Below are 144,179 nucleotides of genomic sequence, written 5' to 3'. Positions count from 1 at the left end.
CATCCAGAACTAGTAGAACTTCCTCATCCCAATTGGCTCTCCTACTGACCAACATTACCTCCGTCTTGTCTAGATACAGTCTCAGTTTATTAGCCCACATTCAACCCATCATGGCCTCCATTCTTGTCACCTGCCTCCCTAGGATTAGGTGACAAGGAGAGATAGAGCTGAGTGTCATCTTCATATTGCTGACAACTCAGTCCAAGTCCCAGGATGACCTCTCCCAACGGTTTCATGTAGATGTTAAACAGCACGGGGGACAAAACTGAGTCAATGGCCACGGTGCTGAGCAAAAGTCCCCCAGCACCACCTTCTGGATCCTCCCACCAATATGCACATACAGTACTTTTTTAAAAAAGCAAGCCTTATTTCTTCCTTTCTCACAATATAATCATTTCTGTGATATTATTTATTTATTTATTTATTTATTTATTTATTTATTACATTTATATCCCACTCTTCCTCCAAAGAGCCCAGAGCAGTGTACTACATACCTAAGTTTCTCCTCACAACAACCCTGTGAAGTAGGTTAGGCTGAGAGAGAAGTGACTGGCCCAGAGTCACCCAGCTAGTATTATGGCTGAATGGGGATTTGAACTCGGGTCTTCCCGGTCCTAGTCCAGCACTCTAATCACTACACCACGCTGGCTCCTGATATGTCCTTAGGCTGCAATCCTGTGCACACAGCAGTTACTTGGGAGTGAGCCCCAATATGTTCATTAAGGGTGTGCTTGTAATAAACTGTATAGAACTGGCCGCAATTCTAGGCAACATTTGCTTATCAGATTTGAAAATGAAGCCATATACAGGTGAAACTCGGAAAATTAGAATATCGTGCAAAAGTCCATTAATTTCAGTAATGCAAATTAAAAGGTGAAACTGATATATGAGACAGACGCATTACATGCAAAGCGAGATAAGTCAAGCCTTAATTTGTTATAATTGTGATGATCAAGGCGTACAGCTCATGAAAACCCCAAATCCACAATCTCAGAAAATTAGAATATTACATGGAACCAAGAAGACAAGGATTGAAGAATAGAACAATATCGGACCTCTGAAAAGTATAAGCATGCATATGTATTCAGTACTTGGTTTGGGCCCCTTTTGCAGCAATTACTGCCTCAATGCGGCGTGGCATGGATGCTATCAGCCTGTGGCACTGATGAGGTATTATGGAAGACCAGGATGCTTCATTAGTGGCCTTCAGCAATTCTGCATTGTTTGGTCTCATGTCTCTCATCCTTCTCTTGGCAATGCCCCATAGATTCTCTATGGGGTCAGGTCAGGCGAGTTTGCTGGCCAATCAAGCACAGTACACTGTATACTTTTCAGAGGTCCGATATTGTTCTATTCTTCAATCCTTGTCTTCTTGGTTCCATGTAATATTCTAATTTTCTGAGATTGTGGATTTGGGGTTTTCATGAGCTGTACGCCATGATCATCACAATTATAACAAATTAAAGCTTGACTTATCTCGCTTTGCATGTAATGCGTCTGTCTCATATATCAGTTTCACCTTTTAATTTGCATTACTGAAATTAATGGACTTTTGCACGATATTCTAATTTTCCGAGTTTCACCTGTAAATCACAAACCTGTCCAGAGAACGTATGCTGAGGTTTTCTCCTTCCAATACTACTAACACTCACACACACAAAAGTAAAACACAAAATAACCAACCAACAGCAAACAAAACTGGCATAAGGACTATAGAGTGGTGAAGCTACTTGAGTATTTTGGACTGGACTGGTTTCCAAGCTGTGCCTGTTAAGTTGCCCATGAAGAGAAGGAAATAATCTCAGAGCCCTTAAAAAACAAAAAACAAAAAACGTGTCTGCATAAAAGTTGCACACATTTCAAACAGGATAAGTTTGAAGTTGTTGAATTAGTAATTTCAATTAAAATGCTTTGTTTTATTTGGAAGCCATAACCCCATTCCCTCTCTTTTACCTTCAAGAGAGGTGAGAGAGTAAGAGAAAGATAAGGGAATTAGCAAGAGGCTTTGCTTAAAATTCCAGAACAAAAGCGAAGGCAGGGGGCTGCTTGTTTGTTTGTTAGTAATAGAACTACCCAGTGGATGTGCCAGTCCACCATATTGCCCACTTTCCACTTCATTCTCTAGATATCTGAATGTTGCCAAGATCTGCTAGTGGTATTTTTTTAAAAGAAAAAATTAGGGATGTGTGTTTCGTTTCGGATACAAAACGTTTTATGCACAAAACAGGCAATGTTGGCTGTTTTGTAGCCAAAACAAAACACCCAATGCTCAAAACAGAAAATTTTGTAGACAAAACAAAACGTCCCTGTTTCGCATACAAAACGTTTTGTTGTTTCGGCTGTTTTGGAACTACATTTTGCAATCGCAGAAAGTCTTTCTCCTTCAGTCTCCATTTTGAGTTTTGACATCTCTTTGAATTTCCAGCCCTTCCAGCCTGCAGATTGGCCAGAGAAAGCATGGGCTGATCTGCTGGCAATTGCCTCCTTATTCCTTTTAAGCAAATTTAAGAGTAAATTTTACCCTCATTGGCCAGTGGGACAGGGGGCATTTCATTGTTGTTGTTTCACACTGTTGTGTGTGGATCAATTGCATTTCAGGTGGGGGGGAGGTGGAGGTGCATGACCTTTGGAAATCTGCCTGATTTTTTCCAAAGATCTGATGTTGTTGATGTGTGATGTTGATGTTATTTGGGGCGGATTGGGGGCAGAAAGGGGGCTTTGGGGGCAGAAGAGTGGTTCAGGTGGTAGTGCCCCAATGGGTGCCTGCTGCCACCCAGATTCCAAAGGAATTGGGAAAAGGGCTGATTTTTAAATAATTTCTGAAGTTGAAATGTCTTTGGTGCAGATTTGGAGCAGAAAGGGGGCCTGAGGGGCAAAACAGTGGGTTGGGTGGCAGTGCCCCAAGGGGTGCCTGCCACAACCCAGATTCCAAAGGAATAGGGCAAAGGGCTGATTTCTTAGGAATTATTGGAAGTTTATGCTTCTTTAAGGTCCTCCCCCCCAGGGAATAATGGAGGTTTCAGCAAACCCATAACTCCACCTGGGGGGCACTGGGGTGGCTGGGAGTGAGTGGTGGTGTAGTTGCACATAGGGTGCCAACCGCCCCCATGGGTTGCTAACCCATGTGGTGCTGGGTTATGTTGTTTCTGAGGTGTTCTGAGTGTAGATTCTCTGGTAGCATATGAGATTTTCAATGACAAACCATGAATCCTCTCTCATATGCTACCAGAGAATCTGAATCTACACTCAAAACATCTCAGAAACAACAGAATCCAGTAACCCATGGGTTAGCAACCCATGTGGGTGGTTGGCACCCTATGTGCTCTACACCACCACTCGCTCTGGGCCACCCTGGTGCCCCCCAAGTGCAGTTATGGGGCAGGAATTATGGAGGTCCATCATTCCCTATGGGGAAGAACTTTACAGATGCGCAAACTCCATTACATCTTTAAAAATCAGCCTTCTGCCCAATTCCTTTGAAATAATTCTGGCAGCTTCCTTGCACCCACTGGGCACTACCACCCACCCTACTCTGCTCTGAGCCACCCCTTTCCCCCCAACATGAAGATATACTTTTGCTAAAACCTCCATTCTTCCCTATGGGAAAAATCCTATACTTCAAAAATTCACCAAAAACCAGCCCTTTGCCGAATTCCTCTGAAATTTGGGTGGTAGTTTCCACCCATTGGGCACTACTACCCCCACCCACTAATTTTTCCCTGAGGCCATTTTTTAAAATCCAAAATGTTTCGTATTCGGATTTTGCAATTTCAAACAAAGAACAAAATTGGGGTGTTTCGGATTGGCTGATTTTGAACAAAGAACAAAATGGGGGTGTTTTGGATTCGGGCCAAAAACAAAACAAGGGAAAAAACAAAACGCACAACCCTAGAAAAAAATCTCCAAACAAATGCTGGAGAAACCCAGTGCCTGCTGAGGGCTTGGTCAGGGTGCTCTGAGTAAAGAGGAAGGGGCTATCTTCCCTCTGGAGAAGGGGAGGCTAGAGAAAGGGGGCCCAGGGCTCCTACCTGTTCTGAACTCCATTTGCTTGCAGACTGGATGCTCCCATTTTGCACAAAGATCTCCAAAAATTCTTCTCAGTCTGCTTTGAAGGACCCTGGGAAATAAGATTCTTGGGGTGGCTTTGTTTGCTGGTTATTGGTCAGAACAGGTGCCTGTAAGCTATTCTGACTTTTGATTGGTTGGGGGCAGAGCTAGCCCCTGCCCACAGTTAAGGGAGGGGGGAGAAATGAAAGGCACATCCTGATTTGCAGGTAGAAAAGAAAAGGGGGGAAGAGAAGAAAGGCACACCCTGATTTGCATCCTGATTGGTGCTGGGGAACTAAATATTCAATTTGGGTAGTGACTAAGTATGCTAATTACTTCATTTGGTGGCAATGGATCCCACTGAATATCCTGAGGGAAGAAATTGTTTTACAAAGGAATTTAGAAAAAAGACCACGAACCAGTGCCATCTACTGGCAAGCAGCAGAGATACAACAGCAACATTCAAGCCAGAGAGAGACAAAGAGAGCACAAGACGGAGGAGATGAAATGATATGTTTGGTGAGAGAATGGGGGGCTGGCAAGGAGAAGGGCAATGCCCCCTCTGCCCCAAATAAGGAGCCTCCATTGGTGATTCCAGTGAGCACCGCTCACATGTGACTAAAGGACGTACCGAGATTGCATTGGCACATCCTTTAGTGAAGTTGGGGAATGTGTATTCTTGCCATGGCTCTAACATCATCCTGTGTAGTGGCTGCTGTTTGGTTGAACTAATCCATTGAGGGCTAGCTCTGGGTCCTTTTCATGGGCATTGCCAGGAAAGCCTAGGATCAGTAGTACACTAATACTACTGTTACACTGTTACACTAATAGGTTTCGCAGACCTGCACAAGCCACACCACTTGACAACACTAATATACTAACCATGGGGAGGGCACCAAAGACACTCCCCACCCAGAGCACTGTTTATCCTAGGGCTGGTCCTGGTTGTATGACATGGTGAAGGAAGACAAGATACAAGAACGAGGAGGAAGCGGGGAGAAAAAATGACACAGCACCAGCAATCAGAAATGAAAAAGCGGGGAAGAACTCCCAAAGGTGCTGATGGATTTCAATGAATTGATTTAATATGTAGTTTTACTGATGCACTTCAATGAATGTTTAGTAGTGCCATATGTGTTTCGAGCTGAAATGCCCTTTCTGAGAAGCAATTCTAAAAAGCAATATACAGAATATTAAAGAGAGTTTATAGATATATAGTACAATGATTATAAAAGTTCAAAGTATCAAAATATGAACATGATAGTGTAAGGATTATTCCAATCATAACACAATATATTATCTATCCAAGTGTTAAATAAATAATCAATGGTATTGGTTAGATGAATCAATGTTAGCAGTGTTAAATAAATAATCGCTGGAGTGGCAGGGGCAGATGGAGGAATGATGGAGGGGCAAGTAAGACTTGCCTCCCTACATTTAAGCTGCTGCTCATCGTCACCCCAGATGTACACAAAACATTTTGTGCATATCCCTATTGGACAGTAAAAGCTTTTGAAGCCATCCCAGTAAGGGTGGACAGTATATATATATGTATTTAATTTCCTCCTGCCTGTTATTTATTTTATTTATTTATTACATTTATATCCCGCTCTTCCCCCAAGATGGCCTAGTAGTAGCAGTGGCCTAGTAGTGCAAAGCACTGCTCCTCTATCCTGGAAGATGCTGCATCTGCTTGTATGCCAAAATAATAAAAATAATCCTGAGTGAGCGAGTGAGCGAGTGGCTGTTCCCTTCCCTTCCCTTCCCCAGAAAGATCTCTAAGTAATGTGCAGCCATGTCCCTGAGGGTCATGCAACCCTTAAGGACATAACTGTGAGTTGCTCAGACCACTTCTGAAAATTACACCCCCACACACACAAGCACCCATACTTCAGAAGTGGGGATGCAGCTTTAATCAGAATGGCCACAGACTGAGAACCAATTCAATGCCTTGAATTCAGATTAATTTTACAGCATTTGAGCATTCAGATAGGATCTTGCCAGTTTATACCAGGTGAGGATCTGACTTATCATCAGTCTAAACTCCTTTCTTTGCTCAAACATTTTGGATTCGACACACAGACATGCTTCTCTACTTACAGACATGGTGACATAGGTTTTCATTCCAGAGCAGAGTGGAAACTGCATGAACAGATGGGAAAAAAACAATAATGGCCCAGTGTCTGTTGCTGTAGGAAACCTACTCCTCACCAAAAATACTAAAAGGTTACAGAAGAAGGCTGACATCTTGTGCAGGCCACATGGTAGGCTCCGATCTTAGAAAACAGCATTGATAAAATGTTACATCTGAATGTCTAATTATGCTTTGATTCTCTTGCTTCTCTTTCTTAATTCTCTCTGACCTTTTAACATAAATTGCTCTTCCCATCAGCATTTGGCATACCTGTAATCCACAGTCTGCATGCTTTCTGAAGCCATTCTGTTTACAAGCCGAACAATACCCACTCTTCCATTTATTTGTATGAAATAATGCATTTTTCCAGAAAATAAAACTGTTATAGCAACTTGGTCAAAAAAGTTACAGAAAGCTCTGTTTTTCTCTTATGTGCATAATGTCATTTTAGCATGCAACAACATTATAAACCCTGAAATTTGTTCTTAGCAATATTGAATGTGTGTGTGTGTGTGTGTGTGTGTGTTTTAAATACCTTTTGAGTATACATTTTGTATAAAATAATGTGTTTTTCCAGAAAATAAAATTGGAAAATCTTAACAGCAGCTTGTTCAAAAAAGTTATAGAAAGCTTGGTTTTCTCTTCAGCTCTGTCCCACTATGTAAAAGAGGAAATGAGGAAAGTGATGAAATTCATTAGTTGTTTTTTAAAAATTATATACCATCCTTCCAAAAATGGCTCAGGGCGATTTACATCCATTATTGAAACAAGGGTGTGTATTTTCACTTTCTTCTTCCTTATTATGCAATTTGCAACAGGATTGGTTGGTGTTGGTACTGTAATATGATTGGCTATTTAATTTATTTATTCATATGACAAATTTATATACTGCCCAAAACTTATGTTTCTGGGTGGTTTACAATAAAAATAGTACAAATTAAAGCAGAATTAAAGCATTCAAACAATTTTAAATTTAACACAATGTTAAAAGTAAAACAGTTAAAAACTATTAAAAACTGTAAATCTAATTAAAAGCCTGGGTGAACAAATGTGTCTTAACTGCCATTTAAAAAGTTGTCAAAGATAGAGAATCTCTTATTTCAACAGGGAGCGCATTCCAAAGCCTTGGGGCAGCATCGGAGAAAACCTGTCCCTGAGTAGCCACCAGACAAGCTGGTGGCACCTGTAGATGTACCTCTCCGGATCTGGAAGGGCAGTGGGGATCATGGCAAAGAAGATGTTCTCTTAAATATCCAGGGCCTAAGCCATTTAGGGCTTTATAGGTTATAACCAGAACCTTGTATTCTGTATTCTGCCCAGAAACTTATCAGCAACCAGTGTAGCTCTTTCAATACAGGAGTAATATGATCTCTCCGAGATAACCCGGAGACCAACCTGGCTGCCGCATTCTAGACCAACTGCAGTTTCTGGACTATGTACAAAGGCAGCCATACATAGAGCACATTGCAGTAGTCAAGTCTGGAGGTGACCAGCAGATGTACCACTGTTCTGAGGTTATTTATCTCAAGAAATGGTCACAGCTGGAATATCAGCCGAAGTTGATAGAAAGCACCTCTGGCCCCTGCCTCAACCTGAGACACCAGGGATAGGTTTGGATCCAGAAGCACTCCCAGACTGCTTATCTGTTCCTTCTGGGGAAGTGTGACCCCATCCAGAACCAGCAGATCAAAGTTGTCTCCCATTCAGTCTCAGCTTGTTATCCCTCATCCAGGCCATGGCCATCACTGCCTCCAGGCAGGCATTTAGGGAGGTTATGCCTTCTCCTGATGCTGTTGACATAGAGAAATTGATTTGGGTGCCACCAGCATACTGAAAACATCTTGCACCAAATCTCCTGATGATCTCTCCCAGCAGTTTCATAGATGTTAAACAACATTGGAGACAGTATGGATTCCTGGGGAACACCATATAAAAGTTCACATTTTGAAGAACAACAATCTCTAAGCGACCCCATCTGGAATCTGCCTAAGAAGTAGAAGCAGAACCACTGCAAACCTCCTACTCCCAATCCCCTCAGAGGATCCAGAAGGATACTATGGTCAACAGTATCCAAAGACACCAAGCGATCCAAAAGGACCAACAGAGTCACACGCCCTCTGTCAATTCCCAACTGTAGATCATCCATCAGGCCAACCAAGGCAGCCTCAACCCCATAGCCCACATGAAAGCCAGTCTAAATAATCAGTTTCCTCTGACTGCCTGGACCCTTTCAGTTACCTTGCCCAGCCATGGAAGGTTGGAGACAGGCCTATTGTTGCTTAACGCTGAAGGATTCAATGCAGGCTTCTTCAAAAGAGGTCTAATAATTGCCTTCTTGAGACAAGGGGGCATCTTGCCCTCCCTCAGAGAACCATTTATAATATCTACTAGGACTTTTACAACAACCCCCCTGGCTGATAGTAAAAGCCAAGTCAGACAAGGGTCAAGAGAACAGGTGGGAGGCTGCACCATTCCAATCAGCTGTCATTTGCTGTCAGTTTGCTGAGTCATGATGCTTAGCTATTGTGTATTTAAGAGCATGCTTCAATCACTAGTGTATAGCACTGAAGCTGATGTGTTACATTGAAATGTTTGCTAACTGGATGTCTGTTTTATGTTTTTACACATTAAATGAGGTCTTTGAGAAAACTTGTGGATTTTGGAAAATGCGTATTTCATCATCGTTATACCATCATTCAAAGTTTATCAAAGATTTGATAAACAGTTAAATGAATAGAAAGTTTTATGAAAAGCTAGCAAGCAGCTTCTTTGGAATAATTTATAGGTTGAAAGAGAAAGCACCTGAGCAACAATTCCCTTAATTGTGAGTTTGGTTGCTACCCCTGAAGGTCTGTATCAGCAATGAGAGCTAGGTAAGTTCACTGTACTGCTCCAAGTGGGGACTGAATATATTTTATTTATTTTTATTTTACTTATCTATTTAAAAAAATTTTATACCACCCAAAACCTAGGTCTTTGGGTGGTTTACAACAAAATGGTGCAAATTAAAACAGGATTAAAACATTAAAACAATTTAAAACTTAACACAATGTTAAAACTGTTAAAGCTATTAAAAACTGACTAAATATATGAATAAATACCCCTCCATGTAAAAAAAAATCCTTCCTCACAGAAAACTAGATGTCAAGTAGAAGAACTATAGTGTAGACTTTCCTTGAGATGCCAGCTTTCTGTGTGCAAGGGGGAGGGTTATTCTTGTATAGTTGAATATCCATTTGAGTGAGCTCCCATCTGAAACGGTACTGCCCAAACACAAGTTTGCTGCTTCAGTAAGAACTGGGCCTTAGTTGCAAGCAAGTCCAGAAGAACAGAAACATACAGCAAAAGACAAAGATTTTGGAAAGGTTAAGAGGACAGACTGATAACCTAGATTCAACTAAGAGACATCCAATGACACTCTTCTCACATGCAGCCTAATCCAGTCTAGGGAAGCCTAGCCTGGGTTAGGCTGTGTGTGAGAACCACCAGGATTGGGCCCGATGGTGGGGCAGTGCTGCCTAGCCCAGCTTTGTAGCCCAGCATTTTGCCTGGGTTAAGGGCATGAGCATCCCCTTAACCCAGGCTTTGTGGTTATGTGACCACACGGGCTGCTTGCAGCCCGTGTGGTCACAGAGATGGGCGGCTAGAGTGCCCGTCTCCTGGGGGAATCTCCCAATGCACCATGATTTGTGCATAGAGCATTGTGGTATATGTGGAGGCTGGGACACAGCATTCCTGCTGTCCAGTGATTGCTCATCTGGAAGCACATTATGCGCTCCCAGCAACATTTCTGTAATTGTCAGGAGGGAAGGTGAGTGAAGTGCAGCCCTTGCCCCTACCTGCCCAGTCATGTGAAAGCCTAAAAATAATCAGCATCCTCCTGATTATATGTATCTGTGCATCGTGAAATGGCTTGAATTGTTGGTCTGGCAGAAGAAAGTCTTCCTATGCCAGAGGAATGGACAAGGGATTCACTCAAAGGCTGCTTGAAGATTATGGTGAATGTGAAATAGTAAGCAAAAGCCATGAGAGTATAATTCACTCCTCACAACTACTCTTATTTTTACACTATGAACCATGGGAATTGGCCATTTATTTTTGTATCTGTCAGCAAATCTACAGGGCTGGGAGAAAACACAGTAGGTAGTTCATATAGTCATTTGGAAATGTCATTTCCAAGGTGAAGAAAACATTGAAGCTCTTCTCATGATCAGTGAGAAGAGCTCATAGGCGGGCTGTGGGGGAGGAGGGTTTACTTTACTTTCCCCGCAGATGATCTCCTGGACGACTCTGGGTGGGCAGATCACTGGCCCAGATGAGCGGCGGATCGCTAGTGGCCCATCCGCAGCTTGCCCGGCAGCTCCGGGGTCCGGCCGCAGGGAAGTGCTGCCGCATGGTGCTCCACCCATGGGAGCCCCAATAATGCACTGTGCAAGTGCACGGTGCATTCCTGGGAGCCCCCCCCCCTCCCGAGTGTGCCCACTGCGGCTGCCAGTAGCCATGGCAGACACATAATAAAAAACTGACAGAGGCCTTTGGGGTTTGGCCCAAGACAAACATTCCAAGACAAAAGTTTCCTCTTTGTGAGGAGTCATGCAATGGAACACCTGATGTTGAAAGAGCTAGGTGTGGCATTTGCTCCATGACTCCCACAGCTTTCAAAGAGAATCCCATGACTACAATCGCATGCCATATTTTATAAATGAACCTTGATGGTATGCAAAGAACAAGTGAGCCACCATGGCAAGGTTATAAATGAGCTGTCAGCCATGTCTCAATAACCTGAGCTTGTGTGCTCCTGGCCATCACTCCCTGGCTTAATTCCACAAAAAGGGTTTATGAGAGTTTATCAAGCACATTGTATCCAGGAAGCACACTGAACAGCTTAGGAATCTGCAGTGGTGATTCTCTTTAGCGAATACGATGGTTGTCTCTTTAAGTTTAATTCATACTATTGATATTTGGTATTAAATCCACATGAGATATTGGATTTGTGGAGTTTATTAGAGAACTTGGAAAGCTCCATCCCTTTTGAAGAGGGACATGGCAGCTAAGGAGGAGAGTGAGGGTGGCTGGGTGAGGCAACCTAGCCAGTGGGCTGGTTGAGGTTCCAATCCTCTGCCTGCACCAATTCACCACCTGAGGCACCCTCCTGACAGTGCCTCACTAGCGGCCTCTCCAGTGGATGGTTGATGCTGATGAAGACCAGTTATATCCTCGCACCAGATCAGAGCTCCCTATTGTGAATCAATCATCCAGTCACTTCTTAATTGTGCAGCATGAAAATCATTTTACAATGAATCAGTGCTGAGATGTCAAAATGAAGCCAAGAACCTAGTCCATTGATAGATCCAAAACACGTTACAACTATCCATCAATTACAATGGTCACCGCTAGAGTCCATTAGCTAATTATTCAGAATTTGAGAACAGATATTATCTGTACTTACTACAAATAATGGCATTGGGGCTTTGGCATGGGATCAGGCTGGAAAGCATCTGTAATGATAACTTTAGAACGGCCTGAGTCACCAAAGCGGTTCTGCTAAAGTAGAATGCTCCCCAAAGCATGGAGACCTTTCAGTAGCTTGGAAACTGCAGGAAAGGTGAAACTTTTCACTTGTACTCAGATAAATATTAAAATAAATATTTATAATGTGCTGAAATTGCAGTCTAGTCCCATTACCTGGAAGTAAATTGCACAGAGTTCAATAATATTTATTTCCCAAACTTTGGAAGGGGATGCAGCTGTGATTGTTCAAGAGAATGAGAGATATGCAATAGGTAAGGGTATGGATTTTACTGGATAGCTTCTATTGCTCTATGGGCACGAAAGCTTCTGACAGAAGGGAAGGGTAACTAATCTTTAGTCACACAGTCCAGAAGTGTATTTATGTGACTGCTACACATAGAAAGTTAAACATTAGTGCAACATTCGGCATGCAGGTCTCTAGATTTTAACTTGGAGAGACCACATTACACCATTTTCTAAAGCATTACACTAGCTGCCGATATATTTCCAGTTGAATTGCAAACTGCTGGTAATTATCTATAAAGTCCTAAAAAAACCTGGGGTATTTAAGAGAATGCATCTTCTGCATAAGCCACATGGGTTATTGAGATCATCTGGGGAGGTCTGCCTATAGTTGCTGCTGCAAGCTGGTTTGGCAGCAAATCAGGGTCAAGCTTTCTCTGGAGCCACCCCTGGGCTTTGGAATGCACTCCCTGCTGGAGTCAGAGACTCTCCATCTCTTTTGGGGAGTCTCTTTTAGGAAGGCCTTGAAAACCTCCCTTCTTAACCCAGCTTTTGCTCAGTTGTAGGCGGTTCTAAATTGTTTGAATTGTTTTAGATTGTTTTAATTTGTTTTGAATTGTTTCCGCTGTTTTATAAAGGTTGAATTTTGTTGAAAGCCAGCTTGAGCCTTTTGATACAAGATGCTTTTTAAAGAAAAGGACTGAGAGGATGGAGAAGCAGTGATGATATTTAAAGATACGTGAATTGATGATGGAAGGACTGTTTTGCAATTGTGGGATGGAGGTTAGTTTAAGTCATCTTATGGTCTCTCTGTGTGTATGTGTATATAGACACACACACACTCTCTCTATATATATATACTGTTACTATCAAATACTGTACTGTTTAGAGATATGTCTCCCCATGGGTAGCAAAGTTTTTTGCACATCATCATATCTGGTCATCTGAGTTCTTGATGATCATTTGCTTTCACTCACCTCTCTCCATATTGGTGAACTGTGTTAGCAATACAACACACGTTATCTTTTGTATTCTGATCAGGGATATTAATTATTGTGAAAGCAGAGGGTTTGAAGAAAAATAATTCAGATATAAATGTTATTTAACTGACCTCTGCTTTTTGTACTCTTATGTTATTAAAGCTGGGATTTCATACATAGAAACTACATACTAGGAAGTAGCATGAAATTCTGTGTACAGTTCATCAAGATAGAAATGATTTTAAGACAATCACATGTCTATTATTACTGAGCCAATTCACACCAGCAGAATTTGTGGGGTGAGCAAGAGACTTACTGGATGCTGCTTTGCATTTTGCTTTGCTTGGATAATGTTTGGATGCCTGTTACTATGCAAATATGGGACACGGGCTTGTGTGTTCCAGGCTCAAAGCTATAGCCCTGGGCCAATGACTTAACCAGCTTACCGGAACTTTCCAGTCACCAGCTCCTGAAAAGAACTGTCAGTCAAATCCACCACTCAGCCAGATGAAGTGGGAATCTATTGGGTAACAACTAATTGATGTTTTGCTCTGCTCTGCTGGAAATATCTGTATGTTCAAGCTGATGAGCAGTTTGGCTGTTCCCTTTGGCAGTTCCCTTTACACAGCAGTTTTCAGAAGCAGCTGTTCAACAAGCAGCAACTGTGTATAGTCCAGTGCCACTAAGTAACAGTGTCCTTCTTCACGATGGGTTCATTCACCTATGGGACAACCAATTGCATAAGAAGAGAGCTTTCTTCTTTCTTTAATAGTTGTGTAAAAGTGTTGGCAAGTGCAGCTTGGCATGCATTATTTTTATTTTTTATTTTTACATGTATATCCCGCACTTCCTCCGAGGAGCTCAGAGTGGTGTACGTGATCATTTTTATCCTCACAACAACCCTGATTAGAGGGTTAAAATTAGAGTGAATATTGCATGTGTGACCCTCCCCCCCGCCACTTTACTAGTGCTTCCAGACACATTGCTCCCCTTCTGGTCCACACAAGTGCAAGGGACCATCTGACTTCCTCTGTTGAAGGTGGAGAAGATCTAGAGCAGAGGTCTATAACTTTGGCCTTCCAACTGTTGTTGTCCAGCTTCCATCATTCTCAGCCACAGTGGCCAATGGTCAGAGATTATGGGAGTTGTAGTCCAATCAGGGCTGGTGCTACCATTAGGCCAACTAGGCAGCCACCTAGGGCGCAGACCTCAGAAGGGAGCAGAGTGTAGAGTGTCAATGTGTTAAGAGTGTGAGAAACCAGAATAATGAGTAGAAATCTGGGGGGGGGGGATCAGTTCATTGTTTTCAACACTAACAATACTGTTAAACTTAATTTATAAATTATACAGAAAAAATCTATTGAAGATGTACTTAATGCCTGCAATAATTTGGAAAAATCATTGATGTATAATGGAAACAAATATATTGATACTGAAGATCTGGGTTGTGAACTTATAGCAATAGCTCAAAGACTTCCAAAATCTATGCTGCCACAAGGAGTACTTCTTCTCATACTACAACAAAAACTCCTGGATAATGTTTCCGTTGCTCTAAAGATCCTTCTCACACTTCCAGTATCAGTGGCAAGTGGTGAATGTAGTTTCTCAAGGCTCAAATGTATAAAAGCTTACATACGTTCAACAATGTTGCAAAAGCGACTAGTTGGCTTGGCAACTAGATCAATTGAACATGAACAGGCATCAGCACTTGACCTGATTGAATTGGTGACACAATTTTCAAAGGAAAAGGCACGCAAAGTGAGATCTTGATGTGGTGTTGAGGGTTGTGTTGCCCTTGGCGGAGGCATGAGCTCTACCAAGTGCCCTTCTAGTTCAACATTATTTGTGTGCCAAAATATTTTCTTTTGTATTTGAGAAAGATAATCAAAAATTGATGTATTACCTATTCTTGCAATTAAAAATAAATTTAGCAGTTTCAAGTTTTGTGCTTTTCATTTTTTCTACAAAATATCTGTTTTTGAAAAACGGAGTTGAAATTTTTTTGGGGTGTGTGTGTGTGTGCAAGTACTTAGCCTTGCCTAGGGCGCAAAGTAGTCTGCCACCAGCCCTGAGTCCAATAACAGCTGGAGGACCAAAGTTATACACCCCTGCTCTAGAAAGAAAATGTACCTGCCTTTTCCTCCAGTCATGTGTACCATGACAAATGGAAAGTGCATGAAGCAGTCCTAGGGATGGACTCAGCATATTATGATTCATAGGTTTGTTCTTGTTTTCTTGATCCTTGCTTTTTACTTTAAAGGTTATTCCTTTACCTTTTATTATTCATATATGGCAGCAGATAAGAATAAGTGATGTCAAGCCTCCCCCTAATGGCCATCCATTGTATTACAGTTTATGTGGACTTGGAAGAGAACTAAATCACTAAATCAACCCTTCCAGAAGCCTTCCAGGAGCAATGGTGCCACAAAGCATGCATGTTTCCATTCTTCTGTTTTGAATGAAATATACGAAGTCATGTGTGGTTTAATACTGGAAGGTAAGGGCCTTTTAAATATATACATTGAATCTGCCACAGTTGCATAAAGCACCAGTATTCGAGTAGCTTTAACTTTAATTCCTGGTCGACAGATGGGGAAATGAAATTGACCAAGAGTGGCTTTCCCGTGAACATTCCATCAAAGTACTGATTTTAAAATTCAAATTTATGTATTAATTTTTATTGTGTATTTAGCATGTACACCCTACTCTTGCCTCTAGACTAGGCTCCCAGAACACTTTTCATAAAATTGACAAAAGCAAATAAATTTAAGGTGCTGATAAAAGAGGGTCTTCTTTCTCTCTACCTTGATAGCTTCTTCTCCATGGAGGAACGATGAAGAGGCGGCGGCTGCCAACAAGGTAGTTGCGGTTCTACTGGCCTCTGTGAGGGACGGAGGAGCCCAGCCCTAGCTGAAGAAGCAGTGGCATTGGCACTCCAAGGGAACGGACCAGTGACCTACTCACTGGATTCCTCACAGAACCACTGCCTGTAATCTAGAGCATCTGTCTGTAGTCCTTGAGAACTACTGGAGAACTGGTGGGGTGCCAAAGGACTGGACACAAGAAAACATTGTCCCTCTCTTCAGCAAGGAGGGGTGGGGGGGAAGAAGGATCTGGGAATCTATAGACCAGTCAGCTTGACACAGATACCTGTTAAGAGCCTTGAACAGATTACTAAACCATAGCTTTATGAGCACTGGTTTGTCAAGATCAAGTCATGCCTGACTAATCTTATATCATGTTTTGGAAAGCTAGTAGTTTAGTTAATTGTATGAATGCTGTGGATATAGTGGCTAACATCCTAATTAACGTCAGTATTATAATTTAGGATCTGATTATTCTAATTGGTAACCACTTTCTGCTGTTGTTGTTGATGTGTGCTTCATCTACCCTATGGGACAATAGGGACAGACAGTGCCCATTTCTGCCTGTAGGTGCCTCTTAGGAGTGCCACTGTTGGTCGGGTGGTAGTGTCCCAATGGGTGCCTGCTACCACCCAGATTTCTGAGTGATTGCGCAAAGGCGTGATTTTTAATTTGTCCCCCTGAAGTTTGTACATCTTTAAGCTTCCCCTCCATAGGGAATAATGGGGGATTTCAGCAACCCCATAACTGAGAGTTGATCCTCTGGTAGGAGATGAGAGTGGATTCTCTCATTTCCTACCAGATAATCAACTCTCAGAAGAACACCTCAGATATTGAAAACAACAAAACCCAGTGCCCCATGGACTTGTTGTTCTGGGGGTAGTTAGCACCCTATGTGCACTACACCACAACTTGCTCTGGGCCACCCTGGTGCCCCCAAGTGGAGATTTAATGTTGGCTTTGCCGATGATCCTGTTGATGCCCTGGTTCAGAGTTGGAACAACGTGCTCACCAGGGCAGTAGACACAATTGCTCCCAAGCATCCCCTCCGACCCGCTTCAAATTTGGACCCCTGGTATACAGAAGATCTATGGGGGCTGAAGCAGCAAGGTAGGTGATTGGAGTGCAAGTGGAGAAAGACTCAACTCGAATCCGACAGATTACGACAGAGAGCACACTTGAAGATCTATGCTCAGGCAATACGTGCGGCAAAGAAGCCATTCTTTTCTGCCTGTATTGCTTTTGTGAGTTCACGTCCAGCGGAGTTGTTCAGGGTTGTGAAGGGGCTAGTATCTGCCCCCCCTCCCTTGAACCACAATTTGGAAGCATCAGTCACCCACTGTGATGTGTTTAATGGATTCTTCGTGGACAAAATCTCTCGGATTCGGGCCGACCTAGATGGAGACTCCACAATTAATTTGACGTCTGAACTGGAGGTGTCCAATAATTCCTCTTATACGATTCATCATCATCAATTTTATTACAGCTAATGGCCAGCAGAAATAGAAATAAAAAACATATCCAATACAACAATATTAAAACACAATAAAATAAAATACAGTCATTCATAAAAAATTAGTTTAAAAACCATAAACAGCTCCCACAGTTAAGCACTTAATTGAGACCTTAACCTAATGGCAATATAAAAAAAAATTTGCTACAATTTTTGTAATATCAGAGCTTACATCCGCAAGACAGTAATATGTATAAAAACGCTCTTATACGATTCGACTAGATCAATTTCAGTTTGTGACTCATGACGATGTGGACAATCTGCTTGGATCGGTGAGGCCTACCACTTGTTCTCTTGACCCTTGTCCGACATGGCTTATTCTAACTAGCAGGGAGGCTGTTATAGGTGGCTTGGTAGAAATCAAAAATGCTTCTCTAAGGGAGGGAAGGATGCCTCCTTGTCTTAAGGAGGCAATTATTAGACCTCTTCTAAAGATGCCTGCGTTAGATCCCTCAGAGTTGAGCAATTATAGGCCTGTCTCCAACCTCCCGTGGCTGGGCAAGGTAATTGAGAGGGTGGTGGCCTCTCAGCTCCAGACAGTCTTGGAGGAAACTAATTATCTAGACCCATTTCAAACTGGTTTTCGGGCAGGTTATGGGGTGGAGACTGCCTTGGTAGGCCTGATGGATGATCTCTAATTGGGAATTGACAGAGGAAGTATGACTCTGTTGGTCCTTTTGGAGGCTTTCGATACTATCGACCATAGTATCCTTCTGGAGCGTCTGAGGGGGTTGGGGGGTGGGAGGCACTGTTTTACAGTGGTTCCGCTCCTACCTCTCGGATAGATTCCAGATGGTGTCAATTGGAGATTGTTGCTCTTCAAAATCTAAGCTTAAGTATGGTGTCCCTCAAGGCTCCATACTCTCTCCAATGCTTTTTAACATCTACATGAAACCGCTGGGAGAGATCATCAGGGGATTTGGACCTGGGTGTTATCAGTACACTGATGACACCCAGATCTACTTCTTCATTTCAACTTCTTCAGGTGATGGCATATCCTCCCAAAATGCCTGCCTGGAAGCAGTAATGGGCTGGGTGAGGGAGAATAAACTGAAGCTGAATCCAGATAAGACGGAGGTGCTTATTGTGCGGGGCCAGAACTCCAGAGATGATTTTGATCTACCTGTTCTGGATGGGGTCACACTTCCCCAAAAGGAACAGGTTCGCAGTCTGGGAGTACTCCTGGATCCACACCTCTCCTTGGTTTTTCAGGTTGAGGCAGTGGCCAGGGGTGCTTTCTATCAGCTTCGGCTGATACGCCAGCTGTGTCCGTTTCTCGAGATCAATGGCCTCAAAACAGTGGTACATTTGTTGGTAACCTCCAGACTTGACTTCTGTAATGCGCTCTACGTAGGGCTGCCTTTGTACATAGTCCGGAAACTTCAGTTGGTTCAGAATGTGGCAGCCAGGTTGGTATCTGGGTTATCTCGGAGAGATCACATTACTCCTTTGCTGAAGGAGTTACACTGGCTGCCGATAGGTTTCCGGGCAAAATACAAAATGCTAGTTATAACTTATAAAGCCCTAAATAGCTTATGTCCTGTGTATTTAAGAGAGCGTCTTCTTCTCTACGAACCCCACCACCCATTGAGGTCATCTGAGGAGGTCCGTCTCCAGTTACCGCCAACTCGTTTGGTGGTCACACAGAGACAGGCCTTCTCGGCTGCTGCCCTGAGATTGTGGAATGCGCTCCCTTCTGAGTTACAATCCTCCCCATCTCTGGCTATTTTTAAAAAACATTTGAAAACGCCTTTTTTAACCCAAGCCTTCTCAGGTTTTTAATTAAAAAATACTGTTTGTTAATTTTATGGTTTTTAAATTATTGTATTGTTTTAACTTTTATATGTGTTATATGTTGAACTGTTTTAACTTTTTATGTGTTTTAATTGTTGTTAGTCGCCCAGAGACATAAGTTTGGGTGGGGTATAAATTCAATAAATAAATAAATAAGGAGCTGCTGAAATTTTAAAAATCTTTTTTTTTAAGTTTGGGGTTTTTTAAAATAAATAAATAAAAATCTTTTAAAATCACCACTTTGCCCAATTTCTTTGAAATATGGGTGGTCACTTCCTTGCACCCATTGGGCCCTACCACCCAATCCACTTTGGCCACAAAATGGAGGTCCAAATCTTCAAATTTGGGGGGCTGAATCTGGGGTGATTTGCTTTGTCCCCAAATCTGGGCAACTGAGCACAGGGGTGATTTGTTTTGTCTACAGATCACCTGAATCAACCCGTGAATACAGCATATTTTGCCTGTAATCTAGAATGAGAGTTGATCCCAGATCAAGGATTTCAGGTCGCATTTTGCCTCCCTCCCCGTTTTAACTCATTCACTGGTGCATGTTTTGGTGCCCTCTTGTGGAAAAATCTTGCCATACTGAGGCACAGTGAATTCAGCAACAAGAATGCTTTCAAGCTAGTATATGTACGGGAGGTCCCACAGCTAGTTCCAAGCTGGAATTCAGAGGCAGCTCAGCACTATGATCAGCTGGAATTTAAATAAACTATATGGTACAAATGAAAACACAGATTGATGAGTGTGACCTAAATGAGAGTCAAGTTGTCCTCATTTGTTTAGTACAGGTCATTGATAACTTGGATGGCACCCCATCTGTCTATATATCATATGTATTTGTGCACAGGGCATGTATGAGAGCCAATGATCAGTGGCACTATGTGATAATGTTGTACTTGTTTTATCTGGATGAAGATACACAAATATCCTTGTTTGCAGTTCCTCCTTTTTAAAACTTTCAGACCTAGTTTTCACTGGAAGGAAGGAAGCGTGGTCACAGATTTTTCTATGTGCCTGGGATTTCTTTTTACCTTTTTCATTTGTGCCCTACTGCAAATTCCTCAGTCCACAGAAAATTAAAGTGATTGTGAAAGTGATGTGAAAATTAACCTTTTTAAAGTGGTCAAGCTATTGTGGATTGTGTGATTTAGAACCAATAGAAACCTTTGGTGTAAGTTTTGGATTCTGGAACTATAGCTTATGCAGATTGCAAAAGAAGAATATGGAAATCTGATTAAGCCCTTCAGTTCTGAACTCTCAAAATGTTTGCATAGTTGTCAACACATTTTTAAAAAGACCATATTAAAAATCTTTATGAAATGCACAAATTGTCATCTTATTCTAATTTGCAATGGTGGTGCAGGGAGGTAGGGATGTGCACGGAACTGCTCTGCGTGGTTCAGTTCAAGTCCGAACTGGACTTGAACCAAGCTGCCCGTTCCATGTACCAGTTCTGCCAATCCCGCCGGCAGTTTGGTTCATGCCCAGAACCAGGACTGAACCGGTTCACCCCCAGTTCTAGTACTTGTAAAGGGGAATCTGGTAAGGAAACCTGAAGCATATTAGGGTAGAAGTCTTTTTCCTCTGGGGATCTGATGTAACTTGTTGCTACTTGTAGCAGTGCTCTGCTATTCCAACTCTATCTAATGCTCAAGCTGTCTATTTCTAAATAAGCCAAATATTACAAAGACCCCAGAAGTGATCTCTCCCCCAACGGAAGCCAAAGTCTGAGAAACACTGCCCTTTTGGAACTTCTCACCGCTCAAGAAAGTGCTTAAAACTATATTATTTGCAAGTCATGACTTAAGCATGATTTATCCTAGAAAGGTGGGGAATGAATATCAAAATAAATACTTATAAATAAATAAAACATGTGTTATCACGAAAGCCGTGACTGTTTTCTCAGTAGGGCAGCAAAGGAATGGCAGGTGAAATGAGCATTTTTGAGGACGAGAACCTTCATTCCAAATGCAGAGGAAGGAATTCTCACATCTTTAATATTTTTTTATAGTTTGGAAAGGAATTTCTTTACTAGCAGGCACTATGAATTATAGGATTATGAAAGGAAAAGACACAGGCATCCAGCATTTTACTAAGCACAAATTTGTGCTCATATATCCTGTGCAAATAAAAATATTGACTGACCTGATGATGAAAATTGCTCAAAGTAGTCCTACTGAAATTTGCGTAAGGACAAGCCTAATTTATCCTTTTGATTTCAATAGGACTACTTTGAGTAACTTTCCTCATCATGAAGGCCATTTTTAAAATAATCCCAACAACATTTATTATGAATGAACATTGGGGTGGGGGAAGGTTATTTTTCATTAGAAAAGCTCACATGGTGTGCTGGCTAATTTATTTAATAACTCCATCATCTGAAGAACTTACTCAGCCATTCCACTGTTTACTTATGCTGAGCAAACAGGTTCCATGGTTTTTCATTGCTAGCTATGAATACTGTATAAGGCATTACAGTTTTAACTCCAGGAGGTTTTCCTAAAATCAGATGACGTACTAGCAAGAACTCTTGGAATTCTATCAGTTATTCATTTTTCCAAAGGCACCTACTACCTCAACACTAATAGGACTGGTCCAGTGATGGATAAAGCCGCCTTCTTTAGACACTGGGTCACCTTCTTTTCTAGAACCAAACTACTATAAATTTGGGGGCAGGATACTGAAAGTGTTTGCTAATTTACTTTTGTGGGCTTAACTCCCACACAAATAAAGGTAACTTTGCAATGCTAAGATGAGACCAACCCACTGCTGTTTAGTCTAGCTAGATAAAATTTAGGCTTGCATAATGGAGACCATTATACAAGCTGCACCATGCTTTGAACAATGCTGGTAATCTAAGACCCAAGGTTTCTGGAGCTGCCAGATAGAATGTAAAAGGCTTGCTGCTTTCCTAAACCATATTCCCCAAGTGCAGTTTTGAGATGAGTCTCACTTCATATAGAATGAATTAAGGAAGTTACAACTAGAGACCATAAAATCTTGCAGAACTCTGGGTGCACCCATTGCCAAAGAATTTGAGAAGTGCACTAGTGCTAGTAAAATGATTCAGGAGTGGACCCAAGAGTGGAATATGTCTTTATTTCAAGCATTTATATAGTGCCTTTCTGTGAAAACACTTAAGGGGGCTTACAATTTAAAATAATTGGTTACAATCGCAGAGACACAATACAAGAGGAGAGAAGAATGGAAAGCCAAAGAGAGGAAGGAAGGAAAACAAGCAACCTCATCTACCAGCCGTTCCATCATGTTACATCTAGGGCTGTGAGCAAACGGTTCCGTGCAGAACCGATTCACCTCAAACTGGGCCAGCTCAAAGGTTAGATTGTGGAGTGAACCATGGGTGGTTCGGTCTGCAATCGAACTGAACCAGGCCCGATTCTGGAAGACCGGGTCCACGCAGAAAGGAGCCAGGGGGGCAGTAAGAAAGGTAGTTAAAAGGCCCTCTTACAGCTAATCTCGCTGCTCATGTCACTACTCCCTCCACCCTGCCCCGGTGCAGCCCATAACAAAAGCACCCGTGCTCCTGCCTCTTTTACCAAGCTGCCTGCACGGTTCTGGCCTCTACACATGTGGATGCCCATTTGTGTGGTGACACAAATGGCATCTGAGCTAACTGCTGACACCCCCACCACTGCCCCTTCACAGAGTCAAGGTCTTCCACCCCTATACTTGTAAAGTATATCTTTGCAAGTATTACTGCCCAAACCGCCGAACTGGTTCAATTGAACAGACCAGACCGGATGGTCCGTTAGATTGAACAGGTTTGGCACAACATGGTTCAGTTCAAATTGAAACCAAACCATGTTTTTTTTTAGTTTGTGCACAGCCCCTGCCCAAGCTGATGAAGAGGGTTTCTGGTTCACCTGCTCATAAAATATAAGGAGGTGAAATGGCTGCTAAAACCAGAGGTGCAGCTAAGTAATTTTGGACGCTGGACCTAATGAGCGTATGGGGCCCCCTCTGCAAAATAAGTATCCTCTCTGTGTATATTGTTACCGTAACTGCTCTGGGGTGATTGGTGAACACCCTTAAATGCATTAGGGCTTGTGTGGGAGAAATTATTGAGCTAGAGTGGAGCAGGCCCACATCAGAATAAATTTGTGCAGAGTTCTGGTACCAGGGAAATGAACTGACAGAGAGTAGGTTAAGATTCAAACCAAGTGAAGCTCTTCTCACGATCAGTGAGAAGAGCTTCTGGAGGGTCTACGGGGAGAGCGGGCTTAACCCGCTCTCCCTGCAGACAAGCAGCCTCCAAACTCTGGGCCACCAGATTGGCCACACAATGGCTGGCTCCGTCACGGAGCCGGTCAAGGCTGCGGAGATCGAGGGTCGCCCAGCCACCGGAAGTTCCAGGACATTCTGGAGAGACCCCCGAGGCCGGGAGGCTGGCTGCAGCCTCCAGGTCAGGTGTCTACTTCTGTGTCACCGCGTGCCGTGGCAGCACACAAGCAAAACAAATGAGGTTAGACCTCATTTAAAGGGAGGGGGGATTAGGCCGGCTAGCCGCCTTGGAACCACCGGGCTTGCCTGTGAGCCGGGTGGTTCCGACGATCAGTAGAAAGTGGGCTAGGTTCTCTTAGCCCCCTTTTTACTGATCATGGGAATAGCTTCAGTAAGTTTTTATTTGGGGTTTAGGGATAAAGCAGAGAAAAGAGTCGATTAAGGCAATATTGTTACTAAAATACATTATAAAGATTAATCAGATACTTGCAAAGAGGCAATTTAGCTTGGTCTCCAAATTAAATGCACTCTGGGCTGGCTAGAGAAAGAAGGCTCAGAGAAACGGGGTTTTGGATTAAAGAAAGAGCAAGAATAGCCCAGAGGGGCACAGTAACTATTATACAACTTTTTGTTTAGTGATGATTGGACCCTTGTGGCTCAGGCACAACTGAATGTTTCCTCATGGATAGAACCGGGAGGCAGTAGCGGAGAACTGAAGGCAGCTCAGGGGTTAGGCAGCGGAGGTAAATCCAAAAGGTGTCTGTTTTCGTGTAGCCAGCTTCTCGTAGCAGCGAGTCATGTTGGGCAGATTGGACCAGCGAGGAAGGCTGATCTGGAGGCCGAGAGCGGGAATGGCGTGAAGAGCAAGACAAGGATGAAGGTCTCACTATCAGTGAGACCCGCTTTTGCTGCTATTGCGGGGAGAGTGGGCTAAGCCCACTCTCCCCGCAGACAATTGCAGCGGAAGCCCTGGGTGGCCGAATCAGCCGCCCGCATGATTGCCAGCTCTGTGACAGAGCCAGCGGGGGCTGGGGAGCTTGGGGGCCATGTGGCCCCCGGAAGCTCCAGTATGCCCTGCGCGAGCCTGCAGGGCATACTGGGGAGACCCTGGGAACCAGCTTTTCGCCTCCCCTCTGGGGATCTACTCGTGAGTAGCCACAGCAAGGAGCTGCACCACGGCTAGTCACGATCAGATAGCCCGGGTTTGCTAAGTGCTCACTCTGCAAACCCGGGCTAAGGGGAGGGCTACAGAAGCAGGTGACCTGCTTGTAAACCACCGGGCTTGCCTGCAAGCCCAGTGGTTTACACGATCAGCAAAAATCGGGTTAGGCTCTCCTAGCTCAATTTTTGCTGATCGTGAGAATAGCCCCATAGCCTGGTGTTATGGCTGGTGTCAAGTCAATCGCCCAAACATTGGGTGACTCCATAGTGCAGAGACCAAATGAAGCAAACTGGTTCATGAAACCAGGGCCAGTTATAGCCCAAAATGTGCCCTGAGGTGAAATACCGGCTGCTGCTTCTTCTTGAGGAGGGAAATTCTGGTGGATCTCAAAAGGATCCATTGTCTTTGCTGTGCTTGAGTAAAACACAAATGGCATGAATGGTCAAGAACAACCTGTATGTGAATGGACTGATCGGACATGCAAGGATGATATCTGCCATGTCCAAAGGACTCAGTAAACCAATCAGTAATTTAGCAAGGCTGATCCCCTTTCAATTTGGTGGTAACTGGTAAACATGGTGGTGATCATCCCATTGCCTGCTAAGTGACCTGTCCCCATATGCCAACAAATGGTGAGCCAACGGTCCCATGAGGCTCCTGAGCATGTTAAGAGTGGGAATTACAAACCTGTAGTCCCAGACACAAGCAGAGAGGCTTCTGGGAGCCCGCAGAATGGCAGTGCTGGCAACAATATACACACTTCACCACAAACCCACAGGTCTGGACCAGACTACACAAGCCCCAACAGATTCACACAAGTTTTTGACCATTCACAAACAACTGGGATGCAAAATGTGTCCCTTGCTCCACAGTTTAAAAACAAAAACAACTCAGACATATAGTGCATTTGTAAGGAAAAAAAATTGAACCATGACACATGTCCCTTCCTTCACAGTTCTCATCCAGACCTTCTGGATCACCAGCGTGAGCACAGTGCATTTATTTAAAACATTGTTGTTTATTTAATCAGATGTAACACTTTATTCCAGTTTCACTGGGTGTGAAGTACTTTATGGATAGAGATTTTTTTTTCCTGGCAGCTTTACTGCAGTAGGGAAAACATTTATTAAAACTAACAGGATCGACCAATTTCCTTCAAACAAAATTACACAGAATCCTGCCATCTTGGACTACACGTGTGCCCAATTGCAGAACTCTAAGCCCCAGAGGTGTAGATATAATTGAGCGGGTGGCTTCAAAGAACCTGGGCACTCCATCTCCTGAGGGACCCCCAGCTCCACCCTTCCCTGTTTTCTTCATTATCTTCCTCACTCCGAGGGGCTGCCAGGAAGAGGGGTAAACACAGGCTCCCTCTCCTCTAGCTACACCCCTGCTAAGACCAGCCATTCTGGAAATGTAAAGCAATGGGCAAAAGTGGGAAGGCATGTTGCAACTTTTTTATGAAGGCAAAGTTTTCACATGGGGGTAGGATGATAGTTCAGGGGAGATGGGGGGCCTTCAGTTCAAGATGTAATTTTCTACCATGAAACAAGCTACTCAGAGGACTTTATTTTGAATTTTTCAAAAATTTCAAAAAAAATATCATTAAAAATCTACAGATTGACCAATCTGTTATAAAAACAAGACACAGAGTCCTGCTAACCTGTCCTACATCTGTGCCCAGTTTCAGAACTCTCTAGGCCAAACCATTCTGGAAATATAAAAGCGGGGTGAAAAGGGGGTGTTCATCCCTTTTTATGAAGGCAATGGGCAGATTCCCCCAAATTATTATTATTATTTATTATTTATTATTTTCATTATTTTACACAGACAGGTGTTATTGACTGGTTTGTTTTATCCAGACATCGAGTCCTTCCCAAGGACCTGGGATGCCAGAATTTTATTGTCAATGTTGTTGCTGTTGTTATAGATATCGTCGCAGAATATAGGCTGTTCCCAGTAAAGCTGCTTTTCGTAATTGGCTGATGGTGATGATGATGATGATGATGATGATGATGATGATTACATTTATATACCACTCTTCCTCCAAGGAGCCCAGAACAATGTACTACATACTTAAGTTTCTCTTTCACAACAACCCTGTGAAGTAGGCTAGGCTGAGAGAGAAGTGACTGGCCCAGAGTCACCCAGCTAGTTTCATAGCTGAATGGGGATTTGAACTTGGGTCTCCCAGGTCCTAGTCCAGCACTCTAACCACTATACAGCGCTGGCTCTCATGCTCTTAAATGGGGATGGAGTGATGTTGGGTGTGGGGGGGACGGCGGCTTCAGTTTCAGAAGTTTTTGCAATTTTCTGCAATGAAACAAACCACTTATAGGGCTTTTGGAAGTATTTTTGAAACTAAAATTTTTAAAAATCATTAAAAATCAATGGATTGATTTATTTGAAAATCAATACACAGAGTCCTTAATAACTGTCCTCCATTTGGGCCAAATTTCAGAACTCTAAGCCAAGACATTCCAGAATATAGACACGGTCCTCTTTTTCCTTGGGGAACATCATTGGGCCCTCTAGGAGAGTGGGCACACAAACCTGAGCCCCCATGCCCATGACGAACAGTGCCCCTGGCTAAAACAGACAGTCCTGGAAGGGAAGGATCCAGATAGTACTGAGTCCTAGCCAAGCTGATTGAGTTGACCTCATCATCCACCTCTCCCTCACCTGCAGCCTGGTGGGATGTATCCTTGATAGTATTCTTCTCTCTTCCTTTGATTACTATGGCGGTCACATCCTGTTCAGACATGAGACATTAGTCTTCTTATGGAAGCTGTACCAAGTATAGTGTACACAAAAATGCCTGGAAGACCTGGTCCAGCACTGACACATTCTGTAACTTTGTCTTTCACTATGCTTGAGTTATTACTGTCTGAGGAGAGAAAGGTTACTTGGGGAGAAATCCTGCCCATGAGTGGGGAGAATCTCATTCACAGTCACAGGGAGAAAATTTCCCCCCAAATACAGCTTTTGTGTCCTTAAACACTGTATTTGGGTGCTGTGCATGGGAGTGGGGTTTTTAGAGTGCATCAGTGTAGAGTAGAGCTTCCAGGCACGCTCTTGTGGGTGCTGCACTCAGTACTGTACAGCATGTACAGCAAAGTTGAATTGGACAAAGATGTGCTTCTTTGTTTATTCCTATTGTCACCTTTCTCAACAGAAAGGGATGGGTATCAGCATTCCAACTCAGGGCAAGATGCTGTCTATTTCTAGTCAAGATACAATCAAGCAGTGTGTCTCTTCCTTAGATTCACCAGTTGTATGTTTGTACATTTGGGCATTGGCTACTCCAGCTTGCCTTGCCTGGGCTTTTGCTCCCATTCTGCTTGTCACTTCCAGATCGGCTCTTCTTCCAAGCCCAATCTGCACAGCATGCTTAGCTGTGAGATACTGGTCTCCCAAGATCAGATCCCCTTTGGATTTTGCCTGGTTCCTGAACCCTCATTTGGCACTTGGGTCCCTATTCTTGCCTTTTGCCTTTTTACCTGTCCTGGAGGAGAGAGTCCCTTGGCATCGGCTGAACTACTAGGGTCCACACTAGGGATGTGTGAATCGATTCGGGTACAAAATGATTTGTACCCAAATCTAGCTGATTTGGGCAATTTGTAGACAGAACAAATCACCTTTGTGCTCAATTGCCCAGATTCGAGTACAAAACAAATCACCCAGATTTGGACCTTGGAGCTTTGGACCTCCATTTGTGGCCACAGTGGATTCTCTAGTGCAAAATGATGAATGAACTAAGAATCCAGTACCATTGTTATCTCTGTTAATTCATAATCTTTGGGACAAAATGAGAATCCACTATCAACAAAATAGTGGATTTTGTAACAACATAACCTAGTACCCCATGGGCTTGAGGTTTTGGGAGTGGTTGACATCCCATACGCACTAAACCAAAACATGCTCTAGGCCACCCTGGTGCCCCCCAAATGGAGTTATGGGGTTGCTGAAATTCCCGATCACTCCCTATGGGAAAAAGCTTAAAGATGCACAAACCTCATACATTTGTTAAAAATCACCCCTTTGCCCAATTTCTTTGAAATTTGGGTGGCAGCTTCCTTCCACCCATTGGGCACTACCACCCACAACAACCTGCGCTGGGCCACCCTGGTGCCACCCATGCGGAGTTATGGGGCTGCTGAAATTCCCTATCACTCCCTATGGGGGAAAGCTTAAAGACGCACAAACTTTAAAAAAAAATCACCCATTTGCCCAATTTCTTTGAAATTTGGGTGGTAGTTTCCAGCCATTGGTCACTACCACCTGCCCCACTTTTTTGCCACTGGAAACCCCTTTTTGCCCTGAATCGATTCAGATTTGGATTCAGATTGATTTGGATCCAAATAGAATCTGGGGTGATTGCAGCGGCAGATTCAGACCCAAAACAAATCGGGGGTGATTCAATTCAGGTACAAATCAAATTTTTTAAAAAATTGATTCATGCACATCTCTAGTCCACACACCCCACCGAATGGACTTAGGTAGTATCACTAATCTCTGCTCCAAAACCTCTTGCTCCTCTCCTTTTTTGCTTCCTCTTAAATCCAAAGCTGTTCTCTAAGACCATTTCTCTGGCCAGCCTTGAGTGGACTCAGTTCAAATCTCAAGCCCATTTGCCTCTTGCTGAGTCATAACTTAGTCCTATTGATTTGTTAGTCTTGCTAGTTAATTGTGTTGCCTCTTAATCGATACTTCATTTCCTGTACCCCCTAAACCCTAAAACAAACCTGATTCTGTTTTTGAACTTCAAACTCTCTGTCAGTTCTTTCTGAGACTGAAGCTTTGCACAAATTTATTCTGGAGGTGGGCTGCTCCATTCACACTTGCTAGGTCCCCACACAAGCCCAAAAAGAAGCCAGGGGTGTTTGCCAATTCCCCAGGAGCAGCACCATTAACACCTGAGTGTAAAAATAAAGAGCAGTTGTGTTCTTAAGCCTATGTGTTCCCTCCATTTTTCCTGCTGCCAACACAGCAACTACTTTGCTTCAGCTTCTGGGTAGGACAAAGCCCTCCAACCCAGCTGCTGCTTAGCTGACAATCACTTCCTACTTTGATTTTTACTCAGAGGCAATCAGCAAACAAGAACACTCACTGCTCCCGAACCTGGGCAGGATAAGTCTCCTACCCTAATTAGAATAGTGTCAACCAACCAGTGTGGCACTGGTTTTGTGGTGTTCCCAAGGACATCCCTACTATCACTGCACATTGTTCCTTCCTTGCATATGGAAGCCTTAGTTTAAAACAAACCTTTACAATATGTCACTAATAATAGTTGATCTCATCCCTAGTGACAGTCTCTATGTTGTTCTCATTAGTGTTTCAATAACAATTGCTGTGAGAAATAATCTTAAACATATGCTAGATTTTAATGGAAAATGCAGCATCATTTAGGCTTTTGTGTGGTGTGTTTCTTGGACACTCTAAAATTACTATATTATGCAAAGCCAAGAGCCTCAGATATTCCTTCCTCAATGCCTCTTCTGAACAGAATTGCATATAACTATAAGCTGAGAAGTGTAGTTCAGGGGCAGAGCCACCATTGAGCAGACAGATTTAGGAAACTAAGCAGCCATCATCCTGGGGGCCGGGAGGATCTCCAGTGTGTTGGATTTTCCAATCTTCACTCCGGCATTGCTTTAATGGCATTGTGACCAGGAGAGCTGGTCTTGTGGTAGCAAGCATGATTTGTCCCCTTTGCTAAGCAGGGTCCACCCGGTTGCATTTGAATGGCAGACTACATGTGAGCACTGTAAGATAGATGGAGCTGCTCTGGGAGAAGCATCTAGGTTCCAAGTTCCCTCTCTGGCATCTCCAAGATAAGGCTGAGAGAGATTCCTGCCTGCAACCTTGGAGAAGCCGCTGCCATTCTGTGTAGGCAACAGTGAGCTAGACAGATCAATGGTCTGACTCAGTGAAGCGCTGGAGGGGGTTCTGTGGGGAGAGTGGGCTTAGCCTGCTCTCCCTGCAGATGATCAAGAGGCAGCCTTGGGCGTCTGGATCAGTCGCCCACACGACTGCTGGTTCCGTCATGGAGCTGGCGGGGGCTGCGGGGATCAGGGGCCATGCAGTCCCCAGAAGTTCCAGGATGCCCCACATGAGCACGCGGGGTATCCTGGAGAGACTACCGAGTCCAGGAGACTTTGCAGTCTCCTAGTCAGGGGTCTACTCATGTGTTGCCACATGCTGCAGCAACACATGAGCAAAAAGATGAGGTCAATGGAGTGCTTGCTCCATTAACCTCATCTAAGGGGAGGGGTAATTAGGCGGGCTAGCTGCCTTGAGAGCACCGGGCTCGCCTGGTGGTTCCCACAATCCCTGGAAAGTGAGCTAAGCTCCCTTAGTCCACTTTTCAGTGATCATGAGAATAGCTTCAGGCTGCTGGTGCTAAGAACTGATATAATCAGGAGCTGCAACTCCAGCAATAAAGTGAGGACACATTTGCAAGAGGGAGGGCCATGCAGTGGTGACATCCACTTTGTGCACAGTCCTTGTCCCTTGGAGGAAGGTGGGCTTGGATCTGGGGAAGGCAAATAACGTATGGGGTGCAGCAAGGAGTGACAGCCAGGAAAGTGGGGAGGAGGCATTGGAAATGCTCATGCAGAGAAGCCCATTATGGAGCCAGTGGAGGAGGAGCAGGAGGAGGAGCAGCAGCAGCAGCAGGAGCAGGAGCAGGAGCAGGGAGGTGGCTGCCACACCAACACATTCACACAGGCTAAGGCAATACCATTTGCAAGGGAGTAACAAAAGGGGCATGACTTCATTTCCCACTTGAGGGCTTCCCAATGGCATCCAGTGGGTCACTGTGGGAAACAGGATGCTGGACTAGATAGATCTTGGGCCTAATGCAGCAGTGGTGTTCATATGTTACGTTCTTATATTTATGGTAACTTGGTTGCCTTTAAAATCTCAGTACACTTTGGTCATACAAAACAGGATTTGAGATGCTGGGAAAAATGTACATTTATAAAACCTTTTGTACACATAAGAGTGTAACAGTTAAAAATAATTATCTTCCAGAAAGTTTGTGTGGCTCCAGCATCACAACTCTTTCAAAAAGAGACTTTTATATAACAGCGGTGAAGTTCACAACACTTTTGACCTATCAATGTAAACCAGGCTCCATTTCCAAATATGCTTACCCATAAATGCCATTTAGTCTCATTCCATGTGACTGGTTCGCAAGTAAGTGTGTTTCAACTTCTGACTTCTGCTGTACAGCATTTAAAGATAGATCCTCTCATTTATTTAATTTATTTATTTATTATTAAAACTTTTATACCGCCCTTCCAAAAAGGCTCAGGGCGGTTTACAGTAAAACACTATTAAAAGTTAATAATTAAACATAATTAAACACAGTTAATAATTAAACAAAAATTATAAAGCATAAAACAATAATTAACAATTAAAAACATCATAAAACAACAATTAAATAATCAGAACAATTTAAAAACAAGTTTTAAAAAGCTGAGAAAGCCTGGTTGAAGAGATGTGTTTTCTGAAGATTGCCAGAGATGGGGGGGATCGTATCTCAGCAGGGAGCGCATTCCACAATCTCGGGGCAGCAGCCGAGAAGGCCCGTCTCTGTGTTGCCACCAAACGAGTTGGTGGCAACTGGAGACTTTAGCCCAACTTTAGCCTAACTCTATGAAATGAAAAACCTATGCAGCAGCCCCACTAAGATATTTATTCATAAATAAGCTCCACTAAAATCAATGGGACAAATGGTTTCAGATCAGAATGCCTTGAAGGCTTTAGGCTTTTTAAAAAAAAAATCATAGCATTAATGTGTTCACATAGTAGTTGTTTTTGTATTCCCTCAATTTCAGGGTTAGAATTTAGGAAAATTGTTTAAATATGAAGCATATTAGGGGGAGCCCCCAAACCTGATTTTGCAGTGACTCCCAAAATTTCCAGCCCTACACAGACAAACATTCACAAAGGAGTGGATACAGTAATGAAGTGGGATGCAAAGGAGTGGGGTGATGTTTCATCAACAAATAATAATAATTTTATTGCATCCCACTCAGGTACAACTCATGATTTTGATTTTCTCCCTCTTTCACAACACTAGAACTAGGGGTCATCCTATGAAACTGATTGCCAAGAAATTTAGGACCAACAAAAGGAATTACTTTTTCACACAGCCAGAGGCACTCTTACCCCTGGACTTTGGGGCTGAAGTCCAGGGCCTCCACAGCTCCTGGCCCCCCCCAAATTATCTTTAGTCTGTCCCAGGTGGTGTGATCGCTCGGCAGAGTATGATGATGCTTAATTTGCGGGGGAGGGGGGCCTCCAAAGGCCTTTAGGTCCAGGCTCCAAAATTACCTAGATGCACCTCTGCACACAGCGTGTAATTCGTCGATGGAATTATTTGCTATGAGATGTAGAGATGGCCACTAGCCTGAATCACTTTTAAAAGGACTTAGTCAAATTCATGGAGGACAGGCCTACAAATGCCTATGCGTCCTGATAACTATAAGCCACCTCCAGCCTCAGAGGAACCTGTAAATACCAGTTACAGGGGAGCAACAGCAGGAGAGATGGTGTGTCCTCACCTCTTGCCTCTGGGCTTCCCAAAGGCATCTGGTGGGCCACTGCTTGAAGCAGGATTCTGGACTTGATAGGCCTTGGGCCTGATCCAGCAGGGCTGTTCTTTGACTGGATTAGATACTGGCTTTAGAATCCAGTGCCTAGAGCACCAGCAGTTTCTCTCAAGAAAGAAAGAAAGAAAGAAAGAAAGAAAGAAAGAAAGAAAGAAAGAGAGAGAGAGAGAGAGAGAGAAAGAAAGAAAGAAAGAAAGAAAGAAATGATCCCAGGATATTTAGATGCTTGATAAGAAAATCCAGATAACAGCCTAGTGGGTGGGTCGGTGGGTGGGTGGGTGAAAGAATATAACCTCCTTTGTCCCTTTTGCGTCCCACAGACCAATGCTTGCTGCCTGTGTCCTTATAGCAGGAGGTGGTTCAGTTCTTCAACACAGGCCCCTTCAGAGCTTGCCAGTGTCTATACTTGCCATGTCTATATTTAAGCAGAAGCTGTAATTCACATTCCTCTGAGGACAATCAGAAATTCCTTTTGACTGGATTTATATGGATGACACTCAGTTGCACCTTTAGAAACTGTGACTATGCACTTGGGGTTTTCATCTAGAAAAGACTAATCAGATCAAAATGCTAACATCTGTGGTGGAGGTTTAAAGCTTCTATAGAATATTTAAAACTATGAATCAATCCATCTTTTCCATATATGACTTTACAATTCTCACAAGCATGTCTGAACACATGGTAACATTTAAACATTTTAAAAATAAAACAAGCTCCTCGCAATTGCCAGTAGTATTTCAAATTGTTTTGCTGTCTTTGTGGACGTGCAGCAGGGCACAGCTGGTAAAGCTGCCAGACCATAATTTGCCTTTACCATAATTATATTAAACAGAAACATGAGCCACCAAAATCATTCCCTTGGTAGTTTTTAAATGCTTATTTTAAAAAAAAAAAAAAATCTAGCCAATACTTGGCTTCTTAAATTTAGTAGCAGTAAAGGAAGATAATTATGAAAAGATACCTTTCTCATCATGTATGAATAGACTCTCATTTCAACTTATTATGGGAAGAAAATAATTCCAGAATTGTTATTTGCTCGTCTGATTTCATTGTCTGTGGCTGCTTATGTATCCTAGAGGAAGACATTGACCTAAGTGCCTCAATGGATTTCATATCAGTGAGCTGGCATCCTGGTTATGTCGAGCTGGTTCAAATCTCATAAAATTCTTAGAAATTCTGTATGAAGCCAGGGTGGAAACCATTTGGTCACCAGGAGATAGAAAGAGGGAATAAGTCAATAAATATCTCACTGAATTTGAGGTATGAAGTCATGCTTCTTTTAATAATAATGGGGGTGTCCCCTTTGTATTAACTGGGGAGTGAGGGAACAGAATGTCTGATTATGTGCATATGTATATTTGAGAAAATCATGGTACTTCTTTGCTTGCTTAGTATAGTCCCAGGGATTCGCATTTGGGTGGTTGGGTCTGACACTGGAGTCCTATTTTTATGGTTTCTAGACATCTACTGATGTATGCTTAATTCCAATATCTACATGGGGTGTCCCATTTCTTACGTGTTCACACATTCTAGCCTTTGGGATAACTCCATCTTATCTTAACTCCTGTTTTCATTTAGTTGTTAGGCTTTACAAATGCATCTGTTTATTCTGCAACAGACATATACCAAAACCTCCATCTGCACATTCCATAGCCTTGATGCTTAATCCTAATTTATACACTGTCCACATTCTTAACTGGAATCCAGAAAGATAAAAGACGTATTGTATCTGTTAAGTCGAGGGCCTGGTATCTTTTTCTAAACCCAGGAAAGACTAGATAGCTTTAATGGGATAGTACTTTATGAATGTATGCAGTGTGATGCACTTCACATTATTAATAGTGATTACTAATTGAAGTGAAGTCTTAGCCTGTTGCATTCCTGAGATTACTGGTTGTTCTGATTAGGTGTTTCCTGGTGCCCTCAGGTCATTAGTGCAGCTATAATGGGACTGGGATATGCCACCAATTGCATCTAGGCATGTACAGAGAATCAGGGCAGACCAGCCTAGTGCACAAAGGAGACAAAAAACAATAGAATGGAGACTTCCTTTCCCTTTAAGGAGCCTCTGTAGATTAGGCAAGCATCCAATGTGAAAGGGGCTAACTGACCTAATCACAATGTGCAAAATTATTAATTGTGCAAAATCTTACTCTGTGTCATTTTCAAGGTCAAGCTTTTAAAGATGATTATACTACTGTTGATTTAACAAAATCTAAAACTAACAAGATTGCTTTGCATGTTAATTTACAGATTTTCTTATTGATCTTTTTATTTTGTAATTTAACATGAATAAGAGATTGAATAGAAAAGAATACGATTTTTAAGAACTAAGAACCCTTACCTCTGGTTTTCAGTCAAAACTTCTTACTGATACAATGATAGCATATAAATAAATAAATATTTCATTTTCACATATTGTATCACAATGTTTTCATCTGACAGCAGAAGCAAAATAAATTTCAATATTATACTTAATGCATCTATTGTAACACATCTGTATGTAGTAGTACACTTATGGTAGTAATATACAATTGTTTTGTTTTATATACCAATTGGATTATAATGTGGTTAAACACATAGTGACTTTACTAACATGTATAGTCAGCTGGAAGTTTCTGTTAGAACTAATTGTGTATTTCTTTCCATTTCTTATGAATGAAACACAACATACATCTGTGAAAATCATCAGGCACTGAGGCCAGAAATCAAAGGACGCTTAATGCAGCCACAGTAGCAAAACACTGGATTAAATTCCTTGAGATCTGCCGGACTGTCATTTAATGTAAGTTTGAATCCAAACAAGAAGGAAGTGATACTGGCAGAGAGTGACTCTGGTCTGAACATTGCTAGAAGAACCTTGCTGGATTAGACCCAGGGTCTATCTAGTCCAGCATCCTATTTCCCTCAGTGGCTCACCAGATGCCTCTGAGAAGCCCACAAGCAAGACTGGAAGCCACGGCCCCTCTCCTCCTGTCGCTATCCTAACAATTTTTATTCAGAGGCTTCCTGCTTCTGAGCCTGGAGGTAGCCTGTAGCCAGCAAGACTAGTAGTTACTGATAGACCTGCTCTCCATGAATCTCTCTAAGCCCCTTTTAAAGCCATCTAAGCTGCAGAGAACTCCACAGCAGAGAATTCCATAGATTGAGAGTGCTGTGTTAAAACAAAAAAACAAAAAAAACCCTTCCTTTTGTCAGTCCTAAATTTCCTGGCAATGAGTTTCATGGAATGATCCCTGGTTCTGGTGTTGTGGAAGAGGGAGAAAAATTTTTCTCTATCCACACCATGCATGATTTCAAAAATGTCTATTGTGTCTTCCCTTAATTGCCTTTTTTAAAACTTAAAAAAGAAAACAACAGTGTTAAAGTATTCCTTACAGAAAGTATTCTAGCTCCCTGATCATTTTGGTTGCCCTCTTTGGTCTGGATGTGAGAAATCTGATGTTGACTGATAGGGTTGAGTCTCTGTGCCCCTGCCCGATTCCTGCATTGAGCAGGGCATAGGCCTGGACTTCCAAGGTCCCTTCCCTAACATTCTATTACTCTAGGAAAGAACTGGGGGGTGGATCTGGATCTGGTGCTGCTTTATTTTTTTAAAGCCTTGCATGGCCTGATGGGGTGCAGACTGGGGACAGCACCTGCCCCCCGCTCCCCAAGGCTGCAGGCTCCCAATGTATTGCAGAGTTGCCATATTCTGGCTTTCCAAATCTGGGTACCTAATTTGCATATTATGTAAATTGGCTTGAAAATAATTTTTGAGCAGAATAGTGACTGCACTTTTTGCTCCATAACTCTCCTTCTACAAGGGCCAGAGTTTAGTGGGGGGGGGGAAAGAAAGCTGAAATCTGGGCAAATCTGGGTGGGCTAAGCAATCTGGGTGAGATGCTTAATATCCAGTTGAAACCCAGAATTTTGGGGAGCATGGCAACTCTTGGTTCATGCTGACAATGTTTGGGGAGGTTCAACAAGAGGATCACAAGGCTCTATGTTGCCCTGGGCCTCAGGTCCCAGGACCTCCTCCCTTGTACCTTAAGGACCGTCTCTCCTCAAATGAGCCCACTCAGGGGGGTAGTTAGGGGAGAGGGGACCCGTGTTCACCCTTCTCCCCATTGGTCCCTTGGAGTGAGGGAGATAATGAAGAAAATAGGGAGGGGTGGAGCTGGGGGCCCAGGTTCTTTGAACCCATCTGCTCAATTATAGCTACACCCCTGAGCCCACCTGTAAGCTGAGGTTTAGTCAGCAGTCATTATTATTCTGTCCTTGCAACAGGCTCAGAGGGCAGCCTCCAAGGAATGGCCTTTATCAGTGATTGCCTCCAAACTGTAGAACTCCTTCCTGAAATGGTTAGGAAAGCTATCTTTTTGTTATTGTTGGCAGGTGTGTGTGTATAGAGTTGGAAGACCAAACTGCTCTGTTTGGCTTTTGAATAAGAAATTGGCTTTCTGTGATTGTTTTCGATCTGCAGAGTGTTAATGTGTTTCTAATTATTTTTTTTAAAAAATGATAAAGGCTGTATTAAACTGCTGGATAAGTGGTATCTAAGTGTTTTAATAAAAGCATAACAAAATTCCTTTGCAAATGGAAGCAGCTCTTATAGAATGGTACACTCGACATTAAGGACTAACCCCCTCATCTTTGAAACAACTCTGGGGTTGTCATAAATTCCTCATCTTTCCCTGGAACAGGAAAATATGAATATTAGAATTCCTGGAATACAAAGAGCAAATATGGTGCAGTTGGATGTGCTGCAGTCCCAAGGGGCAAGTGGCTGCTGCAGCAGAGCCAGAATCCTGCAACTCTCAGAATGCTGAGCTGTGTGGGAGTAAACCCACACTTTCTGCTGTAACTGTATCAGAAAGCAAATTGTTTGCGAATTTTCCCTCGTTCTTCTTTCATGATCAAATTCTGTGTTTCATAAATCACCATGATAGGCTACAGTGTAGAACCACAATGACCAATTGTCCTCTTGTGAGGCAGGATTTTCTCTGTTCAAACTGTCTTTTTACCATGGAAACATGGGTCCTGAGTTCCAGAGCAGTAAGGTAGCTGGGCAGCCAACCACTTTCCTCACACTTTTCAGATGGAACGTTATTGGCTGGAGAAGGATTAAGTGTTCCTGGATTCCCTCCCTCTGATGAAAACTGTCTCCCCGCCAAAGGCACTTTACAATGGAGAACAAGCCATTGGGGCTTTGTTGTTGAAGTATGTAGCCATGCTTGCTGAGTAGCCTTGAACAAGTCAGCATCTCTTAGCCTAACCAACCTTATTAGATGTCCTCCTGGATAATAAAATGGGGTATACCCAAATATGCTACACTTAGGCTATGGTCATACTTACTTGAAGTAGGTACCATGGCATTCAGTGGAACTTACTTCTGAATCAACATACATAGGACTGGGTTGTTAATTCCCTGGATACAAATGTGATAAAGAAACTAATTTTCTGGAGAAACTCTTCAAAATGAGAATGGTGTTTTAATGGCACAGTGGCATTCAGGCCCTATCCCAACAATTTATTTATTTTATTTTAATATTTTATATCCCGCTCTTCCTCCAAGGAGCCCAGAGCGGTGTACTACATACTTAAGTTTCTCCTTACAACAACCCTGTGAAGTAGGTTAGGCTGAGAGAGAAGTGACTGGCCCAGAGTCACCCAGCTAGGTTCATAGCTGAATGGGGATTTGAACTCGGGTCTCCCCGGTCCTAATCCAGCACTCTAATCACTACACCACACTGGCTCTTTGTTACATTGCTAAGAACTTGTAAATCAGTTCCATATTACTTAAATGCATTGTATCTTTAGGAACACTCAACACACCCATCCTTCCAGAGCTGAAATGTTTACATATCGTTTCCTCCACAGACCTACACTTCCTTGATATGCATCCAAATTTTCTCCTTAGTACTGAGATCTCCTTTATTTTTAAATACGTAAGGTGATGCCTTCAGTTATTGGAATCTGTAACAGAATGTGTAATATTTTGAAATGAGGGGAATCTTCCTGATGAAGAACCCTGTGTAACTTGAAACATGAGTGGACGCAAACCAATCCAGAATTGGCGTGCACAATGCACATTCAGGACAGCATTCTGCATTTGAAGTACGGCAGTCGCCAGTTCTCCCTGCATCCTTTTCAAATAGGACAGGAAAGAAGTAAATGAAAACGCGATCTGATCACATCTCCTTTGCAAACTAATATATCAGAACGAACACTGTGCATGTCCGGGACACGATTATACATTTCGCGTTCATGCCTCCCTGCACCTTTTTATCAAGAGGTTTAGAACGAAGTGCTCAAGGCTTACCCTTTACTAGTTAGTTGAGAGGCGGCTATTCGGAGCATTACGGTAACGTCTGGAAGGTTTCGAGGTTTGTGCCGAGGAGGAGTTTCCGACGTGGCCGCTGCTCAATAGGAGCGGAGAACGCCAAGCGCATCAGCAAAGAGGGAGGGGGAACCAGAGCTCTGGCTGGAACTGCCAGGGCTGTTCTAGAAAGTGCGGACTTGGGGGGCTCCGTGTTCTTAGCTCAAGCGCCGAGGGTGCTGCTCGCAGGCAGGGCAGGATCAGTGCACTCCCTCGGTACTCCTCCTCCCCTGCTTTGGCGCCCATTGAGGTGGCCAGAGTCGGCTACTGTCGCTTCTCTGCCTCTGCCGCCCTTTGAGTCGTGGCTCTCCCGAAGAGATCTGCGCGCTTTGCCCACCTCTCTTCCCCTTGTTCCTAACTCCCTGTGCCCCTTGGCCCCGACATGCGCCTTCCTCTCGCCTGCCCCTTGCTCCAGGACTGCCTCAGGCATGCCAGCATGGCCCCCGTAACCCAGCATGGCTTGTGAGCAGAGCAGCACCGGAGAAATCCGAAGCCACCGGCAACGTGCTAGTCTAGGAGGTGCCGTGGAAAAGCGGCAGAGGGGAGGATGACTTCATCGCTGGCACCAGCTGTAGCATGGAATGGTTTCACATGATAAAACTCCTGTCTAACTTGTTTGCAGGGCTACAGGCGACCAGACGAGGCGCGTCCATCCCTTCGCCAGCGGTTACAGCAGGTAACTACTTTTGGCACTGACTCTATATCATTCCTGAGTTAATGTAGGGGGGTAAAGGATCAGGGCGGCGGGAGGAAAAACGTGCTAGGAGACACCCCCCCCCCGCGACGGAAGGTGTGGATCGGGACGCATGTAGTATTGGGAGGTCAGGACCAGAGTTTGGGGAAAGCGTGATTCTCGGACAGCTAAGCAGCAACCGCCCCAGGCGATCTCGTGTTACGCCTTTAGAGCTGTACTAGAAGCTTGCGGTAACTTCACCTTTGCTTTCCTGCAATGGCTAGTGGTGATTCACGATGAAGCAATGTTATCCGGGAGGCAACTTCCACCTATGGGCATATTTTCAGAACAGCTCAATGAGTACTGAATGGCTCTGGAAATAGTGGAAACAACATGAAGATAAAGGCGGCGGGGTGGGGGGGAGCGGGGTATGAGTAAAATAACATTTGGTGTGATCCAGGGGTGTAGCCAGCAGTGTAGGGAGGCTGGCGGTGACTCATGTGTGGCCCCCATGGCCCCCTGGCCCCACCGCCCACATCTGACATCAGACGCAGGAGCCTGGCTAGCCACCCCCCACGTCTGACATCAGACGCGGGGGACATGGTCTCCCTCCCAAATGGGGCCATGCGGCCCCGTTTGGAAGGGAGACCGGCCTGCACTGTGTTGGGCAGCGTGGGCCAGAGCGACTCTCCCTGCCTTAAAGACAGGGAGAGCCGTTCTGGCCGCACTGCCAATGCAGCACGGGCTGATCTCTCTCCTAAACGGGGTTGCACGGCCCCATTTGGGAGGGAGATCGATCAGCCTCACTGCGTTGGCAGCACAACTAGGAGCGAGTATCCCTGCCTTTATTTCCAATGCAGCGCCAGTCGATTTCAGAGACCGAAGTAACACCCCTCATGTCTGATGTCAGATGCGGGGGGCGTGTCTGGGGCCGCAATTGCGGCTCCTGATTGGTGGCGGCCTGGGTTCTTTGAACCCGTTCGCTCTATGGTGGCTGCGTCCCTGGGTGTAGCTATAGTTGAGTGGATGGGTTCAAAGAACCTGGCCCCCCAGCTTCTGAGGGGCCCCCAGCTCCACCCCTCCCTATTTTCTTCATTATCTCATTATCTGAGATGCTGGAATGAAGAATGCTGTGCATATCCTGGACATGATCACATACTTATAGGAATAAAACAAATATTTATATATTGCTTTTCAACAAAAGTACCCAAAGTGGTTTACATAGATATAAATAAAATGGCTCCTGTCCCCAAAGAGCTCACAATCTTTAAAAGAAACATAAGATAGACACCAGCAACAGCTGCTGGAGGGATTCTGTGCTGGGGATGGATAGGGCCAGTTCCCTGCTAAATAAAGAGAATCACTACTTTTGAAAGGTGCCTCTTTGCTCAGCAGTTGGGCACATGGTGTTCATCCCCAGCTTCACCACTGCACCGCTGTTCAAGAGGCTTAGCTGTAGAGGTACATAGATACTAATGTTGGATGACCATGTTCAGTTGGTGCTGGGAAGAACTGAGGGGGCAAAAAGCCACAAAGCAACGCAAGCATATTTGTTCCTGGACTCGTTGGAAAGGCAGAAGAGGTGATTGATTTTTGGCTTGTAGCCATTCTCTGAAAGAAGAAGATGGGAGATGAGACATGAGGTATTACGGGGTTTACAAAATCTGTCGTGTTTCTCAGGTAAAGGGAATTGAGGGTGACAGCCTCCTTGCTTCACTTTATTCTGGTCTTCTCTGTCTGCCTCTGTTTCTACCTCAACAAGGTGCTTTGGAGAGCCTGTTGCTATCCCATTCTGAAGTCCTCCAGAGATCAAATAAGGCTTGCATCTTGCACTGTTTGTTTGGTTTCCTAAGTGATGAGAGTTATGCCCTCTTCTTTCTTAGTTCTTTCCTGAGAGAAAGCATTAGAATTGTACAGAAGTCCTTTGACAGCGGTGGATGGATACTTTAGAAGTATCTTCCATATAAGGCACTCAAAGTCATCTTCAGTGTCTTAGGGGTATTCAGTGTCAGTGTCAGTATCACTTCACTTTTATCATAATCTACATGAGCACTACCAGAATCCTTAATTAGCACAAACATGTCCACACAATCGACACAAAATGTAGCATTTGAAATCATAAGTCACCATTGGTGCTGGTCATTCCTGAAGGATGTGGTCACTGGAGCCTTTGAATCGAAATGGCTGTGTTTCTAGATAGCATGTTCTCATTCAACCACAGTCTGTTGTTCATGATTCATGAATGCCATGGTTTGCGTTATCCAAGAAGCCAAATTAGATTAAGTACAGTCCAGCTGAATGTTACACACACTTTCCATCCCATTGACTTTAGTCAGAGAGAGTGTTAAGTGTCCAGAATGTACATCTCCCCATTTAAACCAATGGGATTGAACAGTAGTCAGCTTTTACTAAATCATGGCCATTATTTGACTGCTCTCTTGTGGCTATAAAACATAAGTACTGTGTCTTCTCTCTCCTAACCATTGCTATCAGTTTGGCTAGAAAGCAGCCATCAGACCTCCTAAAAACTGATTATTTTTATTTATTATGATAATTGGAAAAATATACCCCTTTGCAGCAAAGTGGACTTCTTTTATGATATTCCCTATCATGCCTCTGTTTAGTATTATTGAATGATGCATTGTTTATTGGACTGTTGAATTGTGATTTTGCTAGTTAGTTCATATTTATATAATATGACTCGGTTTATTAATAGCTTCTAATTCTGATGTTGAAGTTCTGCTTTAGTTAGAAATGTGAAGTTGAATTTGTTCGTAACCAGAAAACATTCTGATTCAGTGAATAGTTCTTCCTCATTTGTTGTCGTCTTCTTCCACTTTCTACCTCTCCATTCCTTTTAAAAATGCTAATTACTGGAGTTTCTGTTACAGAAACTATATGCACATCTTGAATTCCCTTCTCATAACAGCACATTTCCTGTTCTCCAGATCTGTATTTGTTCATGAGAATCCAAATGAGTGGACATTTTTCACCAATCGGAATGGGGGACACAATTTCTGGTGTTCATTTGCCACCTCCATTTGCTCCTTAATAAAAGAAAGATTTAAGATTCCTAGGCCCTGACATGTACTGGTCACCTTAAGTGGTGGAGTGGGGAAATGCTTGACTAACAAGCAGAAGGTTGCCCATTTGAATCCCTGCTGGTACTATATTGGGCAGCAGTGATGTAGGAAGATCCTGAAAGGCATCATCTCATATTGCACAGGAGGAGGCAATGGTAAACCCCTCCTGTATTATACCAAAGAAATCTACAGGGCTCTTTGGGCGCCAGGAGTCAAAATAGACTTGACGGCACACTTTACCTTAACCTTACTTCCTTTACAGGTGCATTAGAACAAATTGGCAATAATTTCTAGAAAGTAAGGTCATGAATGACAAGATACCTTGGGCTAGATTTTGCCTAGCTGGTACCATAATTTCAGGCTCAATGCATGCACATGCATACTATAGTATGGCTTTATTATTTTTTCCAGTAAAGTGCAGAGTGCTATCCTAGTAATCCTTAAAACAGCCCTGTAAGGCAAGTCAGCATTGGTAGTTATGTTATAATTGAGGATGGGAGATGGGAGACAGGCTGCCTAAGGCTGTCCACTCAGTTTCATCATGGATAAGCTGAGATTTTATGCAAAGACTTTCCATCTCATAGCTCATACTGTTAACCAGTGTGCTGCACTAGGTCTTTATAGGATGCACCATAACTTGGTGGGAGTTTATGTAGTTGCATGAGTTTTGTTTTGATCATTAATATGTTCACTTCTCACATCACTCTCCATTTAGTTTTCTGTGTCAAGCTTGGTTCTTTATCTGGTTTATGGCTTTGTGCAGCTTGTGTAAGTGGGAAGAGCATTGTGTGAATGACTGCAGTGTTATAATTCCAACTCCTTTTAGTGATTCAGTTCAGACTTCCAGCTGCTATGCAATGACTGAACATACTCAAAATGATACATGCTTATTGGACATCTCATATCACCCTTTCTAGGTTTTGCACATTCTTACAGATCAGCAGCGTATGGCCAGGGAATGTGTGGAACACTGCATGTTAATCTGCACCAGGAGTGGGCAAACATGGCTGTCCAGTTGTTGTTGAACTACAACTCTTGTTGCTGGGTATGATGGGAGTTTTTGTTCACCAGCAGCTGGAAGGCCAAGTTTGCCCAACCCAATCTACAGCCAGAAACCCTGAATTCTAGTTATTCAGGTCTGGGCAGACTTGCACAGAACTTTTTACTTTCTCAAAATCTGAATATTGGTGGATTGCAGATTTTCTTTCGGGGACTAGAGTGATCATTTGATCATGCATGATCATCCCATGCATGCTAGGATAGAGCAGCTGTTCGTGTGGAAAGACAGGGAGATAAGAAAGTGTTCTTCCCCTGACTAATGGAAATTCCACGCAGACATCTGTAGTTTTCTGATTCTATAACTGCCATCTTCAGGCTGACTTTCTTCAGCATAAGGGCAAATTTGATTCAGTTTAGAAATGTTTGTTCCTATGCAGTGGCTCAGAGAACAGCTACATACTATAGATCTTTGGATCCAATCTAACTTTGGCATGCAAAATTACAGAACTGCAAAATTTAGTCACAGTATCTAATTTAGTATTGTGGCTGGAGGAGGGGAAACTAGTATGGATGGCCAGTCCAAGAACAGCTAAGCCAGACCGTCTTAAGCCACTTTATATGATTAAGTGGAACCCTATTGGCCCCTTCAGTCACATGATTCTTGCTGTGAATTGTGAAGCTCCCCATATTTAGTGGTCCAGCACAGCAGGTAATAAGCTCCTTTCTCCAGCAAGTTGCAGTGGTGGTGTAGAGAGTAAGATGCCTTGGAGCTGCTGGTAGAGTCCCTAGGTCAAGACTCATGGCCACTTGAAGATACTACTATGGCATACTTTAATACTGACTGCAGACTGTTGTTTATACTTTAAGTATGATAACCACAAATGGCTGTCCCTTTTTACTAATGCCTAGCTCTCACAAACAGCAGATGAGGAGGTAAATCTGTTTCTGGAATTTACCACTTCAAAGTACAGGCTGCAGCTCACACAACTGAATGTTCCTCCTGACCTTAAACAGATCGCATGTGAAGAACTATCATGTCTAAGAGAAGGCAAGGCTAGAACCCTTTCCCCTAATAATGAAATTTCCTATGTTTACGGAACGTTTTGGATGGAGGAGTTGTGTGAACCCTACCTGGTCTGTAGTGGTACACTCCAGAAGCAGATTTACCTCATCTGTGGTTTGTGAGTTCTAGAAATAAGACTATAATTCTTCTAACATGCATGCATACACCTTGCAGAATAATTTTGTGCTGCAGGGCCCAAGGAAGATTAATATGTTCTTTAAAACCTTAGAGCAAGTAGACTAGGCTTGAGAAAAGACTTCCTATGCTCCAAACTCTCTCATTTTTGGTGATGGGACTGCTATTCTAGTATTTGCTTTGTTCATGTGATAGAAGTTTTATTTTTATAATGAGAGTTTATTTGTGTAAATTAAACCAGATTGCCTTATTATTATTATTATTAATAATATTCCATAACCACAGGTAATTTTACTTAAATGTTTCTGAATATTTAAGCTGTGATCATAAACTCACATAATTCTGGGACCTGGGACTTTTTTCCATGTGTTTTAGAGACAGGGTTTTTAGAGTGGTTTTTCAGTGCAGTTTTTGTGAAGAACCTTTTATATTCCAAGATTATTTTCAGATTTATCTGAAGGGATGTTGCATATTAACATTCTGGCTGCAAGCAGAAAATGCAGTTATACGTCCAAAGTCTTGGCTAGCTCCAGATGGGGAAGATAAACATACAGTTCAGCCAGCACAGACTCTTCTCGCTGCTTGCAGTTTGAGTTGATAACTTAACATATACATCTATATGCTGGGACTCTTCTCTCATGGTAAGAAAAGGCTAGAAAGACTTAATTTTAAAGTAGTGTGGGTTTTAAATATATATATATATATTTAAAGGAAATGCATTCTCAGTTGTAATTTAAAAGAGCCTTTGGGAGCTAATCCAGATGCCGTCTTTTCTTAAGCTTATATAATTAGAACAATTGGAAGATTACAAACATGATTGGAAAAAGAGCCCTGCTGATTTCTGAGCTAACAAAAACACTTGGGGAATCTCATTTTCATATGCTGTTATGAAAGACTATTTCAAGGGTTTAATGATTGTTTAGCATTTGGATGTTTAATTATTCACAGATGCACATTGTGCACTTGGCAAAAGAGGTGGTGATGCAGGCATGTGGCAGGGTGTGTGTGTGTGTCGTACTTTGGGGCTGATGCTAAACTCGGAAGGAAGGAGCTAACTGGAAGTCAGCTCTCGAGAAAAGAGGGACTTCTAGTATGAAGGCTCTTGGCTTTGGGGGTGAACACAATCCATTTGTGTTAGCATTGCTTGCTAGAATTATTTGCTAGTAGGAAGCTTGAATCCAATGGGCACCTAAGACTTCTGGGGATTGGTCTCTTGGTGACTGAGGAGGATACAGATCCTCCCAAATTGTGTACCCAGGGAGCCTTGGCCACGTATCTTTTTCTGCTGCTCACACACTCTTCACTTGCCTTACTCTGTTCCTCTTGGTATAAGGACAGAGATGAGACCCTGTGTCTGTTGGGATGTAGGATCCTGCATTATTAAACTCTCTCTTTTCTTGAGGTCAGGGAGAGCTTTCATTTAAATAAATGCAGGTAGTCTTAGGGCCCACTCCCAATCTTTACCTTGGTAATTCCAGTGGCGATGATGGAGACATATTTTAAAACAAGGATTTGGATTCTGTACAGCTGTTTGAGGAAATATATTCTCTGTTTTCTCCATTAGGGCATTTTCAAATATTACATTTAATGCATTACAAAGCAGCGGGAAACCAACTTCATTAAAGGATTAACTGAGATCTAGTAACTGTTCAGATGTTTCTTTCATGTAATATACTATGCTAAGGGAACTGCTGTGCTAGGGAGCAGAACCAGAGGGGGCTGTTTTTGTTGGTGGTGTTCACCTGTACCTTCTCTCTTGCATGGTGGGAGGCTTTCCCAGGTCACAGAACACGACTGGAGGAAGTCGTGCTGGTAGAGTAGTGTTGTTTGTCCCTTCCCCCTCACCTAGAATGAGGTTTTTTAGATTTAACTAGCTTAACCAATACACAGCATCTGCGTGCTAGTACTTGATTGCTTCCCTCACCCCCTGTCACAGCCCCCTGAGCTCAGAGATCTCTCCACCCTCACCTGAGCTGCACTGCTGCTCCTCCTACTCCATTCCCCTACTCCATCCCCCTCACCCTTCTTGGTTGCAGCTGCAGCGTTGCTGGCACCTATTGGCCAAGCTGCAGCCCTCTATCGCCAGAGACCTCCCTCACCCAAGACCTACTCCTGCTCCTCCCCACAGGAGCAGCAGCAGTTGACCAGGCCCTTCCTCGCTGCCACCACTGTCATGGCCGCTCGTTCCCCTCTGGCCGCTGAAAGATCCGGGCCCGTCCTTTGCCTTCCTTCCTTCCTCTCTGAATGGCCTTAGTAGCCTCCAAACAGCAGCAGTGGTCGAGTGGGCCCTTCCTTGCTGCTGCTGCCACTGCCATGGTCACTCATTCCCCTCAGGCCACTGACAGGCTCAGGCTCATCCCTTGCCCTTCCTTATTTCTCTCTTCCTCTCCCTTCTTTTTCTCTCTTTCTCTCTCCTCCACTCGCTCTTCCCCTCTGTCTTTCTTCCCCTCCCTTCTTTCTCTCTCCCTCTTCCTGAGTTAACCAATCTTGTTCATCCTGGTTCCTCATCTAATTTACACAACGGCAGCCTCCTTCTTCTGAAGCTCTTTCCTCCCTCATGACCTCTCTCTTCACAGACCCCTGCCCACTATCCAAGAATATTTTCCAACCAGTAACAGTTGCATTCCAACTGACCTTAACCATCACAGGCTCCTCTTTCTCCCTATCTGCATATGGAATCCCCACTGCCCAATCACCATGGTACCACAGGCTCCTCCCCCCTATCTCCACGTGGAATCCCCACTGCCCAATCAGGTGCTTCTGCTCATGAACTCTCGCGAGAGCTGCCACACACAGGATTAGCCTCATGTACGCCTTAGAAAATTATATTAAAAATAGATGGTTTGGGGGTTGAAGTGCTGTGTGACCTTGTGACCTCCTTAGTTCCTTTGAGATATTGGTTGAGTGAAGTTGGGTTCAGTGTGTACCTTGGTAGGGCAGGAATTGATGGGGTTATCACCATTTAAAAAGTGTTGAGTTAGGAGGTTTGGCAGTGAGAAGTAGACAGGCCATTATAGGGGATGGAGGATTTGCCAGGTAATGGTTATTCCTTTATCTGGTCCTCTTCCCAATCAAAAGGACTTTGGCAGCTGTATTGACAACCCCAGTGGACTACAGGTGTTGCTGCTTAATGCCACATTAGTCCATATTAAAATCTTGGCATTGTATCCATGTAGGATAACTGAACTTATCTGAAGCAAGCCCTTGTATCAAGTCATCACCTGTATTTAGTAACAGAGTAACTCGCTGCCTAATGACAACCTTCAGCCCGCCCGCCCGCCCGCCCGCCCCCCCCCCCCCCGTAACAACTACCAACTGACCTTAACCATCACAGGCTCCTCCTCTTCCCTATCTGCATATGGAATCCTCACTGTCCAATCACCATGGTGCCACAGGCTCCTCCTCCCTGTCTGCATATGGGCATTGTCTTTAACGCTTCCCACAATACACAACAGTTTCTAAATGACTGTCTTTTGGGTTTAATTATGCTGTGTTTATTGCTACTATTTGATTATTCTTGTTTTCAGTGTGCTAGGCTCCCTTAGCCCGGCTTCTCCTGGTCATGAGAATAGCCTCACTGTATTCAGAGAGGAGGATACATTCAAGGGTAGATAAAATAAATCCTCCTTTGACTGACACTGCAGTGTAATTATGACCTCGGAGAGTGCCCTAGGACTATGCCTTTATTAGGATGCATATTCTCAGCTTTAATTGACAAATGTGAGATTCTTCTGAGTACAGGAAAGTACATCAATAAAAACAGATTTTTAAAAGGTCTTGCTGCCAGGGGCTAACATAATTGATTTCAGAGTTCTTTGGCTCCTGGCCAATAGAAGCCGAGTATTTTTATTGTTTTCGCAACTTACAAAGTTGTAACATGATCATGCATCACTTTGTTCAGTGTTGCTTTCATAGCTTGGTTTCTCACAATATGTTCAGTGTTTAAACTTTGTCACTTGCACTCTCAGTTAAAATATTCTTTGACTTCAGTCCTGCACCCATGTGAGTATGTTTTACTGAACACAGTGAGACTTACTTTGAAAAAAGTATACCAAGGATCAGGCTGTTAGCCACATAATTTGAGCTGTGCAGTCTAACAGCATCTATATTCATGTTTTGTATATAATAAGCTTTGATCTTTAATAAGCCAGATCTTTTTCTTTTTTTTGAGTGGAGAAAATAATGAATTAATGAAGCATCCTGGGAGTTTAAATGCTTTTCTCCTGTTCTCGCAAGTCAGGCTCTTTCCACAAATGTCTGTAAGATTTGTCTACTACTTTAATAAGCCTAATTTTTCTAAAACCAAAGCTAAACAAAATTCTTGCCTCTGCATACATCTAAATTTAACTGTATTATGAGATGACACAGTTTACCCATCCCTATTTTAGATGAATGGTTTTCCTAAGTCATACTCCTAGTATTTGCTTCAGAGGTGTGGTCCTGTCCTGAACCCATGTAGATGGTCTGTTATATAAACAGCAATTTGAGGGTAGATTCAGCACAGACCTTGCTCTCGGCTTGAAAGCTTTTTCCTTCACATGAATGCTTTCAATTTCATGTATGGCAGCAGTGCAGAAATGCAGAAGCTTTCTCTAGCAAAAGCATTATTAGAACAGGAACATATTTAACCAATTGGAAACTCTTAAAGCAGTGCATAGATTCCTACTATAAGAAGGTTGTTTACAATGATACGGAACAGATAATGATATGAGAGAATAACTTTTAGATACTGAGGGTCCCCATTTATCCCCCATTTTTCTTTTCAAAAGAGCACACAAAGTGGGTAATTGAAAGGTAAGCACGAGCATATTGAAAAGCTACACACACACACACTTTTAAAATTTTCTTTTAAAAATATTTCTCCCCTGTCTGTCTTGTCAAAGGCAACTGAAGACGCTAACAGCTAAACAAACAGAACAGCATAAGAACAAATAAAACAACACAGCATCCTAATACAGCTAAAAAATCAAACATAATCCATGTCTGAAATGCTCAGAGTTGCCATCCAACTACCAGCCAGCCACCGGGCAAACATTACCCGCCCCGCCCTCAAAACAGAGTCAAATTAAAAACCCAGAATTTGACACAAAGCTTGAATTTAGAGTGTGAAGTATGAATTTAGAGTGTGTTGGACCAACTGGACCAATGAATTGCTCTGGTTGAGAACAGGGTGTGTGCCTCTATAGTCAAAGCCTTCCTGAATTTGTGGCAGTGGAGCAGGTTCCAGTTCTGGGGAGAAAACAGCAGAGTTTGATCAAATTTTTGGTTCAAGTTTGGTTTGATCTTGTTTGTTCCTCAGACGGGATCAGGCTTATTGGCTGCCTGTTAGATAGTCTGGTCTTCTTGAAGGACTTAAATTATGTGTTTTGGAGATTCCACATGCTGCTGTTTTTGTTTTCTGAATGTTGAGCTACAGATGAACTCGAATAAATAAACTCAGAAGAGCCATATGGAGAACACATAGATCTGTACAGTGTTTCTAGGGTTCCACAGCTGAGCTATGAGGAACTGTACAGCCTCTTAAAAATCTCTTTTCTGAAACTTGTAATGTAGAAATCTGCATTGTGTATATTATAATTCATAATATGTGAAAGTAACTTCTGGGCAGTATTTGATTATAAGGACTGCAAAAACCAAGCGATAATTTCTTTTCCTGTGGCAGGAAGAAAGATGGACATGATTGTAACTCTTGCTGTAGGCCAGCTTGAGCTTTATTTAGAAACACAATTTATCAATCTGACTTGGGATTTTTTCTAGGCTTGTTGTCTTTGTTGGTAGCTTTGAAGAATTTGTATCAGACTATTTTAGGGGTAAATGAGAATTCAGTACAGCATTTGCAACTGATTTTATATTTTCAATATGTGTAAAGGATTATTCAGAATTGAAGATCCTTATTTTGTTGTTTTAGAATGGACCTTTCGGAGTGAGTTAGATTGACCATATGGCTTACAATGAATTAACAGTGTGTTGGTGGTCTTGTTCAGATCTTACTTGCCCTGGAATTCTTTATAGGTTGAGATAAAGGGCAGGCTGCAGGATTATGAGTGTTCACTCATAATCCCATACCTTCTACCCCATCAAGTAGAAATTAAGTTGTGAATTGAGGGAACTTGCATTTATTATTCCCCCCCCCCCCGCCCCAGATTATATATCATAGCAGAATGTATCTCACATGTCAGAGAGATCTTGGATCCAGAAATACACAGGATCTCTGGATCCAGCACCTTCTGAGATGGATATTCAGAAATTAGTAGAAGATGATTTAGACGATATTCGGCTGCCATCACAAAGATGGCTGCTTCATACGTGGCATGTGTCTACATGTAGATTAGTTTGTGTAGGAACTAGTGTTGCAACTCTGAGTAAGAATCATAAATTCATTGCCATATAGATGGTGGTGGGGGGTGCATTTTAAAATATGAAGTGGGCAGCATGAATCTTCTTAAGTTATAAAAATTATTTTTCTCACTCATAGATTAACCTTTGCCTAGAAAAATGGAACACAAAACACCCTGTAACAAATGTAGGGACAGTTGTATGTTGTATCTTCCCAGGCAGAAATTAAGCATTGTCTTAAACCCTATTCACTTGTTACATTCAACACACATAGAAATTGTGCATAGTGTACAGTACGCATGTATGGATCTGTATGCATGAACAAATTCATGCAATTATCTTCAGTGCACATAAAGTATGCTTCCCATCTGTATCCTGCATTTGAGGTGCCCTGTACTCAGGTTCATTTTTAAGATGAATACGTGTACACTCATTCACACAAAGGCATGTACTTGTATACAGACACCTAAATGTATGCGTAGCTTCATGTCTGAACAGGGATCTAGGGTACATACCCTACAACAGTGTTCTTCATTGTAAGTCTAGGTGCCAGTGGCAGCCTCTATCAGTGTTGCTCCCCACCTAATTGCTTATTTGCTTGCTTACCAAAGGTAAATACTCTGCACAGTCCCCTTGATACCATGTGGAGATGACCATTATCACCAGGCAGTGCTGCAAATTTTGCTAAGTGCTGGGAGGGCTCCTTTAAGGGAAATGGAGCCCCTTTGAGCCCCTGCATCATTTTGGACGGTGTTAATGGAGTGCTGGGAAGTGTAGCCCTTCCCAGCACTTTCTCCATAGAGCTCTTAAGGGAGGGCTTCATCTCTCTTAAAGGGCCCTTCCAGCATTGAGAAAAGCACAGTACTGTACTGTGTGGAGGTCAGCACCGTGGGAAATGGGTCTCCGATTGAAGGTTTTCTCCCCCAAAAGTGGTCCCCACTTGAAAAAAGAATGGAGATCACTGCCTTACCTGAGCCATTTTTGGAAGGGCGGTATAGAAATAAAATAAAAATAAATAAATTACAGTAAAGTGAGTGGGAGGTCAGTGCCCTTGTGTAATATCGGTGGGTGCTTTTGATACTGATTAGGGGGTGGGGGGAGTCCAGACTCTGTTAGGCGTGTTTACATTACTTGGAGACTAATTACTGCCGGTAATCTAATCTGACCATCTAGCCGGGAATGTGATAAATTTGTGGTGGAGAATCTGGAGGCTTGCAAGACATCATCTTATGCCATCATCTTAATGACTCATGTGAACCATTAATAAATCAGACAGACATTTTAACAGCTGGCAAAGGTAATAGACTGTGGGGAAGTGGGCTGGGGTAATACCAGTCCTATCTTGCGAACTTCCTCCTGTATGCTGCATATATTCACTTTCCTTCTGCCAACAATCTCTGAGGAATGGCCAAACATTCCTCATGATTAACATCCTCTTGCTATCTGAGAAGAATTTTTGGCAGTATCAAACAACCAGGTGGCTATGCTCTTTGAAATCTTCTGGATAAAGGTAGAATGTTGAGCAAATAAAAATATCTTCTAAATTAGCCTGTTGGAACACGACATTTTCCTCTCTGACACCTCGCCAGTGGAAGGGAAATGTACCGTGCAAAGTCTAAATAATTGTTCTGAATAGTTTCCCCTTTCTCTGCTATTTTAAAGTATTTCTTGTCTGGTGGAATTCTACATTTTTGTGCCTGACTGAACAGGTTAATCTGTATCTGTCGCTATAGACATCTCCCCAGCTCCCATTTTTCCTTTCTAGATATGGAAGCTCTTGGGAGGTGGGAACACACAGGCGCGTGTGCATATAAAACAGTGTATTTTCTGTTGCCATACTCAAACCTGTTTACTAAGCTATATTCAAGATGGTGTGATAAAGAGCTGCCACACTTTGTTTGAAGTTCAACAGCTGTGCAAATAATGCACACAATATAAAGCCAGGTTTCGTTCCTCTTTCAAGCAAAATCTGTGTTTACTGGGAGCTTTGTGCTTATTGAGGCTCGTGACATTGTGTATAATGGCAAAGCTGCTAAACCCTGAATGAGGCAAACAATGTTTTTTGACTTGGCTGGTACCCAGAAAAAGGCAGGGGGTATCGAGGGGTTTGCTGTATTAACTGGAAAATTCCTTCATAGTCTCTTAGCCAAATTGTACGTAATGTCTCCAGGAAACAAGCATAAGCATTTCAGATGGGCAATCACGGTTTAATATATCCAAATATATGCACCTTCAGAATTCTCTTGGCTCTTTCTCTCTTCTGCTATATCACTTATTGTGGTTTTACTCTTGGCAGACCCCTTCATGGTACTTGTCACTCAGCTTTACAAAATGCTCATATTACCTGTGAATTACTTTAGAAGCTGAACAACTTCTTCTTTGTACAAGAGCTTGTATTATGTATTACAAACAGTTCAACATGGTGTAATTTAGGAAAACATTGTTATGTACTAGTGAAGTGTTCATGCTTATTTTATTTAAAATTGATTGATTAATTACAGTTCTATATTGCCCTATCCATCCTAAGGCTCTGGGTGGTGTACAAAAACCAAAAACAATCAATCAGCCTTAAGCAATACAAAAACAAATTTAAACAGTTTAAAACCAGTTAAAAACCATTCAACAACCTTGGAAGGCCAGGCCAAACAAATAGGTTTTCATGGCTCTCTTAAAGGCCAGCAATGAGCCCAAACTACAAATTTCTGCTAGTGGTGCTTATAACTAGCTCTCTTAGGCCATTGCCACTATAGGCTTGGGGAAAAGCAGCTGGGGATCTCACAGTAAGAACTGGGACTAGCTTCTACAACAGCCTTCTGGAATCTCAGAAGGATCTGAGTCCATTCCTGTGAACTTCAAGGACTATTACTTCCCAGCTACAGAGTACTTGTCAAGCTACATTCCTCTGAGTGTGTTTCCCCCAAAGGAAAGAAATGCTTCAAAACAGGGGCTAAGGCAAAGTGCCCATAAGCATGTCTCACCTTGGCAAAGATAAATGGTTTCTTGACACCTGGAGGTGTGGCTAACCCCTGCTAACTGAGCAAAGAGGCACCTTTTAAAGTTGTGATTCTCTTGGATGTAGCAGGTGGAGAGCAACTGGCCCAATCCAACCCCCAGCACAGCATCCCTCCAGTGTCTGTTTCTGGTGTCAACCTTACATTTGCCTTTAGACTGTGCGCCCTTTGGGGATAGGGGACCATCTTATTTTATGTATTATTTGTTTTTCTGTATGAAGCGCTTTGAGAACTTTGGTTGAAGAGCAGCATATAAATATTCATAGTAGTAGTAGCTTGGAATTTTTCTGGCCTGTATCTTGTCCTTAGCCTGTCTGCCTAGAATTGCAGCGGTCCTAAGTTCACTGCCTGAGAGGCAGGCCAGGATGAGGCAGCAGGAAGTTACTCAAGATAAGGTTCTGCTCTGGAATAACTGCGTTACCTGCACACATGTACACTTTCACTGAATGTTCTCTACAAAGGAGTGCTAGCTACCTCCAAAAGACTGGCCACCAGCACTCCAAAATCCCATGCAGCAGCAATTTGGCCTTATGTGATGTGCAAATGTAGAGTGCCTTTTGGTTGTAAGTATCTGAATAATTTTACAAGTATATCTTTTGTGTCTTGATTATATGCATGTCCAGTTATGTATAGTGGTTACCCAAATATTACTACTACTGCAACAAGTATTTACGGACAGTGTAGTGGTTAGTGTTGACTAGGACCAGGAGTAAAGTAAAGTGTGCCATTGAGTTGGTGTCCTCTCCTGGTGCCCACAGAGCCCTGTGGTTTTCTTTGGTAGAATACAGGAGGGGTTTGCCATTGCCTCCTCCCATGCAATATGAGATGATGCCTTTCAGCAGCTTCCTATATCGCTGCTGCCCAATATAGGTTTTTCCCATAGTCTGGGAAACATACCAGCAGGGATTCGAACCGGCAACCTCTGGCTTGGTAGTTAAGCCATTCCCCCGCTGCGCCATTAGGTGGCAACCAAATCTGTGTTCCGCCATGAAGCTGAGTGACTCATCTCTCGGTCTAACCCCATAGGGTTGTTTTGAGGCTACACTACTCTGGAATAGAGCAGGATATAATAATTAAAAAGTAATTTCAACAAAAGTTATAAAAGCGGTTCACATAGAAAATAAACAAGATGGTTTCCTGTCCCAAAAGGGCTTGAAGTCTAAAAAAGAAACCCAAAGCAACAATCGCTGAAGGGATGCTGTGCTTGGAGGGGGCCGGTTGCTCATACCCTAAGAAATAGAAGGCAATCACCACTTTAAAAGCTGCCATTATGCTCAGTTAACAGGGGTAGCTGTTCAAGGCCTGGACAAAAACTACCCCAGTGACCTTGTTTTGATCTTCCTAACCTCTTTCCCCTGACACAGCTGCCATGCAGAAGCTTTGCTTCATGAGACAAGCTGTCTCCTATATACCAGTCACCTGTAACTTGCTGCTGGCTGCTCTGTGCTGCTACAAGTTTCAGTAAGACAATCGCAAGATAGGGGCTGACCCCCATAGAGAGTTGTTGTTCTGCCAGAAGCAGTTGCCAGATGGAAGCTGTTTCAGGTGGTCTGGAGTATAATAGGAAGTGGCTATTAAAGTCTGACATTCTTTTTTCCCAGGTACTGTACCAATAAACCATTTGGCCCTATATTTTTAATGAAGAAACACTGCCAACTTATCTTTCATTACTATGATACTGTAGGCTTTTAAAATAAAGTTAATGAAGGCATCAAAGAGTTTCCTTTGGCACTATAACAGAGTCCGAAGTCCAAAATGGAAGCTTGGATTTTAACCTTTGTTGTTTAAATCAAATACATACTGCAGTTACCTTTTTTGCTTAGAATTATGGATATTTTAAAAATGCAAAAACTAATATTCATATAAAGCAGAGCCTTTGAATTAATAATGCACCCAAATTCCAGTATGTTCCTCCCCCACCCCATGAATATTTGAATTTTATTGACACAGTTGAAAAGCATTATCTATTTCTGAAAAAAACTGGAGATGTTATTCCTTATGGATGCATAACTGCAGCACCTATGGCCAGGAGGGAGGTACCAGCATACTCAGAGTAACCGACAGGTTTAACAAAAACAGGCTTCACAGAAATCTGAAGGAAAAAGAGTGAGCGAAGGAACAATGGAGCGTAATGTTTGTGGACACAGAGGACAATTAACAGACAACCAGGATGACAGAGCTAATGGAACTCAGTGGTGAGGGGTGGGGGATTGGACAAAAGAGTGAGGAATTTCTCAGATTGAAGAAGATTCCCTCAAGATAGTCACAACCCCTTCTGCTTCTAAGGCAGAAAGGTGCCTGAAACCTTTGCCATGTTCAGGAACAGGCTCAGGTAACACATGAGATATACTGCAACATTTTGTGGCGGGCCGTACTTGTTAATATTTTTGCAGAATCCATTTTGCTTGTTGGATTGAGTTTCCTGTTTGTTTTTGAACTATATTACTTAATATCTTGCAGGCTTTCCATTGATTCAAGATGACGTCATGGAGAACTCCATTGCTGATAAGCTGTATTATGTGGCATGCTCAAGCGGAATTTTTCACTTCTATAGGTATGAAAAAGTATAGGCAAGATAGTAGAATGATGAAACATGGTATTAATCTTTTTTTAAAAAGTGACTCCTGTGTTCTCTCATTATTAAAACTATGGACACTGTACCCAGGTGCCCCTGATTAAGAATGTTGGATTTGAGGATCTCTCTCTTTCAGTGGCACAGTGAGGAAATGCTTGACTAACAAACAGAAGGTTGCCGGTTCGAATCCCCGCTAGTACTATATCGAGCAGCAGCGATATAGGAAGATGCTGAAAGGCATCATCTTATACTGCGCGGGAGGAGGCAATGGTAAACCTACCCCTCCTGTATTCTACTGAAGAAAACCACAAGGCTCTGTGGGTGCCAGGAGTCGACATCAACTCGATGGCACACTTTACTTTACCTCTTTCAGTATAGTCATTGTTTTTGTAGACAAACACTGGGGACATAGTTCAAGAGGGGGCTGTGACTGCTGGCTCAGTCTCATGGACCCTGTGCCTGACTACAGTATCCAGTTTTAATAAATGGAACAGGGCATTGTAGGTGTAACTATCTGGAATATATTTCATCCTCTGGTTCCTCTTTCCCCACATCAGGGATGAGCCATGGTGGGCAGTGACCTCTTGGTGGCTCAAGGCTTGAAACCAGAACTGGAAGATCTAGGCAACCAGCCAGGATATCAGGGATTAAACTAGTAGCCAGAGATTGGGAACACACCAAAGGTTGAGTCAAGAGGCTAGTCAGTAATCAAGAGGTGAACTGGTAGCCATAGGTCTGGATCATGCCAGAAGTTGAGCCAAGCAGACAGTCGGGAATCATGGGGTGAATCAGTAGCCAGAGGTCAAGAATATGCCACAGCTGAGCAGAAACTGAGGGAATCAGTAGCCAAAAGTCAGGAATACACCAGAGGTTGATATTGCAAGTAGACAGTCCAAGAGTAACCACAACAGGAACAAAGGGACTTTGATAGAGTCTTCCTCAGACAGGAAGCTGTTTATACTCTTCATGCTACAGGAAGAGCCAATGATTGATCCCAGATCAATCAAGATATTGATCAAGATATCCATATATCAAGATATCGATCAAGATATCAATTATTGACTTTGATATGGAAATAAAGTCTTCCTCAGACAGGAAGCTGTTTATACTCTTCATGCTACAGGAAGAGCCAATGATTGATCCCACAGGGCAGGTTTGCCCAGGGCCTGAGGCTTACAAATCTGCAGCAATGCAGCAGACTACCACAGGGGGCAGCATCATGAAGAGCCTTATATAGAACATATAGCATTGGAGTTGTCTTTCCACTATTTGCAATGAAATAATATCCCTTAATGGATATGTTTACCATATTTTTGAGCAGTTAAAATGAGCATATCCCCAGTCTTCCAAAGCATGTTTTTGTGTGCCCAGGTCCCATTTTGTTAACTGGATGAGACAGACTTCTGTGATCTAATCTCCTTTCTCATTTTAAATTTCTCTTAAAAGTAGCTGTGGGCTGGGGGAGCCCAAATTGGGTCAGGGCATAGTGGTGGGGAAGGGGCAGATTAACCCTTTTGCCCCAATGCTGCTTTTCAAATATAAGTTGCTTTCTCCCTGAACTGCTATTTGCCTTGTTAGGGAAAATGTAAGTTATGGACCTCATCTAGTCCTAGATTTACTCTGGGAAAATAGTACAAAGAAGTTCCTATGATGCCCCTCCAACATCATGAGCCTGATTCAGTTCAGGCTCTCTGTGGCTGCTTTTGAAAGAAATTTGAAGAGAGTTTTACATATTTTCCCCCTCAAAATTGAGATGAAAGCTAGTGTCGGGAATATCATCCCACAGAAATTAAGAAGCTATTTACTTCTGAAATGGAATTAAATCAAAAGCAAAGGTATGAATGTTTGTTTGTTTTGTTAAAGTTTAGTTATAGCTTCCTTTTCTTAGTGTCAAGATGTTCTGTTTTTATTGCTACTTGTTTTAATTGTTCCAGTTTTAAGAAGGTACCATGATAGCTGGGGCCTGTCCACATCAGAAGAATATGTATCAGTGGTGATATTCAGATTACCTCACAACATTCCATATGAAATAAGTGTATGCAGGTTTTTATAGCTAATTAACTCCATAATTTATCTGAACTGCTTTAGGCTTCATAATCCTAGAACACACAGAAGACAATAATAGAAAAAAAAACCCAGTTTTTATTGATCTTTGTGGGAGCTTTGCATCTCATATACCTTGAGCATGGCATTTTTAGTCTCTAGTAATAAAAAAAAAAAAGCAAGTCTCTAAAATCAAATTTAACCCCCCCACCTGTTTTAAATAACTTAAATTAAAAGATCACTTTGCAGATTTTGTGTCAAGTATGACAGTTTTACAAAGGCCATGAAGAATCGAATGACTCTTATAAACAAAAACATCACATTAAATGCCCATTTAACAGAACTGATTGTAAAAAAACTACTGACACTTCTTGCTCTTGAGCTTGTAAATATCAGTACAGTTAACCCAAGGCTCTATAGCTGTCCATAAGACCGTATCAAGCTAAGAATACATTTTTCTCTTGCCTATTACATTCCTATGCTGACCTAAATGGAATCAACTGTTTAAAGTAGCTCTGTGCTTGAACGAATAAAGGTGAGCCACAGATGGAACTGATAATTGGTGTTGACAAATTTGCATCCTCTATTCTGGAAGTAGATGGAATGCTAATACAGTACAATTTTTGTGTATATGATTACAGTAGATGCCTTATGCCTAGTCTGATTAATTTTCTGTTTCTAATTCCCATGTATAAGATGATTTCATCTAGTAGTAGTAGTAATAATGTGTTCTGCTTTTAAAAGTGGCTTTCAAAGCTATTTTTAAATAGACAAAATTGCTGCAAGTGAGAGGAGCAGTAAATATAAATTGCAGAAACATTTTTCCAAATCCCTCTCCCACATACATACATGAAGCCTTACTAATTTCATGAATAATTCTAATCTTATGACTATGAGGTAATCTAAACTGCAATTTGAACCAGCTTCAGTGCTGATTTCAGTGGAGGATGTTGCTGCCTGTATAAATGATGCACATATACATCTGTAGCTTTCTGCCACAAATGTTCCTCAAATCCATGCTAAAAGTGTGTGTGTGTAGGGAAATGCCACTTTTCTCCCTGAGTTGAGAGCAGGAGGACTGCTTCGTGCGCATTGGGTGGGCACATGTCTAGATTTCCTGCAGGTTCCCCCAGGAAGCACGGCAATGTGATTGCCCTTCAGAAGAGGGGGGCGGGAAGCCGAGGAGTGTTTTCCACCTCCACATGCGCCTTTCCCCTCCTCTTTCTTTAAAGACAGGTCACCTGTCCTTAAGTGTGTGGGATGTGTGTGTCTTGTTCCTTCACCCTGTATAAGTGAGAGATAAGATGAGGTAGAAGAGGCAAGTGCTAGGACCTGGGGGAAATCTCTCTTTTTAAACCCTCGCCTCCCCCCCCCTTCTCTTGTGAGGAAATAATTCAAACAAAAGTAAAAACAATAAAGCTTTTGTTCTTTACTAGTAAAAACAAATTTATTTCAGCAATAAAAGTTATGCTGTTTTCCCATGATGCGTATGCAACACTGGCAGCAACAGTGCGTGGAGAGGAAAGGGACGGGTGGCCCTCTGAGGAGGAGCATCACACCAGAGTGTCTTTAATGCAGGAAATCAAAGAGTCTGCATCAAACTGCACAATAAAGAGTAGGGAAACCTTGAGTGTTTGCACAGGCTGCAGTCACTTTGGATAAAATTAAGTGCACCAACCCACTGATCCAACTGCAGCAAACCCTCTCATCTAGAAAGGATCTATTTAAGAGGATCATGTGCAGAAATCACCTGGCAGGTGTGAGCAAGCCTATGCCACCAGTTGAGCTGTATTTTCGGATTGTGAGCCCTTTGGGGACAGAGATCCATCTTATTTATTTATTATTCCTCTGTGTAAACCGCTTTGGAAACTTTTGTGAAAAGTGGTACATAAGTATTTGTTGTTGTATTTGTCATAGCACAGTAACAAGTGTGACTTTCAGTGTTGCTTTTCTTTCCACAGTGGTGTTGAAACAATACTGGTCAAGGAAGTGCTCTTTCAGCAGAACCTTTATTTATTTATTTATCAAATTTGTACCCCAAACTTTAGTCTCTGGGCAGTTAACAATAACATAAAACAAATTAAAATATACACAAAACTTAAAACAATTTAAACAATTTAAAAGTTTAAAAAAAGATTAAAAGCTAAAAATTTCAAAAGCTGAACAAGCTTCGGTGAAGAGGTGAGTTTTCAAATGCTTTTTAAATATTACCAGAGATGGGGAGGATCATATTTCAGTAGGGAGCACATTCCACAATCTTGGGGCAGCAACCGAGAAGGCCCGTTCCCGTGCGGCCACTGGCCAAGCTGGCAGCAACTGGAGAACCTCTCCACACAACTTCAATGGGCAGTCGGGGTCATAGTGAAAAAGATGTTCTCTTAAATACCCAGAGCTCAAGCCATTTGAGGCTTTATAGGTTATGACAAGCACTTTGCATTTTGCCCGGAAATCTATTGGCAGCCAGTGTAGCTCTATCAGCAAAGGAATTATATGGTCTCTCCGAGATGACCCAGAGACCAACCTGGCTGCTGCATTCTGTACCAACCGGAGTTTCTGGACTATATACAAAGGCAGCCCCACATAGAGCGTAGAGGAGAGCAGGTCCATCCCTGCTCCTCCTCCACTCGCCAGTGCTGTACTCGCGGTGTTCCCCACCCCCAGCTCTCAGTGTGCGCTGATGGCCCTCTACCCCAGATGCCCTCCCATGCAGTGCTGGCATGCACAGGGCCTCTGTGCATGTGTGACAGCCATTTGTGGGGTCAGCATGGTTGTGAGTATGGCAATGGCAGTGAGTGGAGGAGGAGCAGGGATGGACCTGCTCTCCTCTGTGTTAAAGAGGCTGTGGAAGCCCTCAGTTTTAAAGGGATTGTACTGCTGTTCACATGCCGAATAGCATTTCGGCACATCCCTAGTTTTCCATAGTTGGATTTAATAACCATTTAGAGATAATTCTAGTTGTAAGCATACATAACATTAATTACATGGCTTTTGTCCTGTTGTGGTCTGTAGATCAAAGTAGGTTTTCAGTATGTTTCCAATGGAATCCGGGAAAATTGGATTCCTCTTCCCAAAAAAGGAAACAAAGGCTGATCACTCACTCACTCACTCATTCACTCACACTCATGACTTTTGCTTATTGGCTAGTGCCAGTGATGCCATTCCCAAGCCCCCAGTCGTCTTCCCTGTCACTGGGACAGTTTTGCAACTGGTGTTTAAATGTTTTGGCATATTTCTTGTAAGTTAAAAAATAAATTCCTATGCACATAAAAACATCTTTTTTTTTAATAAAGTTTCCCTTTGACTTCCCCCAGCAATGCTGTGCCATTTGAAGATAATATTTTTTTTATTTCCTAAAAAGTATATTCTCCCTCTCTAACATTATAATGAATATCTCCTGGGTTTACCTAAAATATTTTTTAAAGAAGTCACTTTAAAAATATTTAAAATATGTAGAAAATTTCCCACTGTAGAAAAGTGCCCACTTTCACTAAAGCTAAGCTGTTCCTCTCTTTAATTACACCTATAATGAAGCACCAGAGCAGGATTGTGGCTAGGGTCATCATTGTGGTAACTTGGCAAAGGAATGATAGCAAAACTTCATTCCCTATATACTGAGATTTTCTCCTCTAGATAGATTGCAGAAAAGTAGCTCTATTAATATGGAAAAACACATTTTTTAGGCTTGAATAAACTTATTTGGTATCATAAATTTCAGTCTGTTGCAATAGACTTTTATACATCATAATGAAATAGCTTATTGTGTCTTTTGCTTAGCCTTCAGTGTCTGTCTGCTTTCTGCCTATACTCATGGAGAGGAATGGCCTCTTCTCTTTTAAATATGCAATAACATTTGACTTTCTTCTGCTTAAGGCCAGATGACGGACCTGATTTATGCTGAAAAAGATCTGGTACAGTCATTGAAGGCATATATTCAAGAAGAAGAATCTAAGCTTGCTAAAATCAAAAGGTAAAGGGATGAGTCAAATCTTTATTTTTCCATTTTAATTTAATATATCTGCTTTTGCCTGTTGTTGGACATTGTCATACTTATATTGGACATGACCAAGGAGGGAATAGAGATTTAGTAATAGATGTTTTCAGTGCAAAATGTTCTCACGTTTGAGAGGGAAACTAATACAGTATCCAAAACAGCTCTTGGGTCAATTTTCTACATCCTTCTGTAGTCTTAAACTTTCATTCAGTCATGCATGGTCTGTTGAAGAATCCTTTCCCCACACTTGCTGATTAACTAGAGGAAACACCATCACAACTTGTTTCATTGTACTTATACCTAACCTCAGCAAAAGTGAGTTGATGCTGGTCTAATATTTTTCTACTCTGTTTTCTCTCTCTCGATGAGACAGATGGTTGGATAAAAGAAAATTTCAAATTAAGTTTTTGGTTTTAAAAAATTAGACTTTCAAATGAACCGTATTCATAAAGAACTTTTCAGTGGTGATTGCAACTTATAGAATGCTTTCCCCAGAGGTGCCCTCCAGCCTTTTCTTATACTGGGCCAAGATCTGGTTTCTCAAGAAGGCTTTTGAGCTTAACTGGTTTTGCTTATGTAAATGATGATTTTTTAATCATCTGCTGGGGCCACTTTTTATCTTATTGAAATGTTTTCAGAAATATCTTACTGAAATATGTGGTGACTTTTGCTGGTTATTGCTACCGAGATTTATTACATATTTTTATTTTTAAAAATTAATTTCTTATTTCTCTTTTGTTGTGAGCACTTTGAGTTATTTTTATAAGATAAAGAGGGGTACACATTTTTAAAACTAGTCAATAAATATTCATAACCTTTCACTTTGGAAAAATGTGTAGCATTTTCAGTCTTCTAATAAGCCCTCACCACCCGCCAGATTTTGCTCCAGACAAGATTTTACTTCAAATGTTTTTCTGTTTCATTTTATCTTGATAATAATGATGATTAGCCACATGTTGAATGCATTAGCTTCCATATTTATATATATCTCAGACAGTTAATAGAGAGAATGGAAGGGCACGTATTTGCCATAGCAGAGATACAGAATAGTTGGCTGAAATAATTGGTTAGACATGCTACTCTGTTTATGATGGTATCGCTGCTTTTTACAACCTGCCAACTCTTTGTCCCAGGTTGCTGTTTTGAGCTGAAGGTACGCATTCACATTTCTGCACCATTTGAACACTTTGCTTGCAGATTTCCTCAAATATCCACAAATGTAGGCTAGATCTTCGCTAAATATTGGTTTCATTGGAAGAGAGTGGAAATGTTTTCTGAACTTAAGCCTCTTCCTACTCGCTATCAGTATTTCAGTGCACCAGATGCTCCCTACTTTTATATGTTAGCCTGGCCCATACACTTGTATTTCAATTCTAGGAGGCTTTCCCCCATGTTTTTGCAGTCAAAATTGCCTGCAAGCACAAGAGACACTTCCATACAATCAGGTTAGGGAATTTGACTGCAAAAAAGGGCAAGTGCCTACTAGAGCTCTCCTTTTCTAGACTACCATTTGTAGGTTACAGCCTGTGAAGAAGGCAGTAGATCAGATAACACTGCATGACCAGAAGAAAATAGAGGTAGCTTTCTTTCCCCCCTGCAGACATGTATTTAATCATTGCTCTCATATGGGCCAGGAAATAGCCAAAGAATGCCACACCAAGCTGGCTCTAAGGAGCATGTTGTAACTACCCATCTCAGCAGTTCTTGGCACAAGAGCAATCATGGGCATTTCTGTATCCAGAAGTGGGACTGCAGGTTATATCTCTGTGCCAGTTCAACAGACTCAGATGTGGCACCAAGCCTCAGTGGGTACTTTTTTAACAGCAGCTGTTTCTGTGCAATGACTTGCAAAAATCTATCGTAAGACAGACATAATAATAATAAAAAAGATTTCACTGTGATTTGCTTTGCAAATCTAAAGGTTACTGTATAGCTGGAAAAATTACAAGAGGAATGGTAATAGCAAAGGTTAACTTCTTTTCCTTGACTAGAACAGAGTTGCATTCACAAAGCAAGGCTTTCTCTTCCCTCTGTAACATATGTGCCCTGAAAATTTGCCCTGGAGAACTGGGGGACCATTGGGAACATTGCTGCTTCTGGAATGGAAGGAGAAATAATTGTAAATCAGGGATGCTCTCCATCTTCCATGAGCAGAAGCGCCTTCTGTTTATGCAGGAAGACCTTTGGATCCAAGCCTATGAAACTAGTGCAACTTGGTGTGTGTGGGGGGGGAAGGAGAATTCCACATAATCCACTTGTGGAATTCTCTGCCACAAGATGTGGTGACAGCCAACAACCTGGATGGCTTTAAGAAGGGTTTGGATAACTTCATGGAGGAGAGGTATATCAATGGCTACTAGTTGGAGGGCTGAGGGCCACCTCCAGCCTCAAAGGCAGGATGCCTCTGAGTACCAGTTGCAGGGGAGTAACAGCAGGAGAGAGGGCACACCCTCAACTCCTGCCTGTGGCTTCCAGCGGCATCTGGTGGGCCACTGTGCGAAACAGGATGCTGGACTAGATGGGCCTTGGCCCTGATCCATTAGGGCTGTTCTTATGTTCTTATGGGAGAGAGATCACATGTTCCTTTTGGGGGCTTTTGGATTAATGTAATGGATTAATATTACTTACCCTCTTGGTATGGAGTGGATTCAAAATCAGATCAAATACATAACATACGATCTGTATTTTGCATCAAGGTGTACACTTTTATTTTGCAGTTGGGCTGAGAAGATGGAATCCCTAACTATCAAATCCACTTCAGATCCAGAGGGTTATCTTGCACACCCAGTCAATGCATATAAACTGGTGAAGCGTCTAAATACTGAATGGCTGGAACTAGAGAATCTGGTTCTTGAAGACTCAACCAAGGGTGAGAATCATAAGGGAATCACATTTCTGAAATAGTTTATAAGCAAAGCAGGAAACCTTTGGTCTCTGTTTCCTCTTGCAAAAGCTCACTTGCTTAAGTTTTCAAAAGGTGTTAGCATATCTATCAACTAATTCAGTTTCTCATTTCATTCACAATAGGATGTTTTTCTGTTTGTTTGTTTTTTAATATTCCCCTTCATAGTAATACCCAATAACTAGAAATTACCATATTTATCTTTTGTGTTTATGTTGATTCTAAACTGTAATCACAACTATATTTGAGGATATTGGTAGAGTAGTGCTGAACAGCCAATTTCCCCCCATTTATTTATTGTGTATACTTTTTCATTCCACACTTACTTTGAGGAGATTAGGGGCTAACTGCATGTTGTTAGAGTCTCAGTGCTTATTTCCTTTGGAAAAGTTGATTTGGGAGAGTGATTGAGAAGAGGGAAGCAAGGAGGGGCTTAATATTTTGCTGTTTCCTGAACCCCGGTTCCCCCTTCCCCAGTGCAGCCAGCAACCTTTTCCCCCTTTGGGGGTTTCAGATATTAAGACTCTGCAGTTGAAATTCTGCAAGGAGAAAAGCTGGCTTTTGGGGAGGAGTGGTGACAGGCTTAACATTGCTCTCCAAAAGCTGCTTTTCTTGAGAAAAAGAAGGTGTTTGGGCTCTATCAGTGTATCTGTGCAAGATAGCTAGCCTCAAGGTGGCAATGTACCCACACATGAACTCTGTGAGGCAAGTTTGGCTGAAAAAACAGGGACTTGTTGAAAAGCACCCAGTGAGTTTCATAGCTGGTGGTTGAATCAAAGTCATCTGTACACTACTTGTGGGGGTGGGGGGGGGCAGGTAAAGTGCTGAGCAAGAGGTGTATGCAGGGGTGCCTCGCGGGCCTGCACCAGCACTTGCCATGTATTGTGTCTTGAGGCCTGTATCTCCTTTCCCACTTCACATATAACCTTCAGGAAACTCTGGTATACACTTACCTGTGTGCATTGTAAGTGCAACCGTAATTGTAAATTGACCCTGAGTGGGAATGAGAACTGGGTTTTCTATATCCAAGCTCAATTGCTTCACAATGCTGAGTGTCAAGAGAGAAGGCACTTGGTGTACAGACCTTTATTGCCTACTCTGGATCCAACTGCTCACGTTACTTGGGGAGATTAAAGCATTCTCTTCCCAAGTCCAGTTCTCTTTTATTTGCTTTAATTTGGAATAGGAACAATGGCACTATTGCAATAATGTTATTTTCAAATGAAACTGTCCCAGCTTTCTCTAAACCAGAGGAGTTCCCAGATGTTTTCCTTAGGGCATCATTAGGGAGTTGGTTTGGTGAACATCTGTTGCTTCTGTTGCTTGACCAACAAATTATCTCTGTGTTGTGTTGTCCTCAAAGCTCATTCTTTGCAAACTAACCACAGCTGGTGAGTACTGACCAAGTGTCCTGACCTACACTGCTACAATGCTGACCAGGCACTCTTCAAATATCTGAAGGGCTGTCACATGGAAAAGGGTGAAGACTTGCTGCCCCAAGGGGAGGGATTAGACCTAAAAAGCTTAAGCTACAGGAGGGCAGATTTTGGTTGAGCATTAGGATATACTTTTTAACCATAAGAGTACTTTGACCGTGGAACCAATTGCCTGGGGCCAGGACATGTCTCTCCCTTGCTGGAGGTCTTTAAGCAGAGCCTGGGTAAGCATCTGTTGAGGATGCTCTAGCTCTGCATTTCCTGTATCGAGCAAAGAATTGGACTAGATAACCTATAATGCCATGTGAGTCTCATGATTGGGAATAATTGCAAACAGTTGTCAAACAGTTTGAAAAATCCATGATCTAAACATGCCAGAGATATTCAGGAAATAAACGTAGGAAGATAGGAAGCTGCCATACACTGAGTTAGACCATAGGTCCATCTAGCTCAGCACACAGACTGGCAGTGGCTTATCCAAGGTTGCAGGCAGGAATCGCTTTCAGCCCTGGCTTAGAGATGCCAGGGAGAGAACTTGGAACCTAGATGCTCTTCCCAGAGCGGCTCCATCGCCTAAGGGTGCTTACACATCTAGTCTCCCATTCATATGCAACCAGGGTAGACCCTGCTTAGCTAAGGGGACAAGCCATGCTTGCTACCACAAGACCAGCTCTCCTCCCCCAAACTCTGTACCAGTAAGCAAGTAAAAGTATAGATTGCCTCATTTGCCTCCCTTCCCCAGTATGGGTGTTTTGTAGGATTGCATATCATGCCAAGCACACTATTTGAACAAGAGCAGGTTTTTCCCTTTTCTTTCCCTAAATATGGTCTTGCAGCCTTTGGAACATGATCTATATACTTTTTTTGGTGGGGGAGGGGTATATAAACTGCATTTGATGCTTTTAGTCTTCCGTTGTGGCAATCAACATTCTGCTATCCAGATGTGATCTGCAAAAGTTCTTGAGCTACAGTATCAAGAACTTGCAGTTGCCGTAGTATGAGAGCAACTGCATATGCATTATTTTATTGTTCACTCGTTTTCTTCATGAAATGTTTCATATACTAGCTCTTATCTTGTGAAGCAGCCTTGTGACAAGAACGGCTTGCTTCCTTAACACTTACGTATCGAGGAAATACTCTTTCTCAGAACTCAACCACATATTCCCCCCACTTGGCTCACTTATGCTAAAAGTATAGGTACTTTGAAGTGTTTTTTTCCAGCCAGACGTAAGATATGTTTCCGTGGTTTTCCAAGATAAAATGAAGCTTTCCAAGAGCAGAAAGAGATGACTCTTCTCACTGAGGAATAACTCAGGCTTTAACTACAAAAGTGAGAATGAAAAATGTGTCTACAATTAATGTTTCATGTTTTCAAAGCTTTTAAGATATTAAACATATGTGAGTGAATACTAGGAGTGTTGCCAGGCCTACCCCATTGCCTGCTATGGAATGGCTTGTCCTTGAGGTTCTTTGCCTTTCATAGATGACTGTGAGATCTGGCTGTATCCATTGTTTGCTGGATCACAGCTGTTGGGAATGAGAGTTTGGAACTGTATTCTTTTGCATCTAAGGAAAAAGTCTGTCATAAGCCCCTTTCCTTCCAGAGGTTTTGGAGGTTTGAGCAGTTGAAATGTGTGCAGTCTTACTTTTGTAATATATATTATTCTAAAGTACAAAAGCACTGCCCTACCCACAGCACCTTCTTCATTATGTCTCGTGTCCAATAATCTGATCAACAGATCTGAGTCGTCATTCTGTGAATTGCTAATATGTCATTCCTTTCACGAGCCCTTAATTGTTAGGAGCACCTCTGCTCTGTGAGGGAGAAGGAGAGAGAGAGAGAGAGAGAGAGAGAGAGATGGTTTTCATAATCTCCTTCCATCTTTGAATGTTCTTGAAATGATATCTGACTCCCATTGTCTCTAATGCCCCCAATATTATGTTGCTCTTTACAGTGCCACTTACATTACTAGTACTGTAAATACATATTAATAAATAATACATCTTCTGGATTAGCTTCTGTTAGTGTAGTGACCAGCCACTCCTCTCCCTAAAGAGTTAACTGGAAGTGAACCTTGTCCTGACTGACAGGCTGGTGAACTCCAGGGCTCAGCCAATCAGCACATGAGGTTGGTGAGACTTGGAGAGCTTTGGGGAGGAAAAAGGCAGTGCTTTGTTAGAGAAGGACATGTGGCCATGAAGGATGGCTGCAGGGAAAATACCTCTGCAGTTCCTTGAAAGATAGGTGGGCAGGAAGCTTGAATTCTCATCTGACATTTGGTGAGTTCAAGAAAAAGGGAAGTTTAGTCTAGGGAAGAGTTGGTTTAGTCAGACTTTGTGTTAGAATTTCTATTTCTTTGGGGTGTGGGTGCGTGCGTGCTTTTGCATATTCCTGATACTGTTTTATTATGGTTTACCTGTAACGTGATGAAACTAAGAAACACTAGCCTACGCCCATCTGACCTAGGGTGTTGCAAAAGACTATACAACGTGCCTAAGACAACCTAGTCTTGTAATCTACTAAGCAAGCCAGAGGTTGCCAGTTCGAATCCCCACTGGTATGTTTTCGAGACTATGGGAAACACCTATAAAGGGCAGCAGTGATATAAGAAGATGCTGAAAGGCATCATCTCATATTGCATGGGAGATGGCAATGGTAAACCCCCCCTGTATCCTACCAAAGATAACCACAGGGCTCTGTGGTTGCCAGGAGTTGACACCGACCCGACGGCACACTTCACCTTTCCTAAGTATTCTTACTGTATCTAAGAAAGCTAGAAAGCCTCAGATGGAGCAGTCTGTAGTAACTGAATAAAACTGTGGTTTGTTTGGTTTGTAATCTTTTTACAAGCCTCTGAATAGGTTTTTAACTCAGGAAAAGGAGGGCCCAAAGGGGGATTTTCTCTGGTACAAGCATGTCCTCAGACGCTCAGCAGCTATCAGTTTTCTCACCACGCGTAGGCTTGCATGCGGAAGATGTTTGTACATGTCCAAAAGCAAAATAGAGTTTTCCCTGGGATTCCACCTCAAGCCCAGTGAGGTTGAAGCTCTGTCAATAAGCTGGGTGGCGGCGGCGGCAGCTTTAAACCTACCGATAAGTACAGAAGAGTTTTAGGAAAAGCCAAGCCAGGCAGCTCGGCAGTGATGATTCAGCATTTCTTCCCTCATGGGTGCTTGCTCTGAGACAAAGGCTGTAATCCGCTACAGTTAGGCTGACAGATTTCTGCTCTCAAATTCTATACCTCAGGGATTCTCTAACTTGGGTCTAACATGCTCTCAACGAGTGCCAGTATAACAGCTGTCTGTCTTCAGGGCTGAACCTCGAGCACATGCAGACTCTGCTCACCCCCTTTCCTCTCCTCAGGTGCTCCTGTTCTTTCCCCACACAAATACTTCCTAGTTCTACAAACCTTAGTTTGTCATTTTATCTAAATCAGGCATACAGTGGTTTACACAAACCATAGTTTTTATGTCATGATTTGAAGTAGGTTACTAATTCTGGATCTGAGGCAACCTATTGCTTACACAAATGATAAGCTATAGTTTGGCCATTCCATCTGAACTGGACCACTGTATGAAAGAATAACATGGTGGCTTTGGAGTCCCTCATGCATTGAACCATATAAAGTCACCTTGTTCCTAATTTCTGTATTTCACCATGACATTGTTACAAGTGTCTCTGTCCATTGTCTGTATTGTATTTTACTTAGTTTCTGGTAGAGAACTTTCCCTCTTGATGACTGTTGCATGTTTAGTTCATGGATTTTTAATCTGCACGCCAAATAACAAAGAGCAATATATTTTTTTTAATTTAGAGAGCGTGCTGTAAACACTGTTTGTTTTAAGTTTAAATTTCATCCATCTGAATCCCACAAAGGATATGCTATGGGATGAGGCAGATGTTCCCAATTGCATATCAGTCTGGTATAGATTATATACATTTGAGGCATGTTGCTAACTGTTTCCATCTTATTCTTATAAAGGTTTTATTGCAAATCTTACAATTCAGCGTCAGTTCTTTCCGAATGAAGAAGATGAGACTGGAGCTGCCAAAGCATTAATGCGCTTGCAGGATACATACAAACTGGACGCTGAGATGATATCAAAAGGAGAATTCCCAGGTGACTGTTGGATGCTTTCTGCTTCTTAACTAGCTTTGTTAAACTTGTTGGTTGTGTTTTGGTTCTCCATTAATACCGCTACCTACAGAGTGAGCCATGAAACATTAAAGTTGTTCTCTACAGTCAAATAAGGCTGTAGCCATGTTTCCAGTTGTAACATGGTGATTGCTTTCTGCATTTCCAGGAATATGATTGGCCATGAAAACTTTGTAATCTTCACCAGATTTCAGGAAAGCCCACTCATATGTGGGCTTCACCATGAAGCCTCAGAAGAAGCAGGCCTGGAAATGTATAATGCTATTGTCATAGAATTTGTTCTGTTTCAAACAGAGACAGACAATCTCATTTTGTTAAGCCGAATTCCATTTGCTAAACCAAGGCACTCTTAGCATTATTTTACTTCAAACTGGCATGCTAGCTCAGTATTTTGGATCTAGAGGGCATTTTCAGGTCATCACATCGTATTTCAGGCAGAACAAAAACTTGGCAAGCTGTGTATTAACACTCCAGTGGCAACTGAGATTCACATGAGTTTTAAGGTTTTTAAAGCAAGAACAGTAACTCGGGTACAGACTTCATGTTGAGTATAAGTCTGTTTGACTTTAAATCATGTTAAGCTGGGATTTGTTCCAATTTATTTAGTGACTAATGACAATGAATGTCTGGTGTCAAAGATATATAAAGGTAATTTTAACATCTCAATGTTATGGCTATAATTTGCTGGTTCAAAACGAACGCAGTGAGGCTTGGAGTAGGAGTGTTTTATCAAATTGGTGTCCTGTCTTTTCAGAAAGGTTTTAGATTCACAGCCATTTCTGTGAGGGTTTTTAAGGCTGAAATGGAAGACCAGTTCAAGTGATAGTTGCACCCAGACTTTCCACATATGGTGAGATTGGGAGTGGACATTGGCTTCTGCCAGCTCACTATGCATAGAGTATAATGACTGAACTAGGGGAGGCTGTGTTTATTTTTACATAGGTGCTCTCTGTCTCTGATGTTATCCAAATCCTTCTTTTAAGGAGAAGCATGGGTCCAGGTCCCTATTCTTCTACGAAGCACAGTAGGTGGTCTGACTTCTGGCCTAACCTACTTCATATAGGGTTAACTACATGTATGCCAACGTGAATTTCTTAGGGGAACAGAATGATAAATCAGACCTGTGAAAAATGTAATTTGTGCTAGGTTAAACTGAATTTTGCATCTGTGTGCAGATGCTATTTGCATTGCATTGCTTTCAGTGGACTATTGCTTGGAAACTCTTTGCATTGAAAGCTAGGGATGTGCACGGAACCAGGTGGGGGAAGTTCAAAGGTGTGGGGGGGGGTTGACTTTAAGGGTGGGGAAGAGTGCACTCACCCCACCCTCCACTTCCCCCCCGCCAGCACTCCATTTGGAAAGGGACCATTGGGGCGGCAGCATACCTCCCTGCCGCCCCGTTGCCTCCTCAGTCCCAACGTCACCAGAAGTACCTGACGCGAGTGTGTGTATCAGGCGCGCAAGCGCAACATGCGTGTGCATGCACCAATATGTGCAGGTGTGTCGGGTACTTCCGATGACATTGGAACCAAGGAGGCAACAGGGAGACAGGGAGGTACGCTGCTGCCCCAATGGTCCCTTTCCAAACAGAGTGCCGGCGGGGGGGACGGGGACAGAGACGGAGGGATGGATACATGCAGCCTCCCCGACCCTTAAAGTCAGACACACACACCCCCACCCTTGAACTGGCAGAAACACTGGTTGTTCAAACCAGTTCAGAGGCCCATAAAGGGCCTGAAAGCTGTATTGCACAGCTGTATTCGAATATGCATTTAGTTGTGCATCTGATTTGCTCTGTGGATAAAAGTGTAAATCTCTGTTTGTCCATAAAAAGCCCTTCAAAGGACTTTCCCTTTTAGAGGAGCAAGAAATTGGGCTTGGAGGAGGGGCTTCTGAATATCGCTCCTGTGAGATGACTTAGCAACACCTGCAGTCTTTTAAGCTGGGAATAACTCGTCCCACTGGAGTTTAAAAGAACTTATGGATGGGGAAGAATTTGAACTTGGTGGAGGTGCACTTTGTAGTAGACCTTCTTTGAGTCTAGTTCCTCCTCCACCTTAGTGGGCTTTCCTCCTAGCAGTTTAAGGGAACATGGGAGGAGAAGAAATGTTGGCTTGGAGCATGCATGATTTTGGGTGGTCGTTACCGGAGTTCAGTTCCTTCCCCAGCTTTTATTTTTGGCAGGTTTTGTGGGAAAGAAAGCAGCATGAAACTACTCCAATTCACACTTTTCCTCCATGTTGGTGCAGCTTGACAACAGAGCGAATCAATTAGAATAGAATTGAAGAGGCCTTCAGTTTTTATGAAGCTCGCATACAGAAGTGCTTGAATTTCATACGTGTTTATATTTGCATGTCTTAATTTAGGAACAATGTACAGATCTGTCCTGTCAGTGGATGATTGCTTTGGCATGGGGAAAACAGCTTACAATGAAGGAGATTATTACCACACTGTGCTTTGGATGCAGCAGGCTTTGAAACAGCACGATGATGGTGAAGAGGCAACTATCACTAAAGTGGAGATTCTGGACTACCTTGGCTATGCTGTCTTCCAGCTTGGTGACTTACACAGAGCTATGGAGCTCACTAGGCGCCTGGTTTCCCTGGGTAAGGGACACAGTATATTGGTTCTTCTGGTACTGTGGAACATTTGCTTCACCTCTGTTAATTTATGAAGAAGCGGAACTAAGCCTTTGTGATCCAATAAATATGTAGCCGATGATCCACTCTCTGATTAAGCACACTGCCTATGCTTGCTTGATTCTGTTTTCACACCTCCACCTGCCTTGCCTAGCTACATGCACAGATACACATGCAAGGAGACTCGGGATTGATTTGTGCCTTCCATATATTGATCCATTGCGTGTGTGTGCGCTGATGGAAGTTACTCATCCTTTCCCCCACTACATCTGGTACCAGTCAGCATAGTCAGCCATTTACATTAAAGTTCTGTTTATCCAACCCAGGACAATAATTCACTGTCTTTCTGTCAGGAATCACTTAAATCAATAATGAGGACTTGAATATTGTTCGGTGTTTTTTTTAAAGGGGTAATAATTTGATGTTACTACATGTTGTATAGACTACAGGAATTCGTGCTGATGTTAAATTTTGAAGTTTAAAAGGAAAGATCTCATTAAAGCACTAAAGTTCTTAATAAGACTAGTTTGGCTCTGTTTTGAAGTCTTTCTAGAAGTGATATCCAAAATGTTCTGAACCTTGGAGTTGATATTATCTTTTCTCTACATAATGAACTTACCAAAAGGAGAGCTTTACTTTCTTTTGGAGGGAGTGCACTATTCCTTATCCAATTGCTTGGGTGGAATGTTCTATTGTCTAGTTCAAAATGAAAATGGTGCAATCACTTTTTACTTATGCTCCTTTTAAGACAATGAGATGCTATGAGTACTGCAGCAGGGACTATTCTTTATCACAGTACATTGAGCTTATTCTCCAATTTTGTATCCTTACTTCCAAACAGAATCAAAAGTATATGTTTAAAAAGTATAATTTTAAATTAAACAAATTATACTTAAGTATATGTTTGAAACAAAAGTTTAAGTTTAACTTACGAGTATAAGTCCAGATGCTCAGTTTATGGGCGTTTAAGGTACAACCGAGTGAGATAATTCTTGTCTCCACAAAAATAACTGGGATAGTGTTATAGGCCTGAAGGCTGTCTTTGATCAGGTAGTGTAACTTAAGTTTAACTTAACTATCCTCTTGTTCTCTCTCTCTTTTTTCTTTTTGCCCTTTTCTCCCACCCAAGATCCCAGTCATGAGAGGGCAGGCAGCAACATGCAATACTTTGAGAAGCTGTTGAAGAAAGAAAGAGAAATGACGCCATTAAATGAGACTTCTGATACAAGAGAACTAACAACACAAGATGGGATTTATGAAAGACCTCAGGATTACCTGCCAGAGCGGGAGATCTATGAGGCCCTTTGCAGAGGAGAAGGTGTGAAAATGGTGAGAGAGAGAAACCAAAGAGTGTTTAAGATTTAACTTTTTTGTTTTTGAAATGTATTCCCATTGAAAATACTGCAGTTACAACAGCTAGATGATATTTATTAAATAGTCCACATGAAATACCAGATGTGTAGGACATCTTAGTTTAATTATATTCAGCATTTAAAATAGTAGTGTGTCCATCTGGATTTGTTCACAGACACCTCGAAGAAAGAAGAGGTTGTTTTGTAGGTATCACGATGGAAACAAAAGTCCTCACCTGCTTATAGCACCATTTAAGGAAGAAGATGAATGGGACAGCCCACACATTGTCAGGTACTATGATGTCTTATCTGATGAAGAAATAGAGAAGATTAAGCAGCTGGCTAAGCCAAAAGTAAGTTGTCCCATTTCTCAACCAGTATGTTATGTCAGCACTTCAGTTGGCTAGTGTGACCTGTTTAGTTGAAATGCGGGACTTGGGCAAAATCAAACTAACCAACTTAGCTCTATGTGTCTAATAGCTATAATATAATCAAGCGCATCTTAGAACTCTTATTTGAGTAGTTGGGGCACTAGTTCCAGGCAATGTATGTGCTACGTACTTAAATTAAACCCAATAGCCAGAGTTTCATGAGCTCAGAAAGTAGCTCTTCCAAAACCATTAGCAAAATCACTTTCTACTGAAGAATCTGTCCTGGGCAAAAAAACCCAAAAAACCAACAACACCACATACCTTATTTCCTCTTTGTGTTTTTTTCAAAACTGTAATGTTTGGATCCAAACCACAAAACTTCTTTTTCAGTCAGTTTTTCCAAATATAATGAGGAATTATGTCATAAGCTGCAATTCTACACAAATTTAAATGGGAGTAAGCTCTGTTAAATATAGTGAGGCTTACTTCTGAGTATATAGGCATAGGCTCAGCCTATGTATCTGCTAAACCTTCTATACTAAACCTCCTCCTTTTATATGCTTAACCACATAGAGGGAAAGTATGCCACTTCTAGACCAACAATGTTTGCTTGCTTGAATGCTTTATTCATTATAATTTACATGGCCTGGTGAGAAACTAAAATGAGAAACATTTCTGTTGGAATATTTTATAGTGAACTTTTAATTTTGGCCTTTTTGTTTCCAGCCCAGCCTTTCTTATAAAGTTCACAGTATTTGTTTGTTTTGTATACTGAACTTGCTTGGAGTTTTATTCTAATTTAAGTGGAAACTAGATTCACGGAGCCAATGAGCCCTCCTCCCTCAGGGCAGGATGAGTTTGGAGGAGGTTTATCTACTGCACTACACCTGGATGACAACTTACTTTAGCTTTGTTAGCTCCTGTGCTGTGGTACTGAAATTATAATGACATTTTACTGTCTCTGTGGCTCTGACACACAGAAATCAAGTAATACAGGGTCAGTATAACTCTTCTGCATTTATTATTAAGTGCATGATGTAAAGAAATGGCTTGGAATGGAAAAAGAAACTGATCCTTTTTGGAGAACATGAGGATGTTTCTGAAGTCACAAGTCATCTTTCATTAGCCAATTGCCTTGACTAAAATTCTTGCCTGCTTCACAACTTTCACCTTTATAAACTCTATGAATTTTCCTGATGCTTCATGCATTTTTAAAAAACTATTTACATATCAAAAAAACTTTAAAAAATGAAAAAGAGTAGGAACATGCTTTCATGCTTCTTGTTCAGTGTAAATACCTAACACATAACTGTATGAAGCTCTTCTCACCATCTGTAAGAGCTACCGGGCTGTCTGTAGGAAAGAAAGGTTTTACTTACCTTTCCCGAAGACAATCATCTGCCAGTCCCTGAGCAGGCAGATCACCTGCCCAGATGAGCAGTGGCGCTCCTGGGGTTGGGGTGCTGGGACGTGCCACCCTGTGGTGCCAGATCCTGGTGGTTCACACGAGCATTCAAAACCAGGCTGGACTCCCTTAGCCCACTTTTGCATTCCCATTTGAATAGTCTCTGTGTGTGGCAAAAAGCATCCCTTTTGCGTAGAATGACTGTCTTTGGCATGGCAAATGCACATATGCATCCATTTTTAAAATTTTTTTAAATAAAGGCAGATATAGAAAGAACAAGTCTATATTTGGGTACAACTTCTTTAGGCTTGTATTGAAAGATCTTTCAGAGTTGTAGTGTTACCTTTTATGTGTCACAATGTTAATGGGTCTGTGTGGAAGTGTGCTAGTGACCACTCTTCATGACTATGCTTTCCTCAAAGTGGGGGAAATTCGCTTCAAATGTTTGAGCTGGCCTTCCAGGGTTTTTAAATAGTTGTAAATGGTTTTAATATTGTAACCTGGTTTTTCAGGGTTTTTTAATTGTTCCGATTGTTTAATTGTTTTATGATGTTGTTTTACACTGTTTTATAATTTCTGTTTTAATTGTTAACTGATTTTAATGGTTTTGTTTTAATTGTAAACTGCCCTGAGCCATTCTGGAAGGGTGGTATAAAAATAAAATAAATGGGTGCAGACCAGCCAACAGCTATATGAACCTTAAAGTACTTCAGAAAAGTCAGTTGCAGTGTGGACATGTTGGAAAGGACAAAAGAGAGTAGATGTGAATGAGTTGCTTTATTGAGGGGTAATGGGGGTACAGAAAGTGAAAAGAGGGTGGGGAAAAAGTAAAGACTGACAGTGGTTGACAACCTGGCTATTGAAATTAAGTAGTCCTTTAGATAACTCTTGAGTAGTTTAGATAACTATTGAGGCAATCTCACATCGCCAGAATGTGGGCTAAAGGAGCCTAGCCCGCTTTCTGGCAACTGTGAGAACCACTGGGTTCGCAGGCGAGCCTGGTTGCTCTCAAGCAGGTCACCCGCTTAAATAACCCTCCCCTAAGCCCAGGTTAGGGGAGCGAGTGCTCTGCACTCTATGATCGTATGTTGCTGCACCATGGCAACTCACGAGTAGACTCCCGACTGGGAGGCTAAAAAGCAACCTCCCGGCTTGGGGGTCTCTCCAGCATGCCCTGTGCGCTCGCATAGGGCATGCTGGAACTTCCAGGGGCCGCGCAGCCCCTGATCCCCCCCGAGCTACTGCCGGCTCTGTAATGGAGCCAGCAGTCGTGTGGGTGGCTGGTTCAGCAGCCCAGAGCAGACTAAGCCAACTCTCCCCACAAACCCCATTTCAGTGGTTCCCACTGATCGTGGGAACCACCTCATTGAGTAACTTAGTCTGGATATCAGGCACTAGAACAAAAAAAGGAGGAAATGTTAAGGCAATGTAATAAGATGTAACCAACATTACGAACAAATGTCAAGCTGTTGCAGGGTAGGGGGATGAGCCCCCCACCCAACCACGTTCCAGTTATGCTCAGAGTTGTTGCCCAAATATGTGTTGAACTGAGGGGAGTTCAGCCATCATTAGTTACTATAAGGATATAAGCAGCAGTATTTTAGTTTCTTCTTTGTTAAGGACAACTGAAGCCCATAGAAAAGAACCATATGCTGAGACAATTGCAGGCATACGAATCTCAATTATATCGATGCAAGCCATACTTCGTTGTATAATAAACAATGTTCAAGAGACAGAGTTTCTAGCCAGGATTTTTGAAGCAAGAGGCTGCAACAGAATATCAGATGAGCAAGAACTTTGGCTCTATATTGTGCCAAAAGCTACACACTGAGACAAGAAAACTAAGAATTGGGATAAAATGCAAATGTGATTGGACATGAGGAAATCGTGATAAGTGGAAAGTATGGCCATCTGTGGATTCTGAGTGAACAGCAGAGATCAGGTGCTGTTGACTGAGGACCAGATATTGCCCAGGGGCCACCAATTGCTGGTTCTTATTATAATTGGGTTGCCTTTAGAAATCCTAGGTAGACACTAATCTCTTAAGAGTAAAACTTGTGGCATGTTAGAAGTGTCAGCAAATCCTCCGCCTAGTTTTTGAAGATAAACTGAGCTACATAAATGTTGCTAATCTTTTCAGCACTTTTATTGGTATTTCATCTCCCTATTCATTGTGGTTCAGGCAGTATCAATACATTAGAAATTAATAGGATAAATACATGAATGTAGCTGTGCTGTAATTTGGATTATTTACATTCTTTGTAAGAAAGATATGTGATTAATGCATTTTTTGTAAGAAAGATACATTTCGTATTCGACAAGAATTAGTGGCACAGACATTATGTTGTCTTTAGACATTATGTTGTACATGCATTCATGTGTTTGTGCACATATATGTGTTTTTGTGTGAATGGCTATACTTTCATTCCTTTAAAAAAAGTGAATCTGGGTACAGACCCTCTAGAATGAAGTATGCACGTAGGAAATATAATGCTGTACATTCAGTGACCCTCGTTATTTGTTGGAGTTCTGTTCTGGTCTACAACCGCACATAACAAAACTATGGATAATGAAACCTCAGTGGGAATTGGGGGTTAGATTCTGGAACCTAGGAAAACGACCAAAAAATCACCGAAAAGACAGGGTAAAAACAGAAATAAGGATGGAGCACAGCATTCTTCCATGACCACTTTAACTCTCCCACTCCTCCACCAAAGCCCCTCTCCCAGCTTCTCCAGTAATGCGTAATTATGACATTTCTTCAACCCACTGTTGAAGTCCAGCACTTAGCAGCACAAGCCCCTTGGCCTGATTGGTTGGTAGGCTGGTCTAAGAGGCAGCACAAAATCAAATCCAATTCAGAGTATTGTGTGAGAATCAAGGAGTGAGAAGAGAATCAATTTTCAGTGGATAATTAAAATCAATTTATAATTTTTAAATTGAATTTTAATTGCAACTTAAATTAAATACTGTGGTGTAATTACCAAAACTAAAATCAATTTTTAAATTTGAATTTTTAAATTAAAATAAAATGTATAAAAGTGATAATTAGCATTTTACGAGGGCAGCACAATGCTGCAAGAGGCTCCAGAAAATGGCTCCAAGAAGCTCCGCAGGAATGGCTCCCAAAGGCTCCATAGAAATGGCTCCAAGAGCTCCAGAGCAATGGCTCCTGAAGGCTCCCATTGGCTCCCTAAGGATACCAAATGCTGCCCCAAATGGCTTTTAGAAGCACAAAACACTCTAAACATGCAAACCAAAGGATTCCACTGTCCTCTCACAACTCATGAGCACGTGCAGCAAGAGCACGACCATGCAAGGACAGAACTGTGCTGCCGAAAACCATGGATATGTGAAGCTGTGTACTGCGGATGGTGAGGTTGGGCACATATTGCCCAACTGCAGATCTGCAGATAACGAGGGCCACCTGTAACGTGATTAAGTATACATGCATATAGATCTGAACATGTGTACACTGAACACAGATTATAGTGCATTGAACATAATGTGTAAAAACAGCTTAGATGAACTTTAAAAGGCCAGCTAATATATTAGTGTCTAATCCATAACTGCATTTCAAACAGGGTTATTAAATCATGGTTTAAATTACCAAGAGGGGAAAAAAATTTAAATCCAGTTTCCCATTGGTAGTACTTCACACATTTCTTAAACAATGGTGCAAATCTGATCATTAGAACATAATTTGTAACTCAATGGAACATTTACATCTAGGAAGGTATAGGAAATCGTACATAATACCTGGTTTTTAATGTAATGTATACCTTTATGTGTTAGCTGTGTAAAGCTGAAGATGCAGTGGCAGTGCATTAGAAATGGTAAGAAGTAAATCACACACACAAAAATTATGTTTTATTTTTAGCCTACCTTCCTTAAGGAAAGTAAGTTCATGAGATCACCGATCTTGCTCGCAGAAGTGTGTGTGTATTCATCCTTATCAACTTTCAATGCCTGGACTGATTTGGACCAAATTTGGTTCTTTTGTATTGACACACAGGGGCACCTCAATGGCATAGTTTGTAATGATGTCATCCACCCTGATTTAAGATGGTGGACATCTGAACATTTGAGAGACAAGTGAACTTGTGAACTGCCAAAATGATTTGAACCAAATTTGGTACAGTTGTAGGGACACCTAAAAAAAAAATGACAAAAAATGTATTGTCTTTTATCCTGAGTTGCTTTAAGGCTATCCTTAAAAACCCTTAATTTGTTTTAATGTTTCTTTCACCTCCTTTCCTGATTTTGTGTGTCTGCCTTGGCCCAACCTCGCCACAAGCAACAATCCTGCTATTCAGCCCATCTTTCATATGTGACTTTAGTCTGCTTAGAAACAAAAAGTAAATGCCCAGAGATTTCCAAAGCAAGAGCTGGTAGACATCTCAGAGAGGTACATATATCAGGCAGTATATAAATATGATAGATAGATAAATAATAAATTTTCCTGACCTGTGTTTGGTATGATGATGGAGGCTGGTTAGGTAGGTTGACACTGTGCCACCCATTATGTTACTTACTACTGTGTTTGGAATGTTTGTTTGAATTGTTTGTTTGGAACAGCAGCAATCACCTTAGGGATTGGCCCAGACCTGGTTGGGGTGTGTGTGTGTGTGTGTGGTGTGTGTGTGTGAATTCAGTGTGCTGGCACTTATACATTTGGAAGCACCCCAAGTCTATTGTTGAATAAAAGCTTTCATACTGATCAATCTGACTTGATAGTATAATCAGAGTTCAAAACAGAAATATGAAGAAAATATTTTGTTCTTAGAATCTGATTCTTGGCCATTGTGATTCATATAGCCCTTTTTGTGGAGCCTAAATCCACATGAGATGAAGCTGTTTGAAACTAATGAAGTTCTTTCACTCTTTCTGTGTGTACAGCATAATCTCCAACTTTACTGTAACATTTTTCACCTATGTTTTTGCCCAGTTCAGGAGTTTGACGTTTGTAAATTGAGGACAGGAATGGAAATTTCTATTACCTTTTGTAATGTATTTTTGGTGCAAAATTAGACATTTGTATTCCTTTTTATACAGCTGGCAAGAGCTACAGTACGTGATCCCAAAACAGGTGTACTAACTGTAGCCAGCTACAGGGTGTCTAAAAGGTAAGCTATCTGAGAATAAATATTGCTCTCCCTTTGTCTAACTTCCAAATTTCTTGGGGGAAAAATAAAACTTAATTGGCAAAGTTGATATTTTATGTATTGCTTTGGAAATAATCACTTGACCTCCCACACTCTCTCTCTCTTTTTAAAGAAGACTAGCAAAAGAATTGGGGAAATAGTATGCTTGGCAAACTATTTGTTCAAACTGAATTGTTCTCAATTCATGTTTCACAAAAATCTGAAAGGGTTTTTAACAGCGCTCATTTGAAATCTTCTTTTCTGCCAGTTCATGGCTGGAGGAAGATGATGACCCAGTTATTGCCAAGGTGAATCATCGAATGGAGCAGATCACAGGACTTACAGGGACAACGGCTGAACTATTGCAGGTAAGTACAAAAGCCCATTAACAGGGTTTAAACATCTGGCTGGTTCCATGTCTAGTCTCTCTCCTGTTGAATCTGTTTCTAGTAAGGGTGTGCTGAACAGGTCCATGATCGAACTGGGCTGGTTCAATCGCAGACTGGCCTGGCGAAAGGGGGTCCAGTCCACGGTTGAACCAGACCAAACCCAGTTTTCTGCAGACTAATTCACCGGTTCAAGCACCTGTAGAGAGGAATCCAGTAAGGATTCCCCTTTGCTTCCAAAGGTAATAAAAGGTTGCAGGGGAGCTGCGAGAGAGAGAAGAGCCTTTAAACATGAAAGAGAAGGTGCTTATCGGCAGGCCTATATTGTGCTTCTCCCAACCTCATGGCAGCATGTCAACGGCTTCCATGCATGCACAGAGGCCATTCGTGTGCTCAGCATGCGCAGAGGCTGTTTGCAGACCACCACTGCTGGAAGGGTGAAGGCAACACCATGCAGGTCTGCCGGTAAGCACTTCCTCTTTCAATTTTAAATGTGCCTCTCTCTCGCTGCTCCCCCCCCGCCCCCTTTATTACCATTGGAAGCAAAGGGGAATCATCACCAGATTCCTCTAGACGCTCAAACCAGTTTGAGCCAGTTCAATTGGACAGACGGGACCAGATGGTCAGTTGGACCTAACCGGTTCGCCAACTGCGGTCTGGTCCTAATTCAGACAGAACTGCTCAAACCTGAGGTTTGAGGTTAACTTAGCAGAGAAAGGTCCTTACTTAAAATCAACACTGCTTCAGTCAGCAACCATAATCAAAAGTAGTAATTTACCTGTGCTGGAATTGCACACATGGCTGGAGTGTCCTGTGAAGTTTAACTGGTAGCAGCTCCAGTTTCCAGGATCTGGAACGCATTCCCAGCCAATATGTGAGCTTTACTCTCTATGTAGGCCTTTAAAAGAACATTCAAGATTCATCTCTTTAGCCAAGCATTTTGATTTTGGTGTCTGTTCAGTAAAGCAGAACAGCATCTTTCCTTCTCAGTTCAATGAATGAGAGTATTAGCTACTAAGAAATGCTCCCGTTCTGGCAAAAATATTGGGTCAGAAAGCTGAGATGTTGGACATTTAGTCCCAGTGCACTCATGGGAACTCCTGACTTTTAAAAACTCCACTCCAAAGGTACACACTATGCAATTCACAATTCACTGCAATTCACAATCCTAAACAAGTCACCTTCACTTCATAGTATGATTTAGTTTTGACCTGTATTTTTTGAAAATATTTGTTTCCATTTATTTTGTTTTAAAATGTAATCTTTCCCACACATTAGGTTGCTAATTATGGCATGGGAGGACAATATGAGCCACACTTCGACTTCTCAAGGGTAATATTCTCAATTTAAAACAATTTGTGTTACAGCTTAGTTTACATAATCCCATAAATTAATGCTCATGATCAATAGATAGGGCTCTGTTCACATATCAGTGGTATGCCAGTGACCCCTACTCTAGAACTTCCCCAGATGGGGGGGGGGGGGGCAGGCAGGTGGACAGGAGCAGGGAGAAGGAATTTCTTCCATTGCACACCCTACTAAATAAGATACTTCTAGTTTGTTCTAGTGATCTGTTGTGCTAGGGTCTTTGTCATCTTCAGCCTTTGAGAAGACAATTGCTACAAATACACTGGTTGTATACCAGTGTTTCATAAAGCAAATTGATCAAATGTGAAGTTATATACATGCCTTTGGACACCTGCATGCATGCTTCAGGGAGCTTTGACCCAGTGTAGGCACACATTTACTTGACAGGTGTGGGTAAGCTTTCCGCATCTTATGTATACCTCTAGAAATCGTCCATAAGATTTATCTTTTTGGCAGAACAAAGGTGCACCACCTGCTCTCTCTCATATTTTAGCCTTTCACGCTTTTTTTTAAAGGCAGTTTAGAATGTTGTTTCTTTGCCAGTGCTGGCTTAAATGCTCCTGAGAACATTTATAAGAGCTTGACTCAACTATTGTTTTGTTAGGGCGAGGATGACTATTTGGATTATAGTTTTTGCATTTAGTTCTGTTAGCTAGCACTTTTGTGCTCAAACACCATTTGAATGGTTTCATAAGCACTCAAGGGAACCAAATGCAGAACTGGAAACTTAGCTGTTGAAACAGAAAATCAGTCCTAAAACCTAATCATTCATAACCCAGCACTACTAGACTTGTTAAATTAGAAGAGGTTTTTTGTCGTTGTTGTCATTGCAGCTGCATTGGCAGCATTTGGATTATAATTATATTGGATTGGATTATATCCCTTCTCCCTGTGCATGCTGGTGAAGCAAGATCTTGCCTTTCGGAGTAGGGAGAAGATAGGGCAAAGTTTACTCCAAACTGGACTGTTGTGCTTTGATACAAATCAGTGTACATGTAAACCTGTTTGCTAATGCAGATTACTATAAGGAACTTGAGCGTCAAAAACAACCAACAAGATCTTCACTTTTGGACCATATGCTGGGGAGGAGTCACTCTTGGAATTTAGCTGACAGTTCACTGCCAAGGTTAAGGGAATTCAACAGTTGGATTTATTATAGGCTTGGACTGGTCCTCCAGGCTCTGTATGCAGCACAGATTAAAACTTGGAGCTGTTTTCTGTTGCTTTACAGTGATTAAAATTGGTCAATCCATCTGCAGCTGTTTGTTCTGCTTCCCTGGTCACTTTATATAGTTGTTGTGATATCCAGCCCAAATGTACACTTTTGAAGTAAGGGTGCACAGTCCAAATTTTGAATGCCATTTCATATTACCCTAACGAAAAAGTTTAGTAAAATAACTCCGAAAGGGTTGGTGTTAACTGTGAAAAGCAATCTTTACCCATTTTAAGTTTTTAGCCCATTCCCTGATAACTACATCTTCTTCTTTATTATTAATTATGAATATGTACCCTGTTTCCCCTAAGACCTACCCCGAAAGTAAGACCTAGCAGTAATTTCTGATGTACCGCTAATTGCCCTAGTGCATTTTGGGGGGCTAAAATTAATATAAGACACTATCTTATTTTCGGGGAAACATATACTGCTTTTCAATGAACAGTTCACAAAGTGACATAGCAAAAGCATTGAGAAGACAATTTCCAATCCCAAAGGGGTACACTATCAAAAAAGAAATACTTGGAACACACCACTAAAAAGTCACTAGGAAAGGATGCCATGCTGGGTTGAAAGGGGGCATTTGTGCACGTGCTTTCTCCCCTAAATATGAGGGTCTCATTTCAAAACATGCCTATTAGTCCAGTTAGCAGGGCTTTTTCAGTAGCAGGGTTTTTTGTTTTTCTGGGAAGAGCATCTGCGTGATTGTATGCAGAAGGTTCAAAGTTCCCTCCCTGGCATCTCCAGATAGGGCTGAGAGAGAGACTTCTGCCTGAAACCTTGGAGAAACCGCTGCCAGTCTGGGTAGACAATACTGAGCTAGATGGACCAATGGTTGGACTCTGTATAAGGCAGCTTCCTATGCTCATACGTTCCTTCTTTCTGTGGCCCAAAGCCAGTAGTAGCTGGTGGGTATTGGAAAAGGTGGTGGGGGTGGTGGCAGGGGAGAACCTGGTCACAGAGGCAGGTGCCTACCCCTCACCTTTCCTCCACGCCAGTGGGCTAGGAAAACAGAAAGTGGGGGAAAGTAGGGGAAAAAATTGGAGTGGGGGGAGGCAGAAAGTGAAAAAGCTAGGGCAAAAAAGCAGGGAGAAAGGGCAAAGGGCAGAAAGAGGAACAGAGGGGAGAAAGGGGAGAATCCCCACCTCCCGCTAGTAAAAGATCAGACTTACCAGCAGCCAGGGAATCCTCAAGAGCAGGAAGCTTCCTTCAGCCCCTCTTCCCCTGTCTGCAATTTCCTCTTTTGGTTTTACTGGCTGGAACAGGTGCTACTCAAGTGGCTCCAGCCAGTCTGATTCCTAGGAGGTTCCTCCTGGCACTGCCCCCAGGAAGAAGGGAAAAGACGTATTAAAAATATACTCCCTGAAGGAACCAGGAAGTGCACTTCTAATCCACTGTTTTAGTTCTTCCTGGGGGCAGTGCCAGGAGGAGCCAGCTAACAATCAAATTGGCTGGAGCAGCTTGAGTAGCTGCTGTTACAAGCAGGGGAGGAGGGGCTGGAGGAAGCTAACTGCTCTGAAGGTGTCCCTGGCTGCTGGTAAGTCTGATCTTTTACTAGCTTGTTTTTTTAATTGTTGTTGGAGGAGGTGCACAGCCCCTCCTGCCTTTATTGACCAGTCACCACTGCCCAAATCATATGCCCTCTTCACTCGCTTTGCTACTTACAGGTCTGCATCCTTTTACCATAGTCCCCACTTCTTTTTCTGTATATTTCATGTAGCACTCATCAATTCTTCTACCATCACAGGTCCCTCTGCACTTCCTTTTCTGCTGCTTCTATTTTTCTCTTATTTCTGCTCTTCAATCTCTCAGTATCCCCCTGTTTTTCCATACCAGAGGTCTCTGTGCTTCTGTCTCTCAGATCCCCCCGTATCCCTTCCAATAAGTATTTCTGCACCCCATATTACCCTCTTTCTCTACCTTTTTTTCCTGTTTCTGTTCCCTTCTCCATGCCCTGATGCTTTTGGTGGAATAAAGGTTTTCACCATCTCAGCAATTCACACTAGGGATGTGCACAAATCATGATTTGACAGGTGATTCAGAACACATCCCCTGCACCTTTAAAATGGAGAGCAAGTGCACACCTGCTCCTTCGTCGCCATTTCCTGAATCAGCAGCACTCCTCCTGGCTATCTTGGCCCGCCACTGGCGCTTTCCCCCAGCTGCTCCCGTGCAGCGCCAGCATGCACATGGCCTCTGCACATGTGTGGTGGCCATTTGCATGGTTGCTGACCATGCAAATGGCTGCCACCCATGAGCGGAGGCCACATGTGTGCCAGCGTCGCATGGGGGCAGCTGGGGGAGAGCGCCACCGGCACACCAAGATAGCTGGGAGGAACGCAGCTGATTCAGGAAGTGGCGGGGAAGCAGGTATCCCCCTGCTTTCCTTTGTTTTAAAGGTGCAAGGGATGTGTTACAAATAGCCCTTCAAGTCGTGATCCATGCACATCCTTAATTCACATCAGTTAAGGAGTCTCAGCTGCAGGCAGCCATGCAGTATACTGGCTAACTGCAACAGGTTGAAAAAAACCTAGCACTAAATCCATCATGTTCCTCTGAACTAAAGTAGAGGAGGAGCAATGCAGGCATAGTGAGACAGGCATAAATCCATTCTCATTCCCGCCTTTGCTAGGCTTTGAAAGGCCTTAGATGTTTCCATAACTATAGGAAAGGGCTGCAAACAATGGGATGTTGGTGCTCCATCAGGAGGCCACAAAGAGATTAAAGAAAGGGACTGCAATTGTCTTGTGGGTCTTCTGTTGTGTAAACCTGTTCTAAAGAGATCTGTCATATTTCTTGGAAATGTAAATAGGGCTTTTTAAAATCTATGTTTATATGTTATAGAAATAAAGTATTTAAAAACAATATACAGATTTTAAAATACAATGGCCAGCATCCATATTTTAAACACAGTGGCTGATATTCTAACTAAAGCTGTGTGTGCAGCCAAAAAAGGCACACATTCAGTGATACCATCCTATTTCTGACACACAGAGGCTTGCATGCAGGTGGGAGGTGATTTCTGCCAATCTCCCCTTCCCTTGGAAATACTGTGCAGTGTGAAATTATCTCCCTGAAGGCTTTGTGACTCTCAAGGACACAACTTCATGCTACACAGATCACTTCTAGGGAAGGGGGAAATGGGCAAAAATGGTCCCCACCCTGTGCACGGGGCCCCCATGCTTCAGATACAGAGATGCTATTTCTGGATGCTCTCATGCATGCAGATTTAGTTAGGATGGTGCTTTGAGTAAAACTGGTTTGGTGACAGAATAGGTTTCCTTGTATATTATGATGAGTTAATACATGTGGTTAGCCTAGGACTATTTAATCTAGGGCTTTAAAGCTGCTGTCATATGCCTCCTTATCTGGCAATGGCCTCAGTGAGCAACTCCGTAAGACTTACTTCCAGATAGACATACATAGGGTCAGGCTGCATGTCTCTTTCCAAAGCTACAAAGATGTACCAGTTTGGAAATTGGGTTATAAGTTGTTGTTTGTTTCAGCGACCCTTTGACAGCACACTCAAAACGGATGGAAATAGGCTAGCAACATTTCTTAACTATGTAAGTATCTCTGTGTTGTGTCTGTGTGCTTGAGGTTTGCAGTTTATTGTTGTTTAATTTTGTAGAAAGATGAACCTGATGCTTTCAAGCGTTTAGGGACTGGGAATCGCGTGGCCACTTTTTTGAATTATGTAAGTATGACCAATCCTCTGTGTGCAGACTGAGAAGCAGAATGAAATGCGTTTATCAAACTGCTAGTATAAACAGAACCAATTGCACGAAATATAGCAATTTACTAGATATTGTATACCTTTAATGTGGACATTCCCTTGCTCTCCTGACATCGGATACAATCAAGGTATCTATGAAGGGAACTTATTTTCATTCTCCTGTTTGTGAAAGAATGCAATCTGCACTGCTATATAGACTGGTATAATCAGGATAGCTTCAGAAAACTGTAAATAAGCTACTGATTAGATTAGATTTTGGTTCAAAATAGAAACTTTAAAAGAATTGATTGACACATTTATTCCTGCTTTATTATGTGTGCAGAGTGTGCATTAAAGGGGTGTTCTCACCTTTTCCAACTTGATAGCATTTGATGTTGTGGGTCTCTTGTGCAGCCTCTCCACTTGCTTTAAAAATACAAACCCCAAGCTTCTCCTGTATTGTAGCAAATATCTTATAAAGTGTCTAACAAAAGCTGTTCATTTACGTTTGTAAAACAACTGACATAAATAATGCTTTCTCAGTGCGATGTGTGCCCTAGTATGCAGTTGAAGAGTAGGGCACACTTGTGTGACATACAACTAAATTGTTCGGTGATGTATTCAGATTAGGGTTCCTAAAATTTGGGGATTAAGGGGTGTGGCTGTTCCTGTGCTCGGTGCTGCCTACATCTGGACTGATGCCATGCTGCCTCAGCTCACTATGCATGCATTTATATGTGTCAAAATGGCCATTGTATGGGAATGACAATTTCAGAGACATACAGTTTCAGAGACATAGCTGCACTGGATGTTGACCATCATGTGGAAGCAAGTGCCACCGACAACAGGATGACTGAGGCACTTGTAATGTGCTAACGATTTTGCTGTTAGTGGAATTTGTAGAGGACTGAAAATATTCATTAGGACAGAAATAGAGCAGTATCAGTTTTATTGCCATATGTCAGACTCATAAATGGCTCATTCAGAGACACACATAATTAAGCTGTATTAAATCAGTGCCAAGATATGCTTTCAATTTGCTAAGGAAATGTGTGGCTTAAAGGGCTATGTAGCCTGATGTGTTCCATTAAATAATAATTTTTTAAAATCCCTGGAAGGGTTACAGTTGAGATCAATAATGATTTTTAATACAAAACTCTTAAGTAAGTTATTGCTGACATTTAACACCATGTAAATCTGACTAAAACCACTAGCTAATATGAGTCTTAAAACAAGGCTTGTGTTTCTGTCCTCATTTTATCATGATAAATCAAAATCTGATGGTTTTAAATAATGCTTTATTCTAATTAACATCTATGGTACTATATTGGGCAGCAGCGACATAGGAAGATGCTGAAAAGCATCATCTCATACTGCGTGGGAGGAGGCAATGGTAAATCCCCTCCTGTATTCTGCTAAAGAAAACCACAGAGCTCTGTGGGTGCCAGGAGTTGAAATAGACTCAACGGCACATTTTATTTTACCTTTAGAATAATACATTTTTGAACAACGAATCTGTGTAGCTGTTGCTGGCTGTGACGCTGAATCATCCGCCATTAGTTTTTACAACTATTTTGTTTTCCCAGATGAGTGATGTAGAAGCTGGAGGCGCCACAGTTTTCCCAGATTTTGGAGCTGCAATTTGGCCCCAAAAGGTACCAGCAACTTGTCTATTACTAACATTTCCCTACTCAAACTGCCATGAATATTATTTTCCTAGTATGTTTCTATCCTAGTCTATTTCTACCCATCAGCTATTTGTATGGCAGTTTTGAGTTCACTGGCTTGATGAATAGCCAAATCTATTTCTGGACTTGGATACAATGAAATACCATTCAAAGTAGAGAAATACCTCCAGCACAATTAGTTAAAATACACTAAAGTTAAAAATGCGCTTGATCGATCCATCAATCAATCTTTGGTTGAACAAAAGAAATGAGTCAGTAAACACAATATAGTAGTACAATTGGAACGATACACAGCAGTATCTACCTACACTAGGAACATAGGAAGCTGCTATATACTAAGTCAGATCATTGGTCCATCTAGCTCAGTCTTGTCTTCACAGACTGGCAGCGGCTTCTCCAAGGCTGCAGGCAGGAATCTCTCTCAGCCCTATCTTGGAGATGCCAGGGAGGGAACTTGAAACCTTCTGCTCTTCCCAGAGTGGCCCCATCCCTTAAGGAGAATATCTTACAGCGATCACAGAAGAGTCTCCCATTCAAATGCTACCAGGGTGGATCCTGCTTAGCTAAGGGGACAAGTCATGCTTGCTACTACAAGACCAGCTCTCCTCTTGCAAATTTAAACCTCTTTTGCTCAACCTGAACCCACTATGCAGAAGCTAGTATTTGTTCCCTAATTTTACTAGCAGTCAAACAGAACTTAGCGATATTTAGGGATATCCCATCTTTCTGGTCAGACAGTAAAAGACTTACATAAAATGAATTCGTATGGCCTGGAAAGTTAATTAAAAATAGACAGATGTAATGATGACAAAAATCCCTATATGACTTACAATACAGTAAAACATGGGCTGTAGTTTCAATGGTGCCTGATGCAAAGACCAAAGTCTGAGCATATGGAGTTTTCCTGAGCTTTCCTTTTAGCACTGCAGTAGGTCATGTGTTAAAACGGGCCCTATGCTGAGCCGTATTATGAGCCTCTACCTCTGAATTAACATAAAAATTTTAATTGGTGGCTACACAAAACAGGTACACCATGAAGAGGTTTTACTGACACTTAATTATTGTGGGGAATCCAAACACCTTTCCCATATCATATAGTCATTTTCCCCCAGCGGTAAATAGCAGCAAACCTTAGCTGGCTTCCCCAGACAGCATATCTATTGACATTTGGAGTGTTGTAAGTACTATGGTTGTACAGGTGTCATGGGTACATATTGGGCTAGTTCAGATGATTAATCTGAAAACAAGCAGCTTGTAAAAGCAAAGCTAGAATTAGGACATCAGAAAGGTTGAGGTCCTGGAGATATGACTGATGCAAATCTGGGGCTCCAGTGGTCTGGTAAGGTATGTGGAAGCTGTCTTCTTCTGTGTGGGCTTACTCACTGAGTGTTGACTGCTTAATTGAAGGCATATCTCATTGTGACAAATCCTTTAACTTGATATTGTTGTGAGTCCAGTTTTCTTATGTGAACCTGCACAAACAGTTTCAGACGGATTAATTGAGTTTCAACCTGCTTAATAAGCCAGAATTGGCTGCAAGTGAAACAATTCTCTTGTGTTTGAGCTTTGATTCGTTGCAGAACTTGCAAGTGTTGTCCAATAAAGTTTAAAAGATACTTGTTTGATACTTTGCTTTAGTTTTTACTGGACAGTAAGCACTGGGTTTTAAAATAGGGCTGTGCCAAATGCTCTCCCATTTTGACTTTTAGATTAAAAATAGGCATTGATGGAGTAAGAAATTTGCTCCAAAATGCTTTAATGGTAAGAGTTTTCCTCTTTTTTTTTCCTTCAATTTTATTTGGGGTCATAATTGCCCCTAGTTGTGGTTACTGCTGCGGCTGCTTCAGTAATTGCCCCTAGTTGTGGTTATTGCTGCAGCTGCTTCAATGATTGAACCTAGTTGTGGTTATTGCTGCTGTTGCTTCAGCACCATTTTCTTTCTAATTCTGTTTGCTTCTTTCTTTTGCATAGATTTGTCACATGGGTGATCCTAGCCAATAAGATAATGTGTACTGTAGATTATGACGTGATGTTATATAGCCGAGCAGGTTTTGCTATGTAGAGATGTCACTATGGGAAAATGTGGTCAGTTGAAAGAGAAGGCAATGTAAATAAATAAACAAACACTTTTGAAGAAATTGCTGGAAAATAATTGAACAGGGGTGTGGAGGATACACTTTTTGATACTCTCTAAAATCTTCACCAGAAAAGAAAGTACTTTTGACCAGCCCTAGGTGAAGTGAGTCTTCAGGATCCTCCAGTGCAGCTCCTAATGAGCTTGCCATGGCAAAGTGTTGGAAGTATCTGGCTATCAATGGAAGTTAGATAATATGTGCATGTGCGCTCTCTCTCGCTCTCTCATACACCCTCCCCCCACACACACACACACCTTATTCATGTAAATTAGTGAAGATTTTCTTTCATTCTCAGGGGACTGCAGTATTTTGGTATAATCTCTTCAGAAGTGGAGAGGGCGATTACCGAACAAGGCACGCAGCCTGCCCAGTGTTAGTAGGGTGTAAGTGGGGTAAGTAAGAACCTCTCTTATTTAATTAATTAATTAATTAATTAAATTTATAAACCACCCCATCCAGAGGCTCTCGGCAGTGTACAACAAATTTAAAAAGACATGAACACACAGACTACTAAAAACAATATACAAACAATTAAAAAACCATTTAAAACCATTTAAAACTAATTAAAATACATTTTTTTAAGAATTTAAAAACCTTGGAAGGCTGGGCTAAACAAGTTTTTAGGGCTCTCTGTGGATATCTGCTGGGAGTGCATTCCATAGGCCAGGAGCAGCTACAGAAAAGGCCTGTTTCCGAGTCGCCACCAGATATACCGGTGGTAACTGGAGTCAGATCTCTCCAGATGATCTTAACAAGTGATGGGGATCATACTGAAGAAGGCCATACTGAAGAAGGTAGCCCGGACCCAAGCCGTTCAGGGCTTTACAGGTAATAGCCAGCACTTTGTATTTCACCCGGAAACCAGCTGATACACCACTGTTTTGAGATCGTTCTCTTCAAGGAATGGACGCAGCTGTTGAATCAACCAAAACTGAAAGAAAGCACTCCTGGCCATAGGGTCCAACTGAGATACCAGGGTGAGGCCTGGATCCAAGAGTACTCCTAAACTGTGTACCTGTTCCTTCTGGGGGAGTGTAATCCCACCCAGTACAGGAAGATCTAACTCACCCCTCAAATTCTGATCCCCCACAATAAGCACCTCCGTCTTGCTTGGATTCAGTTTCAATTTGTTATCCCTCATCCAGCCCATTACTGCCTTTAGGCAGGCATTTGGGGAGTGAATGCCATTTCCTGATGATGATGATGATGATGAGGAGGAGGAGGAGGAGGAGGAGGAGGAGAAATAAATGTGGGTGTCATCAACATATTGATAACACCTTGCACCAAATCTCCTGATGACCTCACCCAGCAGTTTCATGTAAATGTTAAACCATTGGTGGCAGAATGGAGCCCTGAGGGACTCCATATAATAGCTCCCATTTTGAAGAGGAACCATCACCAAGCTCCACCATCTGTAATCTGCTGGAGAGATAGGAGTGGAACCACTGCAAAGCAGTGCCTCCTATCTCCAATTCCCCCAGGTGATCCAGAAAGATACCATAGTTGATGGTATCGAACGCCGCTAAGAGATCCAAAAGAACCAACAGAGTTGCACTCCCTCTGTCGATTCCCAGGTAAAGGTCATCCATCAGGCCGACCAAGGCTGTGTCAACCCCATAGCTCGCTCTAAAGCCAATTTGAAATGGGTCTAGATAGCCACCACTCTCTCAATCACTTTGCCCAACCATGGGAGATTGGAGACCGGCCTATAACTATCCATCACGGAGGGATCTAGGGAAGGCTTCTTAAGAAGTGATCTAATCATAGCCTCCTTCAAACAAGGAGGCAAGGCATCCTACTCTCCCTCAGCAATGAGTTAATGATATTAACTAGGCCATCTCCAACAATTTCCCTCCTAGATAGAAGCAGCCAAGTTGGGCAAGGATCCTGAGAACAAGTGGTAGGCTGCACCACCCCAAGCAGCTTGTCCACGTCATCAGGCATCACAGATTGAAACTGATCCAATCTAAGACTGCAAGAGGGATTGCTGAACACCACCTTAATAGACCCTGTAGAAACAGTGGAACCCAAGTCAGCCCAAATAGAAGAGATTTTGTCTGCAAAGAACTCATTAAAAGCATCACAGCAGAACAAAGCCCCCAGGGATTGGTTTGTATTGGAAGGAGCCTGAATCAAACTCCTCACAAACTGGGATAGCTCTGCGGGACGTGAACCTGCAGAAACAATGTGTGCAGACCAGAATTGGGGGTTTTTGCCGCATAAACCTTCAAATGGTATCTATGCTTTGTCCTGTCACATTCAAGCCAAATTCTCCTCCACTTGCGCTCCAGTCACCTACCTTGCTGCTTCAGACCCCACAGCTCCTCTGTATACCAAGTGGCCACTTTTAAAGCAGATCAGAAGGGAAGTTTAGGAACAATCGTGTCTACTGCCCTGGTGAGTTCCTTATTCCAGGTTCCCACCAGGGCATCGACAAATGGTTTTAGTAGTAGTAAAATTTCAGACTCACTAACTGGTTAAAGTTTTTAAAGGTGCTGGAGAGTGTGTGGTCCAGTGCTTTGAGGCATTCTTGGACGATGTCTGATAAGACTTTTTCAATATTTCCTTGCTCTTGGGCTTGCATATCTTGATTCCGAAGTTCAGTTCCCAGAACCACTGTGACCCCCTTAAATGACAGCAGATCATAGATAACCAGAAGGAAGTGGCCATTTAAGTGAAATTTAAACAGTGAAGTTATTTATTTATTTATTACATTTTCTATCCCGCTCTTCCTCCAAGGAGTCCAGAGCGGTGTACTACATGCTGTGAGTTTTCTCCTCACAGCAACCCTGTGAAGTAGGTTAGGCTGAGAGAGAAGTGACTGGCCCAGAGTCACCCAGCTAGTTTCATGGCTGAATGGGGATTTGAACTCGGGTCTCCCTGGTCCTAGTCTAGCATCTAGCCACTACACCACGCTGGCTCTGAAGTTTCAGTATCTGGTGGAATTGGCTATGAAGGGTCCAAAAATGAGATCATGTGGCTGGCCACAAGTTTAATCTATGAGCACAGCTGTGCACATGGTAGGGTACTGACATTTGAGATTTTTCCTTGCATTTCCTACTTTGCTGACCCAGGGCACAGCACATCAGCATTCCTTGCAACAGCAGGCCTATGCTGTTGGTTCTCTTCACATCAGAGTAGTAGACCACAAGCTACATGTTATGACTCAAGTGCCTGTGACCAAAGGCTGTTTAGAAAGAGGAGAGAGCACCATTGCTCCCGGTCCTGATCGCTCCCTTGCCATATCCACATCTGCACCTATGGAGGGGAGTGGCTCATGCCCTTAATACTGAAATTTCATTTTCATGTTTTTGGCAATTTTTATTTCTTTATTATTACATTACAAATGGAAATTTATTTATTTATTATTACATTACAAATGGAAAGAAGTCTGTATAAAATGGGTAGGCAACCTTAGCTTTCCAGCTGTTGTTGAATTGCAATTCCCATCACCCTCAGCTACAATTTATTGATAGTTAGCAACACTATCAGGAGGAAACTGTATTATGAAGAGAGAGCATATGAAATTGGGGGAGTGTGTGCATGCAGCCTTTATTTTATTGTTGCCTCAACATAAATTTGTTCCCTAATGCCCATAATGACAAGTTGTAGTCAGGCCCAATGTTACAGGCATATTTTTCTCTCTCCGCAGTATCAAACAAGTGGTTCCATGAAAGAGGAAATGAATTCTTAAGACCATGTGGGACAACAGAAGTTGACTGAAATCAACCTACATATTAGTTGGTTTTCTCCTGATTGCTCATCTTTTTGTGCACTGACCAGTTCATTTCTAAGAAATGACCCCTACTTTACTATGGAAGAACGCTGATACTTTTTATTTAAAGATAAGACAGTGTCTGTCAGTGAAAGAAGAAAATTCTGAATGCACTTGGTACCACACAGTGATTTCTCCCCATCATTCCATTCTTCATTATCTGCCCTCTTCACTTTCTATAACAGCAGCAGAAACTGTCTGGTTGGTGACTAGGCGAGTTTGGGCACTTTGGTCTTGAGCCTCCTGAAAACCCAACATTTTTGTTATTAAAAATTGTCATTGAACCAATTTTTCAAAAGTACAATTTTGATTTTTCTTGTATTTCTAGGATGTGCAACTTTTAACAAAAAATATAAATGTACTTTTTAAAAGTGGCATTTATAGCATGCATTTCATTGTGGCAAAGGTTCAACATTGGCCATGACAGCAAGGTAAGTTGGACATAAAGGAAAAGGGGAGGGAGGGGATTGGGGGCATCACATGTGGGATGGGGATGGAAGGGGGTTGGAAAGTGGGAAGTGGCTGAAGAGCCTGCAGCAGCAGGTGAGGAGGAAGCCAAATTAGTCTTTGGCTTGAAAATTCCCAGTTCTTGGGAAGCAATTTACCTTGTTTCTGAGCCAAAACCAATGTGAATCATTAGGAGGCTATCCACATGATGGGAGAAAATCTTTGGTTTATCATTCCAGTAACTTTGTGGCTATGGAGGGTCAGAAGGACGCGGCCAGATCTAGGCTTCACCTAGATAACAAGGAAATTAGGTTAGACAGAGAAATCAGAAACTAGAAAACAGTCGTCTCATATAGGTGAACATCTCTAAGTCATGGGTTTCACGTCCTTTTTGTCATTGTAAAAAAAATTCTAAATTGCATTCTGTGAGAAGTTTTTACTGAAACAAATATAAAGAGTCTGAAGAGCCGGTTGAGGAACAAAATTAAACTGCAATTTTAATAATACACTGCAGTTAGTATAATAATACAGACTTACTTGACCTATCATGTGTTTGGCTGTCTTTTCCCCTTGTCTAATCTTTGCAGGCATCCAGTGCCTGCAAAAAGTGCGCTCACACCAACGTGGGGACCCAAATCTGCTGCAATGTTCTCTCTTTCTCTTTCTCTCTAGTGGTATAAGCATTTGAATGGATATTGAAGCAGAAATTAACAACATCCAGCACAGGATGCTGCTTTAGCTACTGGGGCACAAACCACTCTTTGTGGCATGGCAGAGTCTAAAGTTACAGTTGATTAGGATCAGGGTACCAATGCTCAAATACTTAGGCAAAGGGATGTTCTATAGCATGCCATCAGCACTGATAGTATTCTAAAAGATTTGGTAGCAGCAACATATCAGATAAGAAACTGAGCTCACAACTACTGTTAATTCGCCTTGGTTTTACTCAAAATGACTTTAATATTGACTGGAAAACGTCTCTGTGTACATGAGCTAGAGTTCATTTACTTGGTTGGATATTTAAAATAGTTGTGTTCTCTTACCAAATAACTGCTTTCAGACTACTCAGGGTTATGCTCCATGTTTGGATGTAGTGCTGGCCATCAGTCACTTGAGTACCACAAAACTTTGTCTGTGCCTTAATCATTCTGTTTCCTTCCCAGAGGCGTAACTAGGGAAAATGGCACCCGGGGCAAGCACTGAAATGGCGCCCCCCCACTGCGCCCCCCCCATCGCCCCCCCCAACATACTACATTATACTTAGGTTTTTCCTCACAAGCGCCCGCCGCCGCCGCCAAGCCAGGCCACTGACTGGCCGCCAGGCGCCAGCAAAGCAATGGGGGGGGCGCAGGCAGCGCGGAAAGGACCGCTCGTGGGGAAGGGGGCACTGACGCGCTCCCTTGACTGCTGCAGCGCTGCTGCACTGAGCAGGAAACATTTGTATTAACAAAAATTTAAAAATTTTTTAAAAAAATTGGTCATGGCGGCGCCCCCCATGTGACCAGAAAAAATGGCGCCCGGGGCACGTGCCCCCCCGCCCCCCCTATAGTTACGCCTCTGTTCCTTCAGGAACTTTTCATTTTCAGTTTTAAACAACATTTAAAACAACATTTTGGTTGCACATTCCTTGTTCACACTTGTGCTTGAGGGGACCAATACATTCAGATAAATATACATAGATTTCTGATTAGTACAGAGATGGCCTCGGCAATGTGAGCCATAAAATAGGTTAAGTAATTCATATTTCTACATAATCTCTGTTAACTAGAACACAAGCATTGTAACCTTACATTGTAGCGAGCAGTACTTGGATTCCACCATTTAATCTTAGTGCATAGTTGCCCAGGCAGCCTGTGGAAATAAGGTAGGAGTTGATTGGTTCTTCATAAATCCAGCAGAGGGCCTCTGATGTTCTCAGAACAACACTCCCTGTTTACTATCACAAGCAACTGTAGGAATCATAGCATGCTATGGACAGGATGTTATGAATAATATACTCTTAGAATTCACTTTTTTTCTTTTACATGGCTACATTAACCGCATAGCAGTGATGCCACAGGTGGCATCACCTTCTTTGAAATGTGTTCAAAACTAGGCAGTTTTCTAGCAGTTAATAATATTAATAAACTTGATTTGTTAGTCACCTCATAACAAATTGTTCTCTTGGCGGCTCACAACAGAGAATTAAAACATACAATAAAAATACACAACACATTAAATCATAACAAACAAAAAAGGTAAAAATAAAATACAATTCAAAGCAGCTTAAAAACTCTAGTTAAAAATCAGAACAAATCTGAAAACCCGAATTTAAAAACTTGAATTTAAAAGGCTTGGGTGAACAAAAAATGTATTTACCTGGCGTCTAAAAGAACAAAGTGATGAAGCCAGGCGAACCTCACTGGGGAGGTTATTCCATAAACGGGGTGCAGCCACCAAAAAGGCCCTCTCCCTGGTAGCCAACCTCCTCGCCTCGTTTGACAGGGGCACCAAAGGCCTCCAAAGAAGATCTTAAGGTATGGGTAGGGACATATGCAGCAAGGCGCTCTCTCGGGTAACCCGGTCCCAAGCCATTTAGGGCTTTAAAGGTTAAAACCAGCACTTTGAAATGAGCCCAGAAAGTCTGGGACAGTTGCACCCTGTCTGGATCCACTCCTCCTTTCTTCCACTGTTTTGTTCTTCTAATTCCCTTCACGGTTGTACAGTTTCTTCCTGCTGCTTCCTACATATTCACTAAGGTCATTCACTTAGGAGCTAGGAAGGGCGGGAGGGAAGGCAAGATCGCACCTACCTTCCCCCCCAGACAATCTGGTCGTCGTCTTCAGCCATGCTGCTTGTGTCCCCACACAACTTGCCCTGTAGTGAGCCATCTGAAGGCTGGGGAAACGCAGCTCAGCCTCCAGAAGTCCCACAATGTGCCACACAAGGAGCATGGGGGGTATCCCTGTTGCCAGGTGTTCTAGCTGGCTGGCTCTATGAATGCTCAGGCTGCAAGCAGCCCGAGCGTTTATACAACTGGGAACTGGTGTAGAAGGGCATGTAAACCGTAATATAAAACACAGGCTACCCCAGTGAAGAGTGTCTGGATTGGGACAGATAACGTCACTGTCAGGAATTCAGGGACTGATACAGATGAGCTTCAGTGCAACACAAATTGTGTTAACACAACTATAACACAGAAGAATAATTAGTCAGCTGCTACATTACTACATAAATTCTGCATTGTTGGCACTACCAAACCATATCAGTTGCCATAAACAAGAATACCATGTGACTTATGTGGACTAGACATGAATTTACAAACTGTGTGACTATACACACACACACATATTTAAAGATTATCTACCGGGCACATTGATGTTAGAAATAGCTCATATGGAATCATGAAGGTTGGACACAAAAAAGAGCTAAATCAGCATGTGTCTAATAATGGATGCAATTGAACATTAAAGTTCTATTCTACAGTTCTGTCAAAACTTTCATTTATCCATCTAAACATATCCTTTTACACTTCTACTCAACATTCTTACTGTGATGAGCATTACATTGCCCTCTGGCAAGTTTGACAAAAGGAGCCTCTCCTCTTGTACAGTTAGGAACTAGGAAGAGGGCAGCCATCATGCCTGCAGCTATGCTATGCTTAGCAGCTCAACTATAGAGAAGATCTCTGTCCTGCCTCCCAATTCCAGCTCCCAAGCTGGAGATGAAGATTGGGATGGCTCTTTTGGTGCTGAGCTGCGCAGGTGTGTGCAGCCCATTCCAAAACAAGCCCCAGACTTCCCCTCTGGTTCTGGAGAGCAAGGCTGGGGCTTGCTTTTCGAGGCGCTAGGATGTAGAGCCACTGAAGTGGCTTGACTGGCCAGAACCAAAACAATCTTCTTGATTTCCTCAGCCTTAAGCCTGGGGTTGGGAAGGGAAGCAGGGGTTTTTTCTTGACCTTGCACAAGGGCATAGCATGATATGGGCTCACAATACGGAGAAGAAAATACTGCTTACCCTCATATCCTGCTTACACATGTGAAGCTACCCACCAAAAATGAAGCCTTCCTCCAAGGAGGAATCAGAACTAACAACTCAAGCTATTGTCATGATCATGTGAAAAAGCTACCCTCTTTTGCAGGGAAGAATCCCAAAAGTGCTTACCTGTGGTTCTCCCACACCTTGCCCAGCAGCTCTGGAGGTCAGGTGAAGGGAAGCGCCGCCATGCTGCGCCCTGCCCCCTCAAGCCCCAGTAATACACCGCATGAGTGTGCAGTGCATTTCTTGGGACACCCCCCCCCCCAAGTATTTCCGTGATCATGTTCAAAACCCAGGTTAAGTGGCAGGCTCCATAAACGGGCTTGCGCTGAGCCTCTGCTGAGAGTGGCGTGGTTCCCATTGGTGTACACGAGCAGCAGAAACTGGTCTGGGCTCCCTTAGTCCAGTTTCTGCTGCTCGTGATAGTAGCTTCACTGTGATCGTGAGAATAGCCTCACGATCACTGGAAAGCCAGCTAAGGGAGCTTAGCCTTTTTTCCAGTGATCGTTGAAACCACTGGGCTCGTCCGTGAGCTCGGTGCTTCCATGGCACCTAGCCTGCCTAGGAAACCCTGCCCTTAAACGAGGTTAACAGAGCTTTTGCTGCAGTTGAGCTCTTGTGTTTTTGCAGTTGTGAGATGTGGCGCGATTTCGCACTGCGATGGTTCTCAAGGAGATTCCCACTGGGAGGCTCCAACAAGCCTCCTGGCCTTGAGGGTCTCTCCAGGATGCCACTTGCACGAGGCATCCGGGGGCTGCGCAGCCTCCAAGCCCCACTCCCCCTGCTGGCTCCATGATGGATCCGGCAATCGTGTGGGCAGCTGATCCGGCCACCCAGGGACGGCTCCCCGAACAAGCTTTAACGGCGCTTCACACTAACCGGGTGAAGCGCCTCTGTCTGTGTCACTGTTAGCTACAGTTTGAAACCTTCTGTTCTGCAGCTTTTCAGAATTCTTAACAATGAATTGCTGCACACTGTTGTGCTCTCAACTTATCCACCCAACTGCTTTATTGTGTTGTAGATATAGTCAGAAAAAAAAAATATCTGGGCCCAATAACACATGGAATAATTTTTTGTGCTTTTTAAAAATGTGTGCCGCATGTGGCTGACACGTAAGCATAGGGATGGAGTAGAGGCAGATCCAAAACTCTAGCTTCAAATGGAAAGTTCTTGAAATGTAAATTTAGTGAATCAAAATCTATTCTGTTCTGCTTTTCAGATTCCTAAAACACTTATGACCATTGAAGCGAATTACCAGGAATAGTACATTGTGATCAGTTGAAAACTGCACCATTTTATGCAGAATAATACCTTGAAAATTATCATACGTATGTAGGAATCAGTTTGGAGTTGTAATGCAACAAGAAGTCATATGGATAATAGAAGTCCTATATGACTAAATAATGAAAAACAGACTTTTAGACTTTTGATACAAGTGACCATTCTGTTTGTGGAATGGAGTCACTCTGACCTTAATGCCATGTAGGTAGAGAGAAGCTACTTAGATTGCATTTTGCACTAGAAAATGTAAGACAGAAGAATAAGTTGTGAGTCTACAGTTCCATGATCTATTTTTTCCCCAGACCAGGTATATATTGCTTTCTAGAGCACCATTGAACATCTATACCAGGGCTGCTCAACTTCGGCCCTCCTACAGATGTTGGCCTACAATCCCCATAATCCCTGGCTATTGGCCACTGTGGCTGGGGATTATGGGAATTGTAGTTCATAAACAGCTGGGGGACCTAAGTTGAGCAGGCCTGATCTATACTCTTGAAACCAATGTGGTTTTATTTAGGAGCAGCATGGCATTTGAATTGCCATGGGAAAAATTGCAATGGGGGGGGGAGCACCTTGGCTGTCTTCCAGAATCCAAATAAACCAGATTATTCACCTTGAAGTTGGTTTAACCCCATTGATTTTCAAAAGGAATCTTCTACTCAAACATTGGGACTTTACTCTTGTGTCACTGAAGACTGGACAGATGGGAGAGCTTGCTGAAACTGTGCTACATGATGGTGATCAGATCCTTAACCTGGGTATGGAGATGCAGTAGGTGAGCTGCAGGTCCCTTTCAATCGTCTTAGCCTATTACCACCACTTCCTTCTCCTAAGAATCTGTATATCAATGTTTCTCTCTCCACACAAAATAAGCTTCAGTTACAGAATAAATGCATCAATTCTCCCTTCTTCTCACACAAAGTAAATTGCAATATTTTGCAGAAATGGTACTGCACGGCATTTGTATTGGTGAATGCAGTCCTTCATTCTGAGGTGGGCCCACAAAGTGGTTGGGGGACCAACAGCTAGTGGTGATATCAGGGGGGAAAAATACTGAGGCATTAGAGATAACTGAAGCAAGCCCATGGAGAGCTGCTCTTGTTGTTATGTGTGCTCCCGAATATCCCAAATGGTGGTCTTCCACAGGTGAAGCTACCCATATTTGACTTCCTTGGAAGTAGAGGTGATGGGAGACTTATGGTATCAGTCATGTAGTAATAGTGGTGGCCTATGTTCAGGTTTTTGTTTTTGTTTAGGAAGCACTACCACCACAGCCACCCTGCCCCCGGTCAGCACTTACTTGCCACCTTGCCGAGCCTGCTCACCTGCCGCCTCCTCCTGGGCTCCTCCCACCTGCTGTCTCCATGGCAGCTCCACTAAGCCCACTGTAGCTTCAAGCTGCAGTTAGCTTCCTAAGGTTTTCTGACCATGATGTGAAATGACATCACAGTCCTTTGTCACTGCAGCCAGAAAACCTTAGTTGAACCAAGCTCGTTCTACTGCAGGCTTAGTGGGGCCACCAAGAAGGCAGCAAGTGAGCAGCGGCGGAGACCAAAGGAGCAGAGGCTCCTCTTCGGGGGGGGCAGAGTGGATTGTGGTTTTGAGGCGCACCCATGCTATTGAATTTGTGTCTTTTTAATGTGTGGTTTACTTACAAAAATAGAAAGTGAGCATTAGGTGGAGTTAGTAATACATACCTCTAAGCAACAACCAATCTCATCAGATTTCTAGAAAGAGGTCCTGTGCCCCAACACACTCAGAAACTGCCTGAAACTCTTTTGTTCAACCTTGACTATAAGCTCTGCACTCAGGCAGAGGTGAAGTCTCCAGAATGTCTCAGCTTGGAGGATGAGATGCTGAGACACAGGGTGGGGCCAGAAAGCCAACGCTGTGGAATCGCCACAATGCCTCATTGCTGGATGACTGTCTTCAACCTGTTTTGCATGGGGTTTCACTCCCCTTGAACTGCTAAAATGCAGAATTTGGAGTACGCTTAGATCCAGTATTGTCTTTAGATGCCCATATGATTACCATGACCAGGTGTGCCTGCCTTCTTATCAGCTTTGGCTGATTCATCAACTCTGGCCCTATTTGGGGAGTGTTCACCTGGTCTCAGATATCCATGTATTGGTTACCTCCAAACTGGACTACTGTAATGTCTCATACATGAGGCTGCCTTTGACAGCAGTTTCAATTCAATTGGTGCAGAATTCAGTTGTCAGAATGTTGACAAGGATGGGGTGGCCAGAGCATATAATGACCCAGGCCATACAGGGGGCCATTGCACAGGTGGTGGCGGCCTCCAAAATGTCCGCTGTGCCGGGGTGGGGGGGAGGCCCGAATGGTTAGGGTGGCAAGGAGGCTGGCAGGGGGAGGGAGAACCCCTGCGGGCCCTCCACACCACCTAGAGGAAGTCCCCCGGAGAGATAAGTGATTAAAAAAAAATTTTTAACCGCAAACCCCCAGTGGGGTTTGGGCTGAAGTTGGACCGAACGGGGTGGTTTGGTTTGACCCCAAACGGCTGAACCTAATCAGTTTGACGTCGAACCTGTTTGCACATCCCTACACAGCCTGGTCACATCATGAGTAAGATAAGAGGTGACTAATCTGTACTGATGGATCTTGAGCATATGCCTGTTGGCCTTGTGGCAATTTTTGATATGGTTGCTATGGTTCTAATAGTGTTGACTTTTTTAAAAAGAAGCAGTGTAAACTACATTCCACAGAATGAGCACCTTGTAATTTAGTGAGGAAATGGGGTTGGGGGCTGGAAAGAAGAACATACCATCTACTATGTGGAAGAAGAACTGAGCTATGATCTGCCTGGTTTCCACTACATACAAGATCTTCGTGGGCTTTGAACAACCTGATCCTATATGACAGGATTGCATGTCTTTCAGCTCTACCTCATTGTGTGTACAAATTGCAGACACTCACCAAATGTATACTTGGTAATCCAGTGTACCTGCCAATTCTACCTTTTTCCTGGTATGATGCTGTTTTAGGAACTGGGTCTCACAACAATGCATTTTAACTTCTGCCATTTTGAAGATTTTAATATTTAATTAGTGGGATGTAGCATGAATCAAAATGCCCAAATGCATAACATCCACATACAAAAATATATACTTTGATGTGGTCTTTGCTTTACATGGTTGGGCTTTGTGCCTGCGCAGAGACCTCATCAGAGTTATCCAAGCTAATTTCTCTCAAGTCTAGGCGGTTGCTCTTCGCCTTCCAGTGATAGTATGGTCTCCCTCCTTCAGTCTTTCTTTGTCTGTCGACAGATTGACTTTGTGAGTTGCTCCAAGCTAATATTAATATTGATTGATTGATTCATTTCCCCCCTACTCTTTTCCTTCTTACTTTTTCTGGTTTATCTCCTACCTTTTCTATTATTATTTTATTGTTCAACCTTTCTATTAGCATATTGCTTTTCCTCACAGTTCTCCCCCCTTCCCCTGCCACTCCATTGAAGGGTGGTTTTCTTCCTGAAAGCTGCTTATGGGCAGTAAAACCACTTTTAAGTTATGCCCCTGCTGCAGGGCCAAGTTCCCCTTTCACAGACAGGCATAGCATTTGTCCTTATTGCCTTGGTGAGGCTCACAAGGTCGAAACCTGTGCATACTGCACCAAATTCACTAAACAGGCGGGGGTGGGAAATGGGCCTCTTGTTTGTGTTCGTGGCTCTGGGATAAACCCTGCAGTCCTCTCAGGCAGCCTCTGCCTCTTCCATAATGCAGGCCACTGCAACCCTGGCTGCACCACTCTCAAGCTCAAAGCCCCTTGCTTCAGCCACCGCTGCCTACTGTCCTAATTTTGGTTCCTCCAATTGACCTACGTAGCCTGTGGCTCCCCATCCGGCACCTTCCTCTAGTGCAGGCCTGCTCAACTTTGGCCCTTCTGCAGATGTTGGCCTACAATTCCCATAATCCCTAGCTATTGACCACTGTGTCTGGGAATTATGGGAGTTCTAGTTCAAAAACAGCTGGGGGGCCTAAGTTGAGCAGGCCTGCTCTAGTGCCATTACACATGCTGAGGCCTTTGCATCCTTGGGCTCAAGCACCAAGGCCATGTCCACCAAAAAGATAAAGAAGAAACAGGAGAAGACTCAACCAACGCCCAGATCTTTAAAGCACAGCACAACACACCATCTACACTATATCTGCCTCAATTAAACCAAGGGGTGGGGGAAGCAATCTCTCAAACCAGCAAGAGACATTTCACCCACAGCAACTGACACCCCCACCTTCCGATCCCATCTTCGATCTCAAAAAACCAGACCTCAAATCCAATGTGAATCAGCTCAATCCCAAGGAACTGCTCAATACCAAATTCATTACCAAGGACCAGCAGGATCACCATTCAGAAGCTGAGGGTCACTATGAGCTCAAGAGCCAGTCAGACCGAGTAGAGGAGGAACTCCAGTGTGGGAATGACCTGCCATTAGATAAAGAGGATTTTCATTCTGAATTTGAGGCACTTTACCTTAAACGCTCACACTCAGCCTTATCACGGGCCTATGCTGCTCATCAGTCACAGGAGGACTCTTGCCATATTGACCTATACTATGCCAACTGGGACAAACACCCAGCCTACAGGTCCTACCATACCATAGCCTCTTATCCATATGATTCTTCTCACTGGAGCTATGATTCCAAAGAACAACCTCACCGATCTTCTCGCTCCCAGCTGGACCAGTGGGGCTATCAACAGCCCCCCAGGGACCGATCTGACAGAGCACTGCCCTGAGACCTCCTCATAGGTCTAAAACAACTATGCCACCACCTTCAGCTGCACCCAGACAGCCTCAGCGCCAACAGTGGGCCAGACTGCAAAACCCACCTGCAAACCCATACCTGCTCCACCTTCAGTTTCAGACATCCTAAGTAAAAGTTGTGCCATCAAGTCTGTGTTGACTCCTGGCGACCACAGAGCCATGCAGTTGTCTTTGGTAGAATACAGGAGAGGTTTACCATTGCCATCTCCGGTGCAGTATGAGATGATGCCTTTTAGCATCTTCCTATACCACTGCTGCCTGATATAGGTGTTTCCCATATTATGGGAAACACCAGCGGGGATTTGAACTGGCAACCTCTTGCTCCCTAGGCAAGTTACTTCCCCGCTGCACCATTAGGTGGCTCCAAACATCCTACCACAGGACCAAACCAGGCTTCACCTGACTGTGCCACAGATGCAACAAGATTACTGCTCATGCTTGGGACAATCTTTCTTATCTGGAGAAAGGTGGTCTGAGAAGGGAGCCAGAAGTTCACACAGAAAATGGTTGTAACAAATGTTGTCAGCTTGGTAGTTAGCCAACTTGAGATGTACTGCAGAAATAGAATAAAGCCATCTGCCAATGTGTCCAACTTTCTGCCTTCCTTGTTCGGATGTGTTGAGGTTGAGTGAGATTATTATACTACTACTGAGTTGGGCATAGGATGACATTGTAGGGACCTTCCCACCTGCTTGTCCTCTGTAGGAGGTCCAGATGCATTCTTCCCAATCACTTTTTGTGGCTCACACAGGCCCCAAGGCAAATATGCCTTCTCTCAAACCATCTTCCGATGGATAGTCAAAGATATAATGTTGTGCTATCAATGAACCAATAAGTTCATACCTTCCTCCTTTAAGGCTCATTCCACCAGAGCCGTGGTAGCTTCTGTTGGAGCTATTCCACTAGACATCATTTGCCAAACCGCAACTTGGGCATCTCCACGCTCCTTTTATTCGGCATTATGCTCTAGATGTTCACTCCCAAAGGGATGCTTCATTTGGCACGGGAGTCTTGCAGTTGCTCTACACCTACTTCCAGGTAAGATACCCATGGGGTGCAACTTGCGATGTGCCCAATTGTGTAAAGCACAGAGACTATGTCGAAGACTGACAGGTCACTTACCTGTAACTTGGGTTCTTCTAGTGGTCATCTGTGCTCTTACATGCCCACCCAACCTCCCCTCTTTAGTTCTCTAGGTTGATGGACTCAGGGACTGAAGGACCACACTATCATCAGAAGGGGAGAAGTTATGACCTAGACTTGAGAGAAATTAGCTTGGATAACTCTGAGGTCTCTGTGCAGGCGCAAAGCCCACTCATGCAAGAGCACAGATTACCACAGAAAATCCCAAGTTACAGAATAAAAAACAGTCATTTCTTAGAAGCAGAAATATCAGATATAAATACATATCTAATGTTAGTATTATCACTAACTTTTGGCATTTCTGCTACTAAACTCCATGGGAAAAGTGTTGCTCATTTTGCAATCATCCCACGTATGCTTAATGTTTCCAATGTGTGAGTTAAACCCAACTGTGAATGGCAAAAGATGGAAACAGGTTCCATCACTGTGCAATCAACGTATTATTTCTACCACTTTAGGAAGTCACGTAAACTCCAAAGTATTGTACCTTAAAAAAAAAAAAGCAAAAAAGCAGCACCACACTATTTTTATCGGTAACTGACTCCATTTAGAGAAGAGGATGTGAAAAATTGCCTGTTTGTTTTAGTTGTGACTATTAATAGATCTGACCTTAAGAGAAGGAAGAGAAACCACACACACAAGTTCACAGAATGTTTATATATTAAAAGGATAATTATTAAAGGATATTTATAATTATATTCTACAGGAGCAGCCAAGGGTTTTGTCCTTGAGTCTTAGCTCATTTTATTTATTTATTTATTTATTTATTACATTTATCTTTTGACTATCTGCTTTGCATGGTCAATTCCTCTAAGCTGCAGAGGTTTGCTTTCCTTTTACACAGAATAATCCCACATGCCCTACAGATGCCTCCTGATGACAAGGATGGCTCTGCTCCAGTATAGTTACATAGGAAGACATTGCAGGCATATCTTTCCTTGCATACAGAAAAACTGATGATGATCATCTCAGTTCTGAAGTATGAGCCCAACTATGTTTAAAAATTGACCAGCCACTCCTTATCAAAGCATATTCAAATATTTAATGAATAATTGAGCCCATATTTTATTTGTTGTACTGCTGTTCCGTATTCTATATTTAAAGCAAGAATTCCTAAACAATCATATTCAATTCCCAGAGTTTGTTAAGGAGGCAGTGGTGAAGCTAGTTAAAGAAAAAAGTGTGTGGATGAAGGGATCCTGTTGATATAGTATACCTGGACTTCCAAAGAGCTTTTGACAAAGTTCCTCATCAAAGACTCCTGAGGAAACTTAGCGGCCATGGGATAAGGGGAAAAGTACATGTGTGGATTGCTAACTGGTTGAAAGACAGGAAACAGAGGATAGGTATAAATGGAGAGTTTTCACAATCAAGGGAAGTAAGAAGTGGGGTCCCCCAGGGATGTGTACTGGGACTGGTGCTTTTTAATTTATTCATAAATGATCTAGAAGTTGGGGTAAGCAGCAAGGTGGCCAAATATGCAGATGTTACCAAACTTTTTGGGTAGTGAAATCCAAAACTGATTGAGATTGAGATTGATTGATTGAGAGCCAGCGTGGTGTAGTGGCTAGAGTGCTGACTAGGACCGGGGAGACCTGAGTTCAAATCCCCATTCAGCCATGATCCTAGCTGGGTGACTCTGGGCCAGTCACTTCTTTCTCAGCCTAACCTACTTCACAGGGTTGTTGTGAAAGAGAAACTTAAGTATGTAGTACACCGCTCTGGGTTCCTTGGAGGAAGAGCGGGATATAATGTAATAAGTAAAAAACCCCAAGTATACGCTGATGGGATCTGAGCTGTCAGTGATGGACCAGGAAAGGGATCTCGGGGTCGTGGTGGACAGCTTGTTGAAAGTCTCAACTAAAGGTGTGGCAGCTGTGAAAAGGGCCAATTCCATGCTAGGGATCATTAGGAAGGGGACTGAAAAATGAAACTGCTAATATTATAATGCCCTTATACAAAACTATGGTGCAGCCACACCTGGAGTACTATGTACAATTCTGGCCACCACATCTAAAAAAGGACATTGTAGAACTGGAAAAGGTGCAGAAGAGGACAACCAAGATGATCAGGGGCCTAGAGCACCTTTCTTATGAGGCAAGGCTACAACACCTGGGGCTATTTAGTTTAGAAAAATGACGACCGCGGGGAGTCATGATAGAGGTCTATAAAATCGTGCATGGTGTGGATAGAGAGAAATTCTTCTCCCTCTCACATAATGTTAGAACCAAGGGTCATCCCATGAAATTGATTGCCAGGAAATTTAGGACCAGCAAACAGAAGTATTTTTTCACACAATGCATAATCCACTTGTGGAATTCTCTGCCACAGGATGTGGTGACAGCCAGCAACCTGGATGGCTTTAAGAGGGGTTTGGATAACTTCATGGAGGAGAAGTCTATCATCGACTACTAATTGGAGGGCTACAGGCCACCTTCAGCCTCAAAGGCAGGATGCCTCTGAGTACCAGTTGCAGGGGAGTAACAGCAGGAGGGAGGTCATGCCCTGTAGCAATATCTGGTGGGCCACTGTGTGAAACAGGATGCTGGACTAGATGGGCCTTGGGCCTGATCCAGCAGGGGTGTTCTTACGTCCTCAGATCCATTTAATCCAAGTCATGATTAACCAGTCTTCCTTACTTAGGCAGATAATTGGATTATCCTTGGAGGAGAGGGGTTTGACTAATCCCGATTATAACAGAGCCTGCATGAGCAATAAAAGTTGAGCCCACTAAAGAGTTGCTTGAGACAGTTGTTTATTGGGGAAGTTGCACTCTTGGATAGAAAGCCTGTATGCCCGAACTTTCTGTCTTCATAGTAATAGAGTAGAGAGAGAGAGAAGCCACATGTCTAATGGATTCTGCAGCAGAGCAGAGAGCAAGCAGCAGACTGGGAGCAAGGAAGGTGGAGTGATAGGCCATAAGAATATTAGTCTACCAATCACAGAAAGCCAGATCAGAAAAAGAGAGGAGGGGAATAAAGAGGAAGACTCTTTCTCACTGGCACTGTCCCAATGGTCACTAGGATAAAAGGTGCTAAGAGTTGGTGCTGATTGAGTTTCATCTCCAACAATTATGACCATGGATTTCCCCTTTTAAACTATTCATAATGTGACAGCTGTACCCTTTCCTGAAGATAAAGACCCTGCCTTCCTCATGGTCACCTATGGAATAGATTGTGCTAATGTGTTTTATGTGAGGTTGTTTATGAAGATGCTCTAAAAGATCCAGAATGTAGCTGCCAGGTTGTCAGCTGGGACAAATCAGAGGGACCATATTATGTTGGTCCTTTAAGCCTCATCCGTCTTTAATGGACCGTAGCTCAGTAGTGAAGCATCTGCTTTGCATTTAGAAGGTCCTAGATTCAATCCTTGGTATCTTCAGGTGGGGCTGGGAGAGACTTCTGCCTGAAATGCCAGTCAGCCAGGACAATGCTGAGCTAAATGGACCAATGGTCTGACTCTGTATAAGGAATCAGGTCCAGGAAATGCCTTTCTGAGCACCATTCAAAGTCCATTCTGGATCTTTAACTATGTGGGTCCTGGTTACCTGAAGGCATGCTTTCTCCCATAGACCCCCCCCCCCCCCGTGGCCTTAGATCATCTGAGGAAGATGAGGATGCCTCCATCATCAGAGGTATGATTGTTGACCTGGATTACAGTCTTCTTGGTGCTGGCACCATCCCTGTGGAATTTCCTCCTTTCTTTGCCATTTCATTGCTGTCTTTCAGAAGAATGGTGCAGACGGTCCTATTGAGAAGGGCCTTTCCATCCCTGATTCAGGCTGAGCTGTAGTGGAAAATCCATCCTTGCATAGTTTGATTATATTGATACTCTGTTGTATCTTAGTGTTTAATACACAAAGTTCTTCAGTCAGACCATTGGGCCAATTAGCATTTAAAAGCTCTCTGCTCCAGAGTCAATATCTTTCTGCCATTATTTTCCAAATATTGCTTTCTGATGTACCAGTGTCAGGCTCTATCTCTATCATCTACCTAAAGCTATCTTAGTGACTCTGCCAGCTACCACCTCCTGGAACTCTCTCTCACAACTCAGAGTGCCTGCCACCAATTTTTCTCCCTACACATTTTCCCTTCAAGTTTCTTTGTGAAACTTTCACAACACCCACCCTTGTCCCTGCAGTGGAACACATCTAGAGTTCTGCTTCCTAATGCAAAGGGAAGAGGGAAATATCATGTAATTGTTCATGCATGAGGGGTGAGGTGGTGTCGTTGCTGCATACCCTTCTGCTGTCCTACAGCTTAAAAAAAACACCACCACCCTAAACATGGTCTCTGAGTCTTGACCAGGCAATTTAAGCATTGGCCCGCAAAAGGAATCTGCTAATATGCAGCTGAATTGGCACCATCCCAAGACTCTCAAGTTCCATTTTGAGACTCTGCCTCATCCCGGAGAGCATAAGAAGCTGGTGTCTAAAGGTTCATCTATGAGTCATTAGGTGACTTTAATTACTCTAAAGTACTTTCTGTTCTGAGCATGATCCCTAGGAACTGTAACTCTAATCATCATGTTCTTTGTATATAATTGTAACTATATAGACTCCATTGTGCAAAGCTGTATTTAATTTTTTCTTGTCACTCTTGGAAAACTGGAACTCCTTTCTCTATCACTCTGCTACCCCTCCAGTCAGGGTGCTCTGCTTTGTCTGGGGTGCAGATAATAAACCGATCCTGAGCAGAAATCCTCTGCCGGCCAATGACTGTAATAAAGGATTGCTTTTGCTGAGCAGATATCGCACTGCATGGCTCCCTGCCTCATCTTCCTGGGATCCTGATCCCTAATACCTCTTCTTACACAGAGGCGCTCTTACCCCTGGACTTCAGAGCCGAAGTCCAGGGCCTCCACAGCCCCTGGGGCCCCCCAGATCCTCTTTAGTTTGTCCTGGGTGGTGTGGTCGCCTGGCCATCATGATGATGTTTAATTTGCAGGGGAGGGGGGACCTCCAAAGGCTTTAGGTCCAGGCTCCAAAATTACTTAGGTGCACCTCTTGTTCCTACAGCATGTGTTTTGATACCAAGCATATGTGGCTAGGTCTTGAGAACTACTGAGATGCCAAACCTGGGTTTATACATTTTTTCTCCCTTGAGCAGCCTCAACTCCCAGCAGGATCCTGTGCAGGCATAGTACAATCACAAGTTATGCATCCAGCACAGAGCTTTTGAACAGCCAGCCACATCATCAACAACAAATCTGGTTTGGATTACAGCATTCAAAAATCCTTCTTGATTTACATTATGGTTGGTTAACAAAGCTTTTAAATTAGAGGAGGAAAAACATCGCTCTGGTATGTGGCTAGCTTGCTCCAACATGAAGATTTGGACCAGACCGCAAGGCTGCATTCCCTTTCTCTGCTTCTCCATTTCTGGATTAGAGAACAACGTGCTGCTTTCAATTAGTGAATGAAGGGCATGAGGTCAGACTATTCTGATTCATAAAGTGATTCTACACAGGTCTGGCCAAAACCAGTTACTAGTTGCCACATCAACCCAGAAATAGTTCTTTGACCAATATAACTTCATTTGCAAATTCAGGGTGGTTGCTTTTTTAATGGTAGTTACAAGCAATTTTGTAGTAGAGCCACACAGGTGCTTATGGTGGTGGTGATTGTTCTCGCCATCACTGTACATAAATTTCCAAACTGAACTTGCAAACCAGACAAGACCCTGCTCCGCTTACCATCTAAATAGGTACACGACAAAAGTACATAGTGGATGACAGGTTTTCAGGACATCACATATATTGCATCAGAGTAGAGGTATAATGTTGCTGCCATTGTGATTTAGGTTTTTTTTTAATTTTTTGTACACTGCTTTGCACAAATGGGAAAAGCAGCAATAAGGTAACGGAACAGCATTTAAGAACATATTCAGAATGCAGGGGATATTATTCATTTCAGACCTTTGTTGCACCATCAGTGGAAGCTCCTTCCAGGAAAAGGAGGAGAGTTTTGCTTGCACAAGGGCCACTCGTGTGAATGCTACTCTTCTCCAGGTCACAGAAGGAAAGTCACTGTGCAGAAGTTGGGTTGACACCCAGGAAATCCTTTCTGAAGTTTACCAAGTCTGCTCAATGTATATACTTACATAAGGTTTATGATACAGTTACTGATCATAACACTTTGAGGCTATTCCCACAAACACCCAAAAGCGGGCTGAAGGAGCCCGCTTTGCGGTGCTCGTGTGCTACAATGGGAGTCATGCAGTTCCCGGCAGCTAGCCATGTTAAATCCCCCTCCCCTTAAACGAGGTGTTTGGAGCGATCACTCTGTTAGCCTTGTTTTTGTGCTTGTGTGTCACTGCAGCGTGCGGCAACACAAGCAGACCCCCGACCAGGAGGCTGCAAGCAGCCTCTCAGGCTCGAGGGTCTCTGCAGGATGCTCTGCATGCTGGCGCAGGGCATCCTGGAACTTCCGGGGCCACGTGGCCCTTGATCCTCGCAGCCCCGACTGGCTCCGTGACTGAGCTAGCAGTCGTGTAGGCAGCTGAACCGGCCGACCAGCTGCTAGCGGCTGCTCGGCTGTGGGGAGAGTGGGCTAAGCCCTCTCCCTGCAGAACCCCATCAGGCGCTTCGCATGCCTGTTGTATGAAACACCTCTTTGAATCAGCATATAATCCTTACCAAACTGAGAGTTTGTTTACATTTATATCTTGCTTTTCCTCCAGGGAGCTCAGAGTGGTGTACATGGTTTATGTTTATAACCCTGTGAGGTAGATTAGGCTGGGAGATAAGTGAGTCATCTAGTGAGTTTAATGGCTGAGTGGGGATTTGAACTTGGTTCTCCGCAGTCCTAGTCCAACATTCTAACCACTACACCATGCTAGCTAAATGTTCAGAAATCTTTGAAATAGCCTTAAAAAGCAAACCAATGCAACCTGGAGGTTCCTTCTAACAAGGTATAGCTTTTATTAAATATAAATTATCGTACATTTTCTTCAGTATCTCAAAAGGTGCATATATTGAGACAGTGGTGGTTTGCTGATTTATTAACTGGTTAAAAGTCATTGTGCCTGTAACACTTTCCCAAGGCTGAAATCCCATGCGCACACACTTGAGAGTTAGCCACACTGAATTTCATGGGACTTATTTCAGGGTAAACATGCATAGGATTGGACTGCAACAATTAACCAAGTACAGCTTAATTGATCTACTAACTAAAATGATAAGAGTTTGTAGTCCTGGTTATAATGTATGCAAGTGAGAGCAATTTTGTTAGTTGGCGTAGAGCTTTCTTTCTTTTGCCCCTTCAAACTAGTTGTTTGTATCAGCAGTATTTTAGGTACATGTAAGCTCATGCCTGCTTCAGAACTTGGAAATACTGGCCAACTTCCTGACTAATGCAGTATGGGCACTCCCAACCAGATCAGAGGGGGAACAGGGTGGGCCTGCTCTCCTCCCATATTTCTCTGCCCTTTTTTAAAAAAGAAAATTTTAAAATAACAGAATGTTGTTTGAACTTGGGACCGATGGGCCAGATAAGCTGTCCCCTACTCATATTGGCATCCCTCCTCCAAAAAAACTTCTAAGCTGTCTATGGGGGAGGGGGGCGCCCTACACTAGTCTCCACACTTCTGAAGTGTGGGCACTCTGATGCAAGCATACTAATATTTCCAAGTGCTGCCCATACTCCAAAAGTACCTTCTTAGATTGGAAACATGTTGCTGACGCTCAGCAATATATTTCTGGTCTAACAGAATGCTTCCAGGGCACAGGTGAACTCCAAAAGTACCAGCACTCCTGTGCAAGAGCGCCCACACTTCAGAAGCATAGACACTGGGTTTGGGCTCCAGCATGGCATTGCGGTTGGGAGCGCCCATGCTGCATTAGTCAGAATGTCAGCCACTGACTCCAAGTGCAGAGGTGTAAAATGGTACTGTCCTTATGTGGTGGAAAAGAAAGTATTTCAATTCCATCTTCACACATTCCACAATCAAGCCTGGTATTGAAAAAGAGGTTCTGTAGTTGATGAATCTGTACTTCAGTTAAGCTCTGGGAGAGGCTTGTGCTGCTTTTCTCTGCAGAAGCCTCACAGCAGTAAAGATTCATTTCCTCTGCTGGTTATCTAGAAGAATCAGGATATCACTGACTTAATAATGAAAATACACAAAGGGAAACCACAGTACCATTGCTAGAGAGTAGCTGTTTCAAAGTAGGGGACGGCCTGTAAGCAAGGAAAGGCGGCCTGTATGAAAGAAGTATCATTGTTCAGGCTGTGTTGTTAATCAGTGATGATACACAGTATGGTTTTTAACTGGGAGCTGTAGGTAACAAGTGGCATACTGTCACTTTCTTTCTGGACCTGTCCTGTAGGTGGTTAGCCTTGAACGCTAGTCTGGCTGGTTGTCTGTGTTACCCCCAATGTAGTGTGAAAGAATGGGTCACTTGGCAGAAACACAAAGTCAGACCCTTCAGCAAACCCATATGGTAGCTTTGCCCTAATATCTACTCAGACAATGCTGTTACAAGACCCAATAACATCAGGGCTTATTTGCTTGCTCTTCCCTCAATATAATCACTGGCCAACTATCCCACCCACCACACCCCACCTGCTGTCTATACAATATAAAGTGATCAGTCTCTTTGCAAAGGACACAAATCTAAGACCAAACATGGTAACATCCAAAAATCTGTGGGATAACATTTCAGTATCACCATTCTTCCAAAAAAGGAACTTCCAAGGGAGATTACAGTAAGAAACTTTGGAATTTCTAAGTTTGATTCTGTTCCATAGATTTACTTAAAGAGAATGTTACATAAGAACAGCCCTGCTGGATCAGACCCAAGGCCCATCTAGTCCAGAATCCTGTTTCACACAGGATGCCTCTGGGGAGCCCACAGATAAGAGGTGAGGGCATGCCCTCTCTCCTCCAACTGGTATTATTTCAGAGGCATCTTGCTTCTGAGGCTGGAGGTGGCCCACTCCCATTGTCACGTGAATTTCCCTCTCCTATTGAAACGTGAATGTTAGCACAACAAAGATATAAAAATGGTGTTACTGCCTATTACTGCTGTTGTGAATGACCACTGTGCTTGTATACATTTTGGATTTACAAAGAACTGTCACCGACTGCACCCGTATACATCTCAGAGGCTGACATCCAGATTAACATGGTGCTTGTGTTGCTAACTCTGAGCTGGTACTGTGTCAAGGGGCAATGTGCCCTTTGATCTGAAGCCCAATTTGCATCCTGAAAATATGCCCCTGAGAGTCACACAGCTCTAAAGGACATATTTTTAGGAAGCAAAGTAGGCTTCAGAGCGAAGGGGAGATTGACAAAAATCACCCCTCCCCTGAGCAACTGTGCAGTGTTAGCAGCATAGAGGCTGCATAAGAGCACCATTGCTGCATTAGTCTGGACTCTGGATGTCAAACTAATGTTTACAGTGTGTGTGGGAGAGAGAGGGGTGGGGCAGGGCTCAGATTATCTGCCATCTGAGGCTTATTTACCCATGCTTCTGATGAAGTGGGCTCTATTCCACAAAAATGTATACTACCATAAATCAGTGGCTGACATACAGCGCAGCATGCCACCTATGGAAGAGCAGGGGGCATGTGCTGGCTTCATGTGAATCGAAACTATGTTTTTGCTCTCCCCAAGCTCGGAGAGGCTTCACCACAAAAAGGATTTGAAAAGATTGTGAAATCCTTGCAGTGATGAGCCTCCCTGCTAAAATAATAATAATAATAATGGGTGCAATCACTAGTAGTGTGATAACACAGTTTTGACTCACACAGCTAGTGAGGATGCCCCACTCTTGCATGCACAATTATCTATGCTGTATGTGAGCCACCTAGCCTTACTCTTTAGGATGCCAAAAGACTCTTGTTTTGTTTAATACTGCAACAGATTGGCACTGTTGTCCCTCTGGAAATTGTCACAATTATACAGTCCTTGAAGAACCACCTTACTTGGAAGAACAGAAGAATCAAAACTTCTCTTAAAATTTTTAATACAGTTTTAATCTAGGCAGTGCTTGGTCCAATCAAACAACATCATAAATCTTATCCATTTGGCATCATCACAAATCTTATCCATTTTTTCTGCTTTGGGTTTATTATCCATTTGTATAGGCAACAGGCAACTAATAGTACCAAATCCATTTTTAATACCTTAAGGTTTCATCTGTATCAGGAAGAGGAACCATTTCCTAAACACCTTTCCAGATGACAAGAAAAACAACTACTGCTAAACTGTGCTATGGGATCCTGCTAATGTTCCCTTGATAAGAAGGAAAGCCCATTTTCAAAGCACCCCAGGTGCAGTTTTGATCTTGCAGTTCTCCATCTACTAACCAATAAGCACAGCTCTTGCCATCATGAATGCTCTGTAGATACTTCTGATGCTTGGGGACATGACACCAATGGGCATCTAAACTAATTCTGCACTTGCACAAACATGTTGCGCTAGCGCAAGGGTTCTATCTATCATATTTATATACCGCCTGATATCTCTCTCTGGCCACATTACACTGGCTCATTCAGCTAAGTCTGGAACTTACATTTCAGACCAGAGTTGCACTAGTGCAGTGCTGTTGCACTAATAGAAGAATGTTGTGCAAAGAAAGACATGTCTGTTGCTCCAGAGGAGTTTTAGTGCTAATGAGTTGACAAGTTGCACAATGCAGTGCAATCTTGTATGTGTCTCAGAGAAGATGGGGTTATGCAACATTATTTGAGCACAACAACTTTGTGCAGCTCTGCAAACTCCTTAAGTTTGTACAACTTCTCTCATTGTGCTAGAGCAACACTGGCCTGGATGTCAGCCTCTGTTTCTCTATTCTTGTTGCACAAGTGCAACACAAGCACAACGAGGGTGCAAGAGATTGTGCAACTTTGAGCATTCTTGTAGCTATGCAACCTTCTTGCATGTGTCCACCTTTATTCATTCTGCTAGTGCAGCATTAATCTGCATGTCAGCCACTAACAATTAACTCCCATCAACCACTATCCTAGGCAATGAGCCAGCAATCTAGTGAACAAAAGGAATGGCATGTCCAGCCACAGTAGTGCCTGGCAGTGCACATACACTATCAACCATAAATCTTTAGTTACTGTGCACTACTAATGCTGGTAGCTGCACTGTATTCATTTCACCACTCTCTTTTTTGCTTATACAGCATCACCTGCAAAAACCACATCAAGTTAGACTTCTTGTTTTTCATTCTTTCAGTCTATCAGCTATAGCACGCTAGAATGAATACGTTTTGACCTTTCTTTCACCCTTTTTGTTTGGGGGTGTAAATGGGAGACCCAGAGACTCCAGAGCCTTGTCTATCAACTAAGCCACCAATGGGCTTGATTTTCTCCCACCAACTGTGTTCCTAGCTCTGTGAATCTGACAGATGTCACCTCCTGTTGGTTGTAAGGATGACTGTGATCATACTTACTTCAACCTGGTTTGGTGAAGTCACATCTTTCTCTCTCTTTGTTCTGGTGAACTACAGCTCGCCCTATTTATTCCTTCCTGCTTAAGCCACCCTACAAAGACTGTAAACTGTAAGTATTCTACAAATTGGGCCTGGTAGGGCTAGAAGCTAATTTCCAAATTTTCATTTTATTATATTCCCTTTTGGGGGTATTTTGACTGTATGAGGTTAGTATTGTGTGTTTGAACACTCTAAAAGGGCATCAAACACCTGTTTGGCTCGTGCAGTTTTCTGAAACCATGCTGGCTATGTCATCCAATCTGTGTAGATGGGAAGGCTGATTCCAAATGAATAAACTTTCAGAGACCTAGCTTCGCCTTACTGGAATCTTTAGAGTGGTATTTTAGAGTGGCAGCAAGGACTCAAAGAGAAGAGGAATCTGGAGAGGGGATGAATAACACCTTGGTTATTTGATTGGCCCTCTTCCCATCAAGATCCTCATTAGACCATCTATTAGCCATTTGTTGTTTGTGGCATTTTGTTGTTGTTTTGCTGGGAAACAATTTAAAATAGAAATGCAGAAATTGGTCCTCTTGATATCTTCCACGTGTTTCAGAATGCCTTTTTGAAAACTGGTTGAAAACACATTTTTGTTTTTATTTAGGGTCAGCTGAGGAGAGGAACAGAGTTAAGGGGAAATAGTTGCTTTGAAATACAGCAAAGTTCACTTTTTTTAGTAATATGGGAAGAACAATAAATTCATATAATGAGAATGATGCAACATACCATCAATGTTCTCTGCTCAAAGAACAGGAACTGCTGGTTTGGATAACTTCATGGAGGAGAGGTCTATCAACAGCTACTTGTCGGAGGGCTGTGGGCCACCTCCAGCCTCAAAGACAGGTTGCCTCTGAGTACCAGTTGTGGGGGAGTAACAGCAGGAGAGAGGGCATGCCCTCAACTCCTGCCTGTGGCTTCCAGTGGCATCTGGTAGGCCACTGTGCAAAACAGGATGCTGGACTAGATGGGCCTTGGGCCTGATCCAGCAGGGCTGTTCTTGTGTTCTGGAAAAGAGTGCAAATGTATTTTGAGTCACATGCCAGAAAGATTTTATTGTGCACCCAACTTAAGCTGTCACTCTATGCCCCTGGGTCAATCTGCAGCCATAACCCATGCTTAGTGACCTAAATTCAGTACCACATAGGATGCATTTTTGCACAAAACCCCTCACTGAGATCCTAAGACATGCTGTTCTTCTTTTCTATTCAGTATTTCCGCATTGCTAGCAAAACATTTTCTAAGCACTGATGTTAATACTTAGTTCTTCCCTTGCCACAGCTCCAGTGCCACAGTCATGAAATATGCCCCTTTATTTCCTATGGAAACAGAGAGTAGTCGTGTGCACGGACTGGTCCGGGGCCATAGAAAAGGCCTCCGGACCAGTCCTAAGGGTTAAAGTAGAAAAAGCTGGTGGCGCGCATGCGCCCTTCACAGCGCGCACTTGTCTTTGCCACTGGCGCGCGTGTGCCACATTATGCCGCCCCAAGAACTCTGCCTCCCCAAGAACGTTTTTGGAAAGTTCAGCGCCGGAGGGGGAAGAGCGGTGAGGGGGGTAAGTACTACCGCCCCCCTTAAATACATACTCCCCCCAGTGCCGTACCACGCCTCCGTGGTTCTGTGCACATCCCTAACAGAAAGTAAGGCAGTTCAGCTCAGCAATGAGTAGGGATTTTTCAAAATGACAGAACAGTGGTGATAAAAGTTCTAAATATGGAGTGATATACCCCAGAAGTAGCAACTGAGATGTTTGATTCTCCACTTCCTGTCACTAGGTGACATACCTTTCTATTTCTAACACCTGTTTCAGCACATCAGACAGCACATCAAATGACAAATGGGAATGATGTGGAAAAACTGAAGTACTGGAACGCTGTTCACTGCTTGAAAATTAGAACTGACCCAAATAAGAGTATCTGTTTCTAAATCATTAATCCTTTTACTGAACTTCCTATCATATCTTTATAGAATGATTTATTGTAAAGTCTGAATGAGCTCAGTGTCATGAACTCAAAGTTAGGGATGTGCATGAATGCTTTTTTGCAATTCGATTCTACCTTGAATTGAATAGCAAAAAACCAAATCGATTTATTGAACCAGCTGGCCGTAGCCGGCCAGTGTGACAAATCGAATAGAAAATTCACGAAAGATTTGCGAATGGGGGACTCTAATCACTTCATTGTTCCCTATGGGTAGGTCCTAGAGACACCAAAGCAGGTTGTGTGTTATGGCAAGATGGATGCTACCTACCACCCAACTCAGAAAAGAAACTGCAAGAGGACGATTTTTAATTATTATTTTTAAAAAAACACTCCCCCCCCAACTCCGTAGGAGCCTCATTCTATGGGGGTTAAGGTTAATTTTAAAAAATCACCCACTTGCCTATTTATTTTGTGGGTTGGGTGGTAGGTAGCACCCATCACACCATACCACCCAACACACTTTGGTTTCCCCAGGGCCTACCCATGGGGAACAATGGTGTGATTCGAGTTCCCCATTGTTCCCTATGGGAGAAACAAGCAGAGCTCATTTTGCAACCAGTCCATTCCAGAGATGGCCAAAATAGAGTCACTGACCCAGAATCCACTGCCAACCACAGTGCCTATGCTGCAGTAGCATCCTTGGCACAAGTTTCTCTCACACACACAATTATGACTCTGTCCTCACTTGCAACAGCTGCCTCAGCAGCACCCCTAGTAGCCAGCAAATATAGTCAAAAGCTCAACTACAGCAACATCTTCAGCCACATTTTGACCGTGAGTATGCCTTGCAATGCAGAATGAAGCATAAGTTACTCTCAAGGCCAGACATGGAGCTCATCTCACAGCAATCACTAAGAAAATATTACAGAGAGAGTGAGTGAGAGAGTGGTGTGCTGCCATTGTTCATATCTTGCCACAACACCATCTCACAAACATACCAAACCAGAAGGCAGGCAGGCAGGCAGGCAGATATGCACGCATGCACCCAAATTCTGCCTTTGTCAATCTGAGATCCAGCAAAACCAGATAATTATAGCTGCAATAGGTAGCACAGCATACTTACTTGGTGCTGAGAAAACACAAAATCAAACCAACCTTCCTTCTGTCCTGATGTATCCTCCTCTTCATAAGGACACACCCTCTCTCTGCCTTCCAGTCCCTTTGAGTACAATTTTGAAATTCCCTCCAAAAGTATTCCCCTCCCTGCTCCCTCCCCCCCAGCCAATGGGGGTACAGTTGTCCATGCCAATACTTGCTTCTTGGTTGGTTTGTTGTTGTTCAAATCAAGGAGATCTCAAACCATCGGAAGCCAGTGCTAGAAAACCAATCAACAAGGAGGGAAATCCCACCAACATGGTCACTCAAATGATGTGAATTGATTTATGATTAATCAGGGCTGATTCTATTTGACTGTGAACCAGCACATTTCAAGGCTCTTCTGAGGCCAACTGGCGATCTAGCCATAATGGCAGCATCATCCGCATATAATAGTAAACGCATACTTACTCCTACAATAGATGAAGAGTGAAAACTATTCAGAGTCCCGTAAACAAGGGGCAAGATCATTAACAAAAATATTAAAAAGCATAAGAGCTAAAATGCACCCTTGTCTGACTCCTTTACAGGTAGAAATCGGCTGAGATAAAGCGCCTTTAGGATGAGGTCTTATTCTAGTATTCGAATTGTCATGAAGCTGTTGTATCAAAAAAAGCAGCCACTTATCAATGTTGGTTTGCCTCAGCTTCTCCTACAGAAGACATCTAGGTATAGAATCAAAGGCTGACTTAAAATCGATAAAGGCCACACTAAAAACTGGAACTGGGCTTGCTTCCATATTTTTCAGTTAGGTGCCAGAGAATAAATACCTGATCGAAGGTAGAGCGCCCAGGTCTAAATCTAGCCTGTTCTTCCCCTAAAATGACATGCTCGTCTAACCAGGCTTGCAGTTTAAGATATGTTTAGCATACAACTTGCTCACAATGCTTAAGAGTGAGATAGGTCTATAATTAGAGGGAATATTCCTCTCTTCCTTCTTAAAGACGGGCATGGTAATAGTCATCCCCCATTCTTTTGGGAAGCACCCTGTGGCATTGATATGAGTAAACAGGGCAGCCAGCAAAGGAGTCCACCACTCAGCATCTGCTTTGATGATTTCAGGAAGAATATAATCGGACCCTGGGACCTTGTCCTCTTTCAGATCTCCTATAAGGCTCTCAATCTCAGTGGTCATAACCGGGGGCCAAACCAAAAGGGAGCCAAGCTCCAACTTCACCGGAGTCGAAGAGAACATCTCAGAGCACCGGAGTCGAAGAGAACATCTCATAAAGCACTAAAGTGGGACACCCATTCATTCATAGGGATCTGACATATAGCCCGGGGTATGCAAGAGTGGGGATGCTTATTCACAATGTGCCAAAAGGAAATTGAGTTAGATCCCTTAGTTGCCTCTAACAGAGCCTCTGGAAGGCGGTTAAATACTCATTAAGCTAATTACTTCATTGTCACTCTCAGAATGTTGAAATTCTTGCTATTGATTGGATGCCATATTCTCCAAACTGTAAAAGAATTCTATTAACTTTCAGTCAACCTGTTATTCCCTTGCTGCTGCAGAAAAAGTACCTTCCTGACTGGCTTTCAAATTTTGCCTATTTGCGTTTTTGAAAAAATTTCCACCCCTCCCCCTTATACCCTTAAGGGTTAACACTGCAAGACCTCAGTCAACTAGACTGAATATGTCTAGTTATGAACCCCACCGCCCATTGAGATGATCAAGAGAGGTCCATCTGCATTTGCCACCAGCTCGTCTGGTGGCCACTCAGGGACGGGCCTTCTCCGTTGCTGTCCTGAGGCTTTGGAATGCGCTCCCTAGTGAAATAAGAGCCTCTCCAACTCTGACAATTTTTAAAAAGTCTTTAAAGACGCATCTGTTCACCCAGGCTTTTAACTGATACTGTTTTGATTGTTTTTAATGTTGTTTTAGAATATTGTTTTACATTTTTTTTTGTTTTTAATTTTAATTAATCTTTTACTTTTGTTTTTATCTTGTTGTAAACCGCCCAGAGACGTAAGTTTTGGGCAGTATAAAAACAGTACCATCCATGAGAACAAGAACACTTGAACAGGGCTGTCTGACAGGATTCCTCCTCATGGCAACTTGACATGATATCTCCTCATGGCTGGCCCGGAAGGGAAGAGTGATACTGTGACACAGTGCTGTCAACAACTATGCCAGTCACCCAATCCATGTCGTTATGTCCTACAGACATTACCAAGCAGCTTTCATACTGCTCAGGTAATGCATGGATTGATCCTGAATTGCACTCACAGAACTTCTTTGGCTTTGCAGCTAGAAAACAGAAAATGTTAATCTCTAGTCATCTTTTACGAAAACTAAATTTATTTTCAACATTAAGAAAACCCAATTTTATAAGCAAATTTGTTCCTGCACAGTAGACAGGAAACAATAAGTGGCAGCAATGACCACTACGGACATCCTTCTCTCTAATTGTCATTTCCCTTCTCAGCCACAATTTTATTTGAAATCGGTGCCTGAGCAAAGGTTGTATCATCGCATCTCATCATTCTGGTTTTGTCTTCTGTTTTAGAGAAAGTTCACTTTTGCTAAATGGTGAATGTTTCTTGTTAACAACACTCAGATTCCACACTTTGATGGAATCCAGTATGAAAACATGTATGATTCATAAAAGGTACAGTCATGAATGATCCTGCATTTGTTTTGACACCTTGAACACTGTCACCAGGTAGGTTTGTTTCTGGTCTTTTTCTAATAAGTAGGATTTTCAGTTGATAATTCATTAAAGCAGAGTTCATACTAACTATAGGCAGCTGTAGGCGTTTGCAGATGCATATGTGCCTATAATCTGAGAGCACTGTTAACTAGAGGAAATCGAAACTAATGGGATATGCCCACACATGCAGGACCTGCAGAGCATGAATAATGTAACCCTCAGACTAGGTTAATTATAGCTATACTGAGGAAAGTGTAGTGAAAGTGAAGAGTAGAAGGGGTGAATATATCATCATTTTCAGGGTAGAAATTAGATAATTCTAAAAGGATGGATGCATATTTCCCCATGTATAGATAGACAGTGATGAGGAGAGACCTGGGGAATCCAACTATAAAAGGAAGAAAGGGCTGGAAGTATAAAAGTGAGGAAAATTATATGTTTGTCCAGAGGCACTGAAAGCTGTTTGGTCATAAAGATTGGAGGTCCAGGTGGATTTGAGAGAAAGGCAGGAAGATGTAAATCACATGGGGTGTTGAAGGAAGATGGAAAGATGTAATATGCATGCATATAGAAGCAAAGACACCCACAAAACTACCACCCACAATTCCACTTTCAGATGAGGTGTTCAGTCCAGGATGGTCATGCTTTGTTGACTCACTACAGGTGGGGCTGGTTCACACAACAAAATCATTCATCCATAGTCAGCTTGTACTTTCCCCGTTCTTAAACTGTCACATTGATTAACAGTTACCCTGACTTTGGTACAGCTGTGCAGTGGAGATACATGGGGACTACTGTTAGCACTATTCCATCTCTCTGTATAGGCTATGGGATTTTAGGATAGCACTATCCCTGTGCACAGAAACATACTAGTGTGGAAGTAGTGATGCAGATCTGTTTGCAACTCAAAAGTGGAAAACAGCACCACTACAATTTTATTTACTAAGCACATTTATATACCACCAAAAACAAGCATCTTATGATAGTTTACAATGGAGTTAAAACATCTCTAAATATTGAAATCAACAGTTAAAACAGAGAAATTAAAATTTAAAATCAACTAAAAACCTGATTGAGTAGGTGCATCCTCAATGCTCATCTGAAGGACATCAGAGATGGTGCAGCTCTAACTTCATCAGGGAGTGTGTTCCACAGCCCCGGGGCAACTACACAAAAGGCTCACCACTAAGTCACCACCAGACAAGCTAGTGGTAACCACAGACAAACCTCCTCCAACAATTTTAATTGGTGGCAAGATTCATGACAAAGAAGGAATTGAGGCTCTCCACACGAGCAGTGCGGAGAGCGGAGAAGGGTTCTGAAGGGAGAGTGGGCAGGCTTGACCTGCTCTCCCAGCAAACGATCCTGTGCCTAACCCTGGATGGCCAGATCAGCCACCCACGCAATTACTGGCTCCATCACGGAACTGGTAGGGGTGGCGGCGATTGAGGGCCGCCTGGCCCCTGGAATTCCCAGAATGCCCCGCACAAGTGTGAGGGGCATTCTGGGGGACCCCTGACACTGGGAGGCTTGTTGTAGCTTCCTGGCTGGGGGTGGACAAAACAAATCGCCCCTGTGCTAGCTGGCCAGATTTGGGTCCAAAACAAATCACCCAGATTTCAGACCTGAAAAATTTGTAGAGTCAGACCTCCATTTTTGGCGATCTCTCCTGCAGTCTCCATTTTTAGTCCAGAAATCTTTTTTAAAATCTTGCCCTTCTAAGCTTCAGATTGGTGACTTATAGTGTGCAGAAACTGGCTGGCAATTCCCTCCTGGTTCTAGATTGGCTCATTAGCACCCCTGCTAACTTGGCAAAGAGACACCTTTTAATATGGTGATTCTCTTTATTTAGCAGGGGGAGAGTAACTGGCCCTATCCACCCCCAGCACAGTACTTCCAGTGTCTGTTGCTGGTGTCTGCCTTAAGTTTCTTTTTAGATTGTGAGCCCTTTGGGGACAGGGATCCATCTTATTTATTTGTTATTTCTCTTTGTAAACCACCCTGAGCCATTTTTGGAAGGGCGGTATAGAAATCGAATGAATGAATGAATGAATGAATTTCCATTCAAATCTTGTGTTGCCAGGGGTGACTGACCCCACATTGATTAAGGGAAGGGTCAAAGAAGGAACATGGCTCATGGGAGAAAAGAGAAAGAGCACCAGAGGAGCCTTGACTTGCCCGCCTGCTGCCTGGAGTGGATTCTCTGATTTTTGTTCCTGCTTTCCTGCTTGAGGAAAAGAGAAGAGAAATTTTTTTTACCCCCTTCCTGCTGCTGAGAGAATCACTGCCTGCACCTACTGTCTGTGCGAATCAATTTGGGTAAAAAACTATTTGTACCCAAATCTACCTGTTTTGGAAGATTTGTGGACAAAACAAATGCCCCTGTGCTAGCTGGCCAGACTCGGACCCAAAACAAGTCAGGAGTGATTTGATTAGAGTACAAATTGAATCAAAAAAATCAATTCATCCACATCCCTAATGTGCACCACTGTTTTAAGGTCACTTTCTTCCATAAAAGGATGCAGTTGCCATATCAGCTGCAGCTGATTAAAAAGTACTCCTGGCCGCCACCTCAACCTGAGGTAAAAGAGAGAGGTCTGGATCCAGAACTCTCAAATTGCACACTTGTTCTTTCTGGGGTTTGTAAACCCATCCAGAACAGGCAAATCTATTCCAACTTCTATAGTGAGCACCTCTGTCTTATTTGGTTTCAGCTTCATTTTGTTATTCCGCCGCCAGCCCACTGCAACCTGCAAGTAGGCATGTGGAGGTGTCACGCCATTTCCTGATGAAGCTGACACAGAGAAATAGATGTCATCAAATAGATGTCATACAAGGAGTATGACTGGAATTGCTCTTAGATAGTCATGTTTAATAATGTCTACTTCTGAGTTTGTTTGTAGCATCAGCTAACCAGTACTTTCAAACAAGCTGACACCAACTGAATGAATCAATACATACAGGAAGAAATGGTCCACTTGTTTACCTTTTTAGTGATGGTACAATGCAGTTGTTGTTGGGGTTTTTTTATGCTTCCCCTTCCATGAGCAGTGAAAAGTTCAGGAAAAACTTTGCATGATCCTTTTGGGGCTTAAAGAGACACAGAAGCAAGCAAGCAAGCATGTGTCTGTTTTGTTAGATGTCTTGGCCTGTCAATGAAGGCAGGGAATCAATGGATTGATTAATAAATTAATTAAAAATACAGGCAGGCAGTGCTAATCCCAACAGAATACTTACTTACTTCCAAGTGAGGTTGCTCACTTCCAAATCCAACCTGCTGTTACACAGACCCAGCCCAAGCCTCACTGGTACACAAGGTGGCATGCTGAACCACCTTGGTGTGCACAAAGTACTAAATTTTAGCCCCACTTCCAGCCACCACAGCCCTGATTTCCTTCCCCCAGAGTCCTCAAGCCCCTTTAAGTCCCCCATGTCTCCTTACTTGGTTCTGGTGGAGCTGCCGCCGCCACTCTCCTGCTCTCCCTGCCTCACACTTCCTTTTGTTTTGTTCCCTGTCTTTCAAAAGTGCTGGATGGGATTACTCTCCCTTGCACAGGATTTCTGTGCTGGATGGGCTTATTCTTCCCCCAGAAAGTACACAGTTTGGAATCGCTCTTGGATCCAGGCCTCACCCTGGTATCTCAGGTGGAGGCTATGGCCAGGAGTGCCTTCCATCAGCTTCAGCTGATTTGACAGCTGCTTCCATTCCTTGATGAGAACAATCTCAAAACAGTGGTGCATCAGCTGGTAACCTCCAGGCTTGACTATTGCAATGTACTCCACATGGGGCTACCTTTGTGCGTAGTTTGGAAACTGCAGTTAGTCTAAAACATGACAGCCAGATTGTCCTCTGGGGGATCCCAGAGGTACCATATTATGCCTGTACTTAAACAGTTGCACTGGTTGCCAATATGTTTCCAGGCAAAATACAAAGTTATTACCTTTAAAGTCCTGAATGGCTTAGGTCCAGGTTACCTTAGAGAGCGCCTTCTTCTGTATGATCCCCACTGCACGTTAAGGTCATCTGGAGAGGTCCGTCTCCAATTGCCCCCAGTATGTCTGGTGGCGACTTGGAACTGGGTCTTTTCTGTAGCTACTCCTGGGCTGTGGAATGCACTTCCAGCAGAAATTCATGGTTTGAGATCATTGTTGGCCTTCGGGAGAACCCTTCAAACTCATTTGTTTGGTCTGGCCTTTCAGTGACTTTAAATTACTTTTAGATGTTTCTGTTTTTAAACTGTTTTTAAATTTGTTTTTATTGTTTTAAGCTGATTGTTTTAAGTTATTGTTAGGTTTGGTTTTGTTGTGCACTGCCCAGAGCTTTTGGATGGGGCAGTATAAAAATGTAATAAATAAATAAAAGGAAGCGGGAGGATGAGCCTGAGCAGTGGCAGTACTGCTGCCATCACCAGATCAGATAGGGAGAGGCTCAGTGAGGCAGCAGGGAGCCCCCACCTCCCTCACTGCCTCTTCCAATCTGAGGCGACTTTCTCACCAAGCCTCATTAGTGGAGCAGCTCTGTGGTTATTCAGCTCTTTCTGTGCATCCTCTGCATGCCACCCCCCTCTGTCAAAACTTGGGAGAGGAGTGTGATGATTAGCATCTCAGGTGACTGGAATAGTCCACTGCCCATTAGTACCCATTTTCTGCAAGCAATGAGCAGGCCATCCCAATTACTATAGCGTGGGTTACTTTGTCTGGGCATGCGTGATGAAAAGCAAAATTATCTCCAGATTGAAAAAGATAACCACTGAGCAATCAAACTCACACTTACTAGGGAGCAAGCCCCATCCAACTCAACAGGACTTACTTCAAAGTAAACATTTGGCTGCCACCCGATCTTCAAACTAGGTCAAGCTGGCAAAAGCTTTGGAAATACATGGGTCCCAAATCACACATTCGTCCATTGCAATCTCCCATTTCATTTCTGCCTTGACTCTAACCTTTGCCTGTTGCGCAGCATTTTTGGTAGGCAAAAAGGTGTGACCTCAATGCTGGGGCAGGTCCCAGCAAATAATACAGATGAGAACCTGATTCTCATAGCAAAAGAGTTGGAAGGGCTCCTCGTGCTCCTCACAGAAGCCTTCCGCAGAAGTGCTCTGAAGGGACTCTGGGTCGAGCTCCAGTTTGCAGGCTTTCTCGGCTAGGTTTGCCAGAGCTCGGTTGCAGGTGAGCTCTCTCAGAAGGGGCTGCGGCATTTCGGACACATTCCCACATTCTTCCCTTGCAGCCCACCTGGGACGCAGCTCTGCAAGCAAGAGAGGCAGTAGTTGTGGCTGTAGGCGAGCAGGCGAGGCTCCTGGAAGATATCCAGGCAAATGGGGCACACCAGCAATTCCGCTTGGCTGGATGCCATTCCTGCTAAGCTTTAGTAGGGCTCCCAGAGGGCAGTTAGCTGTGAACTCCTCTTAACAGTACAATCCACAAAGTAAACAGGCAGACCAGCTCACTTACTAAAGCAAACGTGATGCAATCTACTTTCAGTGTCATGTCTGCTTCACTGTCGAGGGAGGGAGGGTTACAGTACAAATAACAGTTCTCATGAGTGGTGGGCAGGTGTGGGGTGGCGGCAGGCCTCTGGGGGACACCCCCCCAAAATGTTTGGAGGGCCCTCTGGAGACAGGAGGCCATGGAAAAGACCAAGGTCCGTGGGAAAGATTGCCTCTGCCTCTGAGGCTCACTTCCTCTCGTGCTGGCTTTCTGGGTTGAAGAAGAGCTCTAGGGCTGATTTTCCTTGGCTACTGCCTGGCTGGCTTATGAACAGTCAATTACAGGCTTCACAGGAATCACACCTCCTGAAACACCGAAGCTTCCTGGCAGGAGGGTGAGTGTCTCCATCATTCTGGCATTAGAACTATATCACCTTATTCTCTTGGGCTTATTGTTAGTTTTGACTACTGCCAAACAAACCAGATGGTTATTGAACTATTTGGCTACGGGTGCAGTCTTCCATGGTGTGCCAACTGAATTTCTTCCAATTGGCATGCTGGGGGCATTGTCAGGGAATTCCTGTCAAGGACCAACCATCATTTCAATGCCAATGTCAATGCCCATTGCTATTGACATACCAGTTCTGGAGCTGAAAACTGATGCCAATGTATGTCAGTTGTAACCTCCTCCACTGCCTTGAGTTGCTGTCAGAACCTTAGTGTACAGGATTAGGTGCTGCACTAGCACAGTGGTTCATAGGATTAGGGCATGAGGCTGATGTAGAAGTAAATAACATTAAAAGCTTCGGACTGATGTGAATTGCTGCTGCTTTTGCAGCATCAGCTTCTATCTAGTAGTTAAGTGACATTAAAAAAAAAGAACAAGAAACTTTTGTGGGTTTAGAGAAACTGAGATGTTAACCACAGAAGGCGTAACTCATAAGTAGAAGAAAGCTATTCAAAGCCCAAGAAGTTGTATTCTGAGAGTTGGAATTTTTGTTTTTGTACCCTGAATATTCTAAGACAGCAAAAACACATCATTGTATAGTAATGACTGAAATAAATTGAAATTAGTTTGTTTTTTTCTCAGCTCACTAAATTCTCTCTTCTTTCTGGACTTTGGGGCCAGGGCTGGACGAGTCTTTGTTTTTACAATGGAAAATCCATAGGTCAGTGATCGTCACCATTTTTCAAGTGGGGGCCACTCTTTGGGGGGGGGGACTCCAGCGTTAGAACCATTTCCCACCTCCACACAGTGCTGTGCTTTTCCCTGCACAGGTGAGGCAACTAAAGTCCAACCGACTTTAAGAACAACAAAGTCCCCCGCAAAAAAAAAAAAAGTGCACACAAAGTGCTGGGAAGTGTATTTATTCCAGCACCTCCCCCAGAGTTCTATGTAGAAAGTGCTAGGAACGACTACTAGGGGTGTGCACGGAACCGCAGAGCTGCGGTCCGGCACTGTGGGGTGGGTTCCTTTAAGGGGGGGAGGGTTTACTTACCCCTCCCACCGCTTCCCCCCCTCCAGCATGTGTATTCTTTGTAGTAATTGGGGCGGCAGGATACCTCCCTGCCGCCCCTTCTCCCGCTTAACTGCAAAAGGCTTGCCGGAGCCTTTTGCGCACACGCACGTTGCGCATGAGCTTCACATCTCTCTGATGCGTGGCAGCTCTCATGAGAGTTTGGAGAGCTGCTGGATAGCCATGGGACAGGCCAGAGAAAGACTATAGTGGTGGTGGCCGGCTGGCCGAAGAAAACGGCGGCGGGCGGCTGAGTGGCTGTGACTGGCAGTTGGCTGGCCGGCTGGCAGGTGGGCAGCCAGAAAGTGGGGGGCAGGCAGCACAAAAGAAGGAGATGGGGGCGAGTGGGGAACAAAAAGAAAGGGGTTACAGGTGGACGGAGAAGAAGACGGTTGGGGGTGGGCAGGGAAAAAAGCGGCAGTGGCGGGGGGCCAAGGTGGCGGCGAACTAGGGTCGCAGATGCTCTGCACCGGATCAGCTAGTATAAAATATAGTGCAATTCATTGCCTCTTTAGAATCAGCACTAAATGTTCCATTGGGGGACAGCATAGGTTTAAAGCTATCTCGTACGCCAGCGTGGTGTAGTGGTTAGAGTGCTGGACTAGGACCGGGGAGACCTGAGTTCAAATCCCCATTCAGCTATGAACCTAGCTGGGTGACTCTGGGCCAGTCACTTCTCTCTCAGCCTAACCTACTTCACAGGGTTGTTGTGAGGAGAAACTTAAGTATGTAGTACACCGCTCTGGTCTCCTTGGAGGAAGAGTGGGATATAAAATGTAAATAATAATAATAATTTTGGCTCAAGCAAAAGGAATGAAGCTGGGAAATTGCAACCTAAAGCTGATGCCTTAACAGAAATGCCATGTGATCATTAATGATGTTGCACAATGTTGCAAATTGTGCTCACTTACAACTTGCCATATATGCATCCAAACTTCTCTTTGATCTTGGAGACCCAAATCAAGATGGGGAAGGTGGAATTCCTGACACCAGCAAGGTTGCCCCACATTGTGCATATTCATTAGCCCATGTAGAGCTGGTCATGAGAAAAACCTCACAGACTAAATTAATCTAAATTAAGTTACTCTAAAGAAGGCTATTAAATTAAATTAAATTAAATTAAATTACTCTAAGGAACAACTTAATTTCTATAGGACTACTCAGGAGTACTTTACTCTGGCTGTCAGCCAACAAAATCCTTTCTAATGAACATGTATTTTAAAATATGTTTGTGAAAAAGAAAGATTTGTTAAAGCACAATTATTATTTTGTAATAACTTAAGTGGATATATTTGGATAAACTACTACTAATAATAATAATAACATGAATATCTATATATCGCTTTTCAACAGAAGTTCCCAATTCAATGTACATAGAAAAATAATAATAAATAAATAAAGTTGGCTCCCTGTTGCAATCTTAGAAGAAACTTAAGGTAGAAACCAGCAACTTTGGAAGAAAACAAAGGACAAGTATAACACCTTTATAATCACTTTTCAATTATGTAAGAAATCTGAATTATAATCAATTAAAACCTGGATCATATAACATATCTAAGATAGTTTGAGAAAAACTTGTATATATTGATGTCTACAGATAATAGTACCAGGATAATATCTGTCAATGAGTCCATAATCCAGGGGTTCTCAAACTTAGGTACATAGATGTTGTTGAGCTACAACTCCCATAACAGCCATTGTGGCAGAGGATTATGGGAGTTGTAGTCCAACAACATCTGGCGACCCAAGTTTGAGAACCCCTGCCATAATCCAAGAAAGGTGAAAAGCCACAATTTCCAAATGCTACTCGGCTCAAATGGGCTTTCTTTGATAAGGATCCTGAAACTATTGCACCATGTACCATCTCATAAATTGTGCCCTTAAGCAAGAACAACTGAGAAAAGAGTTGTTGTTTCTGATATACAGTTTTCATAAGCCCATATATTGTTGTTATAGAGGTTCAGCTGCACCTAAATGTGCCTTGCACCCTCTTTCCAGGTCCAAAACAGAGGTGCACCTTGGTAATTTTGGAGCGCGGACTTAAAGGCTTTTGGAGCCCCCACCCCACCCCCGCTGCAAGTTAAGCATCACCCCCCTACACACACACACACACAGAGTATTTTTAACACATGGGTTCTTGAGAGCACAAACAGCAACTGATCTCACATGAATGTAAGAATATAAAACAGATATATTTATGCATATATGCATAGCAGGGACATTTCAACATGCAATTTAACATATTCCCACCCCACATATTTCTCCCCCCTCTGTCTCTAAAGCAGAGGTCATGCCTGGCTGCCCGGTGCAATGCAGGCTGGTGATGCAGTGCGGCAACCACACTACCCCGGACAGACTAAAGAGGATTTGTGGGGGCCCAGGAGGTGTGGAGGCCCTGGATCTCACCTGCAAGTTCAGGGGTAAGAGCACCTCTGGTCCAAAGACTTCCTCCTCCCTAAAGGTTAGCTAACATGCCCCCCATAACTCTAACATGACTCTTTAAGAAGGTCACACATGGAGATGTATAATTTCCAGAAATGTTGAAGCAGGGGGAGGAAAACTTTGAAAAATTGAAATGGGGGGGGAATGAAGTAGACACAATACTTTTGTCTGTATCATAGTTAAACTTACTTTACTGTTTTAAAGACACAAAATAAACTATGTATAGCTTAGTTACCACATAAGATTTTCCTTTCTAAAAAGAAACCTACAGTTGCATGTGATACATTTTTATACATTTACATTTCATAAGCATGCCGAACAATCATCACAACTATATCCAGGACTAGAGCTCAACCTGCAAACTGCTGCAATCTGAGGTATCTGAAGGCTGTGCTACCCACAAGAAACCTTTTGCAGCAGCTCCCTTTGACTTTCAGCTCTTCCCACATAAGCAGACAGGGCAATAGGCTGTTTGCTTCACTGTGGGGGGCGGCAGGGCAGGGGAGATGGTGTCACAGTTCTCTGAGGTGAGATAATATTTCTATGATGAACAGGGGCCAAATCAAGAGGATCTCCAGCAGCCTCCCGATGAAAGAGGTACAAAGGCCAGAAGGAAACAAGCAACAATTCTCATGCAAAGCAAGGCCTTAGGAAGAGCCTAGTCTATTTGTTCATCTCATAAAGATGACAGTGTGTCCTCTGAGGGATATGGGGAGTCATTTCCAGGATAGGCAAATTTTGCCTATTTTTAAAACCGTGGATAAAAAGGTCAGGTCTATATTGCCTGACCACATATATGTGAAACTGTGGGTGCTGGGACTGCGGATAACGAGGGCCACCTGTACTCACTTTGTGGGTTACCTTGGTAGTTTCTCTACAGGCTCCACTAGTTTCTTGGGGCAGAAGTAACCCCCCCAAAACAGGTTGTCAAACCAACTGGCTTCTTTATTGTACACAAACAACAGGATAACTCTGTGTACACTCACAGAAACAAGATGGAATAGAATCTTGGGCAAACTACCCACACAGTTCCAGAGGGAAGCCAAAATGGCTATATACATTTTAAAGGGACTGTACTCATATGCCACGTGCAGTATTAGAGTTGTAATTATCTACTATTTTTCATTGTCCTACATAAACTATTTTCATATGACATAGTTGTTGGTATTTTGATAGATCCATGGGCAGGAAGTGATGATAATATTTTGAAACAATGCCTTATAAAACATTTCATGCAGAGAAAATATTTCATATGAGATTTTGGGTTGTTGTTTTCCCAAAATTTCCAAATAAATTCTAATTTTTTCATCTCTGGTCTTGGGGGTGGGGGGGACTGGGGGCAAATGTTTTCCCTCCAGATATTTCCAGTCTTTTCCCCAAAGGGGGCCTCTGTATCTCTAGTCTAGGGACCTTCAACAGGAATTTAAATGCAACTAGTAAGTTTCACACCTGGCCATAGCGACTAACTGTGCAGAAGAAGCTGTGCTGAGTTCAGGAGAAGATCTGAACTATGACCTTCACTTACCCAGATCTTTTGAAAGAGATGAAATTGCCTAAACCCTTGGTTTCATCACTTCTGAATTTGATTTTTAAGACTGTCTGCAGATTGAACAAGTTGCCAGCAGTTGTCTCATGAAGAGAGATGTATCTTGCTACATAGTCATGAGCCCTTTATCTATAAAGAAAAGCAACAGAAAATGTTGGGTGATATTTAAAAATAATAATCAAAGCTTTTATTATCCATCCTTATTTCTCATTGGCAGTAAAACAAATGTTGCTATTCTAACTGGTTTGTCTTTAAATTGAGCAATGTTTTCAAAGTGTTTCTTCTTTTCTAATCTGGGCTCCTACCAAGATACCATCAAAAGCTGCTCACATGAAACAGAGAATATCTGTGCAGAAACCACAATGAAAAATACCCGTTCTAAAAATGCGTTGTTTCCTGGCAGATGTTTCTTCCACCTTGTAGAAATAGAAAGGAGTGATAGGTCAGTGAATCTGAAGGGATCCAGGAATGGTTTTGTACCTGATGGCCCTTTTTCAAAAAGAGTGCTGTGCAACAAACACATCTGCAGTGCAGCTGAAGGCACCAAACTGCATTTCAGTGGCAATACAGTTCACTACCGTATTTGTATTTGTTTATGGTTAGGTATCTGATGAAGTGATCAGATTCTATGTAGTGCTTGGAAAGTGGCTGTGGACTCACCATCTCTGGCAAACACCATAAATTTTGGGGATTTTTTTTTTCTTTAAGGTTGATCATATGTTTTGAGGATCAAATGGTACATAATGATTGTGTGTTCAGTACGAACAACATTTCTAACTGATTTTCAAATCTGCTGAATCAACACTCACATGATAGAAATTTGGGTTAGCTTGAGAACAAATATTATAAAGCCTTTTCAAATCAAGTACTCTGGAAGTTGTTTGGGAAGGCATTAGAAGAGACTGAGGCTGTTCTTATGCACAGCTTAACCCAGGCTAGGGAAGCCCAGCCTGGGTTAGGCTGCACATGAGAACCACCGGGATTGGGTCCGATCCAGGTGGGGCAGCACTGCGCAGCCCCGCTTTGAAATCCAGCTCTTAGCCAAGGTTAAAGGCTCGAGTGGGCCCTTAACTCAGGCTCTGGGATCACGTGTTCGCTGGGCTATGTTCAGAGTGACACATAGAGTGCCCACTTCCTGGGGCAATTCTCCAATGCATCATGTGTGTTGCGTGGTGCACTGTGGAATCTCCAGAGCTCCACACTGCAAGCGGACCCTGTGGATTGTCTGTGAGCGCACTCCACGCTCCCAGAAAGGGTGACAGGCAGCAGTCATCGGGGGTGGGAAGGTGAGTTAAACCAGGCTCCCCCACCTGCCCATTGCGCTGCCTGCCCAGTCATGTGAATGACCTCTCTGAGCAAAGGGGGGAAGTGGTGGCAGAGAAGAATGAGGAAAAATCAAGTCCTAGAAAGGGCATAAGAAAGGATCCTTTCTGAAGGAAAAGAGTCTTTGCTCCAAATTGTCCATGCATCTGCATAGTATGATTCCTACAGCTCCATCACCACCCATATTACCTGGTTTGTGGGGGAAAAATATTCTGAAAAGAGTTGCTTTGTTCATTCAAAGGAAAGAAATACCCATTTCAAACATTCTCTTTTCAGTTGCAATGGCTATTTATGAATAAACTTTTTAAAGGTTTTGTAAATTGTGGACGATGCAAGTCATTTAATGGTACTAGAGAAAGACATGCTGTTCTGGTAGCTCCAGGTCTTAACACTCACATCAGTTTCGGAGGATGACTACAACTGAAGGAAGCCTGGGTGGGTGCACGGCTGGGGGAGCCAGTCATCTCACTTGCCTCTGCCCCCCCCCAGGCAGTGGGCCCCCAGACAACTGTCTCCCCTTGCCCTGTGATAGTTACACCCCTGCACCCTGGTCCTCCTCCTGCTCCGCTCAGGTGACTTGCTTCTATTTGCTGTTCCATCCCAACCATTAGTTGCCATTCCCCTCTTCAACCTATATCTGTGCTGGGCCAAATAGCCACCCCTGAGCCTCATGGCCTTGGGCATATGTAGTTGGCTGCAGTGTCTTACAGCCTTGCCATCTGGAGGTTCCAGGTTCCAGGGGTGAATTGCTATGGGCTTTACTGCGAGGGTGGGGGTGCTGTCAGGCCCCTTTTTATTTTATTTATTTTTACATTTCTATACCGCCTTTCGTTAAAAGAAAACCCCAAGGCGGTTTACAAAAATTAAAACATACAATAAAAGCAGTAAAAACATCAAGCAATTAAAAAATCAAGCTAAAAACATATAAACAAGCATAAAAACATGACAACATATAACAGATAAAAACAGAGAAGCCGCAGTAAAAATGATCATGTAAAAGCCTGGGTAAAAAGCCAAGTCTTTAAAAGCTTTCTAAAAGCCGTGATGGAGTCTGAGGAATGAATGGCCACTGGGAGAGCATTCCAGAGTCTAGGAGCAGCAACAGAGAAGGCCCTGTCCTGAGTGCACGACAGCCGGGCCTCCCTCATTGTCGGCACCCGGAGCAGGGCCCCCTCAGATGTCCTCGTCAAGCGGGCAGCAACCCTTGGGAGCAGGCGGTCCCTCAAATACCCCGGGCCCAAACCATTTAGGGCTTTAAAGGTCAAAACCAGCACCTTGAATTGGACCCGGAAACGCACCGGCAGCCAGTGCAGCTCTTTCAAAATGGGGGTGATATGTTCCCAACAGGCAGCTCCAGATAACACCCTCGATGCCGCGTTTTGCACTAGCTGCAGTTTCCGGATATTCTTCAAGGGCAGCCCCACGTAGAGCGTGTTACAGTAATCCAGCCGCGACGTGACTAAGGCGTGGGTAACTGTGGCCAGATCTGCCTTCTCGAGAAAGGGACGCAGCTGGCGCACCAGCCGAAGCCGTGCAAAGGCACCCCTGGCCACCGCCTCTACCTGAGCTTCCAAAAGCAGAGCCGGGTCCAGTAGTACCCCCAAGCTGCGTACTTGCTCCTTCAAGGGGAGTGCAACCCCATCCAGAACCGGTAAAATCTCCTCATCCCGATTGGCTCTCCTACTGACCAACAGTACCTCCATCTTATCCGGATTCAATTTCAGTTTGTTAGCCCACATCCAGCCCATCACGGCCTCCAGCCCCCGATTCAGGACATCCACCGCCTCCCTAGGATCAGATGACAAGGAGAGATAGAGCTGAGTGTCATCCGCATATTCCTGACAACTCAGTCCAAGTTCCCGGATGACCTCTCCCAGCGGCTTCATGTAGATGTTAAACAGCATGGGGGGCAAGACCGATCCCTGCGGGACCCCACAGACCAACGGCCCCGGGGCCGAGCAGTAGTCCCCCAGCACCACCTTCTGGACCCTCCCCTCAAGAAAGGACTGGAACCACAGGAACGCAGTGCCTCCGATTCCCATACTCGAGAGGCGGTTCAGAAGGATACCATGGTCGATGGTATAGAACGCCGCCGAGAGGTTCAGCAGAACCAACAGGGACGCACTCCCCCTGTCTAGTTCCCGGCGTAGGTCATCCACTAGAGCAACCAAGGCAGTCTCAGTCCCATACCCGGGGCGGAAGCCAGATTGAAAAGGGTCCAGATAATCCGTATCATCCAAGACCCTCTGCAGCTGGGACGCCACCACACGCTCTATCACCTTGCCCAAAAAGGGAAGGTTAGACACAGGTCTATAGTTATCTAGGTTGGAGGGATCAAGGGAGGGCTTTTTTAATAGTGGTCTTACCACCGCCTCCTTAAGGCATGATGGCATCCTGCCCTGCTTTTATTAGCCATGAAGGGCAAGGGTCAAGAGCGCACGAAGTCGCCAGCACACTGCCCAGGATCTTGTCCACGTCCTCAGGCCGCACCAACCGAAAAGAATCAACACAACGGGACCAGATGGTACCAAAGGCACGTCTGCCGGTACTGCCAAAACTCTGGAGTCCAGGTCAGCACAGATGCAAGCGACTTTATCTGCAAAGTGACAGGCAAACCGATCACAAAGAGCTGTAGATGACTCCTCCCCCATTATCTGGGGGGATGTGTGGAGCAAGGTTTTTACCATATGAAACAGCTCTGTTTGTCTGCACTGAGCAGACGCAATGGTGGCGGAGAAAAAGCATTTCTTTGCCGCCCCCAACGCCACGGAGTAGTCCCTAAAATGGGCTCTAGCCCGTGTTCGGTCGGATTCGTGACGACTCTTCCTCCAGCGTCACTCCAGCCGTCACCCGAGTTGCTTCATCGCCCTAAGCTCCGAGAAAAACCAAGGAGCAGAACGGGCTCCACCAAGCCGGAGAGGGCATTTAGGAGCAACCGTGTCAACAGCCCGGGCCATCTCCCCATTCCAGAGATCAACCAAGGCCTCGACAGGGTCACCAGCTCTGGTCACTGGAAACTCCCCGAGGGCCGTCTGGAATCCCAGCGGATCCATAAGCCTCCGGGGGCGGACCATCTTAATCGGCCCACCACCCCTGCAGAGGGCAGACGGAGCAGTCAAACTAAAACCCACCAGGTGATGATCTGTCCATGACAAGGGAGTGATCTCAAATTCCCCCACCTCCAGACCATTTATTTCCCGGTCGGCAAAAACCAGATCCAGAGTGTGTCCCGCCACATGGGTAGGGCCCGATACCAATTGAGACAGGCCCATGGTTGCCATGGAGGCCATGAAATCCTGAGCCGCACCCACTAGGGGGGCCTCAGCGTGGACATTGAAATCCTCCAAAACAATAAGCCTGGGGGAACCCAAGGCCACCTCCGAGACCACCTCCGCCAGCTCAGGTAGGGAGACTGAAGTGCAGCGGGGTGGTCGGTACACCAACAGAATCCCCAGCCTATCTCGGAGGCCCACCCTCAAGGACAAAGACTCGAAATTCTGAGATTGCCTGACCGGGCACCTGGAAACGGGGAGAGTCTCACGAAAGATGACTGCAACACCTCCTCCCCGACCCTCGAGGCGGGGCTGCTACACGATCTGGAAACCTGGAGGACAAAGCTGAGAGAGACCAACCCTGCCCAGCACGTCCAACCAGGTCTCTGGACATAATACTTATGTCCCAAAAGGATATCTATTTATTCTCTGTCAATGTTAAACTTCACTTTGCTATACCCCAATCCACATCTGAATCTCTAAATAAAACAAGGAAACAAAAACATCACATTATACCTATAAATAACTAGAAAGATCATTAACCTGATTTAGGCCAAAAGGCTCTAAAGTCTGAAACTGATGTATAAGAAATGCCTCCCTTTGTAAGAGAGCAGTTTTAATATCTGCATAAGAAAATTATTTTCGTCTGTACCTATAAATAACAAAAAATTCAAAATCACTAGGAGAGTGTCCTGCCTGCACAAAATAACCAACCATGTGGCATTCCAAATTTCAATTTCTAATGCGAGTGCGATGTTCCAAAATACAAGACCTGACTGTTCTAGTCGACATGCCTATGTATCTGAGGGAACATGAGCATTGTATTATATATATGATATTCTTTGTGGAACAATTTGCAAAAAAGTCCAACTTGTATTTTTTGCCAGTGTTGTGTTATCCCTTTATTCTGTGGTTTGTAATGCCATAGGGCAAGCAACACAGTGACCACATTTGAAAAAACCTTTTGGTTCCACGCCCTCCCTCCAAGGTAGGCTGTCCGCTCTAACAAGAAGATCTTTTAGACTAGGACTTTTTCGAAAGGCTATTAACGGGGATTTGTTAGAACCTGGTAAATCCATTGGTCCATCTAGTTCAGTGTTGTCTACAGTGACTGGCATCAGCTCTTCAAGAGCTGGTGGAGATGTTGTTAGGGAGTGAATCTGGGGCCTTCTGCATGCAAAGTAGATGCTCTTCCACTGAGCTACAAGAGAAGTATCTTACAGTGCTTACAACTAGTCTTCCATTCAAATGCAGAGCAGGCCGGACTTCCCCCCACCTTACAAATGAAATTAATGCACCATTTGTCCCAATGGAATTCTGTGATCCAGCAGAGAGTGTTTGAACTGTAGCGAAGGGGGCATGTATGGTGGATTTCATTTTTTCCTTACAAATACACTAGATTTGTCCAAATATGCAAAATATGTGTGCATTATATCAATTAACAGGAGAGTTTTTGGTGAATAGTGCTACCTATTTTCACTTTTTTGGTGATACATTTCGGCTTTTTTCACCACCCGGACCTGGCAGCTCTAATGGGAATTGGGCACTGCAGAAATGACAAACATTGTCATTTGCTGAAAGTGCAGATGGGCTGTGGAGCCAGCAAGCCTGCATCCCTCTTGGATGTGTGGTTCATAGTGTGGTATATAAACCACTGTCTCTAGTTTCTAGTCTAGATGGGCCTAGGATTGTTCAGGGTCATGAGGAGACCATACAGAGACACCCATTCAAAGGCTTCAGCTACAAAATTAACACTTTCCCCAGCGTTCTCATTCTGAGGCCTTCTGTGCCTGGCTCTTTGAAGCAGTAGGCAATAGCGGTGTGCACAGAACCATCTGGCCCGATTCAGTTCAAGGCCAAAGCAGCCTTGAACGGAACCAGGCCGGTTCGGTCCGACCCTCATCAAACACTCTCCCCCCGGTCTGGTCTGGTCCGGCAGGTCTGCAAACTTTTTTTTAAAAAATTTTTAAATGAAAAGTAACTACATGTAGCCCCTTCAGGGGGCCTTCAAGGGGCTTGCTGTAGCCACACGGGGGGGGGGTGTCCGCGAGGGTTCCCTCTCCCCCCGCTGGCCTTCCTCATCACCACCGTGGCTAGGTAAATGTAGTCTTTTTGGCCCTTTTGGGCCTCCGTTAAGGCGAACGGCGACCATTTTGTGCAAATGTCCTCTGCGAGGCTGATGTCACACACAAAGGGAGCGTGGCCTCGAACTTTGGAGAACCCAAGACAGTTCTCCCCTGTCATTTCAGGCAGTACTTACTGGAGGGAGAGAAAGGGAAATAAAGGCTTTCAGGCAGCAAACGCTGCCTGAAAAGGATAGGAGAGTTCTCTTGGCGGTCTTCCAGAGCCTGAGCCACATCCCGTGTGCATGATGTCACACTTACCGGACATCTCTGGAGGGGTTGCTGTGCGTGGCCAGACCCAGGCCACTGTTCAGCTGGCTTTGCGCCTGGATACACCTGTTGCTGTTTATTTCTAACCAATGAGTTCAACTGAGAGGAACTATGCTATGAGTTCAACTGAGAGGAACTATGATAGACAAAGAAGCACAGGGGTAATTTTAAAAAATTATGTCTACAGCCGTTCTTTTGAAATACGGATGTACCATAAGCCCCTCCTTGGAATCTTCTTTAAGAAAAAACCAACTCCTCCCATTTCAGCACTCCATATGCAGCACTGGAACATTGTACTGCATGCGTATGATTGTACACTACTTTATAAACCTGGAAAAACGATTGCAAA

The 144,179-nt window shown here is 43.2% G+C and overlaps 1 protein-coding gene and 3 long non-coding RNA genes across 8 annotated transcripts; 1 reads left to right on the top strand and 3 right to left on the bottom strand.

Annotated features, from left to right (window-relative positions):
* The first annotated feature begins 39,546 nt into the window (after window positions 1–39,546).
* On the top strand, window positions 39,547–97,444 carry P4HA2 (prolyl 4-hydroxylase subunit alpha 2). Of its 5 annotated transcripts, none has more exons than XM_053298835.1 (16): window positions 39,551–39,691; window positions 40,098–40,151; window positions 57,236–57,329; window positions 63,264–63,360; window positions 66,102–66,253; window positions 71,706–71,843; window positions 74,246–74,485; window positions 75,648–75,847; window positions 76,047–76,223; window positions 82,702–82,772; window positions 83,059–83,158; window positions 84,455–84,508; window positions 89,389–89,454; window positions 91,059–91,127; window positions 93,591–93,687; window positions 96,948–97,444. In XM_053298835.1, the coding sequence occupies exons 3-16, from the start codon at window positions 57,254–57,256 to the stop codon at window positions 97,016–97,018; spliced, it is 1,608 nt and encodes a 535-aa protein (XP_053154810.1). In that variant the 5' UTR covers window positions 39,551–39,691; window positions 40,098–40,151; window positions 57,236–57,253; the 3' UTR covers window positions 97,019–97,444. The 5 variants fall into 5 exon arrangements, with proteins under 5 accessions (XP_053154814.1, XP_053154815.1, XP_053154813.1 ...); XM_053298836.1 differs by having other exon boundaries at window positions 39,567–39,607; XM_053298838.1 differs by lacking the exon at window positions 89,389–89,454 and adding an exon at window positions 89,264–89,323 and having other exon boundaries at window positions 39,549–40,151.
* Window positions 71,791–75,690, bottom strand: LOC128346023 (uncharacterized). Its single transcript, XR_008316743.1, has 3 exons — window positions 75,451–75,690; window positions 75,138–75,214; window positions 71,791–71,925 (listed from the first exon to the last, which is right to left on the bottom strand). It is a non-coding gene; the product is annotated as an uncharacterized LOC128346023 (long non-coding RNA).
* On the bottom strand, window positions 75,926–86,999 carry LOC128346022 (uncharacterized). Its single transcript, XR_008316742.1, has 3 exons — window positions 86,930–86,999; window positions 83,955–84,074; window positions 75,926–77,809 (listed from the first exon to the last, which is right to left on the bottom strand). It is a non-coding gene; the product is annotated as an uncharacterized LOC128346022 (long non-coding RNA).
* A 136-nt stretch (window positions 97,445–97,580) lies between the features above and the next one.
* On the bottom strand, window positions 97,581–143,762 carry LOC128346021 (uncharacterized). Its single transcript, XR_008316741.1, has 4 exons — window positions 143,698–143,762; window positions 136,822–136,971; window positions 99,308–99,368; window positions 97,581–97,808 (listed from the first exon to the last, which is right to left on the bottom strand). It is a non-coding gene; the product is annotated as an uncharacterized LOC128346021 (long non-coding RNA).
* Between the last annotated feature and the right edge of the window lie 417 nt (window positions 143,763–144,179).

The sequence above is a fragment of the Hemicordylus capensis genome, chromosome 2 (assembly GCF_027244095.1).
Source record: "Hemicordylus capensis ecotype Gifberg chromosome 2, rHemCap1.1.pri, whole genome shotgun sequence".
In the NCBI taxonomy this organism is placed as follows: Eukaryota; Metazoa; Chordata; class Lepidosauria; order Squamata; family Cordylidae; genus Hemicordylus; species Hemicordylus capensis.
Note: the sequence above shows the minus strand (reverse complement) of the source record. Positions and strands in the feature narration are given on the sequence as shown.

Coding starts and splice junctions, on each gene's coding strand:
- P4HA2 (XM_053298835.1), top strand. CDS start 57,254: ATGACGTCATGGAGAACTCCATTGCTGATAAGCTGTATTATGTGGCAT. Junction 57,330..63,263: donor GGAATTTTTCACTTCTATAG/GTATGAAAAAGT, acceptor CTTCTGCTTAAG/GCCAGATGACGGACCTGATT. Junction 66,254..71,705: donor TCTTGAAGACTCAACCAAGG/GTGAGAATCATA, acceptor ATTCTTATAAAG/GTTTTATTGCAAATCTTACA.